The sequence below is a fragment of the Solanum dulcamara genome, chromosome 10, assembly GCF_947179165.1.
Source record: "Solanum dulcamara chromosome 10, daSolDulc1.2, whole genome shotgun sequence".
Lineage (NCBI taxonomy): Eukaryota > Viridiplantae > Streptophyta > Magnoliopsida > Solanales > Solanaceae > Solanum > Solanum dulcamara.
The window spans coordinates 37,020,254-37,164,432 of NC_077246.1; positions in this window are offsets into that span (position 1 = coordinate 37,020,254).

Genomic DNA, 144,179 nt, shown 5'->3' on the forward strand with positions numbered 1-144,179 from the left:
CTAACAATATGCACGAGCAGAGTAGTGAGAGATCATAAGGAAATTAAATCATCATCTGAGACTCAATGAAACAGTCAAGTGAATCGTCACTTGAAGACCAGGATAGTAATCATCTCAAGTATCCTCTAAATATCATTAGGGATCATATCAACTGGAGCCTTAAGAATTATAGACGTGCATCAAGATAATGCTACACAGCTTATGAAATCAGAGACCTTCGTCATCATAGAGACCTTAGGAATAGGAGTTTATGCATTCAATTACTATTTGATGCATAGAAGGCACGAGGGTAGTAGTTCAACTACTTTAAGAACTTTAACATTCGGAAGTGAATAAGAGTCAGGAGTTATACTCGGAGCTTATGAATGGAGTTACCCTCAAATCTCATATCACATTTCACTTATATCTAAGACATGCCGAAATAAAAGAAGGGATAGGCTTTACATACTTACTACTTTCTATCATTTAGAGGACTTTAGAGGCAATAACTCAATTATTGTAGGAGTTCTAACATCAAGAAGTGGATAAGAGGCATGAATCATACTCGGAGCTTTATGAATGGAATTATCCCCACATTTCATATACAAACCACTTATGGCTAAGACATGCCAAGAGAAAAGAAGAATAGCTTTACATATGTTTTCTCGATCAACCGCAACCAAGCTTGCTTCGTTACTCCTTAACCTATTTAGCACGAAGGTAACATTATTATTGATAACTTTGAATTTCTAACTTCTAAACCTACAACCAATTATCCATAGGAATTACTTCCTTGTTCACACTTCTTGACAAGTATGTCGATTAGTTAAGAAGTTATCAGAAATCGGGCAGCATCTCCCCTATAACTTGGCCTATCTGAATATTCAATTAACCTCCGAGTAGTACAGCTACACCAATAGAAAGCAGCAGCCATATACAATTAAAATACTTCAATACTACTCAATACAAGCTCCAAACAGCCCACTCAAAACTACGGCATTAAAATACAATTTTCAATCTTTATTTTGTAAAATCATAACCAAACGGATGGGACCGTAACGTGGCTGTGAACAGCAGCACGTATACCCCTTTTTTATGTCCCTACATTTTATAACCACTTTTTCAGCCGTTCAACATATATAAATTACCTTCAAATACAACACCATAATAACGACAACACTAGCCAAACTTTAATCCATTAGAATAGCTTCAAAACAGCCCCCTACACGGCTTCGACACCTTCAACAGTAACTGGTATAATTTCATATTTCCAGTCCATATTTACACACCCACGACATGTTTAAACCCTTACTAAAATATGTGACAAGAGAAGCAACCCTTACCTTAACACACGACTTCCCAAACTTGCTAAAAATTGTAGGCGCACGGTGAACCATCTTGCTGCCCTAATAATCAATTTACGCCATTAAACACCTTCACATGATTGAAGAATACCTTAGATAAATAAGTTACAGATCAAAAGTTGTAGCCTTACGTTGTTGTAACCCTAGCCATCGCTCTCTTCTCTTCTCTCCAAAATTCTTCAAGTGTGAAGATGAGAAATGAAACCCACGTAGCTAATCACCTTCCGATAGGTCAAAATTAACTTAGAGAATAATTTATGGAGCAAGACTCGAAGCCTTCCTTTTTCTCCAACCATGGCCAAACTCTCTCTTTTTCTTCCCTCTAGTTTTCTCTAGGGTTAAGGATAATAAGAGAATGAATTAAGGACTTATTTTAGTCATAACTTGACTTTATACATTATTCTTAAATATGACATGTCCAGCCCCTAAGGATGGAACGTGTCCAGCCAACACACGTGACCAACCCCAAGGGTGATACACGTCTAGCTCCTATTTATTCATCCCCTCCATGCTCCAATCAGACGCTGCCACATGGATTGGTGGGGCCCACTTTCCAAGTAGGTGCATCACCTACTTACTTTTTTTCTTAGGTTCATAATCTTGTCTCACTTTAAGAACCTATGTAATCTTTGTTACTTAAGCTCGACATGTAGTCAAGTAGCTTGATTATGTACGAAATCCAAATCGGTATCTTACACAAGTAGGTCAATTAACATGACTCATTATTTGGCCTGCAACTCGTTGCAAATCCTTCCAACCCTATTTCCAACCATCACTACTCACAAAGAGCTAGCTTATGAAAAGTTTGGGGCGTTACATCCTCCCTTCCTTAGAATTAGTTGATAAAGTTGTCATGAATGACATAGATCACAGGGTAACTTTTAGAGAAGCTAGGTAACTTTAGAGAAGCTGAATAAATGTCCCTATGTACCAAGAGTGCGGGATATAACAAAAATGGGTCCGGGACCTCTAAAAATTCAACCAATACTTCTTCTAGACCAAAAACCATCCCCCGAATCCAACAGAGTCCTCGGAATTCTATTTTAAGTATTGGAACTCTGAAAGTTTATCAAAGTCAAACATTAGTCTAAAATTCCTTAAATTCCCAACTCAAGACCTCAAATATTCGTTAAAACATCAAAAGTGATTTCGTAAACTCTCCTAGACTAATTTCTACAATCCAGAGCTATTTTAATCGATAAAATTCTATTTCGAGACCTATAGCTCTAATTGATGCCAAATACCATTTTTGAACACTTAAAGCTTTTTAAATTGGCAGATTAAATATAATGGTCCTCTCTTCTCTCTAAGAACTAGGCGCGTGAGCAGTGGCCAACTCTGCCAGAATGGCTGCAGAGTTGCCAGAGAAGGAAATGTCAATTGATGCACAATCATGGTGGGAGTAAAACCCAGACTCGTAGCTTCACCTCTTTTAAACACAATCATTAATCCATAGTAATCATACAAAGCACACATAGGTATGTTTATGTTTGAACTGTGTTTTGACCTTATTCTTGTCCTAGCAAGATATATAGGCAACCCTATATAAGGGTTCATTCTTTCACTATTTCAAAATAATTTCTTCAGAATTTAAAACCTTGGGTCAATTTTTTTTTGAAACAATTCAAGTATGCTCTCCAAAATTTTGCTAATTCTTGCAAATCAAAATCTCCCTAACATCGGTTTCATTATTGGCCTTACATTCAAACCTTCACTCGACTTTGATCCCAAAACATAGGACATAAGTCTTTTCTTGAGTATCGTAGGTTATGAAATATGGAGTTTCGGCCTTTAATTTAAAAATCAAGAGTTCAACACTCCCTCAATTATTCAATCCTTCCGATAGCGACAAAGGAGGAACAATATCATCCTTGAAACTGATGGGAGAATTACACTAATATTCAATTTCAAATTGGACGCATCACTTGTCCACATGTTCTAACTCTAATTCCTCTTAGTCTTATGATTTGAGAGTGACTCTAATACTTTTTTATTTGATTCTTGCAGGTTAAATGATCCCTTAACTTCATATGAGATAAATTAGGGGAGTTTTGGATCAAACGATCATATTTTTTATATATTAGTTTTAATGGCTTCCCTATTTTCACTCATTTCTCATATTTCTTTAGGATAATAAACCCCACCTGAAGGTGGGGATGGTCACAATAATTCATAATTATAAAAGGCATCTCAAAGACAACACCAATAAATGCCCTTGCAAACAACTGAGAGGCCACAACATGTCATCTCCAACAACAATTAGAGACGATCACAAAAATGATCACCCAATAAGAAATTGGGAGATCACAACAATAATTATCCTACAAACATTTGGGAGACACTCTCCCATCAAGGATGTCTCCAATACTCACCATACAAGGCATCACTCTGAGTTTGTCTATATCTTTTGCGTTAATTTTTGTACATATTTTATATTCGGTAAATATCTTAATTTTTTGTCTCATATTTTTTCTAGATGTGAATTTTTTTTATACATATATTTGATATCGTATTTTCATGAACTATATGTAGGCAGTCTTTCTTAGGCTCGGTATTCCGTAGTAGAAAAGAAAAAAAAAGAGGTTTTAAAGATATTTAGTGTCACGACCCAACCTAGGGCCTAGTCGTAATACGGTGATTGAAACCCCAAAGAGCTCCAACCAAGCCTCTTATATATATTATAAGCATACATAAGGTAAAACAAAAGCAGAAACATCATAAAAGAATCGTGAATAGAAATTTAAGAATGACACATGACAACATAAACTCGAAATATTTGTCCAACTTGATGCCTCTACTCATGAATATGGGCGGGGGCTAAGACATGTCCCTAGCTCACCCTCAATATGAAACATAAAAAAAGTCTTTGAAAATAATAACTAACTCGATAACTAGTCCCCGATAAATGAGGACTCACCACAATCGCTTGATAGGAAAGCTTAACTAGCAACGTAGATTGAGTGTGATCTTCAACCTCAACCCCTACATTATGAGACAATGTAGATAAAAGTATGCATTAGTACGTTGTAATGTACTAAGTATGTGGGCGTGACATGTAACATAAATCATGAAATGCAATGATCAAGTAAAACATATGATAAGATGAGATAATTAAAGTTATGAGAAAATCATATTGACCAACACATTTAAAACAAAGCATAATTTAAAATCATAGCATACCTAAGAGATCATACATATGGTATAGGAACCATAACCTATAGTAAGACCATGCGAGCTATAATATGGAATCCCGTTGCCTCCCTATACAATGAAGAAAAGGGGGAATCTACTTGCCAAGGTAGACTCTACCCCGCTAAGCGGGTCATGCATATGTTATATGTGGATACACTAGCTAAGCCATGAAGGAAATCCTAAGGTGTCACGTAGTTATGAGACAAGAGACATTATATAAGGACCCCGTATTTTGGGCCCCCACCTCAAGTCCATATTTGATGCTAAGTCAAATCCCCTGAAATACATACATAGCATAGATATCGTAATTTCATATATCATAGTCATTATCATAGGTTTGAAATCATGGAGTAGCTCATACTTAATGTGATAATTGTCCTTTCATCATTACAATCATATTTGCATAATTTATAAGTCACCTTACTTCATAATTTATAAGTCACCCTATAGGGCCCTAAGTCACCTTACTTCATAACTTGCATGAAATTTATACCTTGAACTTAGAGTAAAAATAATTGCATAATCAATTAACTTTGAAAATTATGTAATTGACTTCAAAATATGCATGATCATAAACTTTATATCAGTCTATACATAATTCATATAGATAATATCATTAGGAAGTATAATCGAAAATACTCATAATTTTCATCATGAACCCTAGAGATCAAAATAGGAGAATTCATGGATAAACTCTTCAATTTAATGCAATAACCATCAATTTATATCAAAATAGACTCATGATCATACTTTGAATCAAAATTCATGCAATAGGAATAGATATCATAAAACCCATAAAATACCAAATTATAATTTGATACAAAACCTTGAGAAACTGATTGGGCTTCATGGATGAAAGAATCTATAAATCAATACCCACATACCTTAAGTGAGAACACCAAATAATTTAAAAGAACTTGAGAGTTTTGATGGAGAGCTTGAGTGATTTTACTTGAAGTCTTCAATGAAGTCCTTGAGAGTCTTTTTAGAGAGAGAAATATTTGAGTAGGTGAATTATAGAAGAATAAATAGAATTAGAGGTTTAGGTTAATTTATAAAGTTTAATTAGGTCCTAAAAGCGTATAGATTCATTATTTAACAATTTGGGAAAAGTCTAAAATGCCCTTACTAAAAAAAATCCAACTCGGCCAGAAAACCCTTGTCAGGTCTGCTACGCGGACTTGTCGTGGACCTTTATGTTTTGTGCAGTTTTTTGAGAAATCTATCTTTCGATCTACGGGTCCTAAAAATCAACCAAAACTATTTTCCTGTAGGTTTTGACCCCCTGATCGATATTCCAGACTCCGATTTTCCAAAAAGGTTAAGGATAATGCACTATATGAGGGCATATCTCCAAGGCATTCTTAAGGCACTTATGAGCATTTTGAGGGATGTTACATTTAGTTTGTATCTTCACGAACTAAACGAATCTAATTCGCATCTCAATGAGATACATAGAAAATCCTTCTTGGGTTCGGTACTCTTTACAAAAAAAACTATTTTCTTACTTTCCATCTTATACTATAGTAGCCGGAACTATTTCTACAAGATACGTAGGCAACCCTCATTTGGGTTCGGTCGCATTTTCTTAAAAAAAAAATCAAAGTCTGACCTTGATTGGTATCGACATAGTTAGGAGCGTGCATGAGAAAGTAATATTTGGTATGATGGAGATGATCAACTTCATGATAAACCATAGATTCTTTTGGTACCTCTTAATTGCACCTTAGTGATACTTGATAAAATTCTCTTGCATACATCTAATACAAGAACAAAATCAACCTCATTGTTTCATATGCATTTATGTGGTGAGACTTAGATTAATTCATCACATTGCAATGTTAATCTAGAACTTGGCCTAAATGTTTATTAAGGCAAAATTATGAGTAATGTTTGATTTAAAAATAATTGTACGCCTTCTTTGACCCGTTTGTGCCCTTCAACGCCTACCAAAGGATATTAATCCTTAGCATGCCCCACTTTGAGCCTAAGCCTATTCTTTGGGCAACCACATTTTAGCCTATATCATTTCTGAGTGCTTATATGCACTATCTCTCTCTTGGACTGACCTCTTTGAGCGCACTACAGAAGTTTGAGTTACATAAGAATATTCAAAGTTCAAAGTTGTCAAAGACAAAAATTGAGAAGTCCTTCAAAGTTTAGAATGCAAGAATGACTTCAAAAGAAAAGAAAGTTGAAAATTTCCCAAAAGTTCAGGCAAGCAAAATTACAACAAAGGAAGAAGAATACTCCAAAGAAATAGGAGAAACTTCAAAAGATGATTAGAAGGGGAAAAAGCTTAGAAAAGTTATTCTTCAACATAAGTCCAAAAGCAAACAAGAAAGGTACAACAATGAGGATTAAGCGCTAAAAGCATAACAAAACATTGAAAGCACAAATATAATACAATGCTCAAGAAGGAATTAAGTCACTTTTATCCCAAATGACTATCTTACTCATCCCTAAGCTTACATTACAAGTCAATAACAAGTCCTACATAATTTAATTTCAAATATTCTCACATTAATAGAGATTTACATGAAGGCCAAGATTATGGTATCACAATTGCATGCATGAATATCATTTTGAGCATGAGCGTACTTTCCAAAATGTCCTAAAATTATAATATTCAAATATATGAAAATTAGGACTTTCTTTGTGGTAAGGGTACTTGAAATATGAGGAATAGATATAGTTCGAAACTTTGGTTGAAAATAAGACGAACAAATCGTGTCGACACTTAGGTATATTTGAGGTACCACTAGAAACTATAGAAATTACTTTGATGTTGATCTCAACTAGCTGAGAAAAGATGGGGGAATTCTTATACAAAATAATAATTATTGGTACCAACTTAAGGCAAGAAGTGATTCTGTCTTGTTCACTTTTCAGCATTTCTTACAAAAAGAAACATGAAAGAAAAACAAAAAAAATCATGTTTTCCGCCTCTAGATACATGCATTTTAAATTCAAATACAGGCGCCCACCTTCTAATATGGGTATGTCACGACCCGGTCTAGGATCTAGCCATAACACGGCGATTAGAAACCCGAAGAGCACTAATCAAGCCTCTTGTATATATCATAAGCATATATAAGGTAAAATATAAAAGCAAAAACATCATAAGAGAGTCTAAAAGATGAATAGAAATCTGAAAATGTCTTATGATTACGTAGACTCAAACATATGTCTAAGTAGATGCCTCTAAACATGAGTATGGGCTGAATCTAAAATATATACCTAGCTCAATCTCAATATAAAATATAAACAAAAGTCTCAAAAACTGGTTCCCAGATCAATGAGGACTCACCACAACACAGTCAGATAGAGAACGCCTACTAGTTACGTGGATGATTAGGATCTTCAACCTCAACCCCTACATTATGAGACAATATAGGCAAATATTATGCATTAGTACGTTGGAATGTACTAAGTATGCGGGCAATGCAATGCATGAAAAACCACATTTGTAACAATGACCATTTAAAATAGCATGTTAGGAGAAATAGTCAAAAATCATAAGTAGTCTTTAAGAAAGATCAATGCATAATAATCATAAGAGTATCATATAAAATAAAATATAGGATTAGTCATTTAAAACATGAAGAAATATACATATGTGGTATAGGAACCATAACCAACAATAAGATCATGCGATCTGTAACATGGAATTCGATGATCCCCACATCGACAAGGAGGAGGCTACTTTGCCAAGGTAGACTCCAGACCATGAACATGTATTATTTGTGGATCCCTAGCTAGGCCAAAAAGGCAATCCTACGGTGGCACGTAGTTATGAGACAAGAGACTTTATATAAGGACCCCTTATTTCGAGCCCCCACCTCAAGTCTACATTCGGTGCTAAGTCAGATCCTACGAAATACATACATAGCATAGAAAATCATAATTTCATATATCATAGCCATTATCATAGGTTTGAGATCATAGAGTAGCTCATTTTCATAACATAAGTGCAATGCGGGCATTGTCCTTCCACATTACAAAATCATACATACATAGACATAATTCATACTTAGAAATTCATGATCCTAGCTTATACTTGAAGTTAGGGTAAGACATGAATGCATGATCAATTGACTTTAGAATCATGAAATTAACTTGAAAACATACATGATCATAAACTTTATATCAGCCCATACATAATTCATATATATAGTATCATTAGGAAGTATAATTGAAAATACTCATAATTTACATCGTAAACCTAGAAATCAAAATGAGAGAATTCAGGAAAAAACTCTTAAATTTAATTCAATAACCATCACTTTATATCAAATTAGACTCATGATCATACTTTAAATCAAAATTCATGCAATGGGAATAGAGATCACAAACCCATAAAATACCATACTTTAAGTGGATAGAAAACCTTGAGAAATTGATTGGGCTTCATAGATGAAAGGATCCATGAATCAATACCCACATACCTTGAGTGAGAACACCAAATAATTGGAAGAACTTGAGAGTTTGATGGAGAAATTGAGGAGATTACTTGAATTCTTCAATAGAAACCCTTGAGAGCCCTTTTTGTAGATAGAGAAATATTTGATAAATGAATTGTAGGAGAATGAATAGAATTAGGGGTTTAGATGAATTTATAGAGTCGGATTAGACCCTAAAAACGTCTAGGTTCATTGACTAATGTTGACATCCAATTTTGGCTCTCTGTTCTCAAAATTAACATCTTCAAATGCCTTGATCGTTAAAGAACACAAATAATAATTTTTTATACATTTTTTTACTTTTAAAATTGTTCGTTTAATAATTATCCTTATTTTAGGATTTTCATGAATTTATTTTTTCATTTTTTTAATATAACTTATGGATAAACATTTCTTAGTTTCGTAAATAATAGGATTCTTATCCATGTTGATACCCAATTTTGACCCTCCACAATACAAATTAATGATCGAGCTTCTTCAATTTTAAATAATTTTAAATAATTAATTTTAAAAATCCCAAAAAATATTTTTCAAGTTATTTTAAAAGTAATTCTATCGTCTTATAATTTTTGAATGATTTATATAGTTCTATATAATTATTAGCTTGTATCATTATTTGAAAATAATATCAAAAGTTTTAATTAATTATTTCATAAATTAGTAGTCTACATTTTTAAATTAATTAGTTTATAATTAAATTAATTATTTTACTTTATTAGAATTAAGAAGCTCGTTAATTAATTAGTGTTATTTCATCTTATTTAATTTTTTTATCAAATTTAATAATTAATTTCAAATTCGGTTAATTTCTTAATTTATTTTGTTCATAATTGAAATCATGTGGCCATTTCTTAAATTAAAATTATAGCCAATTGAGCCCATTTCCCCCATTTTCCTTTTATATTGGCCCAACCCCATTACAATATATCAAAACTCATTTCAACCCAAAACCAAATTACTACATACACATATCCAACATTACAATCTATACCCAAAAATTTCCCAACTTTATTATTCCCCCCCACACCACTAGCAATATGATATAATCTTTAAACCTAAACTTTTTTTTCTCTCTTCCGCCACCCCTAAGTCTTACAGCCTCATCTTCCTCATTTTTTTTTCTCATTTTTCTTTAGGCTATCTCCACCTCCAAAACCCTTTCTTCTATCCAAACCACTATATCTCCACCCAAAACACCTCCCTCACGAATGAACTGACATCATCACAGCGAGCTCAAGCTCGCACCTCCAAAACCCAACCAAGTAATCATCAGATCCATCCATAGAACTCTGAAATCAAAACCACAACGAACCAGTGAGCTCGAAGCTCCGATGAACCAATACCACGATGCACTAGAAACTCCGACAAACAACTAGATCCCTCCGGTGATGCTATTAAAGCAACACCATATTTGGTATTTTTTCTATCATATTTTCAGATCATTGTTTGCTGCTATGTTTAGTTACTACTTTTTCTCTATTTTAACTACTTTATCTTAACCTTATTTTATTGTTTTTGTCTCATTTTCATATCTACTTTATCTTATTTTATTGTTGATTTTGATGACCTTATTTATTGATTCTTGTTCCATTCATGAATGTGATAGGGAGTATATTAAATTGTTTGTTTTGCTGTTATTTTGGTCTTTTTGTTCATTTGTTCAATATACTTATTTCATTTTTGATTGTTGTTTCTTTATTAAGTTAACCATTTATTTATGGTTAATATTTTATGCTGGGATTGATGCGGTCATTATTTTGGAATATTATATTCTTTTGTTTTTATTTTAGTTTTATATTTTTCATGCAACAATTTTAGTGTGTTATTTTTGTCCTACATTTAGATAAGGTTTGCCATTTATTATTATCTTTAATTGATATTGAATAGGTACTAAAAATTAACTCCATTTTAAAAGATGAAAATTTTAATTTAAGTTTACATTATATATTATATATTACAAGTTGAAATTGGCCAATGAAAAAATCTCTTCATCGATTTTCGAGGCCTTCCCATGTTTATAAGATGATTTTATTATTATTATTATTATTATTATTATTATTATTATTATTATTTATACCTTACTAATACTTCTACTAAGTGTCTTTACAGTTATCCATCCCAGAGTTGCTTCTCGAAGAATCTATTCGAATTTAATAAAGTTCAAATATTATTTTAAATTTATTAGTGTATATTAATGATGTTAGAGAAAACTTAGGCCATAAGTATTTACATACAGAAATTTAATTGATTTAGCTATTTAATCAATTAATATCACATTTTTAGACAATATTAAATAATCTTTTTTCTTTAAAATATTTTTCATAAGTTATCCTTTCATTGATATTGTAAGTTAAAAATGTTATTTGAGAATATTTTGTTTCTTCTATAAAAGAAATATTTTTCTTTTCACACATTACAATTTTTTTTTATGGTGAAAGAGTTCTTTTTTTCATATTAACAAAGGGCAATTCTTTTAATATTGCATAAAAACTACCCTTTTATATATACATTTATATCGTCTTTCTCATATTTTCATACACATAGTTGACGATAATATACATTATTTACTTAGTACATACTCTTTCATAGATATATTCTTATACAATTTTAGTACATATTTCTTTATATATGTGTGTGTTATACTTGCAAATAATAATTTTATCTCCTCCCTTTTTGATAAATTAAGTCTAGCCGGGTACTATATTTTATGGATTTCGAAGGATGCCTAACACCTTTCCTTTGGAATAATGTAAACCCTTACCTAGAATCTAAACTGGTTTATCGTAGATTGAAACGTGAGTCATATAGGTATTGCATCAAATAGGTTTTTCTTAATAAAATAGGTGGAGACTCTATACAATAATTAATCCTTTTACAGTCTATGTTGTGTTTTATCTAACCTCGGTTAAAAATAGGGCATAACAGTTTGGCGACTCCGCTGGAAAAAAATCCAGGTTTTAACCATGATAGACTCAATTTTTCAATTGAGGGAGGTATTTCTATTCTCTTTTTTACATGCCAATTTTTTCTTTAATTCTTTAATTTCTTTTCGCACACTGTGAATTGTGTATTTGGTATATAAATTTGTGCTCATTATTTACACATAAATTCTTTAAATATTTATTATTCTTTTAATTCAATATTTATTTATAGAACGTAGTTGTTTATTTATTGACACTCTATTTATTTGTCACTTCATTTGTATCGAATCATGATTATACACTATCACACACTGAACATGCGATGAAGTGTCTTGCATTTCTTCGGAATCTTTTCAAAATTCCTTAATTTCAGAATTGGCGTGTTTAGATTACTATGCATATTCTCGCAATTGTCCGAATATTCTTTATCAATACCTTAGCCGAATGAACTTCAATTTTTTATTTGTTATATTTTTTGTATATTATATATTTTATTTATCTTAAATTTACTGCACATTCTTTAGTTGCACATATATACTTTACAAATTATTTTCAGTCTCTTCCACGTTGTTCAATGATTTTGGTTGTCTTATGTTGAGCTTGATTTTTTTCACATTCATTTCACTCTGTACGTCCATCTTTCAGAGTCATATCATTTTTTCACATCTATTTTGATCTTTAGGATCATTCTTTTTGAACTTTACCATCTAGTTCAAGAATTATTAACATTGCCCTCTACATTTTTTTATATTGTAGAAATACATTAGTTCAGAGCTGAACTCTAACTCATAGCCTCACCTCTTTTAAACACAATCATTAATTCATAGTAGTCATAAAAAAGACACATAGGTATGTTATATTGGAACTATGCTTGACCTGATTCCTACTTCAATGGGATACGTAGGCGCCATAACCGCTTGGTCATTCCCCATAAGTTTTTCATCTTTTTACAACGAAAACTGGGGTAGATTCTTTTGAAAAATCTCAAAAAAAAATCACTAGAAGACATTTGCTACAAGATTGAAAAACTAGATTTTGTTGAAGCTGGAATGGGGGCAAAATTATTTTGAGGGAAATCCTCAAAAATTCAACTAAGGCTACACTCAGACACCTGACTAGTGAGGCATCGCTCCGAGTTTATCTATCTCTTCATATTAACTTTTGTACAGGATATTATATTTAGTAAATATCTTTGATTTTATTTTTCTTACATTTCTTTTTTAAAAAAATAAAAAATAAAAATCAAATTTATTTGATATTTTTTAAAAACAAATTGGGGTAGTCTGCCCTTCAATGTGACTCAGTTTTAGTTTGGTTAGTCTGCCCTTTAATGACTGATTGGATTTTTATTTTGTTATGTTTCATTCAAAATTTATATTGATGTTCAAAACATATGTCTCATACCATGTATGCCTGAACTACGCAGACCTGATTCTTATTTTCTACAAGATAGGTAGACAACCCTCATTTGGGTTCGGTCTCATTTTTTTCAAAAACAAAAAAAACAAAAAAAAACATAAAATGAATCAAAGTCTGAACTTAATTGGTACCAACACAGTTAGGAGTGTGCATGAAGAAGAATTTTTTTGTGGTGAGGGCACTTGAAACATGAGGGAAAGATATAGTTCAAAACACTGTTTGAAACAAGACGACAAAATCGTGTCGACACTTAGGTATGTTTGAGGTACCACTTGGAACTATAGGAATTACTTTGATGTTGATCTCGGTTAGCTGAGAAAAAGACGATGGAATTCTTAGGCACAATACTAATTGTTGGTACCAACTGAAGTCAAGATGTGATTATGTCTTGTTTACTTTTCAACTTTTCTTACAAAAACGGGTCCTAAAAATCGACCGAGACCATTTTTCACAGGTTTTGACCCCCTGATCGATATTCCGAACTCGGATTTTTCAAAAAGATTAAGGTGCCCACCTTCTAATGCTGGTATTGTAGCACATTTTGTAGGCACCACCTTCTAATACGAGTATTTCAACACATTTTACAGGCACCTACCTTCTAATACAGGTATTGCATTACATATTATAGGCACCTACCTTCTAATGCGGGTATTTCAGCATATTTTATAGAAACCCGCCTTCTAATACGGGTATTTTAATACACTCCACATATGCCCACCTTTTAATATGGATATTTCAGTATATTTTATAGGCACCCACCTTCTAATGCGGGTATTTCATTACATTTTATAGGTGCCCACCTTCTAATATAGGTATTTTAGTATATTTTATAGGCACCCACCTTCTAATACGAGTATTACAGTATATTTTATAGTCACCCACCTTCTAGTGCAGGTATTTCGATATGTTTTTATATGCACTCACCTTTTAACGCATGTATCCACACTCTAGATTTTACATTTTGTCGTCCTGCCAATCAAAGGCCATTTAAATTACATGGTTAACTCGCCAGTCAAAGGCCCTTTATGTCACACCCAAAGAGGGTACCCTAGGCATGACCGGCACTCAGAAATCATCTCTGGCCTCCGAGAGAACCACTTGGTCTCATCACTCATTCGTTCACAACACTATGTCTTGCAAAAAATAATTTATTTGTCCTACTTATCCTTCAAATCTTAAGATATGGTCCCACAAAAGTTGTAGATAATGATGTTGGGGTTATGCAGAAATTTGAAATACCTAATTTGGACCATCCTATGAAAAGTTATACCAAAAATATAGAAACAATATCATTTTCATCGAGAATTAAAACACCACATACAATATTTTAGGGGGTGTTATACTTTATATCACACTTTCGGCCCTCCATTTGTACTAACTTCTTTCTACTATTATCACAAAAGAAAACAGTGTCACCACGATTCAACACCGGGGTAAATTTTGAGAGTCAATCAAAATTTATCGCTACTTTGACTTTTGAACTACATTAAGTTTTTTTACGACACTCGAGATATGTAGGAAGCTCAATTCAGAGTTCGGTCATCACAAGTACGTAATCATTCTTTCTCTCCAGCAAGTGCACAATCTTGCTTTTCCAACTATCACAACTCGATATTGGGGCAATTTTAGAAGAGACATCGAAGTCATCAACTCCAAACAAAAAGAAAAGGTCAACTTTCAAACTATATATGACCCCATCCTCATGTAGCTTGAGGTATGTAGGCAACTCCGAATCAAGAGTTTAATCAATTTATTCATTTTTTTTGTATAAAATAAAAAATATAAAATAAATCTTTTGTCGAGCAAAATTGGTTGCATGTCAACATTTTCGCCCAAAGACTTCTACGTCATCCTTCAGTCGAAAAGAGGCAAACTGTTGACATTCAATTTTGGATCTCTATGCTCAAATTAACGTCTTCAAACTTCTTGATCGTTAAAGAACACAAATTATTAATTTACATATTTTTTGATTTTTTTTTGAATTTTTAATAATTATCCTTATTTTAGAATTTTTCTGAATTTATTCTCATCTTTTCCCTTTTAATAATATATTGATAAGCATTCTTAGATTTATAAATAATAGGATTATTATTTATTTATTGTTATTATAAATTTTAATAGTCACACTATTTTTACAGTTATCAACAAAAGTACTCAACATAGCACTGTAATTTATTCTTTACAATATAGTATATCTTTCTAAATACCAATTACATTTTTTCCTTTTATTTTTTTGTTACATATCGATATATATATTATTTTTACAATAATTACACTTTTAGCACAGTCCCCAGATATGAAACGTTGGAACAGTTCACACTAAATTTTGGCCTGATATTTTTAAAGTTCATACGTTTAAATATTTTATTTGTTAAATAGTTCAAAGGTGCATTTTTACAATTTTAAATTAATTTTATCTATAATTATCTTTAGATTAAGATTTTTATCAGTTTATTTTATTTACTTTCAATTTTAGTTGTTGTTATCGCAGTTCATTATTTTGCGTTTTTTACATGACGTTTGTTATATTTGTTCATATTCATTTTAGTATTTTTAACGCAATCTAAAGATACATTGAAACAAAAATAAATATTAAATTACTCAGATATTTAATTAACTTATCATTTAGGATCCATAATTTTGTAAAGTGAGTAGTTGTAACTTTTGAGTGGTATATAAAGGGAGCCACATTTTCCCTAAAGATGGGGTTATCTCTTTCTCTTCTTCTTGAAAACAAGCCGCCGCCATTCATTACCACCCCTAACAAATCCTTTTTCTCCAACAACACCTTCACATTTCTTCTCCAACATCACCCAAGCAGCCCAACACCTCACTTCTCCTCCTTCGTTCACCATTTTTTCCAGCGAATTAGACCTCACTGCCGCCGTTCCTTTCCTTTTGGCGAACTCCGAGTCCAGCTGCTCCATCTCATAAAGTTTCGAGCTCGCATCAACAACTTATCACCAGTGGCGGACCCACATGGTGTCCAGGGGGTTCATCCAAACCTCCTTCTGCGAAAAAGTATACTATTTATATATGGTTAATTTTTTTTTTTATGTATAAATAGTAGATGTCGAATCCCCTTCGGCTAGTTCGTGTGTTTATTTTATCAAATTTTGAACCCCCTTATTAAAAATCCTGGTTCCTTCACTGCTTGTCACTACCATGACGAACACCAACAGCAGCCACGAACAGAGCAACAACAATAGCAACCAACCAGCGAGCTCCGAACTTCATTCCGGCAAGCAAGTTCTATCTTGGTTTAATTTTGTTTTAAATGTTGAGTAACATTCATATATGTTCTAATCTCATTTCTAATTATTGTTAGTATTTTGGGTCTTGGTTTGCTGGATTTGTTTCTTTTTGATTGGTTTAATTTTGTTCATTTTTGATTGGTTTAATTTTGTTCATTACGTTATTCTTCTGTTAGAAATTCGTTTTTTTCTTTCATTATTTATTTGCACAAGTTTCTATTACTGTCCTATTGTCATCAATGTATGGTTACTTTTAATTTATTGGAATTAGTTGTATATGGTTTTATTTTATTTTATTTTATTTTTTTCTCTTCTAAGAGTTTCCAGCAACTAATTGTTAGGAGTATTATTTAATTATTGTTGTTATTATTTTGTTGTATTGTTATCTTTTGTTTACTGCATTTAACTTATGATTGTCTTTACTTGGTTTTAGATTTGCAAAATAGTTACTTACTTGATACATACTCTTTTATACATATATTTTTATATAATTTTAGTACACGTTTTTTTATATATATGTGTGTTATACTTGCAAATAATAATTTTATCCCCTCCCTTTTTGATAAAGTAAGTCTAGCCTTATACCATATTTTTTGGATTTCGAAGGATGCCTAACACCTTTTCTTTGAAATAATGTAAATCCTTACCTAGAATCTAAATTGGTTTTTCCCAGATTGAAACGTGCGTCATACAAGTCATGCTGATAGTTTTTCCTTAATAAATTAGGTGGCGACTCTATACAATAATTAATCCTTTTAGAGTCTATAATGTTGTGCTTTATCTAACCTCGGTAAAAATAGGGCATAACAATGGCCAGTAAAATCGATGGTGGTGAATTTCTGATGAAGTCACCGGAGCTCCGGTGGTCCAAACTAATCATACTCAATGCCAAAATGACCACAATTTCAAGGAGCTTCTTCCAAGAACAAAGCGCCATCTCGAATGTTTCCCAAGCGATTTGAATTTGAAACTCAACCATGGTGCAAGTAAAAATGAAGAACACAATGCTAAGGGAGACCAAAATCTGGAAAATTCTAAGGCTCACGATAAATTACAACACCATGAGGATAAAATTGAGCTTAAAGAAGATCAAAACACAATTGAGAAAGGTAGTGACAATTTTGATCACTAAACTCAGTACTTAGATGCAGGTGACAAAGCAAAAGGAATTGAGTCTTAGGTAGAACCAACATACTCCATGAAGCAAAGTGCCCGCAAATCAGACAGAGATTCAAGGTAAGTTTTTTAACCATCCTAATCAAATTTTATGTGATCAAACTAACTATGTCTGTACTGATGCTCAAATACAGTCCAATGTAAATGAACATACTTCTGCAAAGTTAACCTCTACTATGCAGCTTATTGATTTAGACTCTAGGAATAGTAATGGTGAAAAGGAGTTGGGACCGATTAATAAGAATAAGGATTATGATAAAAAAGGTGATAGTGTTCAAACTTCTACTATTAAAGCTGTAACAGAGGAAACTGTTATTGACAAGGGAAAAGCCCAATATCTTAAGAGCCATGATCAGGTGGAAGGCCAAGGAAACAACAATTCTAGCAATAAAAATCAACCAAAGAGTTCCAATGATAACCAAAAAGCCCAGCATAGACCTTATATTCCCAACAACATCCTCTGAAAGTTTCCAATAAATTTGAGCTATTCAAATCCAATATTTCCAAGAATGACCAAAACAGACCTCAAGAAAATAGAAATAATCCAAATCCCAAAAATCCTAACCAATCCAGATTTTCCAATCCTAATATCCCAACCCCCCTAATCCTGTTATCCCTCAGTCTACGGTTACAAGACTAAGAGCCTAGGAGGCTATGAAAGTTTCCACTATTTATATCAGTCCCCCCAAGATCACTACTAAGCAAGGCTATCCCACAGTGGTGTTCAAAAAGGAAGATTTCATGGTGAAACTAGCCACAAGGTGTAAGTATACTCTCATTGACAAATTTACAAACACCATGCCTAAGATGGAAGTGATAAGAAAGGAATTCATTTTGTAAACTGAGTTAAGAGGAGGGGTAAAATTTACTTATTTCAATTCTAGACACTTATACATTGACCTGGACAATGAATATGATCACTCTACAGTTTGGTCAAGAGGAAAAATGTTCATACAAGAGCGACTCATGACATTACAAATTTGGACCCCTACCTTAAAACCATAACAAAAAACTCCTTTGGTTCCTATATGGGTTATACAACCTGAGTTATCTTGGCATTGTTATTATCTAGAAGTGGTAACTCCTTTACTATCTCCTATTGGTAAAGTGCTATTTCTAGAATTAAAGCTAACAAGAAAATAAGATGTAGCGTTGCTAAAGTTAAGGTTCAAATTGATCTAACCAAGTAAAGACCTCATCATGTGTGGATAGGTTTTGATGAAGATGAAAATGGTGAAGGAAGATGGCAACCTATTTAGTATGAAGGGGTCCCAGAATATTGTGATTACTGTAAACATCAGGGGCATAGTAATAGAGAGTCTATAGTAAAGAAAAGAGATGAGGAGAACAAAAGAAGAAAAGAATAAAAAGAAGCTGAGAAAAAAAAATAAGGCTGCTAGTGGTAAGATCAAGGACTTTCAGAATCAGGATGATAAAATTACTGCTGATCAACTAATGCAATCTCACAGTGTGGAAGAGGATGTAAACCAAGATCTAGAGGAATGGAAAACATAAAAGAAGAAAGGAAAGAGAAATACTCACTACCACCACCAACAAGCTTCAATACATACTGGACAAGAGGAAACACAATAAAGAGAAGGGCCAAATTCTCTAAAGCTTCCTGCAAAAAAGAACCAAATGAATCAGCAGCAACAACAATCAGGTATAATTACCAACCTTGAGAACTCCCAATCTTGTAAGTTGACTCTGGAGTCCAGAGTCAACCCCCCTCACACCCCAATCCCCCAAAAATAAAAATACTACTCCCAATAGTCCTACAAACAGTTGATCCAGGATGCTGGCAGAAATCAGAATAAAGAGAGAAATAAGCCTCCAAGAAAAGAGCATGAAAAATCTGATACCATCAAAAAGAATAGTACAAGAGTAATTCCAAATGATAAGGATGATAATGTTCTTAATCAGAGAACCTCAGGTATTGACTCAATTCTCCCATACCCCTATGGCTCCCCCAATAATTTTAATAATTTAAATGTTATTGCTATTGTAGTTAAAAGAGGTGAGGATGAGGGAATTCAGGAGACACCTACTAACCTGCAGGAAGGGGATACCAGGGATGGGGGGGACATTTCTTTGGTTGACCATATGAAAATCTATAGAGCCTCTACTACCACTAATACAATTGCTACAAAGAATAAGGAAAAGTACAATGATCATAAGTTACAAGAAGACAACACTTCTGCTGAAAAAAGGAAGGAGGGTATTATGCCTAATGAAGAAAATAATGATCCTCCTCTTGATGATCCCAATGATAATCAGAAGAATCAGAATGAAAGGCCTCATTTGTTCAACAACACGTCCTCTCTAGGTTTAAGTAAGAAAAAGAGAGATGCTTTAAAAAAGAAACAAACCAAAGAATCAGAAACTGAGAATGTGCAGCAAAATAAGAATTATATTTTGGTAGAAGAGCAAGTAGGAATACATGTGTCTCCTCTACAAGTTCAAGCCAATTCTAATGAGATGTGTGTGCTTAGAAGATCTATATCAGATGACTACATTATTGAATACAAAGTAACTCACTCTGAAGATGAGGATGGTCCTGATCAATTGGAGCAAATGCAAGATGAGGATGAGGAAATGAATGATCATCTTCTGAAGGCTTTTGTCTCTACCATGGATACAACTTTGTATGATGAAGTTCAGCATGTTATTGAGGAAAATAGTCTATCACCTAGGGGTCAATAAAAAATAAAGAAGAAAAACAAACTACTACCATCAGATTTGATAATACTATTAGTAAGAATACCATCAACACAAGGTCTAAATCTCAGAAACTTTGATGATTAGTACAATATACTGGAATACAAGGAGTATTCATACTCAATAAACCCTGGATAAACTCAAAAAACTCAAGTATTATCACAACTTATTTATGTTGGAAATTCTTGAACCTTTTTCCAACCAATCTCAATTCAACTACTACAAAATTCAGCTTAGAATGGACAATGCCTTTCATAACCCTAACAGTAAGATCTGGTTATTTTGTAATCAAGATGTGGACTGTTATATTTTCGAATAAGATGAGCAGCAGGTTACTTATGAGATCAAGCATATTTCTTGTCTAGTTACTTACCTTACAATATTTATGTATGCTAAATACAAGGACTATTAGAGAAGGGATCTATGAGAGAAAATTTTTCAGGTTTTTAATAGAGATAAACCATGGTGCAGTATAGGGGACTTTAATGTGATTACTGATATGGAATAAAACCTAGGTGGTCAGCCTTAATACATGAACAAAAGTTTTGAGTTCATAAGTGTTATTGAGGCTTGTGGGCTCATAGACTTGGAATTTCATGGTACAAAATACACTTGGTGTAACAATAGGTATGGTAAAGCTAGGATCTGGAAGAGACTTGACAGAGCTATGGTTAATGATAGGTGGTTAGAGATGATGCCTATGATAACTATGCCTCATTTGGCTTCTACTAGATCAAATCATTGCCCTCTTCTGATGGAGTGTGTGGACAAGAAGAATAATACTATCAAATACTTTAATTTTTTACATTGTTGGGTGGATAATGAGAGCTCCCTAGACACTGTGAAAACTTGCTAGGAGAGACCAGTGGAAGGAAATCCTATGAGGATCTTTCAGCAGAATATGAAAAGAGTATCCAATACTCTAAGTAATTGGTCTAGACTTCAATATGGTGATATATTTTCTTCCATTACTGAGATTGAGGAAAAAGTTAGAAAGGTAGAGGATGATATTATTAGTAACAATACTGAAGAAAATAAAACTAAGTTGAACCACATCAATGCACAATCAGGTTCTTGAAGATTGAACAGTCCATCCTGTAACAAAAAAACTCAATTACAATAGTTTAAATATTTCCATGCTATCATTAGAGGAAGAAGGAGAAGATTGCATATTCACAAGATATCATATGATCAAGACAATACCATTCAGGGATGAAAAGATTGCTAAAGTAGCTTGTGCTCATTTTGAAAAGATCTTTACAGGGATAGTAAAAGGATCAAAGATGATGTGATTAATTGCATCCCTAGATTGGTCAATGATCAAAAAAATCAGGTTCTTCAAACTTTGCCTACAAAAGATGAGTTGAAAAGGGTGGTTTATTCTATGAGTGCTACCTCTGCTACAGGTTCTGATGGGATGAATGGCAAGTTCTTTCATACTTGCTGGGATATTATTATTGAGGACTTGTTGAAGTTAATTCAATATTTCTTCAAAGGCCATGACATTCCAAAATACATTTCTCATGTATGTTTGATTCTACTCCTAAAAGTAGACCATCCTAACAAAATAACTGACTTTAGACCTATCTCCCTCAGCAACTTTACCAGCAAAATAATTTCCAAATAGCTTTGCCTTAGACTAGCACCTATCCTTCCCCATCTTATCTCAGATAACAAACTAGTTTTTTACAGGGAAGGAGCATATGTGAGAATATAATGTTGGCCCAAGAAATTATTCATAGCATAAAAAAACCTAGAATTGGTGATAATATGGTTATTAAGCTTGACATGGCTAAGGCATATGATAAGGTCTCCTGGTCCTTTATTTATTTGGTTGTGATAAGAATGGGATTTGGAGAAATATTTATTGATATGGTATGGAGAAAAATGTCTAACAATTGATATTCAATTATAATCAATGGTAGTAGGCATGGTTTCTTCCATTCAACAAGAGGAATCAAGCAAGGAGATCCCCTTTCCACTGCACTCTTTATTCTTTGTGCTGAGGTACTATCCAGGATATTAAATAATCTTCATCAGCACTATCTCTACATTGGATTTCAAATGGAAAAAAGGGCTTTCAAATTAATCATTTGAGTTTTGCAGATAACATTATTATTTTTACTTCAACATCCAAGTTCTCTCTAAAACTTATCATGAAGACTCTGCATATTTATGAAGACACCTATGGGAAACTGATCAATAAGGATAAAAGTTAGTGTTTGGTACCTACTCATACTCCTATTGATATTATTGATATAGTGACTTCAACCACTGGTTTCAAATGCACACATGGTCCTATCACTTATATGGGATGCCCCTTGTACATTGGAGGTCAAATTATCATATATTTCACAAGTATGGTTGGCAAAGTTATTGCCAAGATCAAAGGGTGGAAAAATAGAATGCTGAGTTATGGAGGTAGAGCCACACTTGTTAAATCAATGCTCCAATCACTCCCTATACACCTTCTATCTTCTATAACCCCTACCAGCACCACTTTAAAGCAAATTAAAAGACGTATTACTGACTTTTTTAGGGGGTGGGATAAGGAGAAAAGGAAATATCACTGGGCTTCATGGGAAACTCTGATCCTTCCTTATGAGGAAGGAGATATTGGTGTTAAAACATTGGATGAAGTCTGTTTAGTTCTTCAATAGAAGCACTGGTGGGTGTTCATATCTAAGAGAACTCTTTGGGGGGATTTTCAAAAAGCCAAATATTGCCAAAGAGCCCATCTTGTCATAAAAATGGAATTATGGTCAATCTCTCATTTGAAAGAACATGACAAAAAATAAGGGTGATATTTAACCTCATATACAGTGGAAAGTAAACTCTGGGAATTGTAGTTTTTGTTGGGATAATTGGTTGGGAGTTGGTCCATTAGCTAATCACAATGATTTTATTCCTAGACTAAAAAATTCTACTATGTCTAAGTTCTTAGTGAATGGAACATGAAATGAGGAGAAAGTTAGACAACAAGCACCCCAACACTTAGTTCACAAGATCCTCAACACTCATATCAGATACAATCAGAATATACCTGATCAGGCACACTGGAAATTGCAGGCTCATGGAAATTTCACTTGCAAATCATCTTGGGAATATGTGAGGAGGAAAAATAATAAGACATTAACTAATTCTCTTACATGGAACAATAACGTTCTATTTAAAGCCTCCTTCCTACTCTGGAAAACACTCAGATACAAGCTGCCAACTAATGATAAAACCACCTCATGTGAAGTTGAACTAGCATCATGATCTTGCTACTATAGGAAAGGATTAGACAACATAGATCATATTTTAGCATCTAGGAATTTTGCTAAACATAGCTGGAATCACTTTTCCAATTGGTGGGGAATTCTGCATGATAACATTTCTATCAGGAGCATATTGATGAATTGATGGACCTCCAAAGAAAATAATGAAGTGCATAAAGTCATCTTGCAGGCTACCACTATATTCATTTGCTGGAATGTTTGGAAGAACATGTGTGCAAGTAAATATGTTGGGAAGAAGTCCAATATTACTAGAGTGGATTTCTCTATTGTCAAAGACATCTACAGGTTGATCACTACTGTATTTCCCTATATTAATTGGCCTAGTGTATGGAAAGATGTGGTTAATATGATTGAAAATTGCCAGTATGATCCGAAGGTCACTTAGGTTAAATGGTTCAAACCACCTCCCAATATAGTCAAGTTAAATACAGATAGGAGTGCTCTTGATAACCCTGGGAAGATGGGAGCTGGGGGAATTTTGAGAGATCATACAAGGAACTTGATTTATGCTTTTGCTACTACTCTATGACATGGTTCTAATAACCAAGCTAAATTCCAAGCTACTACTTTTGGTATCATCTGGTGCATATAACATGGGTACAACAGGGTCATCCTAGAAGTTGATTTAGAGTTATTGATCAAATGGTTGAAATAGGAGTGCAAACCACCTTGGAACCTGCTCAATTACTTTGTAGAATTGCATCATTTGGTCGATATGCTAGGTTTTTTAATTGTAAACATATGTTCAGAGAAGCAAAATTCTCAACTGACACCTTGTCCAAACAAAGTCATATGGTGCAACAAACTCAACATTATTACACTGTTCAGTAGCTTTCATAGGAAACTAAAGGGTACTTCAATCTAGATTAAATGGGGATGATCAATTTTAGAAGTAGGAAGATGAAAAGGATCAAACATCCACCTTGACTGCATATTTATGATCCTGGGTGTAGAAGTCTGTATATCAATAATTTTAGCTGCTTGTTCCTTTTCAACTTAGCTATTTCTTTTGTTAAGTTATAATTTTTTTGAATAGGTATTAGCTTAGAGCTTCTTTTCTTACTATTGTAAGGGAAGAATCTCCCTTGTTTATTACTTTCCTAGGTGCTTTGTATTGAGAGGAGTCCTCTCATAGGTGTAGTGTTTAGGTCTCATTTTCTAGTATTGGGGATGAGTCAGCCATGCCATAGTAGGCTATCTCAATCATGAGCTACCATAGGATCGGAGGTAAGGTCTATGTCTCCCTCCTTGTAATTTTGTTTGTTTGTGATTAATGTTAAGCCTAAGGGGTGTTGCTCAGCCCCCACCACCCAAGGGTTATTAAAAAAGTCTTTTAAATTCACTTTCGAAAACTCATCTTTTTCATAGAATTCCCCAAGATCCACACCCGATACTAATAAAAATAACATGGAGTAATTATAGGGAGGGGTAAATTGGTCATATGTAAAAATTACCAAAAAAGACTTTTAGGGTCATTGTATATTTGTAGCACACTTCGACATGGATCATATTCGATTTGTATCCTCATTGTGACACTCGTACGATCCTTCGCTCTAATCTCATAAATTCAAGCCACTATCACTTCTATTCTAAGCTTGTATCGTCATTTCTTCTTTTAGAAACCTCTTTCGTTCTTAAATCTAAAACTACTCACGACCTGATTCTCATAAAACTAGAGATATGTAGGCGACTTAAAAAAAGTCTCGGTTAGAATATTTTTTCACAATTCTATTTGATCCCGCTAACATCATTCTTTTAGTCGGTCAAAATCGGCTACTCAGTCAATGTCTCTGCCCGACAACTCATTCTTCATCATCGAGCAAATAGGGGCAGTTTTTGAAATTCAATTTTGACCGACCTAAAACTCACTTTTGGACTACTATTTGATCGAGTAAGTATCTTTAAAACTTATCCATTTTTTCGTTTAAGTATTATTAGATTACTTACATATCTTGTTGTTCATAATTTACAAAAATTTATTATTATTAATTATTTTTATTATTTAATTATTTTTTATGAATTCTTAATAATAATTTTTGTACTTTCAATTTTTAAGTATTTATCCAGTATATTATTATTATTATTATTATTATTATTGTTATTATTATTATGATTATAATCATCATCATTTATTTATTTATTATGGATTTTTAATTTAGAATAATATCTTTATATAAGTTTCGAATTTTAAATGTTTACCTAGTATGTATACATATATAATATATTGTGAAATATATTTCTTTTATATAAAAAGTTATTACATATTTACTTATTTTATGCGTGTAGTATTTTTATTAATTAAAAAGCAATACATTTATTTTTCTTCCAAATTATTTAAGTTATAACCTTCTCTATTCAACATTATTTCCATTATAGCCAACTTGTTACACAAATCATTTCAATTTTAGACAAATTTAAGTCAATTGGTCAAACCCAATCTTTTAGTCTGAACTGTTTATCTCAAGTCATCCTACACTACAATTAAATCTCAACCATTCATCATAATTGATCAATGGCTATTAAAATCTAATTTTCTTTCCTTTTAATAAATTTAGCCCCCCAAATCCCCTAACCTATTTCTCATACTCCCTCTTCTCACAAAAAGAGAGGAGGAGCCACCTCCCCTCTTTCTCAAATTCTCCTTCCCCCTTCCAGTCTCTCCCTCGCTGGAGAAGTCACTGAAGAGAACGTCGCCCCACTCTTTCCACCTCCTCACACCATCTATCCGTCTCTCCCGCCGTTGTGCCATCACCAATACGGACCCTATGAAGACAATAATTGCATCGGTCTTTCTCTTTCCATCGCTGCTCCACCCTCAAATGGTGGAGACCACAGGCGAACCGCGCTCCAAACAGTAAACTCCCCACTGTCTCCAGCGAAACCAGTCTATCGCCGCTCTACTTGCGACTAATAGATACTTCGGCATCGTCCCCCAACTCCCTTAGCTTTTCTTCCACCATCGAAGTCAACAAGAAACAGTAACAAAGAGCACCGATGCTCAACCAAGGATTCAAGGCAAAATTGGAAAAAATGTGAGGTCAAAGTTTTCGATGGATCTTTACATATCTATCTTGGTATAGCCTTTTGATGATTTTTATATGTTCTATTAATTATTTCTCTATTGATTCTGAAATATAAAATTAATTTGGCGTTGAGTCTATTTAATATTTTTGCTATATTGTTCACATAAAATAGATGTTGTGGATTTTGTTTAAAGCATGAACCCTTTTTGTATTTTTGGACCTAAAACCTCTATCTTTGTCTAAAATTGGATTTGAGTTTATGTAATGACCCTCCAGGTTATTTTGAATTTAAGCATTTATTCCATCGTTTAAAGCATTCCTGTAGCAACCCCAAGTTAATTATGACTTGCTGAAACTGACTGATCGGTCGTCTAGTTGTTCATTTGGGTTTTAGGTCCATTTCCATGTTTTGGAGCTTTTATAACATAAAAAGTTAACTTCATTCATAACTTCAGCAAAATGACCTCAGAACAGAATTCTGATGGTTCCATTAGCACCGAAGTGGCCAAATTAAGCTGGTAGCATGGTTGACATGAGTATTGAGGCAATTAGTACGAGTTTAGGACCATTTAATACTTTTGCCTTTGAAATTTGGCTCACAGTTGACTTTGGTCAACATTCTTAGAAAACGCCCTCGGATAAAAATTCTAATAGCGTGGTTAGCTCCAAAATGTTGAGTTTGGTCTAGAACGACCATTATTCACTTTCCAAGGCATCCAGTCTAATCTCGAAGCCCGTTATAGAATTTAGCTCAAAATGGCCTTTGGGTGTGCGACCCACTTTCAGTCGTAACGACCTCATAAGAAAATTTTAACTACACCACTGAGTCTGGAATATCAAATTCGATAGCTTAGCATATCTCATTTTCACGCATGGAGTTCTGAACAAATCTCGAGTACCCCATTAGAGGATTTGGCATGCTAAGCTTGTGTTTACACCAGCTGTATCTGGTGCCATAGCTTAAGAGATCCCTGGTCGCTAAAGTGAGTGTCGCTTAAGCAGCCAGGAGCTCACTAAAGCGACCAGCCCATTTTGGTGAATATTTCTTAGGCGACAACCCTGTCGCTAAAGCGACCATGCATCGCTAATGTGGGGGCCGCCTTTTTGGTGGTTGTCTCTAAATCAATCCCCGGGTGGTCGCTAAAGCGAAACCTAAGGGTTGTTCTTAGGACTTGATTTCCAGATTTTGAATCAAACATCAAAGTTTGATTTGTTCTTTAATTCTTGGGAAATTTGGTTCAAGAGGCTATTTTGCGTAGATTTTTGAGGGAAATCCAGTGGTGTGTTTAGAATTAGGAATTGAGGCTTCCCTTGAGGTAATTTCTCCATTTTCCAATATTTCTAAGTTCTTAAAGCTTAAGGTTGACCATGAATGCATGATAGTGTTGGGGCTGATTTGGGGTGTGAATTGTGTTCCTCCTTGGAATATTAGATAGGGGTAGTAGTTGGAACCTATTCTCAGAGTCAATTTCGTGAATTACAAAGCAGGTCCCACAATTCTCAAATTTTGATCCCAAAATTGGTCCATCTTTGAATTTGATAATTTTAGTGTCATAATGATCGTATTAACATTGTGATTCTATCGTTGATAGTGTAGAAGCATTCAGAGGCCGCTCGAAAGGGAAAAACTATGGTTTCATGAGTTGGAGCGTGCTTCTTCAGCTTCCAGTTAGGCTACGATTTTCCCCTCATAAGATTGAGCATGTTTAGACAATTGTACATTAATTTGTATGAGTTTGGAGGGGTTTGGGAGTCGAGCATGCTAAATTCCTCGAATCCATGTCTTAGGCCTTATTTCGGGTAGTTGTTGGTAAGTATGACTCCTGTGGTTGTTAGTTATTTCTTTCTTGTGATGAATATTGTGCCTATGGTTATATATTTGGAAGCATATTTTGTCACGACCCAACACCGTAGGCCGCGACTGGGTTCCGACCTGGACCCCCGTTTTAACCTCCAAACCTTAGAATCCATATTAACAAAAACAACCAGCATATATACAACATTGAATTACTATAATACGACGTAATACAAGTTCCAAACAACTCGCCCAAAACCATGATATCAAAATAAGGTTTTCTATCTCTATTTCATAAAACCTTTAACCACATGAAATGGGACGTGATGTAGCTGCAAACAGAAGCACTTATACCCATATTTAGACATGTTTTCAGCCATGCAACACTACAAAACAACTCCCAATACAACCCCACAACAACAACGATACTAGCCAAACTTTAAGCCATTAGAATATCGTCAAAATAGCCCCTGTACGGCCTTGACATCCTTCAGCCATAACGTACATATTTTCACGTCTCCAACTCGTATTTACACATTCATAACATTCTTAAACCTTTACCAAAATGTGGGAGAAGAGAATCAAGCCATACCTTGCTGAAAATTAACTTTGGAAGCTCCTTGTCACGACTGAACTTTGGTGGCTGTTTGCATCCCTATATTGCTTTCCCAAATAACTAATTATGTTGTTAAACACCTTAATTTAACCAAGGCATATCTTAGATAATTAACTCATAGAGCAGAATCGGAGGGCTTACCTTATTTTTCCCTTAGCCGTCGCTACTCTCTCTTAGTCTCTAGGATTCCTCTCTTTATTTTTGTTCTAAGTGCTGAAGAATAGGATATGTTCAGCATGTAGTACATATATACACCTCCTTAGGAGGTGACATGTGTCAGCCCCTAAGGGTGAAACGTGTCCAGCTCCCATTGGGCCACTGCACCTATGCATCCCTTCTTAGGCTGCCACGTGGCAGGTGGGGTCCACCCTAAGCTGCTGCATCACCTACTTGAACCTAAGTAGGTGCATCACCTGCTGCCACGTGTCTTCACCACGTGCTTCCATATGTCCAAGTAGGTGCATCACCTGCTCACTCTTTTTTCATGGGTTCATAATTCTGTCTCACTTTAAGAACCTATGTAATCCTTGCTACATAGGTTCATTATGTACTCAAGTAGCTTAAGTATGTAATTCATCCAAGTGGATAGCCTATGCAAGTAAGTCGAGTCCTATGACTCATTACTTGGCCTCCAATTCCTTTTAAATCCTTCCCCACCTATTTTCAACCAATACTACTCATGTAGGGCTAGCTTATGCTAAATTTGGGATGGCCTTATCCTCCCTTCCTTAGACTTATTTGACAATGTCGTGGGTAACATGGATCACATAGTAGCTTTATAGAAGCTAAATAGATGTTCCCATGTATCAAAAGTATGGGGTATTATATTTTTCCCCCCTTTTGAACATTCGTCCTCAAATGTTAATTAGTCTCATAAGGTCTTACAAGGATTTCAGGGATTTCTATAATAGTTGTCATCCATAGGCCTCTTGTCAATCAATACAACTAATTTAGGAGTTAGATTTCCTATAGCCATAGGGAACGAGTAGAGACATTCATCTTTCATCTCTTCTTCAGCTTCCCAGGTCATCTCTTTTCTATTCTTATGTCCTTATAATACTTCAACAGAAGCCATATCCTTAGTTTGAAACCTTCTAATTTGCCGATCCAAGATGGCGATGGGTTAATCCTTATAGGATAACTCCTTTGTTACGTGGACCTCATCCATGAGGAATATTCTTAGAGGATTGCTTATACATCTGCGGAATATTGCCACATGAAAAACTGGATGCATTATTTTCAACCAGATGGTAGGTCCAACTCATAGGCAACTTTGCCTGTACCATGAATGATCTGATAAGGACCAATGTATCTCATGTCAGGTTTCTCTTTCTTGCCAAATTTTTATTACACCTTTCATCGGTGATGCTTTCATGAATACCCAGTCATCAACCTGAAATTCCAAAGGTCAATAACGATTGTCTGCATGTGATTTCTTTCGACTTTGGGATGCTAATAACCTCTCCTGAATAAGCTTCACTTTATCTACAGTATGTTGGACCATGTATGGGCCTATGGGTTATGTCTCACCAATATTAAACCATCCAATAGGTGACCAACATTCCCTTTGAAGTCAATAATGCAGGCCCACAACATGTTTTCTAGCGTCTGAATGGTTGCTCAGCCTGTCTATTAATCTAAGGGCGAAATGTCGTACTAATATTCACCTATGTTCCCAATCCCTTATGGAATGATCTCCAGAAGTTAGTGGTAACTTAAACTTTTCTGTCTGAGATAATAAATGTGGGAACCTTATGAATTCTTACTACTTATCTGATATACAACCTTGTATAGTCCCAGTAAAATATGTAGTCTTAACCGGAAGGAAATGGGCTGATTGTTATCAGCCTATCTACAATACCTCATATGGTTCATACTTCTGTGAAGCGCGAGGTGAGCCTATAGTGGAGTCCATCTTCTGGAATCTTCCGCTCCACATATTACCTTTCGATTTCTTTTCAAAGACTTTAATTGTCCCTCTGCTTTTTAGCTCTCAACCTCAACCCTTAGGGTTGGCTTCCAAGTAACACTGGAGTTCCCTCATATAATAACTTTGCATAGCTGCTTTGTGTTCCTTGTATCACTAACTGGTATAGTTTTGGAAAAAAAGTTGACATATAAGTTCACCATCTATTAATAACTAGCTAGTTCTGATCGACTTGCTTAACCCATCCTACAATTCCCTTAGCCCGGCTCGTAACAACCCCTAGACATATTATCTCGTGTTGTTCCTTTGTCTTTATCCCAGACTCTTCTATTGCCCTTTTACTCAGACTTTGCTCTTAATCGTCTGTCATACGTTATATTGCAACCTTTGCAAGAATACAGGCATCTGTAGGTTGGATAACCTTTCTGACTTCCATTTATTTATTGCCGGCTTTCAACCTTACTAGCTTGTATCAACAAAGGACCTTATTTGAAGTTTAAGCATCATATCAAATATATTGTAGTGTAAGTCATTTCCATCTTACATTTGCATTTCTCGTACTTGCTCCATTAGTTCCTCAAGCCTGCCATCTTTGTCCTTTAAGGATTTTACTATTTTCGAGGTAAAATCATATGCACGCAGTACCCTTTTATACCTCCTACCTTTGCATTCTTATTGCGTACCCAACACAAACTTCTAATTTTTTCTTTCAACAACATACCAAGTTCGCCTCAATTAGGGCCTTACCTTATCACCATGTAGTCATACTACCCTTTTAAATTCATAACTGTACGTTTCCCTTTCATTCCGTACTTATATTCATTTAATCATATCTATCTTGGGTGCTTCTGTTAGATTTCCCTTATTATTTTTCCCATCTATGTCTATATTTTATTCTGCACATGAGGGATCTTATACTACCTCTGTATCATTCGGAATGCATTACTTCCACATAATCTTTTTTCTCATCTCCAACACGTATTTTGTCCATCCATCTTTATTCGTATAATACCAATCATTCCCTAGCACCTATTCAACCTCGTTGCTTATCCTTCTACAACTTGGTCTTTCATAGTTCCATTACTTTTAGCATTCGTATCTTCAGCTACACATGTCATGACTTATTGTTACACTGTTATCTCGCTTTCTTCTTGTTCATTCCTTTCAGTTACTCTTTCTTTCCTTGTGCTTTCTATCATTTCCGTTATCATATAACTTTTATTCGAAACTTTCCCTACGAAACTTGATAAGTCTTTTTTTTGTTCCATTACTCGCTTTTCCGTTTCATACTTACCCTTATATTCTTATTATATGGACCACATCCCATCTTTAGCCACTTCCTCACCAGGCATTACTTATTTTCATAACGATCCTCGTTATATTCACATCATATCTTGTTCGTATTCCACCTCATAGTATAACACTTCTTAACCTTTTTCACAATTCTTACTATGGGTTACTTACCCTTCTTAGTCAGTCTTATCCTTAATATCTCACATGCTATCTTATTAATACTCCATATCCATCATAATTCTTTTTCACTTATACCCTTGTCCCAATGATACTGTTACTTCCTTTAACTATAGCTCATCCCAGTTTATCCCTGTGTATCAATTCAGTCGGTGCCTTAATATATCATTTTATCTAGATCTACCAGTCTTCTCCAAATAATCTTCTCAGGATCACAAGTCTTTTCCAACTTCATTTTACCATACCAGTATTGACCTTCTAGTTTCTATTCTTATCAATTCAACAATTAACTTATTTCTCGAGGTCAACCATACTCGTGTTTTAGCCAAATTTCATCATTATTATGGGCAAAACCTTTCAAGACATACTACAACCCTGTATCTCATTCTCTTTTTTATTTCTAGGAAAATTTTGGGAGGGTTTCCTCTGTATTTCTTACTATATTAACACCTGCATGCAGAAAATACCAATAATGCCTCACAGGCCAGACATATATACTCATATCATATCATATCGCATCCATACAGGGTGCCCAATATCAATAGTATGAAATGGTGGACTTACCTCGTATGTCCACTCGAACTTCACCTATTACACTTTCCTGTCTACTTTTCCTTTCACTTTTCAACTTTATATGTCAATCATATTTCCACACCTTACCTGACATATCTCCTTCGTGCCGTTGCTTACCTGCATGCTCTATAACCTCCAATATCATCAGTTACTTTCTTCTATCGATGTTGTCCTTCTGCTGAAATCACAAGTTAGTAAAAAGAATTTCATTCCCTATGACTCGACTCTATCGCACGATCTTAGATATGAAAGATAACATCCTAAATATCCTATAGCCTCCTGTTTATAGGTGTGGTGCATAACACATCGATAAATAAGCCTCTACTAGACACGGTCTGTAGACATTCAGAAGAAGAACCACTCTAATACCACTTTTGTCACAATCTAACCCTGTAAGCCGCGACTGGGTTCCGACCTAGACCCCCGTATACGTATCTATCAGCTATAGTCAAGTTAAGCTATGTAGAATGTGATACTTCTCACAAAAAACCCAATGGGTCAACACTTTTTTATGTACATGCAGCCTCTTTCATTCGCACCGTATCATGAAAGAGCACGCAAGTCGATAAGGCTGCCATAACATAAATATATTTACAATGCGACGTATAGGCACAATTGAAATGACTCCTAAATAACCCACATACATATGTCTATAGACCTTTAAGAATAGTAATGGTAACATATGGAAGGACAGGGCCCCCGCCGTACCCCTAAATAAACAAATATATACATAGGAGGACTAGTACCCAAAAAGCTAGGCTCTAGAATAGTGAAGCACTTCTAATATGGATGAGCGACAATCCTAAGCTGGCGGATCTCAGAAATGAACATCTGTACCTATGGGCATAAAATCCTGCCCTCTGGAGAATGGGGGGTCAGTATGATATATGTACTGAGTTTATAAAACATAACATAACATAATTGAGATAACAACTGAAATAGGGATACCGGAAATAGGTATAATATTTAAAGATTCACTGTACCTGCATCTTACAAAATGAGAGCATGTATATCATCCTCACATACCACTCCCGGTCCTCTATGGGACTCGGTGTTACTATATCATCATATACGACATCATACCATCGTATACGATATCATCTCATACATGACAAATATATCATTATGTTTTCATATATATGCCTATCTATCCATTCCTTTAGTGAGGGACTCGGTGGAAGAGTAGTGTACATATCATACTATACTCGGCCCTCTAGTGAGGGACCCGATATCATCCTTTCAATATATCATCATATATCATGCCTGACAGGCCCTTCATGGGACGCGGTTGTGCCCGACCCTTTATGAGACATGGTGAATAATCATTTCATCATATATCATGCCTGCCTAGACCTTCATGGGATGCGGTCATGCCCGACCCTTTATGGGATGCGGTAAATAATCATTTCATCATATATCATGCCTGCCTAGCCCTTCATGGGATGCGGTCGTGCCCAACCCTTTATGGGATGCGGTGAATAATCATTTTATCATATATCATGCCTGCCCGGCCCTTTGTGGGATGCAGTCGTACCTGGCCCTTTATGGGACGTGGAGAATAATTATTTCATCATATATTATTCCTACCTAGCCCTTCGTGGGACGCGGTCATGCCCGGCCCTTTATGGGACGGGGTGAATAATCATTTCATCATATATCATGCATGTCTTGCCCTTTATGGGATGCGGTGAAAGATGTATTAACAACATGCATGACTAGATTAGTGAGTAACCATATGCAAGTAAAATCATCATCTAAGACTTAATAAAATAGTCAATCGAACCATCACTTGAAGATCAGGCTAGTAATCATCTTAGGTACCCTCTAAATGTCATTAGGAATCATATCAGCTAGAGTCTCAGGAATTGTAGACGTGTGTCGAGACAAAGCTAAACAACTTATGGAATTAAAGATGTCTTCATGATAGAGTCCTTAGGAATAGGAGCCTATACTCTCAAATACTATTCATCATATGGGAGACTCGAGGGTAGTAGTTCAATTACTTCAAGAACTTTAACATTCAAAGGTGAACACGAGTAACGAGTTATACTCGTAGCCTATAATTGAGACTATCTCCAACCCATATCATATACCATTTCATTTATATTTAAGACATTCTGAAAGGAAGGAGAGACAGGCTTTACATATGCTACTGTTCATCATATAGGAGCCTTAAAACGCAATAACTCAACTATTACAGGAGTTTTAACATCACAAAATAAATAAAGTCTATGAATCATACTTGGAGTTTCATGAGTGGATTTATCCCTATATTTCATATACAACCCATTCACAACTTAGACCTAAGACATGCCAAAAGAAAGGAAGAGATAAGATTTACATACCTCTTATGGGTTACTCATAACCACGTTTGCGTCGTCGTTCTCTGAACCTATTTAACATGAAAATAATACTCATATTAATAACCTTTGAATATCCAGTGCCTACATTTGTATTCAAGTATCCATAGAAACCATTTTCTTGTTTGCCTTTCTCGACTAGTTTATAAGTTAGTTAAGAAGTTAATGGAAATCGGGCAGCACCTCCACTATAACTTGACCTATACAAACTTCTATTTTAACCTCCAAACCTTAGAATCCATATTAACAAAAACAACCAGAAGCTATACAACACTGAATTACTACAATACGACGCAATACAAGTTCCAAACAACTCGCCCAAAATCATGATATCAAAATAAAGTTTTCTATCTCTATTTCGTAAAACCTTTAACCACACGAAATGAGACACGATATAGCTGAAACTAGAAGAACTTATACCCATATTTAGACATGTTTCCATCCCTAAAACACTATAAAACAACTCCCTATACAACCCCACAACAACGACACTATCCAAACTTTAACCCGTTAGAATATCGTCAAAACAGCCCCTGTACGGCCTGTGACATCCTTCAGCCATAACATACATATTTTCATGTCTCCAACTCATATTTACACATCCATAACATGCTTAAAACTTTACCAAAATATGGGAGAAGAGAATCAAGTCATACCTTGCTGAAAATTGACTTCGGAAGCTCCTTGTCGCGGCTGAACTTTGGTTGCTGTTTGCAGCCCTATCTTTCTGCCCCAAATAATTAATTTACGTTGTTAAATACCTTCATTTAACTGAGTGATACCTTAGATAATTAAACACGGAGCAGAATCGGAGGGATTACCTTATTTTTCCCTTAGCCGTCGCTACTCTCTCTTAGTCTCTAGGATTCCTCTCTTTATTTTTGTTCTAAATGCTGAAGAATAGGATATGTTCAGCATGTAGTACATATATACACCTCCTTAGGAGGTGACATGTGTCAGCCTCTAAGGATGACATGTGCCCAACCCCCATTGGTCCACCACACCCATGCATCCATTCCTAGGATGCCATGTGACAGATAGGGTCCACCCCAAGCTGCTTCATCACCTACTTCACCCTAAGTAGGTGGATCACCTGCTGCCACTTTTCTTCACCACATATTGCCACGTGTCCAAGTAGGTGCATCACTTGCTCACTTCTTTTTCGTGGGTTTATAATCTCATTTAACTTTAAGAACCTATGTAATCCTTGCTACGTAGGTTCGTTATATACTCAAGTAGCTAAGTATGTAAGATATCCAAGTCGATATCCTACACAAGTAAGTCGATTCCTATGACTCATTACTTAGCCTCCAATTCCTTTTAAATCCTTCCACACCTATTTCCAACCATCACTACTCACGTAGGGCTAGCTTATGCTAAATTTGGGATGGCCTCATCCTCCCTTCCTTAGACTTATTTGACAACATCGTGGTAATACGGATCACATAGTAGCTTTAGAGAAGCTAAATAGATGTTTCCATGTATCAAAAGTATGGGGTATAATATATTTGGCCTTGGCTAAGGCTTATACTAGTGTTGCCTTAGACTTTTGTGGTTTTGGTTTCATTGGGACTTAGAGTTTTACCGATGTCGATTCGAATAGTTAGCTCCCTGTAGACTCATATAGAAGACTTGAATCTGATAGTCTAAGCCTTAGCTAGGTAATAACTCAGCTTGTGACCTTACCTCTATAATTCCCTATTCCCTTATCGATCTTGTATCATTTGGTCTTGATTTTTGGAAGTTTCCTCAGTGATTCAAGCTATATTTGGTTTGGTCTGTAGCAATGCATTGATGACACTTGGTTTGGAAACGTCCCTGTGATGCACAGTTGGTCGTTGATTCTAATTCAATTCAATCCCTTAACTATAGTTACCCGATGGAAGTCTGTGGTCCAACTTACTAGTGTTCGGTTCCTTAGCTACAGTTACCCGATTAAAGTCTGTGGTCTAGCTTACTTGTGATCAGTTTCTTAGCTATAGATATCGACTCTAGTCTGTCATCCAGTTTACTAGTGTTCAAACTTTCTAGCTATAATTACCCGGTTACAGTCTATGGTCTAGCTTAACCATGCTCTACCTTTAGCTATAGCTACCCAATTAAAGTTTGTGGTTTAGCCCACTCATGTAGACTCATTAGCTATAACTACCCAGCTTTATTTCATGGTCCAGCTTGTAGGTGGTTAAATTCCTGATGCCCTGATGAATCTTCGGCTAAGCCTTCATCAACTCTTAGTTATGGGTTGTGGTGTTAGAGTTGGAAATGGTTCGGTTCAAGTCCAGGAAATAGTGGTATCCTTGCAATCCTTTTGGGTTCAGTTTATTCTCCTTTAACTTTTCTTGCGTATGGCGGGCTTATGGGAGTCCATGCAGGTGGTTACTCCTTATTTGTGCATGAGCATACCCGTCGGGTTTGTGGGAACCCAGCGGAGTTAGTTAGATTTTTTTGCTTTATTTACTGGCACATTCGTGTACATACCTACATTTACTTCTTGTCTTATCTTTGGTTGTGATGTTTTACTCTTATTTTAGTTTGCTTTTGCTTATCTTGCTCAGTCGGCCTATGATGCCTATTGGGTACCTGGTGTTTTGGTACTCATACTACACTCTGCATTTATATTTGTGATGCAAGTCCGAGTACTAGCTACCAACATTAAGTTTGAACCAGCTACGGTCGTGATCAGAGGCGAGAGTGAGCACATTGCATCCTAGATTTACCCATGTCCTTTTATATATATATTTGCATGTCTTTTGATTTTTGAGATAACTTTGTTTTCGTGGTCCACTTTTGGGTCTTGTACTCTTTATACTAGTAGCTCTGTACAGGTAACTTCTAGGTTCTAGGAGAAATCTTTTTTATTTGTATATATTTAGTTACTTCCACCTGTTCATGTATGTTTCTATTATTTCATTATTATTTTAGATAGATTTGTGGGTCTTCTACCCTGACATCCCTTTACTTACCATTTTGAGATATGGTTTGCCTTGCATATTGGTGGGTTATAGTAGGCACCATTATGACCTGAGAAATTAGATAATAACAAGTTGGTATTAGAGCCCCAAGTTCACCGGTCTCACTTATATAGAGCTAACATCTAATAGAGTCCTGCGGATCAGCGCGGAGATGTCCATAACCTATCTTTGAGAGGCTACAAGATGTCTTTAGGAACGTCTCTTTTGTATCGCTGTCATGCAGTGTATGTCTTGTTGGTTTTTGGAAATCTCACTTGTTCCACTCTTTACAAGATGGATCGCACGTGCACTGGAGGTAGAGACCAACCACGGGGTCATGGTAGGGCTGCAGTACTAGTTCGGGACTGACTGCATACTCCTAAGCCAGAGGTGGAGCCACTAGTAGCTCCATTACATCAGCAACTAATGGGCCTAAGACCATCCCAACCACTGCCTGAGCCAGTAGCACCTCTAAATATACAGGTGATGCTTGCCCAGATTTTGGCTGCCATTAAGGATATGCGGCAGGCCCTATCTCTAGCCACTCCAGTACCACAGGACTAGGTTGCACTAGTAGCACTAGTTTTTTAGCAGCCACTAGCACCGGCTGCTTAGCCTGGTGATTTGGAGGGCATCATAGCAATCCAGGAGTAGAAGATGCTTGGGGTGTTCCTTAGACTGTCATCGATAAGACTTTCTGGGGTTGTGGGTGAGGATGCCCATGAGTTTCTACTTAGTTACCATGAGCGGCTACATACCTTGGGTTTAGTAGAGTTAATCTAACTTTACTACTTTTCAGTTAGATAATCCCACAAGGCAGTAATGGCGTACATACTTAAAGACTAGGCCAGCTGGGTCTCCATCGATGATATGGACTAAGTTTTCAGAGGCCTTCTTGGCTAGGTTTATCTCCTGGAGCATTAAGGATCAGCTTTGGGATCAGTTCTCATGGATGGAGCAGGGCTCCCTGACTGTATCAGAGTATGAGACCCAATTCTACAAGCTCTCCTGACATGCCACTATGAAATTACTCATAGAGAAGAAGAGAGTTAGGTTCTTCATCAAGGGATTGAGGCTCCAGTTATGGATTGAGAATTAGTCTTTAGCCTCAATGGTCTACTCATTTTTAGAGGTGGTAGACCATGCCTGCATGCTCGAGCAGCTTTATCACAAAGCCCAAAAGGGCAACGGTAAGAGATTTAGGTTGGAGGATAGCCATGATGGGCACCATTTTTGACCCCAGGAGTCCTATGATAGATCTCTCCAGAGATTTCAGTCAGTTCAGTACAACCGCCCCTTCCAGGCCTCTCTTTAGACATCAAAAAGTGATTATCACCATCAGATTGGTTCTAGTGCCAGTCTGAGTTAGGGCCGATGTAGTTTACAGATGGGGTTCTTCAGGTCGGGGTAGCCGACCTCCAACTTCCAGCCAATATGCATAGGGATGATATGAGTGCGGGGAGCCAGATCATTGGTCCCGCAAGTGACCTCACCACAGGCTAGCCTTACCAACTCCACAGGAGGAAAGACCTGTGACAATACTAGCACCTCCAGTTAGAGGTGAAGGCTTGGGTCAAGAACACAAGGGTGCTCACCACGATGCATGGGGAGGTCCCTAGGGTGGTAGGTTAGGAAGAAAAGTCAATGTACAGGGTAAATGAGATAAGCCTATTTTTATACAACTCTAGCTAGAGCAGAAGATAAGGCCTCGGATAATGTGATCACATGTACGATTTTATTATCCATTATCTCATATCTGCTTTAGTTGATCCAAGCTCTACATATTCTTAACTATTTGTATATTGTGCCCCTAGATTGAGTATGAGCCCGGAGCCATTGCTTGTTTCGACCCTGGTAGGTGATTCTTTATTAGTGGATCAAGTCCTTAGATCCTGTGTGGTGACTATTAAGGGGTGTGACACTACAGTTGATCTTTTTTTACTTGATATGATGGATTTTGATTTGATTCTGGGCATAAATTGGTTATCTCCTCACTGTCCAGTCATGGATTACTATGACAAGACCGTTACCTTAGCCATGCCTGGTAATCTGCTCATGGTGTCATAGGGCTCTTGTAGTCGTATGCTGGTTGGAGTGATTTCTTTTGTTTGGGCCTGGAGGTTAGTGGCTAGTAGGTGTTTGGCATACTTGGCTTATGTTAGATATGTGAGTAGGAAGGGACCTATAGTTGATTTAGTACCTACCATCCAAGAGTTTGAAAATGTGTTTCCTGCTGATCTGCTTGGCCTCTCTCCTGACCGTGATATTGACTTCACTATTGATGTAGAGCCGGGTACTTATCCCATTCCTATTTCACTGTATCGTATATCCCCTGCAAAGATCAAGGAACTCAGTGTTCAGCTTTAGGATCTCTTGGATAAGGGATTTATTCAGCCTATTGTATCACCTTGGGGTGCCCCAGTCCTCTTTGTTAAGATGAAGAACGATACTATGCAGATGTGTATCGACTACATGCAGTTGAATAAGGTGACGGTCAAGAACTGTTACCCCATGCCTAGGATTGATTACCTATTTGACCAGATTTAGGGTGTTGTGGTGATTTCTAAGATCAATTGGAGATTCAGCTACCACTAGTTGAGGATTACGGCAGCGAACATCCCTAAGACCTCATTTAGGACTCATTATGGCTACTATGAGTTCCTAGTGATATCTTTTGGGTTGAATAACACCCGTGCCACATTCATGGACTTGATGACCCGAGTGTTCAGGTCGTACTTTGATTCATTTGTCATAGTCTTCATAGATAACATTCTGGTAAAGATTGAGGCTATTCATAAATGGGCTAGGCCCACCTCTATGAAAGAGATTCGTAGCTTTGTTAGATTAGCAGGGTACTAAAACCATTTTGTTGAGGGGTTTTCTATTATAGTGGCACCTCTAACTCAGTTGACTCGCCAGTATGTCCCCTTTGTATGGTCAGGGAAATATGAGAGTAGCTTTCTAAGGCTCAAGGAGTTGTTGACCACTACTTCTATATTGACTCTTTGAGTTGAGGGCGAGGGATTCACCGCTTATTGTGACGCATCTTTCATTGGTTTGGGTTGTGTACTGATGCATCAGGGACGAGTTATCACTTATGCATCAAGGAAGCTTAAGCTGTATGAGTGCAACTACCCCGCTTATGACTTAGAGTTGGCGGCGGTAGTTTTTGTGCTTAAAATTTAGAGGCACTACCTTTATGGAGTTCGATGTGAGATTTACACTGATCACATGAGCCTTAAATACATTATGAGCCAGAGGGATCTTAATTCTAGGCAGCGCCACTGGATTGAGTTCCTGTAGGATTATGACCTTTTTATTCTCTATCATCCGGGCAAGGCAAATGTAGTAGTGGACGCCTTGAGTCGGAAGGCAGTGAGTATGTGTAGTCTAGCCTTCCTTTCTACTATAGAGAGACCATTATCTTTGGATATCCATTCCTTAGCTAATCGAATGATTCAACTTAATATTTCTGATTCTCGATGTTTGTTAGCTTATGTAGGAGAACAGTAATCTCTATTGGACCAAATTCGCAGCCGTCAGTTCGAGGATGAGGATTTATTTGCACTTTGAGATTTGGTTTTGGGAGATGATGCAGGCTTGGCTACCTTAGATTTAGATGGGCTTTTGAGGTTTGGTCGTCGACTTTATGTTCTGAGAGTTGGGGGTTTGATTCAGATGATCCTTAGCAAGGCCCATGACTCTAGATATTCCATTTATTCGAGCACCTCTATGATGTATCGTGACTTGAGGCAACATTACTGGTGGAGCGGCATGAGGAAAGATATTATAGACTATGTGTCGCATTCTTTGAGTGGTCAGAAAGTTAAAGCTGAGCATTTGAGGCTTGGTGGCGAGCTTCAGAGATTACCTATTCCCTAGTGGAAATAGGAGTAGGTCACCATGAATTTTTTTGTGGGGTTGCCTCTCACTTCCCATGGTCTTGATAGTATTTGGGTAATCGTGGATCGATTGACAAAGTCGACATATTTCCTTCCCGTTCATACTTTCTATAGTGCTAAAAGGATAGCCCATATCTACATTCAGGATGTGGTTTACCTTCATGGTGTGCCTATTTCTATTATCTCAGACCAGGGCTAACAGTTCACATCTAGCTTTTGGAGGACCTTTTAGGAAGAGTTGGATACCCGTGTCGATCTTAGCATAACTTTTCACCCGCAGACTAATGGTCAGCCAGAGCATACTAAATAAGTTATCGAGGATATGTTGCGGGATTGTGTTATGGATTTTGGAGGTCAGTGGGATTAGTTCTTTCCCTTGATGGAGTTTGCATACAAAAACAACTACCATTCTAGTATTCAGATGACCCCATTTGAGGCTTTGTATGGTAGGCATTGTCGCTCTTCAGTTGGTTGGTTTGAGTCTACGGAGCCTATGATGGACGATATAGGCTTGATACAAGAGGCCTTAGATCATGTGAAGGTGATTAAGGATAGGCTTAGGACAACTCAGAGCAGACACCACAGTTATACGGATCATAGGCGTCAGCCATTGAGATTTGACGTGGGTGGCAGAGTATTTCTTTTGAAATCATATCACACTTTCCTTTAACTGGATAAAACTTCTTTCTAAAACTTTTTATGCTTTCTTTAAAACTAGCAATGCTTTACATTAAAAAAACATGCATTTGGAAAACTTAGGGTTCCTTTAAAACACTTTTTAGCTGATTGACTAAAATACTTGAAACTTACTTTGAGTCTGAAAATGGTGCAATTAAAATAAGGGTAAAAACACTTTCAAATGGTTTTTTGCATAATAGGTTCATGTGATAAAAATGGTATTCATAATAATCAAGGATTAGAAATCCATAGAGAACTACAACTTCAAAGATAAGAATTGGAAGTAAGGACAGATTCTGAATCCATGAAGCTTTGGGTAAAAAGCCTATGTTTAGTCTCTCTAACAAAATTTCTAGATGTAATGTGTGGCGAAGAACTCATTCACTCATTATGATAGTCTTACATACCAGAGAGAACAAAGTTCTTGATGAAATCTTGATTGAGATGCTTGAAACCCTTGGTTGTTCTTATTTCTTCTTGTTCTAAACTGCGAGAATTATTATTAGAGAGTAATCGATCACATATTGCTAAAAATAATATACGATCTGTACTGACAGTTAATAAAACTTAGGCTAGGGGTCTGAGTTTTGAGGTTTCAGGACTTTGGTCTATGAGACTATTACGACCCATACCAATGCTCATCCTATCTAAGTCAATTTTTTAAGTTTTTGAACATTTATCTACAACTAAGTCTTCGACGCGTAATACTATCTATGGCTTGTAAACTTAACTCATAAACTTAGGACCAACTCGCTGCTCAATACTACTCTCAAAATATGCAACATGCTCATATTAACCTTTGTGTTCAGTTAATACTCAAAAGTACCTCTTTGAATTCATATCAAACTTTCCTTTAACTGGATGAAACTTCTTTCTAAAACTGTTTATGCTTTCTTTAAAACTAGCAATGCTTTACAATAAAAAAACATGCATTTGGAAAACTTAGGGTTCCCTTAAAACACTTTTTAACTGATTGACTAAAATACTTGAAACTTACTTTGAGTCTAAAAATGGTGCAATTAAAATAATAGTGAAAAAACTTTCAAATGGTTTTTTGCATAATAGGGTTCATGTTATAAAAATGGTATTCATAATAATCAAGGATTAGAAATCCACGGAGAACTACAACATCAAAGATAAGAATCAGAAGTAAGGACAGATTTTGAATCCATGAAGCTTTGGGTAAAAAGCCTATGTTTAGTCTCTCTAACAAAATTTCTAAATGTAAGGTGTGACAAAGAATTCATTCACTCATTATGATAGCCTTACATACTAGGGAGAACAAAGTTCTAGATGAAATCTTGATTAAGATGCTTGAGACCCTTGATTGTTCTTATTGCTTCTTGTTCTAAGCTACGAGAATGATTATTGGAGAGTAATCGATCACACATTACTAATAAAGACCTTAATTAGGTGAAGAAACATCGGGGTTAAGGTTAAGAAAGGATGGAAAAAGACTAAAATAGCCCTTCTTAAAACCTATCAGATCCATCTAAGATTTTTATTAACGAGACTCAACTATGGCTCATAAATCATTTTACGGCTCGCACTTCATGTTCGTAGAAATAAAATAAAAGTGGTATTTCATTACTTTGAACTATGAGTCAATCTAGACCCATTGAAGAGTTACGTATTGTACTAACAGTTTGTCAAACTCAGGGAATTCTCCATGATCTGTAAAAAATTTATACGGACACTATCGACGGTCTGTGGTTCTTTCCACAAGCCATAAACACCATCTGTAATAGTCTAAAGGGAAGTTTTCACTAGCTCCGGTTATGATCTACGAGTCTCATCTATGGTTGTGGTTCCATCTATGGTCTGTAGATACGGCTCATAAATCTAAAACTCTACAAAATTCCAATACTTACAATTTCTATTTAGTGTCCAATTTCAGCTAGAACATTTAAAGTGTTACAACCAAGGCCGACCTGTGAGGCATCACAATACACCACAAAACTATCAGACCCTTTGTTATACCCCAGAAATTTCTAAAACACCCCTAGATAATAGTGCGCTCGCTTAACGTACCATCCCTAAATTTTGTCCAATCTGAGGCCGGAATATCGATCAAGAGAAAATCATGTGACAGAGTGATCTCAATTGAATTTTCGGCCAAACATATTAAAATATAATTTATCGAAACAAAATTACTTTTCTAGAAAAGTGCGCAATCAGTCCGCATCGCGGACTTGGTCAATTTCAGTTTAATTTTTCCCAAAATCTAGCCAAAAATCAAAATTTTCTATAAAACACATGCCAGGAATACGGTTTAAGAATTATTTATTAATCGCATTCCTTGAATGCGATTTTCATGAATTTTTATGGACCATTTTCCAGTTTTAATAAGGGGCATTTTGGTCATTTCCCCACCCCTCCTATACCCAACCCATGATAGTTTGAGACATAAATCTATCCCTTATCAATTTCTAAAGGGGTTTTCTCTCATTAAACACCCAAAACCTTTGAGAGGAAGGATTGGAGAGAAGATGAGAAGCTAGGGTTCAAGAGTTTCAAAACAAGTCTTTGATTTTCACTTAGATAATCTTCATTCCAGGTATGTAAGGCTAACCACAATATTATATTGAGTTTGTCCATGTTTTCTACATCTAATTGTATCGATTGTTGAGAATGAGTTGAGTCTAACCTAGTTTCTTGAATTCAAAATGAGTTAATTATTCTTGTATTGAGTTATGTATTATTATGTATTGAGATTATTGTTGTTTTCTATCTCTCACTTGGTTGGAATTGTTTCTCATTGATACTTTTCGGTGAACTCTAATTCATTTGATAATCATGATTTTTACATAAATATTTTTAAGTAAAGATGATGGCTTTTATGCATTGATGAAGAGAGTTATTTGATATATATATATATATATATATATATATATATATAAGTCTAAATGAGTATGAGGGTTGAACATGATAGGTTGAAATTGCGAAAGAGTTTTGGCGAGATGTGAAAATATATTTTACTGAAAGAACTTGATGATTTGAGCATGAGCATTGATTTTAAATGATGTTGAATTTTTATACGAATTGAGTTCTTGAGTCATTCATGATTTTAGTGAGTCTTAAAGCATGATTTGTGAATGTCTTAACTAAGCATGAGTTGTGCATGAGTTGAGTATAAGAAGTTTTTAAATGTTTTCATAAATGCATATCTAAACTACTCTTGAAAGATGTGATTGGGATAGATTGGATAGTATGATTGGTTGAGAGGTTTGATTGTGATAGAATTGATGAGTTGATTAGATTCCAATGTGACTAGATGGGATGACTTGTATAAACTAATTGATTTGAGTCTTATGAGCATATTGAGTCTTGGAGTATTGAACACCAATTTGGGTAAGAGTATAGTTACAACTCAAATCCCATGAACTATGTAGGCAACGTAGGATGGAGGGTTAAACCTCTTAAGTCCCAAAACAATGGACTTTAATTTATTGTGGATCCAATGATAGTGATTCGTCCCTTACCCTACCAAAGTATTGGAGGGGTGTGACAATGACCCCACTTCATTGTACATCACCGGATCATAGGTGATGGTTGTAAGTTAGACAAACTCCCAATTAGGATATGATCTTGCATGATAGGATTGTTTGATTGAGATTGTAATTGATTGAGTCAATTTCAAAAAGTATTGTTAAATTCTAAGTTTGCATAACTTTTGAGTTGAGTCCTTTGATTTGATTGTTGAGATTGAGGTAAGTGTTGTTGAATATTTCTCCTTTCTTCCATTTTACATACTCGTACTCCTTCCTGCCATTTTACATACTCATACATTCTATGTACTGAAGCCTTTTGGCCTGGATCATTTCATGATACAGATACCGGTGCTAGAGATCATCAACAGGTGCTCCATTGAAGATCTATTTTCTTTTCTAACAATAGTGAAACCTCCTTGCCTTCGAAGGAATCATGATTATTTCATTTTCTTTTGAGTAGCCATGGACTTATCAGTGGCACCTTCTGGAGAGTGATAGAGGCTTCATAGACGGATAGTGATGATGTTTAGTCATTGTCTTGGTTTTCAAACTATTCTTTGAATGGGAGTTGAGTTGAGATTGGTTTTAAAATGCATTATATTTTTTTTGAATTGTTGAATTGATTAGCCTATCTGAATATCCTTTAAATTCGTATTGAGTCTTCTGCTGAGTGCATGAATGAATGAATGAATATGTGATTGAACCACATGGTTCTCTAGGGGACCATTAATAGTATTTGAGTTCCATTCACGCCTAGGGTACACTCTCAGTGTGTGATACCCTTTTCGGTAAAATTAACACCGGAGCGGAATGAAGTATATCTTTCAACTCCTAGAAGCTTTTCTCACATGCCTCAGACAATTGAAATTTTACCTTCAGTTTAGTCAAAGTAGTTTAGGGTGATGCAATGGAAGATAATCCTTCCACACACCTTCTATAATAACCGACTAAGTACAAAACACTTCTAGGCCATTTACCTCGGTCTTCTTAGGATAAACCATAATACCTTCACCGTAAATAATATGACCGAGGAAATCAATCGACCTCAACCAAAACTCACAGTTGCTAAACTTAGAAAATAATTGATGATTCTTGAGGATTTGCAAGACAACCCTCAAATCATTAGCATGCTCATCCTCACTCTAAGAATAGATCGATATATCATTAATGAGCACAATAACGAACATATTCAAATAGTGTTTGAACACCCTATTTATAAAATCCATAAAAGCTGCAAGAGCATTTGTTAGTCCAAAAGACAACCAAAAATTCAAAGTGACCATACCGAGTTCTAAAGGCGCTCTTTGGGATGTCACATTCCCTTACTCAAAGCTGATGGTAACCCTATTGAAGATCGATCTTTGAGAAATAACTTGCTCTTTGAAGTTGATCAAACAAGTCATCAATCTTTGGTATGGGATACTTATTCTTAATTTTGACCTTGTTCAATTGTCGATAACGAATACACATGCGAAGAGAACCATCCTTCTTCTAAACAAAGAGAACTGGAGCATCCCATAGAGAAATATTCAGTCTAATTCAACTCTTATCCACAAATCCTTTAACTGATTCTTTAACTCCTTAAGTTCTGCCAAAGCCATTCGATAATGAGGAATAGAGTTAGGATGGATATAAGTCTATCTCCCTTTCGGGAGGGAACCTAGAAGAACATCAGGAAACCTTCCAAAAACACAGTAACAACTAAAACTAACTCAAGAGTAGGAACTTCGGAATTCGTATCCCTAACCCGTACAAGATGATAAATGAAACCTTTAGAAATCATTTTTCAAGCTTTAAGGCACGAGATTAATTGACCCTTAAACATGGAATTACTACCTCTCTATTCTAGGACTAGCTCATTAGAAAACTTAAACTTAACCAAGCAGTTTTTATAATAAAAGGACGCATAACATATATGAAGCCAATTTATGCCAAGGATAACCTGAGAATCGGTCATATCAAGTTCTACAAGATTAACTGAGGTGAGTTTATGAAAAACTAAGATGAGACAATCTCTGTAGATTTGTTTACCCAAAAATGAGTCATCAAAATGAGTATAGACTTAAAAAGGTTCTAAGAAGATATTGAGACTAATATCAACTCTCATAGCAATATAAAGAGTAACAAATGACAGAGTAACACTCGGATCTAAAAATGCATAGACATCAAAATCAAAGACTTTTAACATTCTAGTCACCACATCGGGAAAATCCTCTAACTCCTCATAAGTATATAAAACATAAAATATGTTCTATTACTGACCACCACCAGAGCTCAAAGTAGTACCCTGCTGGGATAGATGGTTAGAAGTAGTAGTTTGAGTTTGAGGATGACCATCTCCATCTCTAGTAGAAACTAAAGGACAATATTTCACTTGGTGACCCATCTTTCCACACCCAAAACATTCACCCCAACCTTCCAAACACTTTCTTATTTGACTCTTTCCACATTTATTGCACGCACATGTAGTTTGGCTAATAGAAGTTCCTTCTTGAGGATTAGGGTTAGATACCCTATCTTTGTTGAAATTTGGAGCCGAAGTGTTAGAAGAATATAGACCAGAGAACTTTGAATGAAATTGTGAATGGTCACCATTTCTGGACTTACATGAGAATACTCACCACCATTGGTCCGAGCCCTCTTGGACTCCTTCGCTGTCTCTTTTAGCTTCTCCTCCTTGATTTGCTCGGCATGTGTCATAAGACTTGAGATTTCCTATATCTTTGTTCAACATGACAGTTCTATATTCTTTGACCACCAAGTCCGACAAACCCAAGAAAAACTTTCTCATACGAGATCTTGAGTTGCAAACCATCAAAGGAGCATATTTTGGTAGTTGAGTGAATTTTAGTGCATACTCCCTCACACTCATACTCCCTTTCATCAAATTAATGAACACTTGGATCTTAGCTTCCCTTAAATCCAAGTGAAAGAAATGTTCAAGGAAAGCATTCTTGAACTCTTCCCAAGCAATGAGACCTGCATCTCTAGCCCTTTCAGTTTTCCATTATTCAAACCAAATCTGAGCAACTCCCTTAAGTTGATATGTAGCCAAGTTTGCTTTCTCCACCTGACTAATTTCCATGATGTCCACAATCTTGAAGATACCCTCGATGAACTTTGTGGATCCTGGTCCACCTTTGAACCATGGATCTCCAGAGGGTTCATTCGAGTGAATTCACGAACTCTACTAGTCATTGTAGCCACACTTTGGATTGGGTTCATGGGAGAAAATATATCTTATTTAGCTTGTGCTGTCATAGTCTGGGAAAGCACTAGCAATGGCGCTCGAAACTCGGTATGAGAAACTTATTTGGCTAGAGGATCATAGGGACTTGAGGAGCTTGTTGCTTCTCATCCACATTAGCATTGACATTCCTTCAGACGTAGGCTCATCTGGGAGGCATGATTTTGTAATCACAAAGAAATATTATTAGATGGAAAATATAGGTATTTCAACTCTATAGCACGACATAAAAATGATGAAAGAAGTGAAGTTTCCTAAATGCCTTTGTAAGACCTCGGAAGTTGGAAATTCAGAAATTGAGGTTCAAAGGGAGTTTCTTAGAAAATCTCAACTTTTGCTCCAGGTGACCTCTATGAGCTCAGTTCACGAGTTTCATGACCCTACCTAAGGCTAAGTCGTAACACGACGATCGAATCCCCAAAGGGATCTATCCAAGCCTCTTGTCATATAATAAAGCATATATAAGGTAAAGTAAATGCGGAAGTATCAATGTAGAGTCTAAATCATGAATCATAAACAAAGAATATAGCTTGACAAGATAGACTCAAACATTTATCTAACTAATGCCTCTACTCATGAACATGGGCGGGGGCTAAGAGATGTACCTAGCTCACCCTTAACATAAAAGATATAAATGTCTTTGGAAGTAAGAAAACAACATCTCATAACTAGTCCTCGAAAAATGAGGACTTATCATAACTCCACCGATAAGAAAGCTCAACTAGCCACGTGGATGGATATGATCCTCAACATCAACCCCTATATTATGAGACATTTTAGGCAATAATATGTGTTAGTACGTTTGAATAAACTAAGTATGTGGGCATGAAATATAATATAAATAATAAGATGAAATGATCAAGAACATACGTAATAGAGAGGGTAAGTAAACTATGAAGAAAAATCATAATGATCAAACCATTTAAGAGAATTAGTTGAAAATCATAACATAACATAATAAGAATATACATATATGGGATAGGAACCATAATCGACAATAAGACCATGTGAGCTACAACATGGAATCTCGTTGTCTTCCCTTACAATGAAGAATAAAGGAGTCTACTTGCCAAGACAGACTCTACCCTGCTAGGTGGGTCATGTACAAACGCTATATATGGATCCACTAGCTAAGCCATGAAGGCAACCTACGATGACATGTAATTTAAGGAACTTGAGGCTGCTACTAAGGCTTTTGGTAGGGCACCCACCTCAAGTCCGGTTGCTGCTAAGTAAAATCTCATAGGATACATAACATAGTAAACATACTTAGCATATATCATAACTTGTTCATAAATTTCATAATTCATAAAATATCTCATTTCATAACATAGTTGGAATGTGAGAATTGGCCTTTCATCATTAAAAATCATGCTTGCATAATTCATGTCATAAGGTCCTAGGTCACCATATAGGGCCCTAAGCCACCTTTCTTCATAACTTACATGAAATCCATATCTTAAATATACTTATAATTCATGATCATAATTCATGCTTGAAATTAGATTAAAACTCATATACATAATCAATTTGATTGAAAACCATAAGAATACCTTGAAAACATTAAACTCCATAATCATAATTCATATAATTCATCATATAAAGTAGCTTCATGCGTGGGAATTCATAATTCAAGTTAATATCATGTAATTTATGTATAAACATATTATAATAATCATTAGTAATGATTAAAAATGAAATTAAATTAGCCCAACACAATTCATAAAAATTGAGATTTAAAAGTAATGAGATTTCATGAGATTTTTGAAATAAACCTTGGAATCCATGGGTGGAAGGGACCCATGAATCAATCCACACATACCTTGATTAAAATTAGAATTGAATTGGATAAAGGGGACTTGATCTTGAAGAAACCCTAACTAAAGCTTGATGAACTCTTGTGGAACGTTGGGAGAGAAGTCTAGAATTTGTTTGGGAAAATAATGAGGAAATAAAAGAGTTTTAGGAGTATTCAAGATACAATTTGTAATGAATCTAGTACTTAAAAAATGTCCACATATATTAATATAATTTAGGGAAAATACCAAACTACCTCTCATTAAAATTCCAATCGGCCAACTCTACTACTTGGTTCTACGATTTATAGAAGCAGTGACGAGTAGTAGGAATGACTCATCCTGAAAGTCCTGAGAAACACCTGAAATGAAAGTCTCTAAAGTTGCTTCTACGAGTCATGTTTATGAATCGTCATTAGAGTTACGAGTCGTCAAACTGACGAGTCTTGTAGGACTGAAAACCTGTAAATTTTGGGGTATCTGAACTTTCTATAAGAGTCATTTCTAGGACTCAGTTTCACTTCTATGAGTCATCGATTGGACTCGTCTTGCAGACCTGAGAAACCTGCAAGTTGAAGGTCTTTGAAGTTTTACCATGACTCATTCCTATGAGTCATCTTCATTTCTATAAATCGTCAAGCGACTTGTCAACTACACTTTTGCCTTCGTAAATTTTCTAGCCCTGAACTCGTGTACATGACTTGTTTCTACGACCCGTACAGTAGTCTTTTCTTGAAATTTCCTTTTTATTCCAACCTTCCGACTTCCAGGGTCTTACAATATCTCTCTTTTGGGAACATTATTCCTCGAATAAGATTCAACTATCATAGGAAATACATGGAAAGAGGACTAGTAACCCAACATAATCATGAAAACACCTTAGGATACATAGGACTTGTAAACTTCACACTTAACATAAAACATGGCTTTGAAAATTAACTTTCATAGACATGCATGCATATGAATGACACATGGAACTGAAACGTAGGAGTTTAATCAATTTGATCATGAATAACTTAGTACCTTGGGCTTAAATGAAAGGAAAGAGATACAGATATTGCTTCATCATGTCCGCTTCCTCTTCCCATGTAGCACTCTCTACTTGTTGATTTCTTCATAATACCTTGACAGATGCAACATCTTTATTCCTTAATCTTTTCACTTGTCGGTCTAAGATTTCCACCAGAACCTCCTCATAAGTCATATTCTCCTCAATGTTCACAATTTCCAATGGCATAATAGAGTTTGGATAACCCACAAATTTCCTCAATATTGACACGTGAAATACCGAATGTACCATAGCAAACTTAAATAGCAAGTTTAACTCATATACCACTTTACCAATATGCTTTAATATTCTATAGAGTCTAACATATCTAGGACTCAATTTTCCTTTCTTACCAAAACGCATTATACCTTTCATAGGTGAAACCTTTAAATACACCCAATCATTCATATCAAATTCAAGCTCTCTCTTTCTAGTGTCCGAATAAGAATTTTGATGACTTTGAGCCATCTTTAATCTTTCTCTTATGAGCCTTATTTTCACCATCGCATCGAGTACCAAATATGGACCAATCAATGCCATCTCACCTACTTTAAACTATTCCACCGGTCCACAACAACCCAAATAGAATCATGTTGTCTTCTAGTACGAGGCACCCATCACAAAGTTCATATTCACATCTTCCCACTTCCAATTAGAAATCTCAATGTATTGATCTAAACTGCCTGGCTTTTGATGCTCAACATTAACTTGCTGGCAATTAGGATACTTAGCCATAAACTCTGCTATGCCCTTCTTCATGTTATTCCACTAATACACTTTCCACAAATCACGATACATCTTGGTGGATCCCAGATGAATTGAATACCAAGAACTATAGGCCTTATTCATTATTAAATCTCTCAACCAATCAACATTATAAACACACAAATGAACTTCATAATGTAGTACCCCATCTCCCTTTTAGGAGAAAGCCTCAATGGCTTTTTCGACAATCGGCTTCTTTAATTAAACCAACATCGGATCATTGTACTGTTTGGCCTTAACATCCACCACAAGAGACAGTTCTAAGCCATTATGTACAAAAATACGTCCATTATTGGAGTAAACCAAATACACATCTAAATATGCTAATCTATGGACATCTTTAACCAACTTCCTCGTACTTTCCTTAACATATGCAACACTATCCATGGACAACTTACTAAGAGCATCAGCTACAACATTTGCCATACCCAAATGGTATGATACACTCATGTCATAATCAATTAGAAGTTCAAGAAATCTCCTTTTCCTATGGTTGAAGTCCCTTTGGCTAAACACATATTGCAAGATTTTGTGGTAGGTAATCACATCAACATGCACCCTATAAAGATAATGACGCCACATTTCCAAAGAAAACACAATCGCCGCAAGTTCAAAATCATGGGCTGGATAGTTTCGAAGATCTTGATCGAAAGCTCCACTGTTCTGAATAGTGAGAAAGAATGAAATTCCATGAACCTTGAGTTTCCTAGAAGCATACGCTATAACCTTACCATGTTGCATCAAAATACAACCCAAACCAACACGTGAGACATCACAATTAACAAAAAACCCATCCGGACCTTTGGGAAATTTCATATAGGAGCCGACATAAATTGATCCTTTAATATTTGGAAACTTTTTTCACATTCATCCGACCATTAAAATTTCACATTCTTTAGGGTCAACTTAGTCAAAGGCAAAGAAATAGAAGAAAATCCTTCAATAAACCTCCTATAATATCCGGCTAAATCTAAGAAACTTCTAATATTGGAAGGAGATAATGGTCAAGGCCAATTCTTAACCACCTCCATTTTCTTTGGATCTACTTTAATCCCATTACTGGACACTATATGGCCAAGAAAGGCAACTTCCCTCAGCCAAAATTCACACTTACTAAACTTGGCAAATAATCGCTTCTCTCTCAAGGTTTGAAATAAAATTCTCAAGTGACTCATGTGATCTTCCTCATTCCAAGAGTAAATCAAGATGTCTACCCACTAAAAACATGTCCAATTATGGCTTGAAAATATGATTCATCAAATCCATGATGATAGAGGGAGCATTAGTCAAACCAAACAACATTACTACAAATTCAAAATAACCATACCTCATTTGAAATGCCATATTAGGAATATCACACTCCCTCACTCTTAATTAATGATAACCGGAATAAAGATCAATCTTAGAGAAGTAATTTTCTTCTTGTAATTGGTTGAACAAGTCATTTATCCTTGGAATTGGGTAATTATTCTTTATGGTGACCTTATTCAATTGTCGGTAATTAATGAACATAGTAGCGACCCATCTTTCTTCCTAACAAATAACATGGGAGCACCCTATGGTGAAATATTAGGCCTTATAAAACCCTTATCAAAAAATTCTTCAATTGCTCGTTCAACTCCTTAAGTTTCATTGGAACCATATGCTAAGGAGGAATAGAAATAGGTTGAGTATCGGGAAGGAGATTTATGTAAAAGTCAATTTCCCTTTCGGGAGGAATACCGGGCATAGTCATCGGGAAACACATTAGAAAACTCATTAACTATAGGGAAGACTCAAGAGTAGGAGTTTCGGAATCAACATCCCTAACTTGTACAATATGATAAATGCACCCTTTGGAAATCATTTTTCGGGCCTTAAGATATAAGATGAATCGAACCTTAACCACTGAGTCATTACCCTTCCATTCAAGGATAGTCTCATTAGGAAAGTAAAACTTAACCACATGGGTCCTACAACATATAAATTCATAAGCGGCATGTAACCAATCCATGCCAAAAATGATGTCAAAATTGGTCATGTAAAGTTCAACAAGATCACATGGAATAACTTTGTGCAAGGATAAAACGGGATAATTTCTGTAAACTCTCTTGGCTAATACGAATCACCAACGGGTGTATAAACCAAAAAAGGTTCTAATAACCCTTCGGGGCACACATCGAATCTCATAGCAAGCTAAGGAGTGACAAGAAACAAGTTGGCACCCAGATCAAGCAATGCATAAATATCAATGTTAAAGACCCGTAACATACATGTGACCACATCGGGAGTCTCATCCACATCTTGACTAGCATGAAGAGCATAGAATTGGTTATTACGATAGCCACCCTTAGGTTGAGATTGGGAACCTTGTTCTTATCCTTCTTGTGGATGACCTTCACTACCTTTTTTGGCAATACGAGAGCACTTAGATTACTTATGGCCCAACTTGCCACATCTATAAAAAGCACCCATTTCCATCAAGCATTTCCCTCCATGATTCTTTCCACACTTTACACACTTAGGAAAAGAAAGGCTACTAGCATTAACACCTCCTCCTCCTTGAACTCTAAGGTATGGAACCCTATCCTTAGTAAAATTCTTCCCCAAACCTTGGCCTTATTGAGAGAGGACACTACTACCACCACCGATCCTAGCATTGGAGAACCCATTTCATATCGGGGCCCTCTTACAATCCCTCATTCTCATCTCCTTGAGCTTTTCCCCTTCAATTTGTTTAGTGAAAATAATGAGCCAAGATATGTCCATCTCTTTAACATGCATAGTGGTATGACATTCCTTAGCAACCAAGTTGGACACCCCTAATATGAATTGAATCATCCAGGCATGTGGATCGGCACCCATAAAGAAGCATACTTGGATAGCTTGGTGAAAGTGAGGGAATAGTCACTCATTCCTATATTTGATTATTAAAGATTAATGAACTCCAACACTTTAGCTTCCCTTAGCTCAAGACGAAAAGAGTGATTAAGGAAAGAAAGTTTGAAGATTTCCCATTTAATAGGACTTTCATCTACCCTTTCCAATTTCTATTGAGTGTACCAAACTTGAGAAATACCTCTGATTTTGTAAGATGCCAATCCACTTTCTCCTCCAATGTCACCCGCATGATACTCACTATTTTATAGACCTCATAAATGAACACTTGAGGGGTCCTCATCGACTTTCGAACCATGGAACTCGAGAGGGTTCATTCGTGCAAAATTTCTTACTCTTTAGGCTGGAGTAAGAACATTAGGAGGAGCCGCAACCCCTTGGTTGGACACTACTTTGGCTAGCATGGTAAAAGTGGTCTGGAACTCTGCATGTGTCACTTGCTCAGACAAAGGGCCATTGCCTTGAGGAGATGGAGAATCATGTAATTCGTTAGCATTATTCCCCCTTGCTAACGGTGGTGTCATGACCCAATCTCGTAGGTCGCGACCGGGGTCTGACTTGGACCCCCCGTATCTATATCTATCAGTTGTGGTCACATTGAATTGTAAATAAAATAATATCATATAACAAAGCCCCACTAGGCGATAACATTTACATATACCTGTAGCCCTTTTTGTTTGTATCACAATATGACAGGGCACGCAAGACGATAAGGCTGCCATAACATAACAACATGTACAATATATCATATAGACCCAACTGAACCAAACTGACATATACAACCCACATATACATGTCTGCAGACCTCTAAAAATATAAACAACAACATATGGCGGGACAGGGCCCCCACCGTACCCTTGAATGGATAAAAAAAAATTTATACATCAGTGGACAATATCAAAAACTAGGCCCCGATAAAATGGAGCCTCTTCCAGCTTAGCTGCATGGAATTCTAAGCTGGCGGACTCCCAAAATCTGTATCTATACCTACGGGCATGAACGCAACCCTCCGAGAAAGGGGGTCAGTACGACATATGTACTAAGTATGTAAAATGTAACATAATAAACTGGAAGCATATCTAAGATAGAGAAATAGGGGAAAATATATCAATTTAGAAACCTGTACTTGTACTTTGTGAATTACAAAAACATGCATGTTCGAATCATATCATATAGCCGGCCTTTTTGGGGGTCCGGTGAATCACCTCTGTAAAACCATCATGGCCCCAGTGCCATCACCACCTTATTACAACACATCATCATATATCTATACACGTATCCTGGCCCTCTATTGAGGGACTCAGGGAATAATGCAGTGAACTGTGCATGAGAACATATCTTGGACCGGGACTCAGGGAAAGAAGTGTTACAATATACACAAGTAGAGTAGTGAGTAACTATATGCAATTTAAATAATTATTAGAGACTTGACCGTATAAGAAGATTAAAATTTTGTCGAAGGACTCGAGTAGTGGTGTAGTCATCTCGAGTGACTTCTAAATGCCATTATGGGCAATATCAATTATAATCTCAGGGCTCCTAAACATGTACTAAAGTATAGACAAATCGTTTATGGAACCAGAAACATTTGTTAACATATAGCCTGTAAGACTTGGAGCCTGTACATTTGTTATCTCTTTAGCATAGAGAATTTTTTAGGGAAATAGTTCAATTATTATAAAAGTCCAATATTCAGACGTAAATAAGAGATGCTAAGAATGGAGTTACCCCAAAACTCATATCCTGTTTAACCTACAACTAAGACATGCCAGATGAAGAAAGAATAGGCTTTACATACCTTGTCTGAATTATTCCTTATCCTACTTGCCTCGCCGTCCTTTGAACCTATTCAACATGAAAGTAGTATGAATACCAACCCCTTTTACTTTCCAACACCCTAGGTTACATCTTAGTATTAATGGAATTTATTTCCTTAGTTGTTTCCCCGACTAGTTCTGTTATTCGCTAAGGCGTCGATGAAAATTGGGCAGCACCTCCCCTATAATGTGTCCTATCCAAATTTCCAATTAGGTCTCTAAGACCTACAGCCAACCAACAACAGCAACCTGAAGCAATTCACACCAATAATATACAACATAAACTCCGAACGACTTATTCAAAAATACGGTAGCGCAATAGGGCGTCTAGCCTTTATTTTGTAACGCCTTTCATTATACGCAATAAGGGGTCATGTGGATTCAACAAGCAGCACCCTAACCCACATTAGAACATATTTAGTCCCTGCAACAACACATCACACCCCTGCAGCAGCACCTCACATGAACAACACTATCCTTCGACGACAATTTAACTATAGCAATTCCAATTTAGTTTATTTCGAACGTCGAGCATTTCTATGACATTTTTAAACTTTCAGTAGCATACAAGGGGTGTAATACACCATATAACAACATAATAAGCTTCAAATTGAAAGGAAAAACCTTACCTTTCCCAAAATTGGCCAAAACTCACCAAACCTATCAAAACGTAAATTCTGGACAACCTACTGTCTTGTATTGTCGCTTAGTTTCGAAGGGGTAATTGAAGGAAACAAGATTTGTGGCCTCAATTAAAGTTATATACATGTGTATCAAGGTAAATATTTTTTTTGAATTACCCCTACAATAATTTTGTATGAAAATATATAACCAAAATACTCACAGCTGTCCGTGTAGGATTTCCAAAACCAAATCTGGGCAGTACCTCCTCTACACTTCATCACCCTTTTTCGCGAAGCTAAAAGTAAACCTGGATTTGAAAGTCTAAATAAAAGTTATAGACCTATGAAATAAATTTCCAAAACATATTGAATCACCCGAAACTAAACTATACACAAGAAGTTATACCAATATTACTAACAAATGTCCCCTCCAAAAACGGGTCTATGCCCTAGCGTTTTCTCTTTAAGTTTCTCTTAGTTTTCCAAGTGAAGAACTGAAAATATGGTTCTGTAGGCATCATAATATACATATATACACCTCTACGTAATTATAGACCACTGTAGATAATTAATTCACGGATGAAAAGTAAGAAACTTACCTTAACTTCTCCAAAACGTGTCTGCCTTTCTTCTTTCTCTTCTTCACGTTTTTCTTCTAAGTTCTTGGCTGATTTTTGGATATGTAATGAAGTAATTAGTCATAATACATATATATATAGGTTGTCTTAGCAGGCAGGTGGGTGACCTCCTTGCTTTAGGTTCTGCCACGTGTCACTCTCTTATTGGCTTTCTTGTTTTATCTTGTTCCTTTCCTGGTGGGTTCATAATCTCGTCTCATTTTAAGAGCCTATGTAATCCATGCTTCGGAAGCTTGGTACGTACTCCAATAGCTTAAGTATGTAAGACTTCCAAGTTAGTAGCTTACATAGGTAACTCGAGTCCTATGATGCGTTACTGGGCCTCCGACTCCTTTCGACTTCTCTTGATTTCATCTCCAACCTTCTCTACTATGGGGTATCACATTCTTCCTTCCTTAGAGCCGTTTGATAGTGTCGTAGCGTATCCGAATCAAATGATAATGTCCAAGGAACTTATGAGACATTCTGAGTTTAAAAATGGTAGGGTGTAACATCCTTCCCCCCTTTAGAACATTCGTCCCCGAATATTAGACAAAACTTCTCTTAGCACCTTTTACAAATCACAGGGAGATTCTTTTCTATTTTCTTAACACATACTTCCATACCAATACTTCATATATGTGTTTCAGGAATTGGAGTTACCTTTAAATATCAGTTACAAGTGCAAATACTTGTATTTCATGTTCTCTTTAATATCCCTGTTCATCCTCTTTCTGGTTTTGGTTTTTCCACCGTATCTTAACGGAAGGCACACCCTCAGTTCGTAACCTTCCAATTTTCCAATCGAAGATGGCAATAAGTTTCTCCTCATAGGATAACTCTTCCATCTCATGGACTTTATTTATGAGATATACTATGGGTGGATCACTAGTACCTTTGCGAAATATCTATATCTGATAGACTGGGCGTATGGTTTCCAAATAAAGTGGTAAGCTTAACTTACCAGTCACGTTGCCCACCTTATGAGTAACTTGATACGGTCTAACATATTCTGGGTCAAGTTCCTTTTCTAGGTGACCCTATGATGAACATCCAATCATCAACTTGAACTCTGCATGTCGATGTTTATTATCTGTATATTATTCTTGCCGACTCTGGGCTTGTAGTCAATAGCTTGCTTAATCATGTCGGGGCCATTGGAATATTGGAAGAGTAATTATTATTGTAGGCAACTTGATAAGTGAAGGATAATCATTCCGGCTATCTTCGAAGTTAATCTCCCGGCTTGTGACATATCTTCTAGCGTCTAATAGTGCGCTCAGTCTGTTTAGTAGCTCGAGGGAGAAATACGGTACTAACACCTATCTGTGCTCCTGATCTCTTCTTGGACTGATCTCAAGGCGTTAATTATAATTGAAGTCCCTTTAGTTGGGATATTAGATGAGGAAACCTCACGAAACCTTACTACTTCCTTATCATATAACTTCACCTAGTTCTAGCGGCATAGATGGTCTTGCTTGGAAGGAAATGAGCTGATTTGTTAGCCTTTTCATAATAACCCATATAGCACCCTACTCTTATAGAGTATAAAATGGGTGTGTAATAATGTTGATAAATTGGGAATCGTTAGCCTCGTATAGTCCTTTTTGGCTCTTTCCATAACTTTAACTAGCATTCGATCTTTTGGGTTCTTCTTCCCCTTTTTTCCCAATCCTTAGAGTTGGCTACCGAATAATGATGAGGTCCCCTCATATAATGTCTCTCGTAGTCATTTTGTGCGTTGTCTAATATGATCTGGTGTAATTCCGAAGGAATTTTGGCATAAAAGCTCGCCATCCTGTAGTAATCAGCTAGTTCTGCCAGTTTTACTTAGACCCTTTCACAATTTCCCTTACCCCCGCTTGTAATACTCTAGACACATTGTCTCGTGTCATTCTTTACCTTTACAAGATTATGAGAGGGTACAAGAGGTACCCTAGTATTACCTCGCGAGTCTTTATGTTTTGCCCTATCCTTTCGTCTGTTATCTTACATCCAGTACCGACGTAGACCTTTAACTCCACTATCCTCTATTCACTTTATGTTCTCCTTATTTTCTACCACAGGAGGCTTTCTATTCCTTTTTCTTTGGTGATTTATCTATCGCAACATCATTTGCGACTAACTCTATAACCAACATTTTGGCTTTTGGTCTAGCATGCTGTAATTATCCTTCGTAATGTCTCTTAAGTTGGTTGATATCCTTTCATGGTTACACTGTTTTGTTTTTATCCGCAGCTACCTTCTAGTGTTATGTCAGTCAGGGTCTCATCAAAAACTTCTTAACGCTGCCTTATGTAGCATTCTGGCTTCCATCCAATTATTGGTAGCATCCGGACTTTTCTAACTTGGTTCGATAAGATATCTTGTTGATGTTTAGACGTCCATCTTAAATATATTCCCATATCAATTGCCTTCATCTTACTTTTGCCATTTTCTCATTAACTTCCCCCTTTATTGGGTACTCATACTTTCCTTTGTTTGTACTTGTAGTCGTTCTAATTCCAATTAGGCAGTGCTAATATTCCGATGATAAGGTTTTCTTGGAGTAGTAGCTTTATCCCAACCAATATCCTGTGCTTCTTGGGGCGAATAGGAGTTGCGCCATTTATTCCTTAAGTTTGCCATCCTCGTCCCTTAAGGGTTCCACCATTTTTGGGGCGACGTTGTGTACACACGTCATTTTTCATTTTTTTTTCTTAAGCCCCATGCTCTTACTGCGTTCTCAATGTAGGCCTTTAACATAGTCAACGCATACTAAATGCGTCTTACTAGTAGTTTCACTTTGTCCCTGCATACTCGTATCATACTGTTCAATTCATACTTACATATCCCCTTTTTAGTTCGTATTCGTCCCTGACATCTCCCTGAGATGCTTCCGTTAGGAGTTTTTTTCCTAATTAGTTGGTGGAAAATTATAAACTGTTATCATAAATCATTTTCCAACCATTGTTGGAAGAAACCAAAATTTCTTAAACATCACAGTACTTCTGTTAATACTTGACCTACCTGGTCCCCTTCCGAGTTTACCCTCGAGTTATGAATAACTCATCTAATTTACAATAGGAGTTGGGGGCTTGGTACCTTCAAAAAGAGTGAATCTCAATTACTGGACATCTTACCCTTCAACCTGAGCTTCTCTTTTGTTGTCCTACAATACAATTACGGTTGGAGATACTACGGTCTGAACTGTACTGCTCAGACAGACTTTTGTTTCTTCGAAATAAACTCCCCCAAGTAAAGAGGGTGTCCCTTATTGACAACATGAAGAGTACCTCTTACAACTTTACTTTAGCATAATACGGGTACTCGGTATCAATTTCCAAGACATGTTATAAAGCTACGTTTTATTCCCTTTTCCTTATTCCAGGAAAATTTCGGCAGAGTTTTCTCTACAGTTCTTACTATCTCAAAACCTGCACGTAGAAAATACCAACAATGCCTCACAGGGCCAACATATATATATATATATATCATAACACAACTGCACAGGGCTTTTAATATCATCTCATATCGCAGCCACATAGGGCTTTCAACGTCAACAATAATATAAAAATACTAGACTTACCTCATATGTCCAACTTTAAACTGCATCTGTTGCACTTTTTGTCTGCTTTCCTTTCAGGTTTCAACTTTATATTTCAATATTAGTTCAATACCTTACCAAACGGATATCTTCTGTGCCTTTACTTTACTTACCTGTGTGCTTCGTAATGTCCCATGTCGTCAATTACCTCCTTTTGTTAGTGTCCTCCCTCTGTTAAGATCCAAGGTTAGTATAAGGAGTTTTCCTATGACTCAGATCTAAAGCACGATCTCAGATGTAGAAGAAAGGTAACATCCTAAATGCCTTATAGCTTCTTGTTTATAGATGTGGCGCGCAACACAACAATAAACACGACTCTACTAGACACAGTCTGCAGACACTCCAAGGACGAACTGCTCTGATACCACTTCTGTCACGACCCAACCCCGTAGGTCGCGACCGGGGTCCGACTTGGACCCCCCGTACACATATCTATCAGCTGTGGTCACATTAAACTGTAAATAAAACAATATCATGTAATAGAGCCCCACTGGGTGATAACATTAACATATACCTGTAGCCCTTTTTGTTTGTATCACAACATGACAGGGCACGCAAGCTGACAAGGCTTCCATAACATAAAAACATGTACAATATATCATATAGACCCAGCTGAACCAAACTGACATATACAATCCACATATACATGTCTGCAGACCTCTAAAAATATAAACGACAACATATGGTGGGACAGGGCCCCGCCGTAGCCTTGAATGGATAAAATAATTTTTATACATCCGTGGACAGTATCAAAAACTAGGCCCCGATACAATGGAGCCTCTTCCTGCTGAGCTGCATGGAATCCTAAGCTGACGGACTCCCAAAATCTGTATCTGTACCTGCGGGCATGAACGCAGCCCCTCGAAAAAGGGGGTCAGTACGACATATGTACTGAGTATGTAAAAGGTAACATAATACACTAGAAGCATATTTGAGATAGAGAAATAGGGGATAAGATATCAATTCAGAAACCTGTACCTGTACTTTGTGAATTACAAAAACATGCATGTTCGAATCATATCATATAGCCGGCCCTTTCGGGGGTCCAGTGAATCACCTCTGTAAAACCATCATGGCCCCAGTTCCATCACCACCTTATTACAACACATCATCATATATCTATACACGTATCCTGGCCTTGTATTGAGGGACTCAGGGAATAATGTAGTGAACTGTGCACGAGAACATATCCTAGCCCGGGACTCAGGGAAAGAAGTGTTACAATATACACGAGTAGAGTAGTGAGTAACTATATGCAATTTAAATAATTATTAGAGACTTGACCGTATAAAAAGATTAAAATTTTGTCGGAGGACTCGAGTAGTGGTGTAGTTATCTCTAGTGACTTCTAAATGCCATTATGGGCAATATCAATTATAATCTCGGGGCTCCTAGACATGTACTAAAGTAAAGCCAAATCGCTTATGGAATAAGAAACATTTGTTTACATATAGCCTGTAAGACTTGGAGCCTGTACATTTGTTATCTCTTTAGCATAGAGAAGTTTTCAGGGAAATAGTTCAATTATTATAAAAGTCCGATATTAAGACGTAAATAAGAGATGCTAAGAATGGAGTTACCCCGGAACTCATATCCTGTTTAACCTACAACTAAGACATGCCAAAAGAAGAAAGAATAGGCTTTACATACCTTGTCTGAATTATTCCTTATCCTGCTTGCCTCGCTGTCCTTTGAACCTATTCAACATGAAATTTGTATGAATATCAACCCCTTTTACTTTCCAACACCCTAGGTTACATCTTAGTATTAATGGAATCTATTTCCTTAGTCATTTCCCCGACTAGTTCTGTTATTCGCTAAGGCGTCGATGAAAATTGGGCAGCACCTCCCCTATAATGTGACCTATCCAAATTTCTAATTAGGTCCCTAAGACCTATAGCCAACTAAAAACAGCAACCTGCAGCAATTCACACCAACAATATACAACATAAACTCCAAACGACTTATTCAAGAATATGGTAGCACAATAGGGCGTCTAGCCTTTATTTTGTAATGCCTTTCATTATACGCAACGAGGGGTCGTGTGGATTAAAAAAACAGCAACCTAACCCACATTAGAACATATTTAGTCCCTGCAACAACACATCACACCCCTGCAGCAGCACCTCACACGAACAACACTATCCTTCGACGACAATTTAACTATAGCAATTCCAATTTAGTTTATTTCGAACGTTGAGCATTTCTACGACATTTTTAAAATTTCAGCAGCATAGAAGGGGTGTAATACACCATATAACAACACAATAAGCTTCAAATTGAAATGAAAAACCTTACCTTTCCCAAAATTTGCCAAAACTTGCCAAACCTATCAAAACGTGAATTCTGGACAACCTACTGTCTTGTATTGTCGCTTAGTTTTGAAGGGGTAATTGAAGGAAACAATATTTGTGGCCTCAATGAAAGTTATAGACATGTGTATCAAGGTCACAAAAAATTTTGAATTAGCCCTACAACAATTATGTATGAAAATATATGACCAAAATACTCACAGCTGTCCGTGTAGGATTTCCAAAACCAAATCTGGGCAGTATCTCCTCTATACTTCATCACCCTTTTTCGTGAAGCTAAAAGCAAAACTAGATTTGAAAGTATAAATAAAAGTTATAGACCTATGAAATACCTTTCTAAAACATATTGAATCACCCAAAAATAAGCTATACACAAGAAGTTATACCAATATTACTAACAAATGTCCCCTCCAAAAAAGGGTCTATGCCCTAGCGTTTTCTCTTTAAGTTTCTCTTAGTTTTCCAAGTGAAGAACTGAAAATATGGTTCCGTAGGCATCGTAATATACATATATACACCTCCACGTAATTAAGGAACACCGTAGATAATTAATTCACGGAAGAAAAGTAAGAAACTTACCTTAACTTCTCAAAAACGTGGTTGCCTTTCTCCTTTCTCTTCTTCACGTTTTTCTTCTAAGTTCTTGGCTGATTTTTGGATATGTAATGAAGTACTTAGTCATAATACATACATATATAGGTTGTCTTAGGAGGTGACACATGTCATCCTCTAAGGGTGACACGTGTCCAACCCTTATTGGACCACCTAACTATGCAACCACTTAGGGGCTGCCATGTGGCAGTGGGGTCCACCCCCAACCCCAAGCAGGAAGGTGGGTCATCTCCTTGCTTAAGGTGATGCCATGTGTCACTCTCTTATTGGCTTCGTCGTTTCATCTTGTTCCCTTCTCCGTGGGTTCGTAATCTTGTCTCATTTTAAGAGACTATGTAATCCATGCTTCGCAAGCTTGGTACGTACTCCAATAGCTTAAGTATGTAAGACTTCCAAGTTAGTAGCTTACGTAGGTAACTCGAGTCCTACGACGCGTTACTTGGCCTCCGACTCCTTTCGACTTCTCTTGATTTCATCTCCAACCTTCTCTACTATGGGGTATCACATTCTCCCTTCCTTAGAGCCGTTTGATAGTGTCGTAGCGTATCCTACTCACATGATAATGTCCAAGGAACTTATGAGACATTTCGAGTTTAAAAACGGTGGGGTGTAATAGGTGGTCTTCTTGGAGGCATATTTCTAAAAATCGCAAAGGACAAACGTTAAGGAAAGGAGGTCTTAGAACACACTCTATCGCATAACACTTTGATAAAGTGTGAAAAGAACAATATTTCTTTTATAAAAGAAAAAAATGTATTCTCAAATAATATTTTTTAACTTACAATATTAATGAGAGCATAAGTTATGAAAAATATTTTAAATTAAAAAGATTATTTAATATTGTCTAAAAATATAAATTAACTGATTAAATAGTTAAATCAATTAAATTTCTCTATATAAGTATTTACGGCCTAAGTTTTGCTTAATGTCAATAATATACACAATAATAAATTAAAAATAATATTTGAATTTTATTAAATTCGCATAGCTTCCTCGGGAAGCGACTCTGGGCTGGGTACCTATAAAGACACTTAATAGAAGTATTAGTAAGGTATAAATAATAATAATAATAATAATAATAATAATAACTAAAATAAAATTCGTCTTATAAACATAGGATGCCTTGGAAATCGACGATAATTTCTTCATCGGCCACTTTAAAATTACATACAAAACAAATATAGTAAATGAAAATACATCTCTGTAATACATAAATAAATAAAAAATGGCCAAACAACGACATCAAACATAATTGACTGTGGAAGAACTAAGTAAACATCAACAACCAACAAAATCAATTAAGTTCACCTAACAAAAATCTTATAAAAATGTAAATCATCAATTCCAACAAAATAAAAAGTGGTCAAACTTGAACAAAATAAATAATAATAGTAAATGAATGAAGTAATGGAGAATAGTGAAAGTAATAGCCAAAGTAAACAAAATAATGGATTCCATTCAATCATTCATAGACTAATGTAAATGTAAACTTAAACTAAAATTTCCATATTTTAAAATAGGGAGGCCTCAAAAACCAATGGAGAGATTTTTTTATTGGCCAAGGGACCTGCAAACAGTTTAAAAAGGAAACAAACAAAATTGAGGTAAACAAATAACATTACAAACGTCCAAATTAACTAAAAAATATTAAACAAAATGATCCAAACAAAAATAGTAAACAAAGCTTAACGGAGAATCATTAATAATGATCGGAGAACATGAAACACAAAAAACAATGGCTGGAGTTTGAACCTCTCCATTCAGATCTGAAATGGAACAAAATATACATAGAAATGCAACAAAACATAGCAACAAGAACAGGAAAATCATAAAACAAAGTGAAGCAGCATTTATGTCTAGTTAGATTTGAGAGCAAAAGCTCAAACCTCACTAAAAATGAAGTGTGTTTGGTGGTGTTGGTTGGTTTTAATGGAGAAATGTGAATGAGAGGGATAAAGTAGTGAAGAAGAGTTAAAATTTGTGTTATTTATAGTGAGGGTGAGGAAGAGAGTGGAGAAGAAAAATAAATATTATGGGTGTAATTTTTTTAGGAAGAATTAGAGATGAGAGAGAAAGAGTTTGAAAATGGTTGTATAGGTGTAGAAAATTGTAGTATATAGGTGTTGGACTTTTGTTGTAGTTGTTGATGAGTGTGTTTTGTTTTAGGAAGAATAAGAGAGGAGAGAGAGAGAATGAGTCTGAAAATGGTTATATAGGTATAGAAAATTATAGTATATAGGTGTTGGATTTTTGTCGTAGTTGTTGATGGGTGGTACTTTTTTAGGAAGAATAAGAAAGGAGTGAGTGAGAGAGAGAGAGTTTGAAAATGGTGATTTGTGTAAAATTTTTTGTGTAATTAGTGGGGTAGGTAAAATTTGTGTGATTAGTTGGGTATGTATAATTGTGGAAAATTTATGTGATTAGTGGGGTATGTATAATTGTGGGGAAAATTTAATACTTATCTGTATTAATGTATTTTTAGACTGTGCTAAAAATGCTAAAATTAATATGAAAAAATATAACAGATGACATGTAAAAATGCAAATTAATGAACTGTTATAAAAATAACTATAATTGAAACTAAATAAAAATAAACTGATAAAAATCTTAATCTAAGGATAATTATAGATAAAATTATAAAAATGCACTTTTGAACTATTTAACAAATAAAATACTTAAAAGTATGAACTTTGAAAATATCAAGCCAAAATTTGGTGTCAACTTTTCCAACTTTCTATATGTATGGACTGTGCTAAAAGTATAATTAATATAAAAATAATATGTATCGATATATAACACAAAAGAATAAAAAAATAAAATATGTAATCGATATTTTGGAAGATATACTATGTTGTAAAAAATAAAATACAATGCTATGTTGTGTACGTTTGTTGATGACTGTAAAAATAGTATGACTATTAAAATTTATAATGACAATAAATGAATAAGAATCCTATTATTTATGAGACTAAGAAAAAATACATCCATAAATTATTAAAAAAGAAAAGATGAGAATAAATTCATGAAAATCCTAAAATAAGGATACTTATTACTAATTCAAAAAAACTAAAAATATGTAAAAATAATAATTTGTATTCTTTAACGATCAAGAAATTTGGAAGATGTTAATTTTGAGCACGAAGATCAAAATTGAGTGTCAACAGTAAGTTATGGTTTATTCTATATCATAGAGAGACTCTTAGTAGTGATTGATAATCGTTGAGTTATGTTGTGAAGTTTTCTATGCATTTAATTGTTGTGGTTTGGATTGTTTACATGTTGTTTTGATTGGTCTGTAATTTCAAGACCGTGAAATCCATAATCTTGAACTTTTCCTATCAAAAGTGATGCATTGAATAAAGTAAGCTTGATGAAATACTATTAATAAAATAGAATGTGATTATAAAGAACGATAAATTAATTATATTATGGGATGCCTACACGATATATTTGGATCAGGTGTCATGAACCGATAAGATATATTGGGATCGGGTGTCATAAGCCAACACGATATTATTGGATGGGGTGTCACGTTACGACACGGTAATACAAAAAGAAAATAAATTAAATGACTTAATACTACCCAATCTCAAATAACTTATTTCCCAAAAGACAGTGGTGTGTAGGCCTGAGTCCTCATGTATACTCTTGATATTGTTGACTGACTACATAATTAATTCATTGTATTATCACTTGATCTTTATCTTGTTGTTTGCCACTTGTTAAGTGTTATAGTTGGTCTCCTTCTATTACTTTATGCATATTTATTCCTATTTTGAGTCGGCCGATGATACCTACTCAATACATGTTGCCCTGTACTGACCCCTACTTGTATTTTTCTTAATTTTTCTTTTGTGGAGTGCAGCAAGTGTACCAATGACTTCTACTCGACCTTAGCTCTAACCAGTGTCCAGCACATCAGGTTCCAAGGTGAGCTATTCCTTCTACCTCGTGTTGGATTCTCTTGGTCATGGCATGATGTCCTTAGTTTTCGGACACAAGCTATGTTATTTATTTATTATGATGTTTGATATTTTTCAGACTTAGTAATTTAGAATTAAATGTCCTTGATTGGATGACTTTCAGATTTTGGGAAACAATATGTAATAAACTCTAGAGGATTTTTATTTGCTTTAATAAGATTTGAGCTTCGACATTATTATCCCATTTCATAAGTTGAACAACTAATATAAGTTGGGGTTTGTACTATTGGTTCACTAACCTAGGCAGTTACGTATGGATTCCACTCATGGCCGATTTGGGTCATGATAAACTTGGTATCAGAGCCTTAGGTTTGGTGATCTCATCACACAAGGACAGGACTAGTAGAATCTTGCGGATAGGTACGGGGACACTTTTACTTTTCTTCGAGAGACTACAGGACCTTAGGAAAAATCTATTCCTTCTTTATTTCGTGTTATTACTTGAATCCAATTGGTATCTAGGTGATACAAATTGGTATCTGACCTCCTTCACTCTATTTTCATAGATGGTTAGAGCTAGAATAACAACAGCACTTGAGCCAACCATTGGGGTTGTATTTAGAGGGTGAGTAGAAACGAAAGGTCATGGTATAGGTCATGGGAGAAAGCCCACCAGGGGGTAAAGGATAGGCAGCTAGGCCAGCACGAAAAGAACAGGAACCCCTCCACTGGCCGATGAGGTAGCTAGAAAGGATGTTGAGGTGGAGGATGAGCAGGTTCATGAGAAAGAACTACTACTCCAGCCTACTCCAGAGATGATCCACCAAGTTCTTACCTATCTCAGTGGATTATCTGATCAGGGAAACGCGCCCCAATACCTCATATTCTAGGAGTACAACATGTAAATGTTATGGCTCCCCGTATGAATGCGACCTTGAGAATAAACATATTTCCTTGATTGACTACAGGGTCTGTAATGACTAGTGACCAGCATGATCTCTTTGTTAAGTTCTTGAAGTTGAAACCCCCGGCCTTCAGGGGTACTGAATCTGAGGATGCCTTTGATTTTCTTATTGATTGTCATGAGCTACTTCATAAGATAGATATAGTAGAGCGATTTGATGTTTAGTTTGTGACATACTAGTTTTAGAGAGAAACAAATATGATGGCGGTCTCATGTCTCAACCAACAGAGGCACCACCTAAGACTGGGGAATATTGTTTTGACTTTTTCATAAAGAAGTATATTCCTCGGACCTTGAGGGAGATGAGGAGAGATGAGTTCCTGAATATATATCAAGGGAGGATGAATGTTGCAGCCTATAAGGCTAAGTTTTGTTCCTTATCAAGATATGTTACTTAGTTTTGCTTCATTCCAGAATAGAGAATTCGCCGCTTTGTGAAGGGATTGAGGTAAGATTTATAGATTCTAGCTTTGGAGGTGGCTGCTTTAGCAAAATATTTTTAGGAAGTGGTTGATTTTGTGATAGAAGTACAGGGGGTGAAGCCATATGACTTTGCTAAGGCAACCATATTCAAGAAGTTTCATAAGAGAGGTAAGTTTAGTGGTTCTTACTCTAGAGGGAACAGTTTTAAGGCTTATTCAGCCTGTTCTATTTAGTCTTCATTGCCAGTTTTAGATGGAGGTCCATCAAAGATTAGTCAGCCTTTTCCTAATTTTGGGGGTTATCTTTGGTCTTTTTCTTCTTCTTCACAGAGACCCACTCTTGATCCTAAGAACTTGTTACGGATATGGTAGGCCTGGGCATATCAAAAAATATTATCCGAGGTAGAATTAGGCTTGGTATGATTAGGTTACAAAGCCCTAACAGCTAGAGGTGGAGGTGTCTATCGTAGAGACCGTCACTTTGGAGGACGTGGTGGCCAAGGACATGGTGGTCGCCAGTCTGGCCAGGGTGGTGGGCAGGTTGGAACTATTGGAGTGTAGCTCGTTAGGGGCAATGGTCAGACAGGAGGCAAAGCCCATTGTTTCCTTTCATTGGGAGGCCAAAGGAAGAGGCATTCGATGTTGTTATGATAAGTACTCTTCTGGTCTATGATCATATGGATTTTGTATTATTTGATCCTGGGTCTACCTTTTCTTATATATCTTTTGCATTTGTCATTGGACTTGATTTACATTATGACTTTCTTGATATGCCTATTTGTGTTTCTACTCCTGTTGGTGATTCTGTGCTAGTTGAGAAAGTGTATAGGTTTTGCCTTGTGACTTTTGTGGGGAGTAGAACTTATGTAGATTTGATTATTCTGGAGATGGTTGACTTTGATGTAATCTTAGGTATGACTTGGCTCTCTCCAAATTTTGCTATCTAAGATTGTAATGCTAAGACTGTGACCTTGGCCAAGCCTGAGATGGATCAGTTAGTGTGGGAGGATGACTATCTTATGGCCCCAGTTCGGATTATATCTTTTCTTCACGCTAAGAGGTTGGTGAGTAAGTGTTGTTTAGCTTTCCTAGCATATCTTATAAATGAAGTTCTGAAGTACCTTCGATTAAGTCTATTTTGATAGTGTGAGAGTTTATGGATTTTTTCACGTAGACTTGCCTGGTAGGACACTGGATAGGGATATTGATTTTTGTATTAATATGGAGTCGGGCACTCACCTCATTTCCATTCCACCTTATAAAATGGAAAAGGCTGAGTTGAGGGAGTTAAAGGCCTAACTTCAAGAGTTGTTGGGTAAAGGTTTTATTAGGCCAAGTGCTATCCTTAGGGTGCTCCAGTTTTATTTGTAAAGAAGGAGGATGGTAGTCTTCGTATGTGCATAGGCTACAGGCAGTTGAACAAGGTGATCATTAAAAATAGGTATCCCTTTCCTCACATTGATGAGTTATTCGATCAATTGCAGGGTGCTTGTATCTTCTCAAAAATTGATTTGAGGTTCGATTACCACCAGCTAAAAATAAGGGCAGCTGATGTGCCAAAGACTAATTTTTGAACCAGGTATGGGCACTATGAGTTCTTGATAATGTTTTTTAGGCTTAGAAATTCTCCTGCTTCTTTCATGAGCCTAATGAATGGAATCTTTAATCCATATGTAGATCTCTTTGTTATTGTATTTATTGATGATATATTGATCTACTCAAAGAGCAGAAAATAGCATGAAGAGCATTTGAGAATTATTTTGGGATTGTTAAAGGAGAAGAGGCTTTATGCCAAATTCTCCAAGTGTGAGTTCTGGCTCGATTAAGTGTCCTTTTTGGGGCATGTGGTTTTTAAGGATGGAGTGATGGTAGATCCCCAAAAAATTGAAGAGTGAAGAGTTGGGCAAGACCTACTAATGTCTCTGAAGTAAGGAGATTTATTGGTTTGGCTAGCTACAACCTTCTGTTCATCAAGGAATTTTCTTCCATTGCTTCATAGCTGACCAATCTGACCAAGTAAAATGTTCCATTTATGTGGTCGGATGAGTTTGAAGAGAGTTTTCTTAGACTCAAGACCATATTGACTACTGCATCAATTCTTGCCTTGCCAGTAGTAGGTAAAAATTTCATTATTTATTGTGATGTATCTTATTTAGGTTTAGGTGTTGTGCTAATGCAGGAGAGGAATGTAATTGTCTATGCTTCAAGGAAATTAAAGGTGTATGAACATAACTATCCCACTCGTGATTTGAAGTTTGTTGCGATTGTATTTGCATTGAAGAAGTAAAAGCACTATCTATATGGAGTCAAGTGTGAAGTGTATACAGATCATCGTAGTTTACAACATATGTTCACTCAGAGAGACTTGACTTTGAGGTAGAGGAGGTGGATGGAATTTCTGAAAGACTATGATATTACTATTCTTTATCATCCAGAAAAAGCTAATGTGGTGGACGATGCCATGAACAGAAAAGTAGGGAGCATGGAAGTTTAGCTCATTTGAAGGTTTCTAGATGCCCGTAGGCTAAAGAGGTTCAAACTCTGGATAATGACTTTATGAGGCCAGAAGTAACTGAGAAAGGAGGATTCTTGGCCTGTATTAGGGAAAGATTTTCTTTACTTGACAAAATTAAAGGAAAGCAGTTTGATGATGAGAAGCTAAGTCGAATTCGTGATATGGTCTTGCAGGAAGAGGCCAAGGAGGCTGTGATTAATGAGGAAAGCGTACTGAGGTTAAGGGGTGGGTATGTGTGCCCCGTATTGATAACTTGATTCAAACTATTCTTGCAGAGGATCACAACTTGAGGTACTTTATATATCCTGGTGCAAACAAGATATATCATGATCTGAGACAACATTATTGGTGTAGTAGGATGAAGTGTGACATTGTTGATTTTGTTTCCTAGTATTTGAATTATCAGCATATAAAATATGAGCACTAGAGGCCTAGAGGAACACTTCAGATAATGCCCATTCTTGAATGGAAGGGGGAAAGGATTGCAATGAATTTTGTAGTTGGTCTTCCAATCACATTGAGTAAGTTTGATTCGATATGGATGATTGTCGACAGGTTAACTAAGTCTGCTAACTTTATTCTAGTCAAGGTGACTATAATGCAGAGAAGTTAGTCAAACTCTATATCTGTGAGATTGTTCGGTTGTATGGAGTTATGTTTTCCATCATATAAAATAGAGGTACACAATTTACTTCTAACTTTTTGAGGACCTTGCAGATTGAGTTAGGTACTAGATTGGATGTTAGTACCATATTTCACCCTCAGACTGATGGGCAGTTTGAGAGGACAATTCAAGTGTGGAAGGATATGCCTCGTGCATGTTTTATAGATTTTGGTGGTCATTGGGATAAGTTCCTACCCTTGGCAGAGTTTTTATATAATAATAATTATCATTCAAATATTGATATGGTTCCATTTAAGGTATTATATGGGAGGAGATGTAGGTATCCTATTAGTTAGTTTTATGCATTTGAGGTGAGACCTTGAGGAACAACTAATATTTTGAGGAAATTGTTAGAGAAGGTGAAATTCATTCAGGAGAAGCTTTTAGTAGCTAAGAGTACGCAGAAGAAGTATGCACACTGAAAGGTTAGAGATGTAGAGTTTATGAAGGGAGAGAAAGTGTTATTGAAGGTTTCACCCATGAAGGGTATGGTGATATTTGGTAAGCTAGGTAAGCTCAGTCCGAGGTATATTAGGTCATTTGAAGTTCTTAAGCGTGTTGGAGAGGTGTCCTATGAATTGGATTTACCTCCATGTTTATTGAGAGTGCCCCCAGTATATCATGTGTCTATGCTAAAGAAATATCACTATGATGGAAACTATATTATTCACTGGGATTCGGTCTTATTTGATGAGAATTTGTCCTATGAAGAGGAGCCTGTAGCTATTCTTGATAGGGAGGTCCGCAAGTTGAGGTCAAGGGAGATTGCATCTATAAAAGTCTAGTAGAGGAATTGTCCTTTTGAGGAGTACTCTTGGGAGATTGAGGCTTATACGCATGGAAGATATCCACACCTATTCATCGATTCAGGTACCCTTTTCTACCCTAGCATTTCTTTTGATCGTTCGAGAATGAATAGTGGGTAAATTGGTATCTATTGTAATAAACCATTAAGTCGTTTTGAGTACTAAAGGTTCAAATTTCATAAAACACTCATCTCGTAAGTTTTAATGGATATTTTGGACTATTCGATAACTACAGTTATCCAGTTGAGGGGTAAATTTAGACAACTAATGTAATTAGTGGGCTAAATTGATAATTTACCTAGTAGCATATACTATTTGTCTCATATGCAGCTGCTGGTCGGGTGGTGGCATTTTAAGGTACTGAAAAATATTCCAAAAGAGGTGTGGATGCTGCTGCTTGCAGCCACTCAACCCTCTATTTCATATGGTTAAACGTGTTGCAAAATGGAAACTAGAAACCCTATTTTTGTATCATGGTTTTGAGCGAGTTGTTTGGAGTTTATGTTGTATAATGTTGATGTGAATTACATATATATATATATATTTATGCAGGTTATTGTTGTTGGTTGGCTGTAGTTATTAGGACTGTAATTGGGAATTCAGATAGGGCATATTATGGGGGAGATGCTGCCCAATTTCAGTTGACTCCTTAACTAACTAAGGAACTAGTCGCGAAGGTGAGTGAGGAAATTAGTTTTGTGAATACTCGTGTGTGACTTAGGATGATGAAAAGTCTAAGGTTGTTGATACTTGCGTTTCTTCTATGTTAAATAGGTTTGGAGGACGACGACGTGAACGTAATTAAGAGAAGTCCGTAAGAGGTATATAGAGCTATCCTTCTTTTCTTTTGGCAGGTCTTAGGTATAAGTTATGAATGGTTTGCATATGAAGTGTGGGAATAATTCTACTCATGAAACTCCAAATGTAATTGATAGACTTTACTCGCTTTGTGATGTTAAGACTCCTGTAATAGTTGAGTTATTCCTTTTAAGGCTGCTAGATCATGAACAGTAGTATATGTAAGGCCCATCTCTTCTTTCTTTTGGAATGTTGTAAGTATAAATGCAATGGCATATGATATGAGGTGGAGGTAGTTCTAGTTATAAGTCTTACACCCCACACTCTTGAGCTCAGAATGTCTCTTAGGCTTCTTAAAAGTTATCATGTGAGCCGGATAATCTAGGATGTTATCAAACAACTCTAAGGAAGGGAGAAGGTGATACTCCATAGTAGGGAAGGTTGGAAATAATGTCATGAGAGTTAGAAGGAATTGGAGACTAAGTAATGAGTCGTAGGACTCGACTTATCGGCATAAGCTACAAACTTAGAAGTTTTACACACTTGACCTACTTGCGTACATACCAAGATTACATAGTATGAATTACGTAGGCTATTAAAATAAGACTAGATTACGAACCCACGAGGAGGAGGAGAGAACGACACGTGGCAGCAAGAGAGGGGTGAAATGTGGAAGCATAGGGAAGTGACATGTGGAAGCAGGTGACCCACCTGCTTGGGGTAAAGTAGGTGACCCAGCTGCTTGGGGGTGGACCCCACTGCCATGTGGCATCCCCTAAGTGGCTGCATATATATGATGGCCCAATAAGGGATGGACACATGTCACCCTAAGGGAATGACACATCTCACCGCCAAGGCAGCCTATATATACATGTTAAATGACTTTTATCTTATTCTTTATCCAAAAACTTCAGCAAAGGCAAGAAACAAAAACCTAAACTAAGAAGAGGAAAGGGTGACAGCCTAGGGATGAAAAAGAGGTAAGTCCCAATTTCGTTTCGTGAATTAATTATTTAAGATATACTATAGTGATATAGCAGTGTTTGTTGGCATAAAATTCCACTTTGGGGAAGCAAAAAACTGATACAAACATTGGCATGTTTTGGCAAATTTCGGGTAAGGTAAGGTCTTTCCTTCCAATTTGAAGTTTATGGTGTTATTATAGGGTGTATTAAAACCCTTGTATGCTTCTGGAAGTGTAAGAATTTCATAGAAATGCTCAACTTTAGATACAATCTAAATTGAAGTCGTTGTAGCTAAATTAAAGTCGAATAGTGGGTTATGTTTGTGGTGCTGTAGCTGCTGGTCGTATGGTGGTGTTTTAAGGTGCTGAAAAATATTCTAAAATAGGTGTGGATGCTTCTGGTTGAAGCCACCCGACCCTCTTTTTCGTATGGTTAAAAGTGTTGCAAAATTGAAACTAGAAACCCTATTTTGGTATCATGGTTTCGAGCGAGTCGTTTGGAGTTTATTTTGTATAATATTGATGTGAATTGCATATATATATATATATGTATGCAGGTTATTTTTGTTAGTTGACTGTAATTAGTAGGAGTGTAACTGGGAATTCGGATAGGGCATATTATGGGGGAGATGCTGCCCGATTTCGGTTGACTCCTTAACTAACTAAGGAACTAGTCGCGAAGGTGAGTGAGGAAATTAGTTTTGTGAATACTCGTGTGTGACCTAGGATGCTGAAAAGTATAAGGTTGTTGATACTCTCATTGCTTCCATGTTAAATAGGTTTGGAGGACGACAACGTGAACGTGATTAAGAGAAGTGCGTTAGAGGTATGTAGAGCTATCCTTCTTTTCTTTTGGCATGTCTTAGGTATATGTTATGAGTGGTTTGCATATGAAGTGTGGGGATAATTCCACTATTGAAACTCCAAATGTAATTCATAGACTTTACTCAATTTGTGATGTTAAAACTCCTATAATAGTTAAGTTTTTCCTTTTAAGGCTGCTAGATCATGAACAGTAGTATATGTAAGGCCCGTCTCTTCTTTATTTTGGAATGTCTTAAGTATAAATGCAATGGAATATGATGTGAGATGGAAGTAGTTCCAGTTATAAGTGTTACACCATAAAATCTTGAGCTCAGAATGTTTCTTAGGCTTTTTAAAAGTTATCATGTGAGCCGGATAATCTACGATGCTATCAAACAACTCTAAGGAAGGGAGAAGGTGATACTCCATAGTAGGGAAGGTTGGAAATAATGTCATGAGAAGTCGGAAGGAGTTGGGGACCAAGTAAGGAGTTGTAGGACTCGACTTATCTGCGTAAGCTACCAACTTAGAAGTTTTACACACTTGAGCTACTTGCGTACATGCCAAGATTACATAGTACGAATTACATAGTCTCTTAAAATAAGACGAGATTACGAACCCACGAGGAGGAGGAGAGAACGACACATGGCAGCAAGAAAGGAGTGAAACGTGGAAGCATAGGGAAGTGACATGTGGAAGTAGGTGACCTACCTGCTTGGGGTCAAGTAGTTGACCCAACTACTTGGGGGGGTGGACCCCACTGCCACGTGGAAGCCCCTAAGTGTCTGCATATATATGATGGCCCAATAAGGGATGGACACTACAGTGATATAGCAGTGTTTGATGACATAAAATTCCACCTTGGGCAGCAAGAAAGCTATACAAAGGGCCCACTCAATTTCAGCACATTTAGAGAAGTTCTGAGGTGCAATTTTGGCAAGTTTTGGCAAATTTCAGGTAAGGTAAGGTCTTTCCTTCTAATTTGAAGTTTATGGTGTTATTATAGGGTGTATTAAAACCCTTTTATGCTTCTATAAGTGTAAGAATGTCGTAGAAATGCTCGACGTTAGAAACAATCTAAATTAAAATCGTTGTAGCTAAATTAAAGTCGAATAGTGGGTTATGTTTGTGGTGCTGCAGCTGTTGGTCGTGTGGTTGTGTTTTAAGGTGCCTAAAAATGTTCTAAAAGAGGTGTGGATGCTTCTGGTTGAAGCCACCCGACCCTCTGTTTCGTATGGTTAAAAGTGTTGCAAAATGGAAACTAGAAACCCTATTTTGGTATCATAGTTTCGAGCGAGTCATTTGGAGTTTATTTTGTATAATATTGATGTGAATTGCATATATATATATATATATATATATGCAGGTTATTGTTGTTGGTTGGCTTTCATTATTAGGAGTGTAATTGGGAATTCAGATAGGGCATATTATGGGGAAGATGCTGCCTGATTTCGGTTGACTCCTTAACTAACTAAGGAACTAGTCGCGAAAGTGAGTGAGGAAATTAGTTTTGTGAATACTTGTGTGTGACCTAGGATGCTGAAAAGTCTAAGGGGATGACATGTGTAACCTCCAAGGAATCCCATATATACGTGTTAAATGACTCTGTATCTTATTCTTTATCCAAAAACATCAGCAAAGGCAAGAAACAAATACCCTAAACTAAGAGAGGAAAGTGTGACAGCCTCGGGGAGAAAAAGAGGTAAGTCCTTATTTTTTTTCGTGAACTAATTATTTAAGATATCCTAGTGTAATATAGTGGTGTTTTTTGACATAACATTACACTTTGGGGCATCAAGAAAGGGATACAAACAGCCCACTCAATTTCAGCACGTTTAGAGAAGTTCTGAGGCACAATTTTGGCGAGTTTTGGACAATTTCGGGTAAGGTAAGGTCTTCCCTTCCAATTTGAAGTTTATAGTGTTGTTATAGGGTGTATTACACACTTTTATACTTCTGGAACTTTAAGAATGTTGTAGAAATGCTTGACGTTAGAAACAATCTAAATTGAAGTCGTTGTAGCTAAACTAAAGTCAAATAGTGGGTTATGTTTGTGGTGCTGCAGCTGCTGGTCGTATGGTGGTGTGTTAAGGTGCTGGAAAATATTCTAAAAGAGGTGTGGGTGCTGCTGGTTACAGCCACCCGACCCTCCATTTCGTACGGTTAAAAGTCTTGCAAAATGGAAACTAGAAATCTTATTTTGGTATCACTGTTTTGAGCGAGTCATTTAGCGTTTTTGTTGTATAATGTTGATGTGAATTGCATATATATATATTTATGAAGGTTATTGTTGTTGGTTGGCTGTAGTTATAAGGAGTGTAATTGGTAATTCGTATAGGGCATATTATGGGGGAGATGCTGCCCGATTTCCATTGACTCCTTAACTAACTAAGGAACTAGTCGAGAAGGCGAGTGAGGAAATGAGTTCTGTGAATACTCATGTGTGACCTACGATGCTGAAAAGTCTAAGGTTTTTGATACTTGCATTTATTCCATGTTAAATAGGTTTGGAGGACGACGACATGAACGTGATTAAGAGAAGTCCGTAAGAGGTATGTAGAGTTATCCTTCTTTTCTTTTGGCATGTCTTATGTATAAGTTATGAATAGTTTGCTTATGAAGTTTGGGGATAATTCCACTCATGAAACTTCAAATGTAATTCGTAGACTTTACTCGCTTTGTGATGTTAAGACTCCAGTAATAGTTGAGTTATTCCTTTTAAGGCTGCTAGATCATGAACAATAGTATGCAATGGTATATGGTATGAAATGGAGGAAGCTCTAGTTATAAGTGTTACACCCCACACTATTGAGCTCGAAATGTCTCTTAGGCTTCTTAAAAGTTATCATTTGAGCCGTATAATCTACAATGCTATCAAACAACTCTAAGGAAGGGTAAAGGTGATACTGCATAGTAGGAAAGGTTGGAAATAAGGTCATGAAAAGTCAGAAGGAGTTGGGGACCAAGTAAGGAGTTGTAGGACTCGACTTACCTACGTAAGCTACCAACTTCGAAGTTTTACACACTTGAGCTACTTGCGTACATACAAGGCTTACGTAGCACGCATTACATAGGTTCTTAAAATAAGATGAGATTATGAACCCACGAGGAGGAGGATAGAATGACACGTGGCAGCAATAAAGGAGTGACAGGTGGCAGTATACAGAAGTGACATATGGCAGCAAGTTACCCACCTACTTGGATTCAAGTAGGTGACCCATCTTCTTGAGTGGGAGGTGGATCCCACTACCACGTGGCAGCTCGTAAGAGGCTATATAGATATGGTGGCCCAATAAGGGATGGACACGTGTCACCTTAAGAGAATGACATGTCTCACCTCCAAGGCAGCCCATATATACATGTTAAATGACTCTCTGTCTTATTGTTTATCCAAAAACTTCAGCAAAGGGAAGAAACAAAAACCCTAAACTAAGAGAGGAAAGGGTGATAGCCTAGGGGAGAAAAAGAGGTAAGTCCCTATTTATTCTATGAATTAATTATTTATGATATACTATGGTGATATAGAGGTGTTTTATGACATAAAATTTTACTTTTCGGCAGCAAGAAAGTGATACAAACAGCCAGCTCAATTTCAGCACGTTTAGAGATGTTTGGAGGCGCAATTTTGGCGAGTTTTTGCCAATTTTGTGTAAGGTAAGGAATTCCCTTCAAATTTAAAGTTTATGGTGTTTTTATAGGGTGTATTAAACACCTTTTATGCTTCTGGAATTGTAATAATGCCGTAGAAATGCTCGATGTTAGAAATAAGCTAAATTGAAGTCGTTGTAGCTAAACTAAAGTCGAATAGTGGGTTATGTTTGTGGTGCTGCAGCTGCTGGTAGTGTGGTGGTGTGTTAAGGTGATGGAAAATTCTCTAAAATTGGTGTGGGTGATGCTGGTTGCATCCATCCAACCCTCCTTTTCGTATGGTTAAAAGTGTTGCAAAATGGAAACTAGAAATCCTATTTTCGTATCACGGTTTTGAGCGAGTCGTTTGGAGTTTATTTTGTATAATGTTGATGTGAATTGTATATATATATTCTGAAGGTTATTGTTGTTGGTTTTCTTTGGTTATTAGGACTGTTATTGGGAATTCGGATAGGGCATATTATAGGAGAGATGCAACCCGATTTCCCTTGACTCCTTAACTAACTAAGGAACTAGTCGAGAAGGTGAGTGAGGAAATGAGTTCTGTGAATACTCATGTGTGACCTAGGATGCTGAAAAGTCTAAGGTTGTTGATACTTGCATTTCTTCCATGTTAAATAGGTTTGGAGGACGACGACGTGAACGTGATTAAGAGAAGTCTGTAAGAGATATGTAGAGCTATTCTTCTTTTCTTTTGGCATGTCTTAGGTATAATTTATGAATGGTTTGTATATGAAATGTGAGGATAATTCCACTCGTGAATCTCTAAGTGTAATTTATAGACATTATTCGCTTTGTGATGTTAATACTTTTGTAATAGGTGAGTTATTGCCTTCTAAGGCTTCTAGATCATGAACAGTAGTGTATGCAAAGCCTGTCTCTTCTTCCTTTTTGACTGTCTTAAGTATAAATGCAATGACATATGATATGAGGTGGAGGTAGTTCCAGTTATAAGCTCCGAGTATAACTTGTGATTTTTATTTGTTAGTTGATATTAGAATTCTTAAAGTAGTTGAACTATTGCCCTCGAGTCTCCTATCTGATGAATAATAATTGAATGCATCAACTCCTATTTCTAAGGTCTCTGCGATGGCAAACGTCTCTACTTCCATGCGTTGTTTAACCTTGTCTCGATAAACGTCTATGATTCCTGAGACTCCAGCTAATATGATCCCTAACGATGTTTAGAAGGTACTTAAGACGACTACTACTCTGGTCTTCAGTTGACGGTTCACTTGACTGTTTCATTGAGTCTCAACTGATAACTTACTTGCATATGGTTTCTCACTACTCTACTAATGCACGCTGTAACCCATCTTCCTCTGAGTCCCATAAGGGGGTCGAGAATACGGTCGTGCCTAGCTTTACTCTTCGCTCACCGAGTCCTAGGCCGGCTATATATATATGTAGAAGTATATGATGATGAAATATCGTATACGATGAAGTGAAGCGTACGATGATGCCGTATGTGATGATACTAGTCACCATATCTCGGGCCAGTTATGTATATGATGATATGATGGAAAATGTGGATCGGGCCGTACGTCCCTCGGTATTATTTTAAAATATAGATCGGGCCATACGTTCTTCGATATTGTTTTAAAATATGAATTAGGCCGTACATTCCTCGGTACTAGATTAAAGTATGGATTGGGTCTAATGTTCCTCGGTATATTTTACTATATGATAGTGGCCCCGAGTCCTATAGCGGGTTGGGTGCGATACGACTTGTACACCACTCTTTCACTGAGACCCTCATTAAAGGGCCAGATATGATAGATAGGCAAACATATGAAGACATAGTAAGGTACTTGTAATGTGTGAAATGATACCGTATATGAAGGTATGATGTCGTATACGATGATATGGTAATACCAAGTGCCGCAGCGGGCCGGGAGTGATATGTGAGGATGATATGCATACCCTATTTTCATAAGGTGCAGGTATAGTGTATTATTAACTATCATACTTGTTTCCTGCATCCCTATTTCAGTTGTGGTTTCAATTATGATATATTATATTTTATATACTCAGTACATATGTCATACTGACCCCCCATTCCCAGAGGGCTACGTTTCACGCCCACAGGTTCAGGTGTTCATTTTGGAGATCCACCAGCTTAGGGCTTCCACTCAGCCATATTTAGGAGCACTTTACTATTCCGGAGCCTAACTTTTGATACTGGTCATGTAATACATATATATTTATTTGTCCTGGGGTACGACAAAGGGCCCTGTCCCGCCATATGTTGTTGTTACTACTGTCAGAGGTCTGTAGGCATATGTAGGTGGGTTATTTGTTAGTTTATTTCGATTGTGCCTATACAACATGTTATAAATATTTTTATGTTATAGTAGCCTTGCGTGCCATTTTATGATATGGTACGAATGAAAAAAGCCATACATATAAAAAAAAGGTTTAATTCATTGGGATTTTTGTTAGTAGTATCACTATGTTATTAGTTCGATTTGACTACAACTGATAGGTAGGTATACGAGGGTCTAGGTCAGACCCTAGTCACGGCCTATGGGGTTGGGTTGTGACAATAAGCTCCGGGTATAACTTGTGACTTTTATTCATTACTTGATATTAGAATGTTTACAGTAGTTAAACTACTACCCTCGAGTCTCCTATCTGATGAATAATAATTGAATGCATGAGCTCCTACTCCTAATGTCTCTGCGATGACAAATGTCTCTACTTCCATAAGTTATTTAACCTTGTCTCGATACACATCTACGATTCCTAAGACTCCAGCTAATATGATCCCCAACGGTGTTTAGAAGGTACTTAAGATGAGTACTAGTCTAGTCTTCAGGTGATGATTCACTTGACTGTTTCATCGAGTCTCTGATGATGATATAAATTTCATATGGTTTCTCACTACTCTACTTATGCACACGTAACCCATCTTCCTACAAGTCCTATAGAGGGGCCAGAAACGCAGTCGTGCCTAGCTTTACTCTTCACTCATCGAGTCCCGAGCTGGCTATATATATGTAGAAGTATACGATGATGAAATGTCATATACGATGAAGTGAAGCATACGATGATGCCATATGTGATGATACTCGTCACTGCATCCTGGGCTGGGTATGTACATGATGACATGATGGGAAATGTAGATCGGGTCGTATATTCCTCGACATTGTTTTAAAATTTGGATCGGGCCATACATTCTTCGACATTGTTTTAAAATATGGATCAGGTCGTACGTTTCTCAGTACTATTTTAAAGTATGGATCAGGCCGAACATTTCTCGGTATATTTAACTATATGATAATTACACTTAGTCCCATAGCAGGTCGGGTGCGGTATGACATGTATACTACTCTTTCACCGAGACCCTCACTAAAGGGCCGAATATGATAGATAGGCATATATATGAAGACATAGTGAGGTACTTGTAATGTATGAAATGATACCGTATACGATGATATGGTAACACCAAGTCCCCTAGTGGGCCGGGAATGATATGTAAGGATGATATGCATGCCCTCTTTTCATAAGGTGCAGGTATAGTGAATTGTTAACTGTCATACTTGTTTCCTGCATCCCCATTTCAGTTGTTGTTTTAGTTATGATATGTTATGCCTTATATACTCAGTACATATGTCGTACTTACCCCCTATTCTCCGGGGGACTGCATTTCATGCCTGTATGTACAAATGTTCATTTTACAGATCCACCAGCTTAGGGTTTCCACTCAGCGATGTTGGGAGCGCTCCACTGTTCTAGAGCCTAACTTTTGACACTGGTCATTTAATATATATATATATTCATTTGTCCAAGGGTACGGCGGGGGACCTGTCTCGCCATATGTTGCTGTTACTATTCTCAGAGGTCTGTAGATATATGTATATGGGTTATTTGTGAGTTTGTTTCAGTTGTGCCTATATATCATATTGTAAATGTTTTTATGTTACAGCAGCCTTGTCGGCTTGTTTGCCCATTCATCATATGGTACTAATGGAAGAGGCCACACGTACACAAAAAAGTTTTAATTCATTACGATTTTTGTGAGTAGTATCACTTTGTTTATAGTTCGATTTAACTACAACTGATAGGTATATATACGGAGGTCCAGGTCGGACCCCAGTCGCGGCCTATAGGGTTGGGTCATGACAGGAAAAAGAATTGGGATGGATATAAAGTCTTAATAAGGCAACTTGTGAGATATTAAGGATAAGACTTACTAAGAAGGGTAAGTAACCCATAGTAAGAATTGTGAAAAAGGTTAAGAAGTGTTATATTATGAGGTAGAATACGAACATGATATGATGTGAATATTGTTATACCCTATACCTTTGTTCTTTAGAATGTCTTTTTAAGCTTCTTGAAAGTTGTCTTGTGATCCAGATTATCTATAATATTATTAAATAACTCTAAGGAAGGGAGGACGTGATGCCCCATAGGAGTGAAGGTTGGAAACAGGGCTATAAGGATTTGAAGCAAGTTGGGGGCCAAAATAACGAGTCGTGGGACTCGACTTACATGCGTAAGCTACCAACTTGGACGTATTACATACTCAAGATACTGGAGTACATGTTGAGCTCACGTAGCAAGGATTTTATAGGATCTTAAAGTAAGACGAGATTATGAACCCACGGAAGAGGCAGAAGGAGGCATAACACCTACTCGGAAGCAAGTAGGTGATGCACCTACTTGGACTAAGTAGGTGATGCACCTACCTGGACAAAGTAGGTGACACACATATGTAAATATGAGAACTTCAATTTACACTTCAAATATTCATCTTGTCTTAAAAGAGTTGAGAGAAAACGTGAGAGAGGGAAGAAGGGTAGCCACGAGGTTTGCTAAATTAAGGTAAGCCTTCGACTTTTGATTTGTGAATTAATTATTTAAGGTATCCTACGGTGATATACCAGTGTTTAATAGAAAAAAAATTACTATTAGGGGAAGAAAGATAGAGCAGCTAGCAACCACCAAAGTTCAGCCGCGTCAAGGATCTCTGAAGTTGATTTTTAGTAAGTTTTTGAAGCACGTTTACTAAGGTATGGATTGACTCCCTTCTCCCAAGTTTGGTAAAGTGTTTAAACATGTTTTGGGTGTATAAATATGAGTTGGAAACATGAAAATATGCACGTTATGACTGAAGGATGTGGCAGGTCACGTAGGGACTGTTTTGACGCTATTCTAGAAAGTTAAAGTTTGGCTAGTGTTGTCGTTAGCGTGGTGTTGTATTTAAAGGTGTTTTATCTATGTTGAAGGGATGTAACATGGTTAAATATGAGTATATAGGATTCTGGTTGCATGCTCTTAATCCTCTATTTCGTATGGTTAAGGTTTTGTGAAATAAAGAGCTAAAACCCTACTTTGGCGTCATAGTTTTGGTTGAGTTGTGTGGAACTTGTATTGCATGATATAGTAGTGATTTGAGGGTTTATGGATTCTGATTGTTATTTTTGGTGTGGATTCTAATGTTAGAGGTTAAAATTAGAAGTTCGGATAGAGCAAGTAATAAGGGAGGTGCTTCCCGATTTCCGTTAACTTCAGAGCTAGCCAATAGTCTAGTCGAGGAAGGTGAGTAAGGAAATGGTGCTTATAGATAATTGAGTATAGATTTGCAATATGGAAAGTTTAAAGTTTGTAATATTGGTATTACTTTCATGTTAAATAGGTTAAAGGAGAAACAAAACAAGCTGGACTACAATCGAGCTACTACAAGTATGTAAAGCTTGTCTCTCTTTTCTTTTGGGCATGTCTTAGATTTAAGTGAGAAATGATATGTGTATGAAGCTTGGGATAATTCTATTCATGAGCTCTGAACATGATTCGTGATTCATAATTCGTGTTCACTTCTTAATGTTAAGCTCCTATTCCTCAAGTCTTCTATATGCTGAAAAGTAGTGTATGTAAAGCCTATCTTTCCTTTATTTTGGCATGTCTTCCAGTTAAGTAATGAATCATAGGAAATTGAGGGTAAATCTACTCATATATACCAAGCGTAATCACAGTTCTTATTTACCTCTTGATGATGGAACTCTTACAGTAATTGAACTAGAGCTTCTTAAGCCTTCCATACATTAGGAAGGGCCAAGTATGTAAAGCTTAACTCTTCTTCTCTCTTAGCATGTCTTGGTAATAAGTGGTTGGTATATGTAATATAGATCTATTTCCATTCTTAGAACCCCAAGCATGACTCATTAATCTTATTCACTTCTTGATGTTAGAACTCCCACGATGATTTAGTTATGGTCTTGTAAGTCTTCTATGTGATAAAAAGTAATACATGAAATCCTATCACTCCCTTTTCTTGAAATGGCTTAATGTAAGTGAAACAATGTATAATATGAGTTAGAGACAGTTCCATTTATAGGTTTTGGATGTGAATCATGACTTGTAGTCACTTTTGAATGATAAGGGTCTTAAAGTAGTTGAACTATGACCCTTGAGCCTTCTATAGGCTGAATAGTGATGAAATGTGTAAGCTCTTATACCTAGGGGCTCTTGAACATACTTTATGGCCATACATAAGGGATGTTTGACATGTTACCAAGTCTTTCATGCACGTATATGCATTGTTATGTGATATGTGGATCGAGCCATCATTCCTCGTCACTATTAAATGATATGTATGCATATGGATCAGGCCGTCGTACCTCAGCAATATTATATGAGATACAGATCTAGCCATCGTTCCTCAGCATTATTATATGATATGTGGATTGGGCCATCGTTCCTCGGTGTTTACTTTCCATATACAAGGATTGGGCTGTACGTTGCATAACTCTAATGGCATATATATGCCTATCATGATAGATGATATATTGGTAACACCGAGTCCCCGAGCGGGCCGGATACGGTACGTGATAATGGTATACATAACTTTATTTTATGAGGTGCAAGTATAGTACCCTATTAAATGTTATGCTTGGTTTCCAGCATCCCTATTTCAGTTGTTATCTCAGTTATGTTATGCTTATATACTAAGTACATATATCGTATTGACCCCCCATTCTCCGGAGGGGGCTGCGTTTTATGCTCGCAGGTACAAACATAGATTTTGGAAGTCCGCCAGCTTAGGATTCCACTCAGCAAATGTGGAAGAAGCTCTATTGATTCAGAGCCGAGTAGTAGTACCAAACCTCCTATGTATATATTTGTTTATTCACGGGTACGGCGGGGGCCCTATCCCGCCATATGTTACTGTTAATGTTCTTAGAGGTCTGTAGAGATGTGTATGAGTTATATGTGTAAGTTCTATTCAGTTATGTATACATGATGTATTGTAAATATTAAGATACTACGACAGCCTTGTCGGCTTGCACTCCCTTTAATGATAAGATACAAATGAAAGAGGCTACAAGTATATGAAAATGCTATGATCCACTGGGATTCTTATGTATAGTTCTTATATTGATTGTTACATCTATAGATACGTATATGGGGGTCCAGATCAGACCCTAATTGCAGCCCACGGGGTTGGGTCATAACAAATATAATAAGGATCGTTATGAAAATAAGTAAAGCCTAGTAAGGAAATAACCAAAAATCGGATAGAGATCAAATAAGAAAGACTTACATAGATTTATTGGGAAAGTCCAAATTAAAAAGTCAAGTAATAACGAAAGTGAAGGTAAGCAATAAGACAAAGTGAATACCGGAAATCAATGGTATGATAAGAATAAATAGAGGTGAACAATAATATTTCACGAGGTTCCCACGTCTATTATCTCACACAGGGAAGTTGAATTTATAGCTAACTGCTAGAGACTATCCCAGAAGAGATTGGGAACACAGGTGAGCCTTGGTGCAGCATTTCACCCTTAGACTAATGGACACGCCGGGCGCACTATTCCAATGTTAGAAGATATATTGCGGGCCTGCATTATTGACCTCATAGGTAGCTGGGGTGGTTACTTGTAACTTGTTGAGTTTGCTTAGTATTCAAATGGCACCGTAGAAAGCTTCATATGGCAGAAAGTGCATAGCGCCTATTGATTGGTTTAAGGTTAGTGAGACTAACCTAATGGGCCCATACATGGTTCACCAAATTGTGAATAAAGTGAAGCTCATCTAGGAGAACCTATTAGCGATCCAGAGTCGACAGAAGTCATACGCCAAAAACTGACGTCGACACTTAAAGTTGAGTTTGAAAATTAAGTATTCTTGAAAGCGTCACCCAAGAAGAAGGGTAATACAATTCGGCAAGAAAGGGAACTTTGGCTCGAGATATGTTGGTCCTTATCAGATCATTCTTAGAATAGGCAAAGTTTTCCATAGGTTGCACCTACAATCTGATTTGAAAACAATATATTCAGTTTTCACCTGTCAATATTCTGCAAATGTATAAGTGAACGCTTCCAGAATATTCTCCGTGGATGGGATCCATATAACAAAGGATTTACCCTCAGACAATCAACCTATCGCCATCTTGGATGGCAGGTTGGAAGGGCTGCGAACCAAGGAAGTGTCTTCTGTCAAAGAATTGTGGCGAAATAAAAATAGAGAAGAAATGACCTAGAAAACCGAGGAAGAGCTGCTGAATAAATATCCATACTTGTTCCCCAAGTCTACAGGTAATCTCGATGTTACACCCTACATTCTTAAGCTCGGAATGTCTCTTAAGCTTCTTAGAAGTTATCATGTGAGCCGGATAATCTACGATACTATCAAACAACTATAAGGAATGGAGAATATGATTCCCCATAGTAGGAAAGGTTGGAGCTAGGGTCAGGATAAGTCGGAAGGAGTTGGAGCCAACTAATGAGTCGTAGAACTTAACTTACCTACGGAATCTATTAATTTAAAAGTCTTACATACTTAAGTTACTTGAGTACATACCAAGCTTACGTAGTACGGATTACATAGGTTGTTAAAATAAGATGAGATTATAAATCCATGAGGAGGAGGAGAGAATGACACATGGAAGTAAGGAAGGAGTGACATATGGCAGAAGCTGAAGCAAGTAGCTGACTCACATGCCTGTTGTAGGGGGTGGACCACTACCACGTGGCAGCCCCTAATTGGCTACATAGATGGACTGCCCAATCAGGGCTGGACACGTGTCACCCTAAAGAGGATGACACATTTCACCTTCAAGGGAGCCCATATATATATGATTTATGAATCTTAAAGTCATGCTATATCAAAAAACTTTTCAGCCAAGAACAAAGAAAAGGAAACCCTAAACCTAGAGAGAAAGGAGCGACGACCAAGAGAGAAAAAAGTAAGGTTCCCTGATTTCATTCTGTGAATTAATTATTTAAGGTATCCTATGGTGATATAGAGGTGTTTGATAACGTAAAAGTTCATTTTGGGGCAGCAAGGAAATGATACAAATAGTCCGCTCAATTTCCGCACATTTAGAGAATTTCTGAGGCGCAATTTGGAAAGCTTTTGCCAATTTCGGGTAAGGTAAGGTTTCTCCTTTCAATTTGGAGGTTATGGGTTGGTTATGGAGTGTATTATATGCCTTTTATGTGGCTGTAAGTATAAATATTTCATATGGATGCTTGACGTTCAAAACAAACTAAATTGGAGTCGCTATAGTTAAATTATAGTCGAAGCAAGGTGTTGTGCTTGTGGTGTGCGGCTGCAGGTGTGTAGTGGTGTGTTTCATGGATGGAACATGGTCTAAATTGGGCATGGGTACTTCTGGTTGCATCCACACGATCCTCCGCTTTGTATAGTTAAAGGTTTTACGAAATAAAGATTAAAAACCCTCTTTTGGTATCATAGTTTTAGGCAAATTGTTTGGAACTTATATTGTGTCGTATTGTGGTATTTCTATGTTGTATAGATGCTGGTTATTGTGGTTGTTGTGTCTTCTAAGGTTTGGTGATAAAACGGAATTGTTGATAGGGCAAGTTATAGGGTAGGTGCTGCCCGATTTCCGTTAACCCCTTAACTAACTACGGAACTAGTCGAGAAGGTGAGCGAGGAAATAAGTTCTATGAATACTCGTAGGTAATCTAAGACGCTGAAAGGTATAAGGTTATTTATACTTGCATTGCTTTCATGTTACCTAGGTTCAAAGGATGACGAGGCGAACGGAATAAAGAGTAACCCGTAAGAGGTATGTAAAGCCTATTGTTTTTCTTCTTTTGGCATGTCTTAGAGGTAAGTAAAATGTGATATGATCTCTGAAGTATTTCCATTTCTAAGTGTCTGTTTTTCACTTCTGGATGTCTAACTTTTATAATAGTTGAGTCACTTCTGGACTCCTAGTTGTAAGGACTATATGAAAACAAGTACTCTGGAGTCCTTAAGTGGTTAGAATTACTTTGGTATGTGTATAGGGACCCCGAGATGCTAATTAATATAGCCCCTAATGGCATTTAGAGGGAAGCTAAGATGACGACACTACTACTTGGATCCTCAGACGATAGCTTAATCCTCTTATACTTTCGGGTCTATGATAATGTTTTAAATTGCATATGGTTACTCACTACTCTACTCTAGCATACTATAACCCTTCTATCACTGAGTCCCAGGCCGGGTACATAAATATGCGAAGTTCACTGCATTATCTACCAAGCCCCTCTCTAAAGGGTCGGGTATGCTATACGAGGACATAATAATACAATGACATAAAAAACTCACTGAGTCCCTCACTGGAGGGCCGGGTAAATTTGTATATATATGATGATGTGATGTAATAAGGTGGTGATGGAGCCGGGCCTATGATGGTCCTACAGGTATGATTCATTGGATCCCTGAAAGGGCCGGCTATATTATATAATTTGAGCATGCATGTTTTATGATTCTTAGGGTACACGTACAGGTTTCTTATATGATATTTTATCCCTTGCTTCTCTATGTAAGATATGCTTCTAGTTATGCTATATTATGTTTTACATACTCAGTACATATGTCGTACTGACCCCCTTTGTTTAGGGGTCTATGTTCATGCCCACAGGTACAGATACACAGTTTGGGAATCTGCCATCATAGGAGTCCCACTCAGCGGTCCAGAGGTGCTCCTTTGTGCTGGAGCCTAGATTTTGTTACTAAACCCTGATGTATATATTTTTGTTCAGGGGTATGGCGGGGGCCCTGTCCCGACTTATATTACTATTCTTACTCTTAAAGGTTTGTGGATATATACGTGGGTTGTATATGAGTTGTATATGTATGTATGTTAATTTGTGCTTGTCTGACTTGTGATTTGGGGCACTCCCGATGTTGTGACAGCCTTGTTGGCTCACGTGTATGTGTATTATGGAACAATCCTATATGTTACAACAGCCTTGTCAGCTTATATGTTTTCTTATCTATTGGTACACTATGATCGAACAGGAAATAGGTTTACTTATAGTTGGAAGGGATACACACATGTGTCCAGTTCGAGCACCCGTCATGGCCTACGGGGTTGGCTCGTAACAAAAGTAGTATTAGAGTAGTTCGTCCTTGGAATGTCCAAAAAACGTGTCTACAAGAGGCTTGTTTATCGGTGTGTTGTGCACCACATCTATAAACAGGAGGCTACAAGACATTTAGGATGTTACTTTCTTTCTTATCATAGATCATGCGATAGACCTATATTTGTAGGATGACCTTTCACTAACCTACCTATATGTTTACAGTGATTCTTCCAAGGAAAGTAATCACTGCCCAGAAGGGCAAGTTAGCAGCGGGGGAAACCAGTCAGACCCCGAGAGTTACCAAGGCCCGTGCCTAGTCTATACCGGGGATTGTACTTCAGTCAGCAAGCTCTACTATGCCACCACCCCTAAAGGAGCTTCGGGAAGCAGCAGTTGTAGATCCTGAATCTCCAGTACAGGAGCCTCCAGCCTCATAAATGGGGTGGAGGATAGATCTATGAGAGACGTAGTGCAGTTGCTGACTGGACTGATGACAGGATAGGTTCAGAGGCATGGCCTTAATGATGCAAATAGACAAGATAGCTTGAGGGTCCGTGACTTCCTAGCCTACAATCCCTCAGAGTTTCATGGGTCGAGACTTTCAGAGGACCCATAGGAGTTTACTCAATAGATGCAGCGTACACTGCGAATCATTAGGACCTCGAAGACTGAGTGGGTTGAATTGTCCTCTTATCGGCTGCGTGATGTGGCCGCTAACTGGCATGAGTCTTGGGAATTATCAAGGGATAAGGGTGCTCTTCCAGCTGAATGAGATGAGATAGGGTTGATAAATTCTTATAGATGAAGCAGAACGGCAGGAGTGTTCGAGACTACAGCCTCGAGTTTGGCTCATTGCCAAGGCATGCCCCCACAGTTATAGCCGATATAGCAGATATGGTGCATTATTACCTGATGGGCTTAGACCTTCATTTAGTTGACAGCTACATGGACATGGCTTCCTAGCAAGGCATGGATATTTCCTGGGTACAGGCATACGCCCAATGGGTAGAGAAGCGGCATAGAGGGCGTAAGCCCGATAGAGGTTTTGATAGAGGTCAACCTAAGAGGGCTAGGTTAGTTGGTTATCCGGGGGAATTTTGAAGTAGGCGGTTCCAGCAGTCTGGTAGATATCCCTCCCAACCAACTCAGAGTGCACCTCTACAGTTCCTAGGTGAAAGATTTGAGAACACCAGGTATTCGAGGGCTGGTCAAAGTTCCAGCATTTATAGCACACAAGGAACCAGAATTCTCGACCGTTAAGACCATCAGCACCTCAGTGTCCACATTGTAATAAACTTCATTTTGGGTAATGTCGCTAGACTACAGGTGCCTGTTTTTCTTGTGGCTGCCAAGGCCATGTTGTGAGGAAATGTCCACTTAAAGTTACTCCAGGTGGTGCGGCCCAGCCAACTAGGTCAGTTGCGGGGTCTTCCTCTTTTATAGCTATGCGCTCGATGGGGTAGGGTATGCAAATACCAACGGGCCATGGTAGAGCCCATGATAGAGCTTCCAATTCTGGCGGCCCTTCTAATTGCATATACACCTTCACCAGTAGATAGGACTAGGAGGCATCGCTAAACGTGGTCACAAGTACATTATTAATCTTCTCTTTGGACGTATATCTATTGATGGTTCGAAGCTCTACTTTATCATGTATATCTTATTTTGTTGCTAGTAAAATTAGAATTATGTCGCCAGTCAACCCCGTAGGCTGCGACTGGGGTCCGACCTAGACCCTCCATATACATATCTATAAGTTGTGGTCACGTCAAATTATAAACATACAATGCATATAAATTAAGTGTAGTCAAACAAGAATACAAACAACACAATGCCATGCATCAAAGCCCTATTGGACGATAACATTTTCATATATATGTAGCCTTTTTCATTTACATGATAGCATGAAAGGACATGCAAGACGACAAGGCTACCATAACATAAGAACATATATCATATATCATGTAGACCCAGCTAAAGCAAACTGACACATATACATGTCTGCAGACCTCTAACAATATTAATGACAACATATGACGGGACAGTGCCCCCGCAGTACCCCTGGATAACAAAATAATACTATACATCAATGGCCAATGCCAAAAACTAGGCTCCGATACAATGGAGCCTCTTCCAGCTGAGCTCAGCGGAATCCTAAGCTGATGGACTCCCACAACCTGTACCTGTACCTGCGGGCATAAAATGCAGCCCCCTTGAGAAAAAAGGGTCAGTACGACATATGTACTGAGTATGTAAAACATAACACAATATGACTAGAGGTATATCTGAAATAGAGAAGGAGGGGATAAAATGTCATATAAGGAATTTGTACTTGTACTTTGTGATTTATAAAAATATGCATACTCAAATTTACAATATAGCCAGCCCCATCAGGGATCTGGTGAATCATATCTATAGAACCATCACCTCATTATTAAAAAACATTATCACATATATACATACGTACTCGGCCCTCTAGTGAGGGCATGATGGACAATGAAGTAGAATTGTGCACAAATCCGATAACCGGCCCGAGACACGTAGAAGACATTTTATAGTATAAATGAGTAGAGTAGTGAGAATCAAAACACATTTTAAATCATTATCTGAGACTCAATGAAGTCCTCAAGCGAACCATTACTTGGAGATCAGGGTAGGAAGTATCTGACGTATACCCTCTAACTGTCACTAAGGACTAAGTAAAAAGGAGTTTTGGAAATCTTAGACACATACCAGTGTGAAATATCTTATAGAAGTGTGAGCATTAATTATCTCAGAGTCTTTCAAAAAAAGAAGGGCTCTGTCTATTCAATCACTATACAGTCATAGAGAAGACTCGAGGAATAGAGGCTTAACTATTTTAAGAGTCTTAAAATTCAGAAGTGAATATGAATTATGAATCATGAATCATGTTCAGAGATCATGAATAGAGTTAACCCAAGATTCATACACATATCATTGGTCACTTAAATCTAAGACATGCCTAAAAGAAAGGAAGGATAGGCTTTACATACTTATGTCAAAAACATGCCAAGAGAAAGCTTTAAATACCTATTTCGGGTTACTTCTTATCCCGTTCGTCTCGTCGTTCTTTGAACCTAAGTAACATAAAAGCAACACAAGTATTAACAACCCTTGTCTTTCCAGCACCTTAGGCTGCAAATGAGTATTCATACAACTCAACCCCTCATTCACCTTCTCCATTAGTTCCTTAATTAGCTAAGGCGTTAACAAAAAATGGGCAGCACCTCCCCTATAATGTGCCTTATCCGAATTTCTAATTTCACTCCTAATACCTACAGACAAACAACAACAAAAACCTGCAGAATATGTTTAAGCAATTCACATCAATAATATACAACATAAACTCCAAACGACTCGCTCGAAACTACGATACCAAAATAAGGTTTCTAGTTCCCGTTTTGCAAAACCTTTAACCGTACGAAGTGGGGGGGTCATGTGGATGCAACTAGAAGCTACCCCACCTCCTTTAGAACACTTTTAGGCCCTGAAACACACCACCACATGACCAGCAGCAGCCCCCACATGCACAACGCCTCATTTCAACTACAATTTAACTATAACGATTCCAATTTAGTTTATTTCGACCGTCGAGCATTTCCACAACTTTATTACACTTACAGAAGTATAAAAGGTGTATAATACACTTCATAACGACCCCATAAAGTCCAAATTTAAAGGAGAAGCCTTACTTTACCCGAAATTGACCAAAATTGCGCCTCGGAAACTTTTTTAACGTGCTGAAAGTAGTGGACTGTTTGTAGCTCATACTTGCTGCCCCAAAATGGATTTTAACATTTTAAAACATACCTATATAATCATGGGATACCCTAAATAATTAATTGACAGAATGAAATCGGGACTTGCCTATTTTGTTTTTTCTTCAAGCCGTCGCTAGTTTCTCTCTAGACTTAGGGTTTATTTTCTTTGTTTTGCTATAGATTTAAGTGTAGGAACTGAAGTATATCTTACATATACATACATATATGTGGTCCCAAGAGGTGACACATGTCATCCCCTAAGGGGGACACGTGTCAGTCCCTAAGGGGGACACATGTCCAGCCCTTATTAGGCCACCATGTCCATGTAAGCAAGGTGGGGCTGCCACTGTAGATTTAAGTGTAGGAACTGAAGTATATGTTACACATACATACATATATGTGGTCCCAAGAGGTGACACATGTCAGCCCCTAAGGGGTACACGTGTCAGTCCCTAAGGGGGACACGTGTCCAACCTTTATTTGGCCACCGTGTCCATGCAAGCAAGGTGGGGCTGCCACATGGAAGTGGGGCCCACCTCCCCCAAGCAGGTGGGTCACCTACTTGACTCCAAGTAGGTGGGTCACCTGCTTGCTTAAGGTGCTGCCACATGTCATTCCTTTATTGGCTTCCACATATCTTCTTCTCTTCCTCCTCGTGGGTTCGTAATCTCGTCTTATTTTAAGAGCCTATGTAATCCGTGCTAAGTAAGCTTGGTACATACTCAAGTAGCTTTGGTAAGTAGGAATTCCAAGTTAGTAGCTTACGTGGGTAAATCGAGTCCTATGACTCATCACCTGGCCTCCAATTCCTTCCAAATTCTTATGACTCTATTTCCAACGTTCTCTATTATGGGGTATCACATTCTCCCCTCCTTAGAGTCATTTGATAGTGTCGTAGCATATCCGACTCACATGATAATATCTAAGGAACTTAAGAGACATTCCAAGTTTAAAAGTGTGGGGTGTAACAAATTAAGCCTGAGTTAATAGAATCATATGAGGTGGCTACACCAGTGGGGGACTCTATTGTGGTAAAGCAGGTATATAGACATTGCCTGGTAAAGGTAGATAGTAATCATACCTTGTCTTATTTGATAGAGTTATATATGATGGAGTTAGATGTTATTATGGGTATGGATTGGTTAGCTTCTTATCATGCCAACATAGACTGTAGAAACAAAGTGGTTTGGTTCCGATTCCCAGATGAACCAGTTGTTGAATGGTTAGGGAACACAACATTGCTGAAGGGTAGATTCATTTCATACTTTAAGGCAAGGAAAATAATTAGAAAGGGGTATATTTATCATCTAGTCCATGTGCACGATCTGGAAGCAGAGGTGCCAACTCTCCAGTCGGTGCCCGTGATCAATGAATACCCAGATGTATTCCCAGATAAACTCCTATGTCTTCCTCCTGAATGGGATATAGAGTTTACAATAGACATGCAACCAGATACTCAGCCTATTTCTATCCCCCATATAGAATGGCACCTGAGGAGTTAAAGGAGCTAAAGGAGCAACTGAAAGACTTGTCGGGGAGCGCCACTACTATTTGTTAAAAAGAAAGATGGATCGCTGCGAATGTGCATTGACTATAGGCAGCTGAATAAGGTAACAATTAAGAACAAATATCACCTCCCTAAGATTTATGATTTGTTTGACCAGTTGCAGGGTGCTAAGTGCTTCTCGAAGATAGACCTATGGTGAGGTTATCATCAAGTATGGGTAAGAGAGACAAATATCCCTAAGACCGCATTTAGAACCCGATACGGCCATTATAAGTTCAAAGTGATGTATTTTTGGCTCAAATGCTCTAGAAGTGTTTATGGATCTAATGAACCGAGTGTTCAAACCACATCTAGATTTGTTCGTGATTATATTTATTAATGATATTCTGTTTTATTCATGATCAGAGAAGGAACACGCGGATCATTTGTGGGTCAGGGAGTGCTCCAACACCAGAAATTGTAGGCTAAGTTCTCTAAATGTGAATTCTGGTTGACTTCAATGGCATTTTTGTGGCAAGTTATTGGGACTGATTGTATTCACGTAGATACACTGAAGATTGAGGCTGTGAAGGCTTGTCAAATACCTACAACCCCTATGGAGGTACGTAGCTTTTTGGGGCTAGTAGTATACTACAGGAGGTTCGTGGAAAAGTTTGTTCCATTTCGGTGCCTTTAACAAGGCTAACTCAAAAAGCGGCTGAGTTACAGTGGACTGATGCTTGCGAACGAAGCTTCCAGTTGTTAAAGGATAAATTGACTATGGCTCCTATTCTAACTCTTCCTAATGGAACAAGTGGCTACGTTATCTATTGCGATACTTCTGGTATTGGGATAGGATGTATTTTGATGCAACATGGTAGAGTTATAGCTTATGTCTCCCGATAACTCAAAAAGCACGAAAGGAACTATCCGACGCTTGATCTAGAATTAGCAGCGGTTATTCATGCCTTAAAAATATGGAGGCACTACTTATATGGCATACATGTTAATATTTATATGGACCAAAAAAGCCTCCAGTATATTTTTAAACAAAAAGAGCTAAATCTACGGCAAAAAAGGTGGCTGGAGTTGTTGAAGGACTATGATGTCGACATATTATACCACCTAAGGAAGGTAAATGTGGTTGGGGATGCACTCAGCCATAAATCGATGGGTAGCTTGGCAGATGTACAACTAGAGCTAAAAGAGATAACCCGTGAGATTTGCCAACTTGCTAGCCTTGAGTTCGCTTAGTTGGTTTGGATGATGGCGGGGTTTCTGTTTGAGGAGTTACTGAATCCTCGATCATAGAAGAAGTAAAATAATGCTAGTACTAGGACCCTATTCTAACCCAGTATAGGGATGTAACTCTCCAAGAGGGAAAGACTCCATTTGAGATCATGGTTGGTGGAGTACTACGATATTGAGGCAGAGTTTGTGTACCAGAAGTTGTAGGGCTACGACAGCAAGTACTGGGAGAGGTACACCATGCCCGTTATTCTATTCATCTAGGGTCAACCAAGATGTATCATAACCTTAGGGGTTAATATTGGTGGGAGGGTATGAAAAAAGATATAGTCGAGTTCATAGCCCAATGCTCGAACTGCCAACAAGTTAAAGTTGAACATCAGAAACCGAGTGGGCTACTACAGGAGATGGAGATTCCAACTTGGAAATGGGAAGCGATTAACATAGGATTCCATATGGGTGATTATGGATAGGCTGAATAAATCATCCCACTTCCTCCAAGTTAGGATCACATACTCAGTTGAGGACTATGCAAAATTGTACATCAAAGAGATAGTACGACTTCACGGAGTTCCCACATCTATTATTTCGGACAGGAGAGCTCAGTTCATAGCCCACTTTTGGCCGTCATTCCAAGAAGGCTTCGAAACACAGGTAAACCTTAGCACGATATTTTATCCCTATACTGATAGATAGGTCGAGCGCACTATCTAAATGCTAGAGGATATGTTACGGGCCTACATAATTGACTTCAAAGGTAGCTAGGATGATCAAGTACCACTTATTGAGTTTGCCTACAATAACAACTATCACTTGAGCATCCAGATGGCGCCGTATGAGGCTTTATATTACAGGAAGTGCAGGTCACCTGTTGGTTGGTTTGATGTTGGTAAAATGTAACTAATAGGCCCAATGATGGTCCAATAGGTGGTGGAAAAGGTAAAGCTTATTCAGGAGAGATTATTAGCTACCCAAGGTCGACAGAAGTCATGCACAGACAATCGACGCAAACCTTTGTAATTTCAAGTGGGCAAATGGGTATTTTTGAAAGTGTCGCCCATGAAAGGGGTAATGAGGTTAGGCAAGAAAGGGAAGCTGAGTCTGAGATATATTGGCCCTTACTTGATCCTTTGCCGAATAGGCAATGTTGCCTACGAGCTAGACTTACCATCGGACCTAGAAGTAGTACATCCAGTATTCTATGTATCAATGCTTCACAAGTGTATGGGTGATCCATCTCGAGTATATCCCATAGATGATATCCAGGTTACAGAGGAGTTAGCCTATGAACAACAACCAATCGCTATCCTGGATCGACAGATTAGGAGATTGCCGACTAAGGACGTAGCTTCTTTCAAGGTGTTGTGGGGGAATAGGAATCATGAAAAAAGGACCTAGGAAGCTGAAAAGGACATGAAACCCAAGTATTCGTACCTTTTCGATTTTATACCCCTTACCTTTATGCTTCGGAATGTCTTCTTAAGCTTCTTGAAACTTTCCCCGTGACCCAGATTATCTATAACATGACTAAATAACTCTAAGGAAGGGAGGACGTGATGCCCCGTAAGACTGAAAGTTGGAAATAGGTCTATAAGGATTTGAAACGAGTTGGAGGCCAAAATAACAAGTCGTAGGACTCGACTTACCTATGTAACCTACCAACTTGGAGGACTTACATAACTAAGCCACTGGGTACATATTGAGCTTACGTAGCAAGGATTACATAGGCTCCTAACGTAAGACGAGATTACAAACCCACAGGAGAGGCAGAAGGAGGCGTAGCACCTACTCGGAAGCAAGTAGGTGATGAACCTACTTAGACCAAGTAGGTGACACACCTACTTGAGGTGGGTCCCATATCGCCACATGGCAGCATGTAATTGGTTGCATGAGGTGACATGGCTGCATAAGGTTGTGACACATGTCACCCTTAGAGGATGATATGTATCACCTTACAAAAAGGATATATATACAAGTAATGACTAATCCATTACATATTCAGCCATATTCACTTGGAAAACTTGAGAGAAAAACATGAGGGAGCAAGAAAGGAGACCTACGGGTTTGCTTCAAAAAGGTAAGTTCCTTGATTTCTTTCTGTAAATTAATTATTTTAGGTATCCTACAGTGATATGACGGTGTTTAACAACATAAAATTTATCGTTAGGGAAAAGCGGAGGTTTTTGTTCTTGTTAACAGACCCATTTTTGAATTATACCTCTGTTAGTAAAACGAATATAACTTCTTGTGTAAGGCTTCATTTCATGTGATTCAAGATGTTTTGGAAATCTGTTGGATAGGGATATAACTTTTATTGAGCCTATAAAATCCATTTTGTCTTTCTCTACTCGAAAAAGGATGGTGAAGCATGGGGGAGCTGATGCCCAGATTTCATCTTAGAAATTCTACAAGGATTGTTGTTGGTATTTTGGGCATATCATTTTGTACAGAATTGTTGTAGGGGTAATTCAAAATTTTATGCGACCCTAAGACACATTTATATAACTTTCATTGAGGACACAAATTATTTTTACCTCAATTACCCGTTCGAAACTAACCAACAATACAAGATAGTAGGTTGTCCAGAATTCACGTTTTGATAATTTTGGCGAGTTTGGCGAGTTTGACGAGTTTAGGTTAAGGTAAGGGTTTTCCTTCCAATTTGAAGTTTATGGTGTGGTTATGAAGTGTATTAGACGTTGTGTAAGTGGCTGGAAATAGGTAAATTCCATAAATATGCTTGACGTTTGAAACAAACAAAATTGGAGTTGCTATAGTTAAATTGTAGTCGAAGCAAGGTGTTGTGCTTGTGGTGTGTGGATGAAGGTTCGTGGTGATGTGTTTCATGTCCTAAAATTCCTCTAAAATAGGTGGGGAACCTTCTAGTTGAAGACACACAACCCTCCGTTTCGTACGGTTAAAGGTTTTACGAACTAGAAACTAAAAACCATATTTTGGTATCGTAGCTTTGAGCGAGTCGCTTGGAGTTTGTATTATGTAATGTTGAAGTGAATTTATTATATATATGTTGTAGTTTTTTTTTGTTGGTTGGATGTATTTCTTAGGGATGTGATTGGAAATTTGGATAGGGCATGTTATAGGGGAGGTGCTGCCCGATTTCCGTTAACACCGTAACTAGTTAAGGAACTAGTCGAGAAGGCGAGCGAGGAAATGAATGTTGTGAATACTTCTAGGTAATATAAGATGCTGGAAAAATCTAAGGTGGTTGATATTCGTATTTATTCCATGTTAAATAGGTTTGGAGGACGACGATGAGAACGTGATTAAAAGAAGTCCATAAAAGGTACGTAAAGCCTATCCGTTCTTTCTTTTGGGCATGTCTTAGATCTAAGTGACAATTGATATGTGTATGAAGCTTGGGGTAACTCTATTCATGAGCTCTGAACATGTTTCATGATTCATAATTCGTGTTCACAGTTGAATGTTAAGACTCTTAAAGTAGTTAAGCTCCTATTCCTCAAGTCTTCTATATGCTGAAAAGTAGTGTATGCAAAGTTATTCTTCCTCTCTTTTGGCATGCCTTAGATGTAAGTATTACGTATATGAAGTGGAATTTATTCCACTCTTAACACTCTGAGTGTGAGTTAAGGCTCTTATTCACTTCTCGATATTAGAACTCCTGCTATAGTTGAGTTATGGCCTTGTAAGTCTTCTACATAACTAATAGTAGTACACGTGAAGACTATTCCTTCCTTCTCTTGAAATATTTAAGGTAAGTGAAGCGATATATGATATGATCTAGAAGTGATTCCATTATAGGTTTCGTGTATAACTCAGGACTTGTACTTATTTTGGAATGATAAGGGCCTTGAAGTAGTTGAACTACGACCCTTGAGCCTCCTATAGGTTGAATAGTGTTGGAATGTGTAAGCTCCTATACCTAGGGTCTCTTGAACATGCTTTATGATGATATCTAAGGGATGTTTGATATGTTACAGAGTTTTGCGTACACGTATATGCATTATGATATATATATAGATTTGGCCAGACGTACCTCAGCACATTTTGCTATGTAAGGATCGGGTCATACGTTCCATGACAGGTTATGTATTATACGGATCGGATCCTTATATCTCGGCATTATTATACATTATACAGATCAGGCTGTCGTACCTTTGAATTATTATGCATTATATAGATCGGGCCTTGTACCATGGAATCATCATGTAATATATAGATCGGGCCATCGTACCTCGGCATTATTATGTGACATATGGATTGTGCCGTCGTTCCTTGGCATGTGATTGCTGTATATATGGATCGGGCTGTACATCCCACAGTTCTAATAATATGCATACACCTATCATGATAGATGATGTGTTTGTAACATCGAGTCCCCGAGCGGGCCTGATACAGTACGTGATAATGGTATACATGACTTCATTTTATGAGATGCAGGTACAATACCCTATTAAATGCTATACTTTATTTCCTAGATCCCTATTTCAGTTGTTATCTTAGTTATTTATGCTTATAAACCCAGTACATGTATCGTACTAACCCCCCTTTCTTTGGGCGGTTGTGTTTAATGCCCGCAGGTATGAATGTTTATTTCGTAGATCCGCTAGCTTAGGATTTCCGCTTAGCTATGTTAGAAGTGCTCCACTATTTTGGAGCCTGGCTTTTAGGTACTGGTCCTGCGATGTATATATTCTTAGAGGTCTGTAGACATATGTGTGTGGGTTATTTAGGAGTTTATTTCGGTTATGCCTATGTAATATGTTGTAAAAGCTATTATGTGGTGGCAGCCTTGTCGGCTGGCTTTCCCTTTCATGACATGATGCAAATTAAAGAGGCTACACGTTAATGAATATTTTATCACCTACTTGGTTCATGTGTTTGATCCCTATATCCAGGAGGCTATGTGATCATAAAAAAGTTTTAACCCATTGAAGTTTTTGTGGGCAATATCACATTATACATAGTCCAATTTGACTATAGTCGATAGATAGGTACACCTGGACCCCAGTTGCGGCCCACGGGGTTGGGTCGTGACATTCTCTATGTCTACAGGTAACCCAAACTCCTGAAACTCATATATTAATTACTTGGATGAAAATGTGTGTTATCACAATAGAAATAAATCTCCCTAAAATCTGTATAAAGTCTTAAGGGAAATTTTATTTAACATTCGGGGATGAATGTTCTATAGGTAATCTCGATGTTACACCCCACACTCTTGAGCTCGGAATGTCTCTTAAAGTTTTTAAAAGTTGTCATGTGAGTCAAATAATCTACGAGACTATCAAAAAACTCTAACAAAGGGAGAATGTGATACCCCATAGTAGGAAAGGTTGGAGCTAGGGTCAGGAGAAGTCAGAAGAAGTTGGAGGCCAAGTAATGAGTCATAGGACTCAACATACCTACGTAAGCTATTAATTTAGAAGTCTTACATACTTAAGCTACTTGAGTACATACCAAGCTTACGTAGCATGTATTACATAGGTTCTTGAAATAAGACGAGATTACGAACCCACGAGGAGAAAGAGAAAATGACATGTGGAAGCAAGGAAGGAGTCATATGGGGCAGCAGCTGGCTCACCTGCCTGCTGGGTGGTGGACCCCATTGCCATGTGGCAGCCCCTAATTGGATGCATAGATGTGGTGGCCCAATTAGGGCTGGACAACTGTCACCCTAAGGGGATGACACATATTACCTCCAAGGCAGACCATATATACATGCTTTTTGACTCTTAAAGTTATGCTATATCCAAAAACACTTTAGCCAAGAACAAAGAAAAGGAAACTCTAAATCTTGAGAGAAAGGAGCGACGACCAAGAGAGAAAAAGGTAAGGTTCCCCAATTTCGTTCTTTGAATTAATTATTTAAGGTATCCTATAGTTATATAGAGGTGTTTGATAACGTAAAATTTCATTTTGGGGCAGCAAGAAAATGATACAAACAGTCCGCTCAATTTTAGCACGTTTAGAGAATTTTCGAGGCGCAATTTGGCTAGTTTTGGCCAATTTCGGGTAAGATAAGGTTTCTCCTTTAATTTTGTAGGTTATGGGGTTGTTATTGAGTGTATTATATGCCTTTTATGTACCTGGAAGTATAACTATTTCATAGGGATGCTTGACATTAGAAACAAACTAAATTGGAGTCGCTATAGTTAAATTTTAGTCGAAGCAAGATGTTGTACTTGTGGTGTGCGGCTGCAGGTGTGTGGTGGTGTGTTGTAGGGATTGAACATGGTCGAAATGGGGCATGGGTGCTTCTGGTTTCATCCACATGATCCTCCGCTTCGTATAGTTAAAGGTTTTACGAAATAAAGATTAAAAACCCTCTTTTGGTATCGTAGTTTTGGGCGAATTGTTTGGAACTTATATTTCATCGTATTGTGGTATTTATATGTTGTATAGCTTCTAGTTTTTGTGGTTGTTGTGGATGCTAAGGTTTGCGGGTAAAATGGAATTGTTGATAGGCTAAGTTATAGGGTAGGTGCAGCCCGATTTCTATTAACCCCTTAACTAACTAAGGAACTAGTCGAGAAGGCAAGCGAGGAAACGAGTTCTATGAATACTCGTAGGTAATCTAAGACTCTGAAAGGTCTAAGGTTTTTGATAATTGCATTGCTTTCATGTTACCTAGGTTCAAAGGACGACGAGGCGAATGGGATAAAGACTAACCCGTAAGAGGTATGTAAAGCCTATTCTTTCTATTCATTTGGCATGACTTAGAGGTAAGTAAAACGATACGATCTCTGAAGTAATTCCATTCCTAAGTGTCTCTTGTTCACTTCTGGAGGTTGAACTTTTATAATAGTTGACCTATCGCGACCCAACCCCATAGGCCGCGACTGAAGTCTGACCTGGACCCCTGTATACATATCTATCAGCTATGGTCAAGTCGAACTATAGACATGCAGTGCATATAAATCAAGTGTAGTCAAACTGGACTACAAACAACACAACACCATGTATCAGAGCCCTATTGGGCGATAACATTTTTATAAACCTGTAGCCTCTTTCATTTGTATCACCTTATTAAAAGGCACGCAAGCCAATAAGGCTGCCATAACATAATAACATATATCATATATCAGGTAAACCCAACTAAATCAAACTGACATACACAACACATATACATGTCTATAGACCTCTAATAATATTAATAACAACATATAGCGGGACAGACCCCTGCCGTACCCCTGAATAACAAAACAATACTACACATCAACGGCTGTGCCAACAACTAGGATCTGATCCAATAGAACCTCTTCCAGCTGAGCTGAGTAAAATCCTAAGCTGATGGACTCTAAAACCTATACTTGTACCTGCGGTCATCAAATGCAGCCCCCCAAAGAAAGAGGGTCAGTATGATATATGTATTAAGTATGTAAAACATAACATAATACAATTGGAGGTATACCCGAAATAAAGAATCAAGGGAATAAATTATCAAATCAGAAACCTGTACCTGTACTCTGGGAATTACAAAAGCATGCATGTTCAAATTATACCATATAGTCAGCCCTACCAGGGATCCGGTGAATACATCTGTAAAACCATCATAGGCCCCATGCCATCATAACCTTATTACAACACATCATCATATCATCATATATATACATACATACCCGACCCTCTAGTGAGGGGCGGCGGACAATGCAGTGAATTGTGCATGATTACTATTCTCGGGATGCAGTGAAAGAAGTATTACAGTATACAATAGTAGAGTAGTGAGTAACTATATGCAATTTAAATCATATCGAAGACTCGACATAATAAGAAAGTTAAGCTTCTGCCTGAGGACCCGAGTAGTGGTATAGTCATCTCGAGTGTCCTCTAAATTCCATTATGGCTGTCTCCACTGTAATCTCAGGGACCCTAGACATGTATTAATATAGGGCCAAATCGTTTATGGACTCAAAACACTTAACATCATATAGTCTTTAAGACTTGGAGCCTGTACATTTGGTATCTCTTTAACATATAGAAGTTCCCAGGGAAATAGTTCAACTATTATAGGAGTTCGATATTAAAAAGTAAATAAGAGATACTAAGAATGGAATTACCCCGGAACTCATATCATGTTTAATTTACAACTAAAACATGCCAGAAGAAGAAAGAGAATAAACTCTATATAGTGTGTACTTTCCTTCCTGTGGTCATTATGTGTATATTTCGTACCCAGCCCAGCCTAGGGCTCGGTGAACAATCATGGCATCATAACCTCATTTTCATGCCAAGTACATATCAAGAGAAGGAAGAGATATTTTTCCCCATACTACTTTCTAACATGTAAAAGCCTTAATAGGCAATACTCAATTCTTGCAGGAGTTCCAATACTAAGAAGTGGACAGGGATTATGAGGAATACTTGGAGTTCTGGGAATGGAGTTATCCCCACATTTCATCCACAATCCACCTAAGTCTAAGACATGCCAACAGGAAAGAAAGATAACTTTATGCACTATGCCAAAAACATGCCAAGAGAAAGCTTCACATATCTCTTGTGAGTTACTATTTATCCTGTTTGCCTCGTCGTACTTTGAACCTATTCAACATGAAAGTAATATGAATGTCAACCACTCTTATCTTTCCACCATCTTATGTTGCACCTTAGTATCCATTGACTCTATTTCCTTGTTCGTCTCCTCGACTAGTTCTTTAATTATTTAAGATGTTAATGAAAATTGGACAACACCTCCCCTATAACATGCCCTATCCGAATTTCCAATTACATACATAATCACTACAGACAACCAAAAGCAATACCTTTCAGCATATATACACAAAAAACATGGCAACATTACACAACACAAGCTCCAAACCACTTGCCGAAAATTACAATATCAAAATAGGGTTTCTAGTCTTTACTTCGCAAAGCCATTAATTATACAAAATAAGGGGTCGTGTGGCTGAAACCAGAAGCACCCACACCCCTTTTAGAACAAATTTAGTCCCTTCAACAAACCCCCACACACCTGCAGCAGTACACCACAAGCACAATACTTTACTTCGATGACAATTCAACTATAGCGACTCCAATTTAGTTTGTTTTGAACGTCAAGCATTTCTATGGGATTTTCATATTTACATCCACCTATATGGCATATAAAACACTCCATAACAACACCATAAATTCCAAATTGAAATAAGAAACCTTACCTTACCCGAAATTGGCCAAAACTCGCCAAAACTGCATCTTAGAGCTTCTTGTTGGGCTGAATTGGGGCGGACTGTTTGTGTCCCTTTTCTGCTGCCCCAAATTTCAATTTTATTTTATGAAACATCATTATATAACCGTGGAATACCTTAAATAATTAATTCCAAGAACAAAACTCGGGCCTTACCTTTCTTGGGCTCAAACCCGTAGCCCCTCTAGCTTGGCCCTTTAAGTTTTTCCTTCAACTTTCTTCCAAGTTTCTAAGCATAAGGTTAAAGAAATGACTCCTTAGTCATCATAACATATATATATATATATACATATATACATTTCCACGTGCTTGAGGAACACCAAAGATAATTAATTCATGGAGGAAAACGTTGGAAAACTTACCTTGAACTCTTTCAAGCCATGGCTGCCTCCTTCTCTTCTCTCACGTTTTTTTCTCTATTTTGGCTGAGTTTTTTTGATAGAAACTGAACTTAAGAGTCACTTAACACATATATATACACCTATTTAGAAGGTTCCATATGGCATCCCCCTAGGCTGACACGTGGCAGCCTTCTAGGGTGCCACCTCAACTTATTTGGCCAGTCACATGCTGCCATGTGGCAGTGGGGTCCACTCCAAGCTGACGCATCACCTACTTGACCCTAAGTAAGTAAATCACCTGCTTGTCCAAGTAGGTGCATCACCTACTTGCTTCGAGTAGGCGCGTCGTTTCCTTATTTCTCTTTTGTGTGCTCGTAATCTCATCTTACTTCAAGAGCCTATGCACTCCTTGCTACTTAAGCTCGAAGTGTACTCAAGTAGCTTAAGTGTGTAGGAATTCTAAGTTAGTAGCTTACGTAGGTAAGTCGAGTCCTACGACTCCTTACTTAGCCTCCAACTCCGTCCGACTTCTCATAACCCTATTTCCAACATTTTCTACTATGGGTAATCACATTCTCCCTTTCTTGGAGTTTTTTAATAGCGTCTAAGAAGCTTAAGAGACATTCCGAGCTCAAGATTGTTGGGTGTAACATGACCTACTTTCCTTGAACCTTTTATATAATGAGGACTTAATAAATGTACGGGATCCTAGTTGTAATGACTATATGAAAACAAGTACTCTGGAGTCCTTAAGCAGTTAGCATTACTTTGGTACGTTTCTAGGGACCCCGAGATGCTAATTAATATAGCCCCTGATGGTATTTAGAGGGAAGCCAAGATGACGACACTACTACTCGAGTCCTCAGACGATAGCTTAATCCTTTATACTATCAGGTCTCTAATATTATTTTAAATTGCATATGGTTACTCACTAATCTATTTATGCATACTGTAACCCTTCTATCACCGAGTCCCAGACCGAGTACATAAACAAGCGTAGTTCACTACATTATGCACCGAGTCCCTCACTAAAGGTTCGGGTACACTATAGGAGGACATGATAATGCAATGATATGAAACCCTCACCGAGTAACTCACTAGAGGGTCCGGTACATATGTATATATATAATTATGTGATGTAATAAGGTGGTGATGGCACCGGGCCTATGATAGTGTCATGACCCAACCCCGTAGGCCGTGACTGGGGTTCGACCTGGACCCCCGTATACATACCTATCAGCTATAGTCAACTCGAGCTATGCACAAAGTGATACTACTTACAAAATCCCAATGAGTTAAAACTTTTTCGAGTACGTGTGGCCCCTTCTATTCGTACCATATAATGAAAGGGCACGCAAGCTGACAAGGCTGCTGTAACATAAAAATATTTACAACATGCCATATAGGCACAATCGAAACAAACTTACAAACAACCCACATACATATGTCTACAAGCCTCTAATAATATTAATAGCAACATATAGCGGGGCAGGTCCCCCTCCGTATACCTGAATATACGATTATATACATAGAAGGTCTAATACCTAAAGGCTTGGCTCCGATTCAATAGAGATCCTCCCAACTATGCCGAGTAGAACCCTAAGCTGGCGGATCCCTAAAGTGTGCGTCTGTGCCTGCGGGCATGAAATGCATCCCCCTAGAGAACAGGGGGTCAGTACGATATATGTACTGAGTATATAAAGCACAACAACATATAACTAAGATAACAACTGAAATAGGGATGCATGAAATAAGTATGACAGTTAAGAGTTCCCTTTGCCTGCATCCTATGAAAAGGGAGCATGTATATCACCCTAATATATCACTCCTGGCCTGCCGTGGGACTCGGTATTACCAGATCAATGTATATGACATCATACAATTGTATACGACATCCTTTCATACCTTACAGATACATTACTATGTTTTCAAATATATGCTTGTCTATTATATCTGGCCTTTAGTGAGGGACTCGGGTATAATGCCCAGCCCTTCATGGGACATGGTCGTTATAACCTACACTTTGGATCTCAGAATGTCTCTTAAGCTTCTTAGTAGTTACTATGTGATCCGGATAATCTACATCACCATTAAATACCTCCAAGAAAGGGAGAATGTGATATCCCATAGTAGGGAAGGTTGGAAATAGGGTTATGCAGAGTTGGAAGAAGTTGAAGGCCAAGAAATGAGTCGTAGGAATCGATTTACCTATGTAAGCTACTAATTTAGAAGTATTATACACTTGAGTTACTTAAAGACATATCAAGCTTACGTAGCATGGATTACACGGGTTTTTAAAATAAGATGAGATTACGAACTCATGGAGAAGAGGAGAAGATGACACGTGGCAGCCTAGGAAGGTGACATATTGTAGCACCTCAAGCAAGTAGGTGACCCACCTTCTTGGAGTCAAGTAAGTGACCCACCTACATAGGGGTGGGCCCCACCAAGGACATGTGGCAGCCCCTAACTAGTTACAGGGTTACATTGGCCCAATAAGGTGTAGACACGTGTTCCCCTATAGGGATGACACATGTAACCTCCCAAAACAGCACATAAAGGTATTTTAATGACTCTTAAGTCATTCATTTTCAGCAAAAAGGAAACCAAAGTGAAGAGAGAAGAAACGTGAAGCAAGAAAAGGATTAGCTACGACTTTGGCCAAATTTAAGGTGAGTTCTTCAATTTTCCTCCGTGAATTAATTATGTACAATGTTTTTCAACCAGGTGTGGGTGTATAAATGTGTCTTAGTATGCCTACAGAACCATGGTTTCAGTTTACACTTGGGAAGAAATAACAGAAAGTTGAAGGACGACGAGGTGAACGTGACAGAGAGTGACACGTACGAGGTATGTAAAGCTTTTTATTGGCATGTTTTAGTATAAGTACGTACAACTATCTTTCTTTCCTTTTGGAAAGTCTTAGACTTAAGTGAATTATATGTGGAATGTGGGGATAATTCCATTCCCAAACTCCAGGTATGCCTCATAATTCCTAACTATGGTTAGGTGTTGACACCCCTACAAGAATTGAGCATTGCCTGTTAAGGCTTCTACGTGCTAAAGAATAGTGTATGGGAAACTATCTTTTCTTTCTCTTGATATGTACTTGGTATGAAAATGAGATTATGATGCCATAGTTGTTCACCGATCCCCAGGATAGGCCGGGTACGAGATATGTATATAATGACCACCTGAAGGAAAGTATAGACTATATAGAGTTTACTCTCTTTCTTTTCTGGCATTTCTTAGTTGTAAGTTAAATATGATGTGAGCTCCAGAGTAACTCCATTCTTAACATCTCCTATTTACTTTTGAATATCGAACTCTCATAGTAGTTGAACTCCCTGGAAACTTCTATATGTTAAATAGGTACCAAATGTACAGGCTCCAAGTCTTAAAGACTATACGAGACTAAGTGTTTTTGATTCCACAAATGATTTGGCCCTATGTTAATACATGTCTAGGGTCCCCGAGATTACTTTTGAGGCAGCCCATATTGGCATTTAGAGGACACTCGAGATGACTACACCGTTACTCGGGTCCTTAAACAAAAGCTTAACTTTCTTATTTTGTCCAGTCTCTAATAATGATTTAAATTGCATATAATTACTCACTACTCTAGTCGTGTATACTGTAACCCTTCTTTTACTGAGTCCCAAGCTGGGTACGTTATCATGCACAATTCACTGCATTGTCCACCGATCGCCTCACTAGAGGGTCGTGTACATATGTATATATATGATGATGTGTTGTTATAAGGAGGTGATGACACTGGGGCCATGATGGTTTTATAGATATGATTCACCGGAACCCTGAAAGGGGAATCTATATGGTATGATATGAGTATGCATGCTTTAGTAATTCACAGAATACAGGTACAGGCTTCTAATTTGATAATTTTTTCCCCTGCTTCTTTATTTCAGATATACTTCTAGTTGTGTTATGTTACGTTTTACATACTCAGTACGTATGTCGTACTGACCTCCTTTTCTTGAGGGGTTGCATTTCATGCCAACATGTACAGATATAGGTTTTGGGAGTCCGTCAGCTTAGGATTCCATGCAGCTCAGCTGGAAGAGGCTCCATTATATCAGAGCCTACTTTTTGATACTGTCCACTGATGTATAAAATTATTTTGTCTATTCAGGGGTATGGAGGGGCCCTGTCCCGCCATATGTTGCCGTTAATATTTTTAGAGGTCTGCAGACATGTATATGTGGGATGTGTATATCAGTTTGATTCAGCTGGGTCTACATGATGTGTGGTATATTTTATTATGTTATGGCAGCCTTATCGGCTTGCCTGCCCTTTCATATTATGAGACAAACAAAAAGGGCTACATGCTTATGAAAATGTTATCTCTGAATAGGGCTCTGATGCATGGTGTTATGTTGTTTGTAGTCCGGTTTGACTACACTTGATTTATATGCACTTTATGTCTATAGTTCAACTTGACCACAACTGATAGATATATATACGGGGGTCCAGGTCGGACCCTAGTCGTGGCCTACGGGGTTGGGTCGTGACAGAAATTGTATCAGAGTAGTTCGTCCTTGGATTGTCTGAAGACCGTGTCTAGTAGAGTCTTGATTATCGATGTGTTGCACGCCACATCTATAAATAGGAAGCTACAGGACATATAAGATGTTACTTTTCTTTCACATCTGAGATTGAGCTATAGATCCGAGTCATAGGAAAATTCTTTATACTAACCTTGGATCTTAACAGAAGAATGACATCAACCGAAGAATGTAATTGACGACATGGGATATTACGAAGCACGCAGGTAAGTAATGTAAAGGCATGGAAGATATCTGTTGGGTAAGGTATTGAAGTAATATTAAAATGTAAAGTTGCAACCTGAAAGGAAAGCAGACAGAAAGTGCAATAGATGCAGTTTGAAGTTGGACATACGAGGTAAGTCCATTACCTTCATACTATTGTTAACGTTGAAAGCCCTGTGTGGCTACGATATGAGATGGTATTGAAATCCCTATGTGGCTATGATATAATATGTATATATATATATATATATATATATATATATATATATATGTTGTCCCTGTGAGGCATTGTTGGTATTTTCTGCGTGCAGGTTTGGGATAAGTAAGAAATATAGAAAAAACTCTGTTAAAATTTTCCTAGAACAAGAAAAAGGGAATAAAACATAACTTTATAACATATCTTGGAAATTCATACCGAGTACCCGTATTATGTCAAATTAAAGCTGTAAGAGGTACTCTTCATGTCGTCAATAAGGGATACCTTTTTTTACTCGAGGAAGTTATTATGGAGAAACAAAAGTCTGTCTAAGTAGTATATTTCAGATCACAGTATCTCCAGCCGTAATTATGCTGTAGAAACAAAAAAGAAGCTCAGGTTGAAAGGTAAGATGTCCAGTAATTGAGCTTCCCTCATTTTGAAAAGTACCAAGCCCCCAACTCCTAATTGTAAATTAGATACGTTGTTCATAACTCGAGGATAAACCCAGAAGGAGACCAGGTAGGTCAAGTATTAAAAGAAGTACTGTGATGTATAAGAGATTCTAGTTTCTTCAAACAATGGTTGAAAAATGGTTTACGATAATAGTTTATAGTCCTCCACCGACTAATTAGGGAAATATCTTCGAACAGAAGCATCACAAAGAGATTTTAGGAACCGAATATGAGTACGAACAAAAAGGGGGTTATGTAAGTATAAATTTAACAGTGTGATACAAGTATATCAGGATAAAGTGAGACCGCTAATAAGGCGTCCTTGGTAGATACTAACTAAGTTAAAAGCCTGTGTTGAGTACGCAGTAAGGGTATGGAGCTTAAGACATAAAGGAATAATGCGTGTACAAAACGTCGCCCCAAAAAAAGTGGAACCCTTAAAGGACAAAGATGGCAGACTTAAGGAATAAATGGTGCAACTTACGTTCATCCCAAGAAACAAGGTATATAGGTTGGGACAAAGCCACTACTTTAAGAAAACCTGGAATAGTCATCGTCGGAATACTAGTACTGCCTAATTGAAATTGGAACGACTACAAGTACTAATTAATTTTTGATGAAGATAAGTAGAATGTGGCCTCAGACGATTACTCCTATAGGTCCCATTACTCAAGTAGAGAGTAATAGATGAGGTGTCACACTATGTATGAAAAGGTTCTCATCATTTCATAATTTAGCCAAGATTCCGTATGCGGATAACCAGGTTGTAAAATATATAGGAAGACGGGGACCTGATGCAGTACCAAGTTGATTGGAGAAAGAGATTGGACGAGATTGAGACTGGACCTAGAGACATAAAGCAAGGTACAAGCAGATGAAAATACGAGTACCCTCTAAAGGGGGAAGTTAATGAGAAAATGGCAAAAGTAGGAGGAGGCAATTGATAGGGAAATATATTTGAGATGGACGTCTAAACTTCAATTAAATATCTTGCCAAACCAAGTTAGAAAGGTCTGGAAGCCACTAATAATTGGATGGAAGCCAGAATGCAACATAAGGAAGTGTTAAGAAGTTTGTGATGAGACCCTGAACAACATAACACTAGAATGCGACTGCGTATAAAAACAGAAGAGTGTATCCATGAAAAGATATCGAATAACTCAAAGAGACATTACGAAGGATAATGACAGCATGCTAGACCAAAAGCCAAAATGTTGGCTATAGAGTTAGTCGCAAATGATGTTGCATTAGATAAATAACCAAAGAAAAAGGAATAGAAAGCCTCATGTGGTAGAAAATGAGAAGAACACAAAGTGAATAGGGGAAAAGAAAGAAGTGTGACAAAGTGGGACGAGTTGAACAACGCTAAGATATCTCTTAGGTTAAGTTAAAAACCTTCTCATATCCTTGTAAAGGTAAAGAATGACACAAAAATGTGTCAAGAATATTATAAGCGGGGGTAAGGAAAATTGTGAGATGCTTTGAATAAGACGGACAGGACTAGCTAGTTTCTTTAGGATTGACAAGCTTATATGTCAAATTCCTTTAAAACTATGCCAGCTAATGATAGATAGAACGCATAGTGGCTCTAAAGGTCACTATATGAATGAACTTTAGCGCTACTCAATAGCCCACCCTAATGAATGGGTGCGTACAAAAAGGGGTGAATACAATAGGAGAAGTTAAATCAAAGTGACAAAAAAAAGGGGACATAGTCATAGTAGAACTAAAGGTCTACCCCGATACTGGTGGCAAGATAACAGAGGAAAGTATAAGGCAAAACATAAAGACTCACGAGACAATGTTGAGGTAAATCTGGAGCTAAGTTGAGTGCCCCACACATTATTGCAAGGATTACAATGAAATGCGACACGAAGAGTTTCTAGGGAGGTCACCCATCCCAGTATTACTCTTGCCCAAGCACGCTTAATATCTAAATTATGGTGGAATTTAGTGCGATAGTGCAAGTGTGATTGCGCGAGATGGAAGAATCTGAACTAGCAGCGGAGAAACGATATAAGATTATGTTCCTGGAATACTATAATTTATATTCAGGGTATTGTAAAAAGGATTTAAGCAAGACAAGAAGGACTAGCTAATTGCTAACTGGTGATGCACTCGAATGCCATAGTTCATCAACATAGTACCAGTTAAGGAGAGGCAAACCACAGAATGACTATATGGGTCGGTGGGCGAGAGAATTTCGACACCACTTTGCAGCAAACTCTTAGGGCAGAAAAAAAGAAGCGAAACCCAAAAGGTAAGGGTACTAGTTGATGTAATTTACAGAAGACATGAAGTAATATGCGAGGTCGAAAATCCCACAATATGACTAGGGCTACAAGACTCACTTCGCACTCCAGCGCCAGATGACTTTGGAGGGAATGTTACTTGTGGATTAACGATATTAGCCCCTGCTCCTTCGATCAGAGGCTACCTACTCAGCCGAGAAGGTGTAAAATTATAGGGTAAAAGTATAGTAGGACCTTACGGAGTCCCCATAGCTATTATCCCAAACAAAGGAGCCCAAGTTACAGTTAACTACCGAGGATCAATCCGCGAAGAAACTAGGAAGACAGATAAGTCTTCATACACTACTCGACCCTCAAACCTAATGACCAGGCTAAAGCATACCATTTAAACGCTAGAAGATATGTCATAAGATGGTGTTGTTAACTTCGAAAATAGCTGGGATGATTATCTATCACTTATCAAGTTGCCTACAATAATAATTACTACTCTAGTATCCTAATGTCCCAGTACAAGACTGGTAGAGCAAGACGTGTAAGTCCCCTATTGGATGGGTCGATGTTAGAAAGACTAAGCTAAAAAGGCCTCGACATGATTAAGCAAGCTATTGACTAAAAGCCCAGAGTCAACAGAAATGATATATAAATAATCGACATCGACTGGTAGAGCAACACGTGTAAGTCCCCTATTGGATGGGTCGATGTTAGAAAGACTAAGCTAAAAAGGCCTCGACATGATTAAGCAAGCTATTGACTAAAAGCCCAGAGTCAACAAAAATGATATATAAATAATCGACATCGACATACAGAGTTCAAATTGATGATTGGATGTTCATAACAGGGTCACCCAGAAAAGGAAACTTAACCCAAAATGTATTAGACTATAACAAGTTGCTCGTAAGGTAGGCAAAGTGGATGGTAAGTTTATTTGGAAACTATACACCCAGTCCATCAGATAAGGATGCTTTGCAAGGGTACTGACAAGCCACCCAGGGTATATTCCATAGATGATGTCCAGGAAACAAAATCCGGTGAGAAACAACCTATCGCTATCTTAGATTGGCAAACTAGAGATTATAGACTAAAGACGTGCCACCCATCAAGATACTGTGGCAGAACCAAAACTAGAAAAGAGGATGACCTGCAAAATTGAAGAGGACATAAAACATAAGTATTCATACCCATTCTCGATGTCTACAGGTAACTCCAACTCCTGAAACTCGTATATTAAGTACTTGGATAGAGGTATGTGTTATGGAAACAGTAAAGAATCTCCCTACAATCGGTATAAGGTCTTGAGGGAAGTTTTATTTAACATTCAGGAATAAATGTTCTAAAGGGGGGGAGGATGTTACACCCCACCCTCTGGATCTCGGAATATCTCTTAAGCTTCATAGAAGTTACTATGTGATCTGGATAATCTACAACGCCATTAAACTACTCCAAGGAACGGAGAATGTGATACCCCATAGTAGGGAAAGTTGGAAGTAAGGTTATGAGGAGTTGGAAGAAGTTAAAGGCTAAGAAATGAGTTGTAGGACTCAATTTACCTATATAAGCTACTAATTTAGAAGTCTTATACACTTGAGTTACTTAAAGACATACCAAGCTTACGTAGCATGGATTACACGGGTTCTTAAAATAAGATGATATTACGAACCCTTGGAGAAGAGGAGAAGATGACACATGGCAGACTAGGAAGGCGACATGTGGAATCACCTTAAGCAAGCAGGTGACCCACCTACTTGGGGTCAAGTAGGTGACCCACCTACTTGGGAGTGGGCCCCACCAAGGACATTTGGCAGCCCCTAACTAGTTGCAGGGTTACGTTGGCCCAATAAGGTGTGGACACATGTCCCCCTATGGGGATGACACATGTCACCTCCCAAAACAACACATAAAGGTATTTTAATGACTCTTAAGTCATTCATTTTCATCAAAAAGGAAACCAAAGTGAAGAGAGAAGAAACGTGAAGCAAGAAAAGCATTAGCTACTACTATGGCCAAATTTAAGGTGAGTTCTTCAATTTTCCTCTGTGAATTAATTATCTATAATGTTTTTCAACTAGGTGTTGGTGTATAATTGTGTCTTACGATGCCTACGAAACCATGGTTTCAGTTTACACTTGGAAAGAATTAAGAGAAAGTTGAAGGAAAAAATGTTAAGAACTAGTTAACAAACCCGTTTTTGGAAGGGACTATTGTTAGTAATATTTGTATAACTTCTTGTGTATAGCTTAGTTTTAAATGATTCAATATGTTTTGGAAAGTCATTTCATATTTATATAACTTTCATTTAGACTTTAAAATCTAGTTTTGCTTTTATCTTCTCGAAACATGGTGTGAAGTATAGAGGAGGTATTGCCCAGATGTTGGTTTGGAAATCTTACACCGACTGCTGTTGGTATTTTGGGAATATTGTTTTGTACATAATTGATGTAGGGGTGATTCAAAATTGTATGCGAACCTACAACACATTCCTATAACTTTCATGTAGGACATAAAGCCTTTTTCCCTCAATTACCCCTTCGAAATAAAGCGATAATGCAAGACAGTAAGATGTCCAAAACTCATGTTTTGATAATTTTGAGTGAGTTGTTTGGGGTTTGTATTGTGTAATGTTGGTGTGAATTTCCTGTATATGTGTTGAAGGTTGTTGTTGATGGTTGGCTGTAGTTATTAGAGGTGAGATTGGAAATTTGGATAGGGCACATTATAGGGAAGGTGCTGCCCAATTTTCGTTAACACCTTAACTAATTAAAGAACTAGTCGAGGAAACGAACAAGGAAATAAATTCCATGAATACTAAGGTGCAACTGAAGGTGCTGGAAAATCAAGAGTGGTTGATATTTTTATTACTTTCATTTTGAATAGGTTCAAAGGATGACAAGGCAAAAGTGACAAAGAGTGACTCGTATGAGGTATGTAAAGGTTTCTCTTGGCATGTTTTGGTAAAAGTACGTACAACTATCTTTCTTTACTTTTGGAAAGTCTTAGACTTAAGTAAATTGTATGTGGAATGTGGGGATAATTCTATTCCCAAAACTCTAGGTATGCCTCATAATCCCTAACTACGGTTAGGTGTTGACACCTCTACAAGAATTGAGCATTGCATGTTAAGGCTTCTACGTGCTAAAGAGTAGTGTATGGGAAACTATCTTCCCTTTCTCTTGATATGTACTTGGTATGAAAATTAGATTATGATGCCATATTTCTTCACCGAGCCCCAGGATGGGCCGGGTACAAGATATGTATATAATGACCACCTGAAGGAAAGTACAGACTATATAGAGTTTACTCTCTTTCTTTTCTAGCATGTCTTAGTTGTAAGTTAAATATGAAGTGAGCTCTGGAGTAACTCCATTCTTAACATCTCCTATTTACTTTTTAATGTCGAACTCTAATAGTAGTTGAACTATTTCCCTGGAAACTTCTATATGTTAAAGAGGTACCAAATGTACAGGCTCCAAGTCTTAAAGACTATACTAGACTATGTGTTTTTGATTCCATAAATGATTTGTACCTATGTTAATACATGTTTAGGATCCCCGAGATTACTTTTGAGGAAGCCCATAATGGCATTTAGAGGACACTCAAGATGACTACACCATTACTCGGGTCCTCAAACAAAAGCTTAACTTTCTTATTTTGTTGAGTCTCTGATAATGATTTAAATTGCATATAGTTACTCACTACTCTACTCATGTATACTATAACCCTTTTTTCACCGATTCCTAGGCTGGGTACGTTATCATGCACAATTCAGTGCACTGTCCATTGTGAACAAATGAAATCAAAGTCATTTTAGTCGAGTTAAAGTTGTTAAAGTTGCATAGTGTTGTTATGATTGTGGTGTTGTCTTTGGAGATTGTTTAGTTACATGTTACAGGGCTGGAACGTGGGTCAAAATAGGTGTAGGTGCTACTGGTTTCATCCACATAACCCTCCATTCTGTATGGTTAAAGTATTTATGAATTAACGATTGAAAACCTTATTTTGGTATCATGATTTTGGGCAAATTATTGGAGTTTGTATTGTGTAATATTGAAGTGGTTTACTTATACATAGTTGCTGATTGTTGTTGTTGGTTGGCTGTACTAATGTCATGACCCAACCCCGTAGGCCACGACCGGGGTCTGACCTGGACCCCCGTATATATACCTATCACATATAAGAACTATATATAAGAACCCCAATGGGTCATAACATCTTCTTACATACATAGCCTCTTTTATTTGTATCATAGTATGAATGGGCACGAACGCTGACAAGGCTGCCATTACATAACAACACTTACTACACACCATATAGGCACAGTTGAGGAAAACATACAAACAACCCACATACACGTGTCTACAGACCTCTAAGAGTATTAACCTTATCATATGGTAGGATAGGGGGTTAGTACGATATATGTACTGAGTATATAAAGCATAACATAACATAACTAAGATAATAACTGACATAGGGATGCAGGAAATAAGTATGATAGTTAACAATCACTGTGCCTGCATCTTAAGACATGTCGTCATAAACATTATCATACACTGTACCCGGCTCTCTAGTGGACTCAGTGTCATAATCATTTCATCATAAAAACATACCATCATATCATCATGTCGTCATCTCTTTTCATCATATATATTACTTCATCATGTAATCGCATACGGCCTCATATCATCATATACGATATAATCTAGTCGTATATGTCATCACATTTCATTCAGTCCATTATGGGGCTCGGGGTCACAATTATATCACTATATTTTCACATGCATGCCTACATAAGGTATCCGGCTCTTTAGTGAGGGACTCGATGAAGGGAGTCGTATACGTCTATAGCGTACCATCATCATATATACATACCGTACCCAGCCCTCTAGGAAGGAACTCAATATTACTTCCTTATTTCGCTACACATACCATCACACACATACCATCATATTACAGTCGGCTTGGGACTCGATGAATAATCGTATCATCATAACATATTACCATGCCTCACATACGGAATCGTCTCCTCGTACATGGAACTATACGTACTTGGCTCGGGACTCAGTGAAAGAAGTAGTAAAGTTGTGTCCAATATAATATGCGGCCCATCATGAAACGCGGAGAAAGAAGGGTTATAGCATGCACGAGTAGAGTAGTGAAAAATAGAAGCAACTAAATCACCCTCTGAGACTCAATGAAATAGTCAAATGAATCGTAACCTGAAGACTAGGAAAGTAATTATCCGAAGTGCCCTTTAGATGTCATTAGGAATTACATCAATTAGGGCCTCAGGAATCACAGACATGCATCAAGACAATACCACATAGCTCATGCAAACAAAGACACAACTTATGCAATCAGAGACCATTATCACCGTAGAGCCTTTAGGAAGAGGAGCTGGTACCTCCACTTACTGTTCACTATGTAGAAGACTCGAGAATCGTAGTTTAGCTACTTTTAGGCTCTTAATATTTAGAAGTGACTACAAGTCACGAGTTACACCCAGAACTTATAAATGGAGTTACCTCCAAATCCATGTCCTATATTACTTATAGTCCAACCTTTCTATAAGTGGGAAAGTACAAGTTTTACATGTACTACTTTTCATCACATGGAAGACTTGAAAGGTAACAACTCAACTTGTTACAAGAGTTCTAATCAGTAGAAAGTGAACAAGAGTCTTAACTCATAGTCAGAGCTTTAAAAATGGAATAACCCAGTCTCATCTACATAATACTTACATCTAAGACATGCCAAAAGAGAAGAAAGGGTAGCTTCATATACCTTTTATCGATTGCTTTTAACCCGGCTTGTCTCGTCGTCCTCTAGACCTAGTTAACATAAAAGTAATACTAATATTAATAACCTTTAACTTTCCATGTTCTAAATCCACAACTAAGAACCCATAGGAATCAATTCCTTATTCACCTTTCTTGACTAGTCTCGACTAGCCTTTTAGTTAGTTAGAAGTTAATGGAATTCGGGCAGAATCTCCTCTCTAACTTGCCCTATCCGAACTTCCCATTACATTTTCAATTAGTAAAGCCAACAAAAAAAAACAACCATCATCCAATAAACAATTATACCACCTCAACATCACACCAAACAAGTCCCAAACAGCCCGCTCAATACTACGACTCCAAAATACGGTTTTCAATCTTTATTTCGTAAAATTTTAACCACACGAAATGGGGTGTCATGTGCCGAAACCAGAAGCAATTACACCCATATATAGAAATGTTTCCATCCCCACAACACCACAAAACAATTCCTAATATGACACTACAATAACAACGACACTAGTTATATTTTAAGCCACTAAAATACGTCAAAACAGTCCCTACACGACCTGCAACTTCCTTCAGCCGTAACTTCCTTATTATCATGTATCCAACTCATTTTTACACACCCATTACATGATTAAACACTTTTCCAAATGTGGGAGGAGAGAATCAAACCTTACCTTGCTGAACATTTCCCTTCAAAGCTCCTTAACATGCTGAAAGTTGATGGGGCTGCTCGCTTCACTTCCTTGCTGCCCCAACTAGCAATTTACATTATTAAACACCATTATTTAACCCAAGAACACCTTAGATAATTAATTAATAGAGAAAAATTAGAGGGCTTACCTTACCCTAGTTGTTGCTGTAGCTCTCCCTATTTGTCTCTTAGTTTTTCTCTAAGTTTCTCCAAGCTTAAAGATGACTTAATGACTCCTTAGTCATTAATATGTGCATATATACCCTTTATTAGAGAGTGACATGTGGTAGCACCCTAGGAGTGACATGTGGCAGCCCCCTAGGGCACTACCTCAACCATGCGGCCAATCTAAAGCTTCCATGTGGCAACGTGGGGTCCACCCCAAGTAGGTGTGTCACCTACTTGTCATCTGCTTTTTTTATTTCCGTGGGTTCGTAATCTTGTCTTACTTTAGGAGCCTATGTATTCCTTGCTACGTAGGCTCGACGTGTACTCAAGTAGCTTAATTATGTAGGACATCCAAGTTTGTAGCTTACGCAAGTAGATCAAGTCTTACAACCCATTACGTGGCCTCCAACTCCTTTCGGATTCTTATAGCCCTATTTCCAATCTTCCTTATTATGGGGTATCTCATTCTCCTTTCCTTAGAGTTATTTGATAGCGTGATAGACAGTCTAGGTCACATCGAAACTGTTAAGAAGCTTAAGAAGGCATTCTGAATTACAAAAGTATGGGGCATAACATCCTTTATCTCTTTATAACATTCATCCTCGAATGTTAACTAAGCTCATTAGGTCGTACGAGGATTGTAGGAATTCTACATAATGGTTGTCATCCGTAACCTTTTACTCATTAATTCAACTAACCCAGGAGTTTAGACTTCCTATAGACATAGGGAGCACGTACAAATATTTCTTTTCTATCTCTTCTTTGGCCTCCTAAGTCAACCCATCGTTATTCTTATTTCATCACAAGACTTTGATGGAAGCCACGTCCCTAGTTCACAACCTTCTAATCTATCGATCCATGATGGTGATAGGTTGCTCCTCATAGTATAACTCCTTGTTTTATGGATCTCCTCTACATGAACTATTCTGGAAGGGTCACTTATAACTTTGCGACACCTTGACACATGAGGGATTGGGTGTACCACTCCCAAATCCGATAGTAGTTCCAACTGATAGGCAACTCAGCCTATCGTATGAATGATCGGATAAGGTCCAGTATAACTCAACTCAAGTTTCTCTTTTTTATCGAGTCTCTTTACATCTTTCTCTGGTGACGCTTTCAAGAATACCCAATACATAACTTCAAACTTTCAATGTCTATATTGATTATCTGCATATGACTTTTGTTGACTCCAAAGCCTACTGAGGCATGTCTAGACCTGTCAATCATGTTTCGCTAAGCAAATTCACTAAGTGGAAAATAGTCATCCCAGTTGCCCCTGTAGTCAGTGATGTAGGCCCGTAATATACCTTCTAGTGTCTGGATAGTATGCTAGGACTGCCCATTAGTCTAAGGGTGAAATGCTATACCGAGACTCTCCTAGGTTCCCAATCGCTTCTAGAATAATCTTCAGAAGTTAGGCATAAACTGAATTTCCCTATTTGATATAATAGATGTGGGAACTTTATGAAATCTTACTGTTTCCTTAATATATAATCTCACATAACCCTCAGCTGAAAATATCTTCCTAACTGGAAAAAAATGGGTTCATTCTGTCAGCCTATATACCTTAACCCATATGAACTCATACTTCCATAAAATGCGAGGTCAGCCTGTACTATAATCCCATATTAATTGCATTCCATTTCTGAGATGGGATTTCCATTTCTTGTAATATTCTATCAAGCTTCTGATGTTTAATTTTGTTTAAGCTATTGTACAATTCCTCTTAATCCAACTTGTAACACTTTAGACATATTATACTACGCTTTTACTCAGATTTTCTCCCTAATTCTCCTATCACACATCATATTATAATGTTTACATAAATGTGTGTAGGTGCTTAGAGCAGTCCAAAAAATGTTGTAGTGCCACTATACTAGCCTCTTACCTTCTTCAGTCGATGTCAGGGCTCTACTATGGCTTTTTTCCTTGATACTAACTATATCTTAATAGTTCTGCCTCAAACAATCTTACACTTTTCTCTAATAGATTCTAAATATGGCAATCACATTGCTATTACCATCTTTTTTTTATCGAGTAATCACTTGATCTTACTCTTATTATACCAATGTTCGTCGTCCGCACAACTATTCTTGTACAATTTGCACAAAGTGAGTTCAATTTTAGTCATAGTCTTTCCTGCTCTTGGCTTACTCTTCTCTACATGTGTCATTGTACTAACATGCACTTATAGTCTCTTTGGTCACACTTTTTTCGCTTTCTTCACTTACTTTTTAGTCCTCTTATATTCTACCTTAGGAGAAACTTCTTATCCTTCCTCTTGTGCTATTTGTATGTCTCTATATCAATAGCCAATAACTCTATTGCCAACATCTTGACCTTTAGTCAGGTATAGCCTTGCTATCCTTTAAAATACCTTCAAGTTACTCAGCGCTATTCTCTTGTCATATTCATCTCACCCATTCTATGATGTCATACTATTTGAGGTCTTTACCAATAATTTCCCAGCACTGTCTCAGATATCACCTTGGCTTCTATACATTTATTACTGGCTTTTAGATCTCATTAGCTTATGCCAGTATGGGGTCTCACTTGAAATTTAAGTATTCACATTAACATGCTGTAATGTCAGTTGATTTCATCTCATGCTTGTATTTCTCATATCCGCTTCCCCCTTTTAGGGTGTATCTATGACATTGTCTGTTTATTTTTTAACTTTTTAGATTCATATGAGTCTTTTCCCCATATATTTGGTATATTGCACCATATTCATATCTTCCTCTCTACCACCTATACATTAGATTACCTGTCACGACCCAACCCCGTAGGCCACGACTAGGGCCTGACCTAGACCCCCGTATACATATCTATCAACTGTGGTCAAGTCAAATCAGAACTCCAATGGGGTATAACATTTTCATACACATATTGAATCTTTCATCATAACATGGAAGGGCATGTAAGCAGACAAGGCTGCTATACATATAAATATTTACCAAACTTCATGTAGACCCAGCTGAATAAAACATACACATACAACCCAATACACATGTCTATAGACCTCTAAGAGTAGTGACACTAACATATGGCAGGACAAGGCCCCTGCCGTACCCCTGTATAAATGAAATTAAATATGTACATCAAGGATCAGTACAAAAACTAGGATCTGATTTAATGGAGCTTCTTCGGATGAGCAAAATCTTAGGCTGGCGGACTCCCAAAACCTGTACCTGTACCTAAGGGCATGAAACGCAACCCCCCGAAGAAAGGGGATTAGTACGACATATGTAATGATTATGTAAAACATAACATAATATGACCGGAACGATATCCGAAATAGAGAAGCAGGGGATAAACTGTCAAATATAAAATCTATACCTGGGGAAGTAAAATCATGCGTGGTCCAATTTTATAATATAGCCGGCCCTATCAGGGATCTAGTGAATCATATCTGTAGAACCATCACCTCCTAATTACAATACATACTCACATACATACGTATGTACACCGACCCTTTAGTGAGGGCGCAATGAACAATGCAGTGCAATTGAGCACGAATCTGATAATCGGCCTAGGACTCAAAGAAGAAATATTACAGTATACACGAGTACAGTAGTGGGAAAAAACACAGTTTAAATCATTATCTGAGACTCAATGAAGTCATCAAGTGAACTATCACTTGGAGATCAGGGTAGGAAGTGTCTAATGTATACCCTGGAAATGTCACTAAGGACTAGGTAAAAAGGAGTTTTGGAAATCTTAGACATATACCAGTGTGAAATATCTTATAGAAGTTCGAGCATTAATTATCTCAGAGCCTTTAGAAAATAGAAGGGCTTTGTCTAATCAATCACTATACAGTCGTAGAGAAGACTCGAGGAATAGGAGTTTAACTACTTTAAGAGTCTTAACATTCAGAAGTGATCAAGAGTCCTGAAGTCATATCCAGAACGTAAGAGTGAAGTTGAAGCAAAGCTTACATCATCCATAGTCTACATCTAAGACATGCCAAAAGAAAGAAGAGATAGTTTCACATACCTATTACGGGTTACTTCTTATCCTGTTCATCTCATCGTTCTTTGAACCTAAGTAATATAAAAGCAATACGAGTATTAAAAACCCTTGAATTTACATCACCTTAGGCTACACACGAGTATTTATAGAACTCATCCCCTCGCTCGCCTTCTCGACTAGTTTCTTAACTAGTTAAAGAGTTAACGAAAATCGGGGAGCATCTCCCCTATAATGTGCCCTATCCAAATTTCCAATTAAACTCCTAATACCTACATCCAACCAAAAACAATAAACTTCAGAATATGTTTAAGAAATTCACCTCAACAATATACAACATAAACTCCAAATGACTCGCTCGAAACTACGATACCAAAAGAGGGTTTTTAATCTTTATTTCGTAAAACCTTTAACCATTCGAAGCGGAAGGTTGTGTGGATGCAACAAGAAGCTCCTAGACCTCTTTTAAAACATTTTTCAACACCTTAACACACTATCACACGACCAATAGCATCCCCCCCACACACAACACCTTATTTCGACTATAATTTAACTATAACGATTCCAATTTAGTTTATTTCGAATGTCGCGCATTTCAATGACTTTCTTACACTTCCAGCAGAATAAAAGGATTTTAATACACCCTATAAAAACACCATAAACTTCAAATTAGAAGGGAATACCTTACCTTACCCAAAATTGGCCAAAACTAGCCAAAATTGCGCCTCGGAACTTCTCTAGCGCGATTTAAACGCCGTGGCTGCTTGCTGTGCGATTTGTGCTTCACCAAACCATGATTTTATACTACTAATACCTCGATATCATCATGGTATACTCTATATAATTAATTTACCGAATGAAATCGGGACGTACCTTATTGTTTTCTCTCTAGGTTAGGGTTTTGTTTTCTTGATTTTTGTTGAACTTTAAGGGTGTAAACTGAAGTATATGTTACATATACATATATATGGGTGGTCCTAGGAGGTGACACGTGTCATCCCCTAAGGGGGACACGTGTCCTGCCCCTATTGGGCCACCGTATCCATGCACTCAAGGAGGGGCTACCATGTGGCAATGGGGCCCACCTCCCCCAAGCAAGTAGGTCACCTACTGACCCCAAGAAGGTGGGTCACCTTCATGCTTGAGGTGCTACCATGTGTCAGTCCTTTATTAGTTTCCACATGTCATCTTTTCTCCTTCCTCGTGGGTTCGTAATCTCGTCTTATCTCAAGAACCTATGTAACCCGGACCACGTAAGCTTGGTATTTCCTCAAGTAGATTAGGTATGTAAGACTTCTAAATTAATAGCTTATATAGGTAAGTTGAGTCCTACGACTCATTACTTGGCCTCCAACTTCTTCCGACTTCTCTTGACCGTATTTCCAATTTTTTCTACTATGGGGTATCACATTCTCCCTTCCTTAGAGTCATTTGATAGTGTCGTAGATTATCCGTCTCACATGATAATGTCTAAGAAACTTAAGAGACATTCCAAGTTTAAAAGTGTGGGGTGTAAAATCCTTTCCCCCTTTAGAATATTCGTCCTCGAATGTTAAATAAAACTTCTCTTAAGACTTTATACAAATTATAGGGAGGTTCCTTTCTTTTGCGATAACACATATTTTCATCCAAGTAATCAATATACGAGTTTCAAGAGTTGGGGTTACCAGTAGACATCAGGAAAAAGCACAGATACTTGTGTTTCATGTCCTCGTTAGCTTCTTAGGTCATTTTTTCATGATTCGTATTTTGCCATAACTTCTTGATAGAAGTTATGTCCTTAGTCCGCAATCTTCTAATCTCTTGATCCAGGTCAGATAGTAGGTCCACTTCATAGGCAACTTTGCTTATTCTACACATTGTCTGGTAAGGACCAATGTATCTCGGGCTTAACTTCTTCCTTCCGGCTGAAGCTCCTCACTCCTTTCATGGGCGACACCTTCAAAGACACCCAATCACTCACTTAAATTTCCAAAGAGCGACGCTAATTGTCTGCGTATAGCTTTTGTCAACCTTGAGTAGCTTTATTACTCCTTGAATAGGTTTTACCTTCTATACCGCTTATTGAACCTCATTTGGGCTTATTAGTCATGTTTTATTAACACCAAACCAACCCATCGACGACCCATACTATCTGCCACACAAAATCTCATGTAGGGCCATCCAGATGCTAGAAACGATAGTTAATATCATAAGTACTCCTGACAGGTGGTAAGCAATTTTCCGAGTTACCTTTGGGGCCAACCGCATAGGCCTTAGTAAACCTAGTCTGTCCATCAGTCTGAGGGTGAAGTAGTATACGAAGGCTTATCTGTCTTCTCAGTTTGTTCACAGAATGACCTTCGGTAGTTAACTATAACTTGGGCTCCTTCATCTAGGATAGTAGCTATGGGGACTCTGTAAGGTCCTACCCCCTTTACCTTATAATTTCATACCTTTTCGGCTGAGTAGGTAGCCTTTGATTGAAGGAGCATGGGCTAATATTGTTATTCTGTCGATAACATTCCCTATAGAGTCATCTATCCATGGAGTGCGAAGTGACTCTTGTAGCCAAAGTCATATTGTGGAACCTCCGACCTCATGTATTACTTTCTACGTACTTTAAATGACATCAACTGGTACCCTTACCTTTTGGACTTTGCTTTTTTCCCCTCAAAGGTGGTTGCCAAGTGGTGTCGAAATTCCCTTACCCACTGGCCCATATATCCGTTCCGTTGTTTGCCTATCATTAACTGATGTTATGTTAAAGAACTGTGGCATAAAGTGCGCCATCGGTTAGTAATCAGCTAATCCTGCTTGTGTTGCTTAAGCCCTTTTTATAATTTCCTTAACGTAACTTATAATACTCTAGGTACATAATCTCATGTCATTCCTCCGCCGCTAGTTCATACTCTTCCATCTCGCGCGATCATACCTGCATTAACGCCCTAAATTCCACCCGAATTTCAAAGTTAAACGTGCTTGGGAGAGAGTAATACTGGGATGGGTGACCTCTTTGGGAAGTCTTCGTGTCGTGTTTCATTACAATCCTTACAATAATGTACCAGATACTAAACTTAGCCCAAGATTTACCTTAGCGTCGTCTCGCTAGTCTTCATATTTTGCCTTGCCCTTTCCTTTATTATCTTGCAACCGATATAGGAGTAGACCTTTAGTTCCACTATGACCATGTCCCTTTTTGGTCATTTTGGTTTAACTTTTCCTATTGTATTCACCCCTTTTTGTATACACCTATTCATTAGGGTGTCTACTAATGGTTCCCCGTATGGTCTTAGATATCATGGTTTCTATCCATTATGACTGGCTTTTAGATCTTGCTAGCTCATACTAGTATGGGATTTCCTTTTAAGTTTGAAGTGTTCACATTAACACGTTGTAGTGTCGGTTGGTTTCACCTAATGCTTGTATGTCTCATATCCACTTCCCCACTTTAAGGTGTAGCCATGCCATTGTCTGTTTATTTTCAGCCTTCCAAATACATATGAATCTTTTTCAACACATTTAATATACTGCACCATACCTATACCTTAGGTTACCTACATTCGAGACTTTAACATAATCAGAAGGTGCTTATCATCATTCCAAATTTTCCCCTTCTGGGGCACTTATATTTTGATGACACATGTCTCAAACTTGTTCATAATACGATCTTACTCCCAAAGGGATACCATTTATTCTTCCTAATGACTTCGTAGTGCAGCATTTGTTCTGCAACCCTACATTCCTTATCCTTAAAGGATCCCACTATTCTCTAAGATGGCGTCACCTATACATAATCCTTCCTTATGCCTCAAGAGATTTCACCCTTGTCATGCATCTAAGGCTCACTTCCTTAGCAACATATCGAGTTTCCTTCAATAGTAGGTCCATTCTATCACCTTGTCATCAAACTTATACCTTTAAATTTACAACTATACATTCTTCTCTTGTTCCGCTCTCATATTCAATTACTTATGTCTATCTTGGGTGCCTCCGTTAGAATTTCCTTACCATCTCCCCCCGTAAGCCAACTCGGTATGATAGCTATTTATTCTCACCTTGATTTTCTACAATAAAGTCTCCTATTGGTCTTGTTACCTCAAACGGGTCCGTTAATTCAAGTTTCACTCTGACCTTACTAGTAACAAAAGGGGATATATATACGATAAAGTGGAATCTGGGTTTATTAATGCACATGTATCTTGGAAAAAGTTTTGTAATATACCTGTAGCCATATTTGGTGGCGCCTCCCAGTCCTGTCTACTAGCTAAAGCATGAATACAACTCGAAGGACCGCTAGAACAAGAATGTTCACCACGTCCTCTACCACGGCCCACTGACACATAAGTACCCATCCCCACATGGCATGTAGCCATTAAAGAAGAAGAACCCACAACTGTCCCTATAGGCGGAGCTGTACCCCTTAACCTTTTTCTAAATAGACACGTTCTTGTAAAGTGTCCTCGACGGCCACACGTAAAACAAACAACTTTCCCAAAATGGCATTTCCCAAAATGAGTCCTATCACAACGAGGACACTGAGGCAAATGTGGCCTTGACTGACACGAACTGTTTCCCATTTGTGGACCTTTTACCCTGGAATTCTGACCGACTCCTAGATATCCCATGCTAGCGAATCTCCAACTTGGGAACTGAGGTGGTGCACTCTAAGTTGGTTGGGAAGGGAATCCACTATACTGCTTAGGGTGTCCACCTTGGAATTCCCCCAAATCCCCAGCCGACCCATCTTTCTTATGTTGGCCTCCATCATGACCTATATTGGGTTGTTGCCTTCTGCATTGCCCATTTCTCCCTCACCCATGCCTTCGAACCTGCCCTGCCACTAATCTGGTCAGCAATAAAATTTCATCTCTCATTTCCCTATCCTCAAGCCCTGGCTGTGGGGCTGAAGGTTCAAATACTGAGGCCTCAGGTTCTGCGACTACTGCTGCCCCATGCCCTTCTGGAAGTAGCGGCATAATAGATCTTGCCGACTGGAACACAACCCCCAGCATAGACTGGGCACGAGTCCTAGTAATCTTCAGGGCCTGACCCATTTCTTCTGCTATTGACTTTCCCTTCTGGGTGGTTGTTGCTTTTTTTGGAAACATCGCTGCAAATATAATGGTTTATTAGGGATAGATCATCCTAACTGCTATTACTATTAATTCAACAATTAGCTTATTTATCAGGGTCAACCACACTCGTAGGTTTATCAACTCTCATCATTCTGGTGGGCACTACCTTTCAAGGCCTATTTCAATCCTATACTTCCTTCTCTTTTTATTTTTAAGAAAACTTTGGACAGAGTTTTCTCTGTATTTCTTACTATCCCAAACCTGCGTGCAGAAAATGCCAACAATGTCTCATAAGGCCAATATATATATATATCCATATCGTCGCCACACAGGGCACCCAATATTAACAGTAGTATGAAATGATGGACTTACCTCATATGTCCAATTCAAACTGCCCCATCTACTTTTTTATGTCAATTTCACCTCAATGTGTTACCTGACACATATTTTTCTTGCCTTTACTTATCTGCGTGCTATGTAACTCCCAATATCATCAATTACTTTCTTCTATTGATGTTGTCCTTCTGCTAAAATCACTGGTTAGTATGAGGAATTTCATTTCCTAGGATTAGGCTCTATTGCACGATCTTAGATATGAAAGAAAGGAAACATCCTAAATGCCCTGTAGTTTCCTGTTTATAGATGTGGCGTACAATACATCGATACACAAGACTCTACTAGATACGGTCTGTAGACATAATAAGGACGAACTGCTCTGATACAACTTCTATCATGACCCAACCCCATGGACCGCGACTGAGGCTCGACTTAGACCCCTGTATTCTATCAACTAAGGTCAAGTCAAATCAGAACCCTAATGGGGTATAACCTTTTCATACATATATAGCATCTTTCATCATAACATGGAAGGGCATGTTGTTACACCCCACACTCTTAAGATTGGAATGTCTTTTAAGCTTCGTAGAAGTTAGCATGTGAGCCGGATAATCTACGACACTATCAAATGACTCTAAGGAAGGGAGAATGTGATACCCCATAGTAGAGAATGTTGGAAATAGAGTCATAAGAATCCAGAAGGAATTGAAAGCCAAGTAATGAGTCATAGGACTCGATTTACCTACGTAAGCTACTAACTTAGAAGTCTTACATACCTAAGATACTTGAAGATGTACCAAGATTACGAAGCACAGATTAAATAGGCTCTTAAAATAAGATGAAATTATGAACTCAGGAATGAGAAATAAGGAAACGACGTACCTACTCAAAACAAGTAGGTGATGCACCTACTTGGACAAGCAGGTGATGAACCTACTTAGGGTCAAGTAGGTGATGTAGCATCTGGGGGTGGACTCCACTACCACGTGGCAGCATATGAAGGGCTGTTGGGCTGAGGTGGCACCCTAGGAGGCTGCCACATGTCACCTCTATGGTGATCCCACGTGGAACATTCCAATGAGGTGTATATATGTATATTATTCTGAGATATACTTCATTTTCAATATGTTCTCTTTGGAAAAAAGAAGAGGAAAACGTTGAAGGCAAGAGAGGGCAGCCATGGGTGGCTTAATTTAAGGTAAGGTTTCCGAATCCTTTCCGTGAATTAATTATTTAAGTTATATTATGGTGATATATAGGTGTTTAATAATGAAAATTTTCTATTTGAGACAGCGAAGAAGCGACACAAACAGCCCACTACTTTTCAGCATACTAAGAGAACTTTCGAGATAAGTTTTAGTAAGTTTTAGCAAGGTATGGCTTGGTTCTCTTCTCCCACGTTTTGGTAAGGGTTTGTACAGGTTATTATAGTGTTAATGATGTAAATTTATGGTTTGGATCAGCACCAAATGGATAGAAAGAAGCCACGAAATTTCAGCACGTTTAGAGAAGTTTCGAGGCGCAATTTTTATGAGTTTTGGCCAATTTCGGTTAAGGTAAGGTTTTTTATTCCAATATGAAGTTTATGGTGTTGTTATAGGGTGTATTACACAATTTTTATCCTGTTGTAAGTGTAAAAATGTCGTAGAAATGTTTAACGTTCGAAGCAAAGTAAATTGGGGTCGCTATAGTTAAATTGTAGTCGAAGCAAGGTGTTGTGCTTGTGGTGTGCTGCTGCAGGTGTGTGGTGGTGTGTTTCAGGGTATACAATTATTCTAAAAGAGGTATGGGGGCTTCTGGTTGCAGCCACACGACCCCTCGTTTCGTACAATTAAAGGTTCTGCAAAATAAAGACTAGAAACCCTATTTTGGTATCGTAATTTTCAGCAACTTGTTTAGAGCTTATATTGTGTAATGTTTCCATGTTTTAGTTGTATATGAGCTGCAGATTGTTTTTTTTGGTTGGCTTTAGTGATTAGGGATTTAATTAAAAATTTGGATAGGGCATGTTATAGGGGAGGTGCTGCCTGATTTCCGTTCACTACTTAACTAACTAAGGAACTAGTCGAGAAGGGGAGCGAAAAGATGACTTCTATGAATACTCGTATGTAATTTAAGATGCTAGAAATTAGAGGGTTGTTGATGCTCGTATTTCTTTCATGTTAAATAGGTTCAAGAGACGACGAGGCAAACGTGTGAAGAGTAATTCGTAACAAGTATGTAAAGCTAACGTTTCCTTCTTTTGGCATGTTTTCGGCATAAGTATGTAAGGCTTAGACTTTCTTTTGGCATGTCCTCGGCATAAGTGTATTAAGCTTATTCTATCTCTTGGCATGTTTTGGGCACAAATATGTAAAGCTAGCGTTTCCTTCTTTTGGCATATTTTCGGTATAAGTATGTAAGGCTTAGACTTTCTTTTGGCATGTCTTCGGCATAAGTGTATTAAGTTTATTCTATCTCTTGGCATGTTTTTGGCACAAATATGTAAAGCTAATCTTCCTTGTTGACATGTTTTTTATGAAGCAAGTATATAACCTTTTTATGATCCCAAGAAAGTTCCTATTTGTAGAGACGCTAGGATGGCCAACTTCTTGATTTTCCAAAAGATATTTGTTATGCCTTGATATGTGTATATGATTCCCAAAAGTTCTATTTTGATATAACCCATAGTAACGTTCAAAAGGTACTTGATATGATTCTAGTCTAGATTTTGAATGATAGCTCATTTTTATTATTCCATCGAGTCACAAATATGATTTAAATTGCATATAGCTTCTCACTACTCCATTCGCGGATGCCTCAATGTGTTACACCCCACACTTTTAAACTCGGAATGCCACTTAAGTTCCTTAGAAATTATATTGTAATACGAATACACTACAATACTCTCAAACGACTCTAAGGAGGGGAGAATGTGATACCCCATAGTAGAGAAAGTTGGAAAGAGAGGCATAAGAATCCGGAAGGAATTGGAGGCCAAGTAATGAGTCGTCGAACTCGATTTACCAACGTAAGCCACTAACTTACAAGTTGTACATACCTAAGCTACTTGAGGATATACCAAGATTACGTGGCCCCAATTACATAGGTTCTTGAGATAAGACGAGATTACGAACCCACGGGGAAGGGAAAAACTGATGTGTGGTAGACAATGAAGGAGTAACACATGGAAGCACCTCAAGAAAGCAGGTGACCCACCTTATTGGGGTCAAGTAGGTGACCCACCTACTTTGGGGAGGTGAGCCCCACTGCCATGTGGTAGCCCCTAATTTATAGCATGTATGCGGTGGCCCAATAAGGGCTGGACATGTGTCACCTCCTAAGGACACCTATATAAGTATATTGTGAATATTAACTTCAGTTTTATCTCACAACAATCAGCCAAAAGAAAGAGAAAACAAACTCTAATCCTAGAGAGAAAAACGTGATGGCTTGGGAGAAAGATAAGGTAACTCCCAATTTTGTTCTGTAAATTAATTATGTAGAATATACCATGAGGATATGGAGATATTATTAGTATCAAATCATGGCTTGGTGCAGCACAAATCGGACAGCAAGCAGCCACGGCGTTTAAATCGCGCTAGAGAAGTTCTGAGGCGCAATTTTGGCGAGTTTTGGCCAATTTCGGATAAGGTAAGGCCTTCCCTTCTAATTTGAAGTTTATGGTGTCTTTATAGGGTGTATTATACACCTTTTAGTCTTATGTAAGTTCAATAAAAATCGTGGAAATGCTCGACATTGGAAACAAGCTAAATTGGAATCGTTATAGTTAAATTGTAGTTGAAATGAGCTGTTGTGCGTGTGGGGACTGATGATGGTCATGTGAGGGTGTTTTAAGGTAATGGAACATGTGTTAAAATAGGTGTGGTTTCTTCTGGTTGTAACCACCCGATCCTCCATTTTGAGTAATTAAAGGTTTTGTAAAACTAAAACTAGAAACCCTCTTTTGGTATCGTAGTTTTGGGCAAGTTGTTTGGAGTTTATGTTGTATATTGTTGATGTGAATTACATAAAAAGATGTTGAAGGTGATTGTTGTTGCTTATCTTTAGGTGGTAAGGGTGTAATTAGAAATTTGGATAGGGCACATTATAGGGGAGATGCTGCTCAATTTACGTTAACTCTTTAACTAATTAAGTAACTAGTCAAGAAGGTGAGCGAGGGCTTGAGTTCTATGAATACTCATGAGTATCCTATGGTGATGTAAAGACAAAGGTTGTTAATATTCATGTTTTTTTTATCTTACTTAGGTTTTGAGGACGATGAGACGAACGAGATAACGTGTAACCCGTACGAGGTATGTAAGGCTTATACACTCCTTTGGCATGTTTTTGGCATAAGTATGTAAAGCCTATATTTTCTCTTCTTTTGGCATGTCGTAGATATAAGTAAAAGATGATGTAGTTGCTAAGGTGAGTCCACCCCTAAGTGTACAGTATTTACTTCTGGAGGTTGAACTCCATAGTAGCTAAACTACTTTCCTTTAACCTCCTATACGTTAAGAGAAGTATTGAATGTACACACTCCTAGTCTTAGAGACTATACGATGATAGGTGCTTCCAATTTCATAGGTGGCTAGTGTTACTTTAATACATGCCTAGGACCCTCGATATTCTGGTTGATGTGTCCCCTAATGGCACTTAGAGGGCATTTGACAAGACTACATTACTACTCAGGTCCACAAAAGATAGTTTAACCCTCTTATACTATCGGGTCCCTTATAATGTTTGAAATTACATAGGGTTACTCACTACTCTACTCGTGCATACTATAACCCCTCTATCACTGAGTCTCGGGCAGGGCATATTCTCGTGTGCAGTTCACTGCATTATCCACTGAGTCCCTCACTAGAGGGCCAGGGAATTATGTATATATATATGATAATGTGTTGTAATAAGGTCGTGATGACACCGGGCCTATGATGGTCCTACAGGTACTATTCACCGGATCCTTGAAAGGGTCGTCTATATTATATAATTTGAGCATGCTTGTCTTATAATTCACAGTGTACAGGTATAAGTTTCTTATATGATGTTTTATCTCCTACTTCTATTTCAGATATGCTCCTAGTTATGCTATGTTATGTTTTACATACTTAGTACATATGTCGTACTGACCCCCTTTCTTTGAGGGGCTGCGTTCATGCCCATAGGTACAAATACATATTTTGGGATCCATCAGGGTAGGAGTCCCACCCAGCGGTCCAGAAGTGCTCCATTGTGCTAGAGCTTAATTTTTGGTACTAAACCTTTATGTATATATTTTTTTTACGGGTACAACGGGGGCCCTGTACCTCCTTATATTATTGTTGGTTTCATTTACTCTTAGAGGTATGTGGATATGTACATGGGGTATATATGGGTTGTATATGAGATATATATGGGCCGTATATGAGATGTATATGAGTTGTATATGAGATGTCTATGAGTTGTATATGAGATATATATGGGTTATATATTGGTTGTATATGGGTTGTGTATGTGCGTATGTACGGTTGTGCTTACATGAATTGTGTTTTGTAGCGTTCCTTTATCGTGACAGCCTTGTGGCTCATAGGTGTACTTATTACGGAATGACCCCATAAATTCTGATAGCCTTGTCGGCTTATATATTTTCCTACTTGTTGTTACACTACGAGTCAAGTAGGAAACAAAGTTACTTACAGCTAGCAAGAGTACACGTGGGTATCCAGTTAGGGAACTCGTCACGACCTACGGGATTGGGTTATGATAGAAGTGGTATTAGAGCAGTTCATCCTTGGAATGTCCACATACTATGTCTAGTAGAGGGTTTTTATCGCTGTGTTATGCACCACATCTATAAACAAGAGGCTAAAGGCATTTAAGATATCGTCTTTCTTTTTTGTCTTAGATCGTGCGATTAAGCTATGTTTTTAGGATAACCCTTCACTAACCTACCTATATGTTTACAGTGATGCCTCGAAGGAAAGCAACCATTGCCCAGAAGGGCAAGTCAGCAGCGGGGTAAACCAGTCAGACCCCAAGAGTTACTAAGGCCCATGCCTAGTCTATGCCGAGGATTGTACTTTAGTTGGCGATCTCTACTACACAACCACCACTAGAGGAGTTTACGGAAGTAACAACTACAGATCCTGAACCTCTAGTACAGAAGCCTCTAGTCCCATAGCATTGGGTGGAAGATAGAGCTGTGAGAGATGTAGTGCATTTGCTGACTTGACTGATGGCAGGACAGGCTCGGAGGCATGGCCCAGATGATGCCAATAGATAAGATAGCTTGAGGGTCCATGATTTCCTAACCTATAACCCTCCAAAATTTCATGGATCGAGACCTGCATAGGATCCACAGGAATTCTATCGACAAATATAGCATACACTGTGAATCATTAGGGCTTCGGAGATAGAGTCAGTTGAATTGGCCTCCTATCGGCTGCAAGATGTAGCTTCTAACTGGAAGGATTCTTGGGAATTATGTAGGGGAGAGGGTGCTCTTCCAGCTAAGTAGGATGAATTTTTAAAAGGCTTTGTTAGCCATTTTTTGCCTCAAGAAATGAGACGAGCTAGGGTTGACAAATTCTTACAGTTGAAGCAAAATGGCAAGAGTGTTCGAGACTATAGCCTCGAGTTTGACTCATTGGCAAGACATGCCCCCACAGTTGTAGCTGATATGACAGGTAGGGTACATCGATACATCATAGGCTTGGACCTTTATTTGGTTGATATTGCCCGGGTACAGGCATACACACAAGGGCTAGAAGAGCGACATAGAAGGCATCAACGAGACAGAGGTTTTCATAGAGGTCAACCTAAGAGGGCTAGGTCGATTGGTTATCCAGGGAATTTCGGAGCGGGCGGTTCCAACAGTTTGGTAGATATCCCTCCCAGCCAGCTCGGAGTGTGCCTCTACAGGTTCTAGGTGGAATATTTGAGAGAACCAGGTATTCGGGGGCTGGTCAAAACTCCAAAATTTCAGGCACATAGGGGAACCAGAATTCTCGACCGTCAAGGCCATTAGCACCCAGTGTCCCTGTTGTAATAAACTATATTTTGGGGAATGTCGCTGGAATATAGGTGCTTGTTTTTCTTGAGGCCTCCAAGGCCATATGTCAAGGGAATGTCTATTTAAAGGTACTCCAGGTGGCGCGGCCCAGCCAAGTAGGTCAGTTGCGAGTTCCTCTTCTTCTGTGGCTATGCGCCCAATGGGGTGGGATGTACAGATACTAGCAAGATGTGGTAGAGGCCGTGGTGGAGCTTCTAGTTCTGGAGGCCCTTCTAACTGTATGTATTCCTTGTCTAGTAGACAGGATAAGGAAGCGTCTCCAAATATGGTCACAGGTATATTATCAGTCTTTTTTCGGGACATATATGCATTGATGGATCGAGTCTCTACTTTATCAGATATATCTCCATTTGTTGCTAGTAAAATTGGAATTAAGCCTGAGTTAATAGAATCATTTAAGGTGGCTACACCAGTAGGGGACTCTATAGTGGTAAGACAAGTATATAGGAATTGCTCGGTGAATGTATATAATCATCATACCTTAGCTGATTTGATAGAGTTAGATATGGTGGAGTTTGATGTTATTATGGGTATGGACTAGTTAGCTTTGTGTCGTGCCAATGTAGATTATAGAAATAAAGTGGTTCGATTCCAATTCTGAGATGAACCAATTGTCAAGTGGTTAGGAAACACAGCATCGCCGATGGGTAAGTTCATTTCATACCTTAAGGGAAGAAAAATGATCAAGAAAGGGTATATTTATCATTTAGTCTGCGTGCACGATCTGGAAGCCAGGGTGACAATGCTTCAGTCGGTGCTCGTGGTTAATTAATATCTAGATGTTTTCCCAGATGAACTCCGAAATCTCCCTCCTGAATGAGAGATAGAGTTCACTGTAGACGTGGAACCAAATACTCGGCCTATTTCTATCCCTCCATATAGAATGGCACCCGCAGAGTTAAAGGAGCTAAAGAAGAAGCTACAGGATTTGATGGAAAAGGGCTTCATTAGGCCCAGTACCTCACTATTGGGAGCGCCAGTACTATTTGTTAAAAAGAAAATGGATCTCTGCGAATGTGCATTGACTACAGGAAGCTGAACAATGGAATAATTAAGAACAGGTATCCCCTCCCCAGGATTGATAATTTGTTTGACCAGCTATATGGCACTAAATGCTTTTCGAAGATAAACCTGCAGTTAGGCTATTATTAGGTGTGAGTAAGAGAGGCAGATATTCCAAAGACAATATTCTGGACCCGGTACGGGCACTATGAGTTCAAGATAATGTCTTTTGGGCTGACAAATGCTCCAGCAGTATTTATGGATCTAATGAACTGAATGTTTAAACAATTTCTAGATTTGTTCGTGATTGTATTTATTGATGATATTCTAGTCTATTCATGATCATAGAAGGAACACGCAGATCATTTGTGGGTGCTACTAGGAATACTTAAACATCAAAAATTATATGCTAAGTTTTCTAAATGTGAATTTTGGTTAACTTAAGTGGCTTTTCTAGGATATATTATTGGGACTGTCGGTATTCGCATAGATACGCAGAAAATGGAGGCCGTGAAAGCTTGGCCAAGACATATAAACCCTATGTAAGTACATAAGTTTTTGGGTTTAGTAGGGTACTACAAGAGGTTTGTGAAAAACTTTGCTTCCATTTCAGTGCCTTTAACGAGGCTGACTCAAAAAGCGGCTAAGTTCTAGTAGACTGATGCTTGTGAATGAAGCTTCTAGTTGTTAACAGAAAAGTTGACTACGGCTCCTCTTCTCACTCTTCCAGAAGGACCAAAAGACTTTGTTATTTATTGTGATGCTTCCGGTATTAGTCTAGGATGTGTTCTGATGCAATAGGGTAGAGTTATAGCTTATGCCTCTCGAGAACTCAAGAAACATGATAGGAACTACCCAATGCATGATCTAGAATTAACAGCGGTGATTCAAGACTTGAAAATATGGAGGCACTACTTGTATGGCGTACATGTTGACATTTATACATATCACAAAAGCCTCCAGTATATTTTTAAATAAAAAGAGTTAAATCTACGGCAAAGAAGATGGTTAGAGTTGCTGAAGGACTACAACGTCGACATATTATACCACCCAGGGAAGGCAAATATGGTAGCATATGCTCTCAGCCATAGATCGATGGGTAGCTTAGTAGATGTACCATTAGAGCGAAAAGAGATAACCCGTGAGATTTGCCAGATCGCTAGCCTTGGAGTCTGCTTAGCTGGTTTGGATGGTGGCGGTGTTTCTATTTGAGGAATTGTTGAATCCTCGCTCATGGAGGAAGTAAAACAATGTCAATACTAGGACCCTGTTCTGACCCAGTATAGGGATATGACTCTCCAAGAGGGAAAGACTCTATTTGAGATCATGGCTAGTGAAGTACTATGATATCGAGGAAGATTCTATGTACCGAAAGTTGCAGGGCTATGATAGCAGGTACGAGGAGAGGCATACCATGCCCAATATTCTATTCATATAGGGATAACTAAGATGTATCACGACCTTAAGGGTTTATATTGGTGGGATGGTATGAAGAAAGATATAGCCGAGTTCATAGACCAATGCTCGAACTGCCAACAAGTTAAAGTGGAACACCAGAAACCGGGTGGGCTACTACAGGAGATGGATATTCCAACTTGGAAATGGGAAGCAATTAACATGGATTTCATTACCGGCTTACCTCGTACTCTCCGGAAGAAGGATTCCATATAGGTTATTATGGATAGGCTGAAAAAATCAGCCCACTTCCTCCTAGTCCGGACCACATACTCAGTAGAGGACTATGCAAAATTGTACATCAAAGAGATAGTATGACTTCATGGAGTTCCCACCTCTATTATCTCGAACAGGAGAGCCTAGTTCACAACCCACTTTTGGTGGTCATTCCAAGAAGTCATGGGAACACTGGTAAGCCTTAGCATGGCATTTCATCCCCAGACTGATGAACAGGCCGAGCGCACTATTCAGACAATAGAGGATATGTTATGAGCCTGCATAATTGACTTCAAAGGCAGCTGGGATGATCATATACTACTTATTGAGTTTGCCTACAATAATAGTTATCACTCTAGAATTCAGATGGCGCCGTATGAAGGTTTATATGACAGAAAGTACAGGTCACCTATTAGTTGGTTTGAGGTTGGCGAAACATAACTAATAGGCCCCGACATGGTCCAATAGGATGTAGAAAAAGTGAAGCTTATTTGGGAGAGATTATTAGCTGCCTAGAGTCGATAGAAGTGATATGCAGACAATCGACGCCAATCTTTAGAATTTTAAGTGGGTGATTGGGTGTTCTTAAAAGTGTCACCTAAGAAAGGAGTAATGAGGTTTGGCAAGAAAGGGAAGGTGAGTTTGAGATATATTGGCCCATACCTGATCCTTCACCGAATAGGCAAAGTGGCCTACGAGCTAGACTTACCAGCAGACCTAGAAGCAGTACATCCAGTCTTCCATGTATCAATATTTCGCAAGTGTGTGGGTGATCCATCCTAGGTACATCCCGTAAATAATATCCAGGTACTAGCCTACGAAGATCAACCTATCGCCATCCTGGATTGATAGATTAGCAGATTGCGGACTAAGGACGTAGCTTCGGTCAAGGTGTTATGGTGAAATAGGAATTGTGAAGAAATGACCTAGAAAGCTGAAGAGGACATAAGACACAAGTATCCGTACCTGTTCCCGATATCTACAGGTAACCCCGACTCCTCAAAACTTGTATATTAATTATGTGGATGAAAATGGGTGTTATCACAAAAGAAAGGGACCTCCCTATAATCTGTATAACGTCATTAGGGAAGTTTTATTTAACATTCGGGGATGAATGTTCTAAAGGGGGGAAGGATGTTACACCCCATACTTTTAAACTCGGAATGCCTCTTAAGTTCCTTAGACATTATCATGTGAGCCGGATAAGCTACGACACTATCAAATGACTCTATGGAGGGGAGAATGTCATACCCCATAGTAGAGAAGGTTGGAAATAGAGGCATAAGAATCCAGAAAGAATTGGAGGCCAAGTAATGAGTTGTAGCACTCAATTTACCTAGTAAGCCACTAACTTATATAAGTCGTACATACCTAAGCTGCTTGAGGATATACCAAGCTTATGTGGCCCCGATTACATAGGTTCTTGAGATAAGACGAGATTACGAACCCACGAGAAAGGAAAAAACTGATGTGTGGTATCCAATAAAGGAGCAACACATGGAACCACCTCAAGAAAGAAGGTGACCCACCTTCTTGGTGTCAAGTAGGTGACCCACCTACTTTGGGGAGGTGAGCCCCACTACCATGTGATAGCCCCTAATTTACAGCATGTATGCGGTGGCCTAATAGGGGATGGACACATGTCACCCTTAGGATATGACACATGTTACCTCCTATGGACACCTATATAGGCATATTGTGACTATTAACTTCAGTTTTATCTCACAACAATCGGCCAAAGCAAATAGAAAACAAACCCTAATCCTAGAGAGAAAAATGTGACGGCTTTGAAGAAAGATAAGGTAAGTCCCAATTTTGTTCTGTAAATTAATTATCTAGAATATACCAAGAGGATATAGAGATATTATTATTATGAAATCATGGCTTGGTGCTGCACAAATCGGACAGCAAGCAGCCACGATATTTAAATCGCGCTAGAGAAGTTCTGAGGCGTAATTTTTACGAGTTTTGTCCAATTTCGTGTAAGGTAAAGCCTTCCATTCTAATTTGAAGTTTATGGTGTTGTTATAGGGTGTATTATACACATTTTAGGCATCTGTAA